Genomic DNA, 144,179 nt, shown 5'->3' on the forward strand with positions numbered 1-144,179 from the left:
ATTGGGATTTGCAGATATATAGGCCATGTTACAATGAGAGGATAGAGAAATCCAAGATCAAGACAAGGCTATTTAAACCATTTATTTAGAGGAAGGGCCCTTAGAACATTTACCGAGGCTCTAAATCAAGTGCATTTTACTATAAACCATTAACCTTTAAATCTTGAGGGCATTTCCAATAGCAAATCCAAGAAAAAAAAACCATTACATTAACTTTTCAAATAAATGCGTAATTAAACAAATAAAAAACTTTAAATGTATATACTAAAACTCAAACACTCAAATATTGTCAAAAAGACCATTACATTAGCTGCTCGGGACTTCATTACAATATAATAACATTACAAATGCTTGAAAGTACAAAACTGTACAAAACACTCAATACACTCAAAATTAGGAGTCATCGCCTTCTCTTGAACTGATACTACTTCTTTCAGGTATTATGCCTTCTAGGCTCCTCAATCGTAGGTTGTGTGGATGGAGCTAGGTCTTTTGCAGCACGACTACTTTCACCCACTACACCACTTTTGAACTCGTCATGTGCAGCTTTTTCATTTACTTGACGTTGTAAATGTTTCATCATGACTTCTATTTCATCCTCGTCCACAGGCATAACCTTAAATAGCATTTCAAACACAGCATTAACATCATTATAAACTTCAGGATACCACTTATGTCTAAGTGCAAGTGCCTCTATTAACATGACTGTACTTGTCTGAACTGCACTAACATGCAAAAGCAAGATAAGTAAATATAATATTAAAACAATTTCATGGAACTAATAGGTAAAGTATAAAATTAAAATAATTTTTAAGACAATATAAACATACCAGCTGGACCTCATAACCTCGATGTCTCATTATATATTGTGGTTCATGTGCAGGAGTCACATCTTCTTCTTCTTGATTAACAGGTTGCATTATGTCTTTTGGTGGGTTAGCAACATTATGGAAAATAAGATGGGATGGGTCATTGGGCTGCACTAGGCCTTGTACTCCTCTGAAGACAACACATTAACAGTATCCACATCAATGCCTGGCATCATGCGCTCATGTCGAGTCAACCAATGATGGATTTTGTCAAAATTTACATTTCTCCAATCTCGCTGCCCACCTTGTCTATTAGTCATCTTACCAACATATATAGGATTTCCCATTTAGCTCCACATTGTTGGCACACACGATCCGGCATATATGGCTCGACAATATCGTCCAATATCATGGCAGTTATGCACATTGTAGTGCAGTTATGCACATTGCAGTTTCGAATTCATGTCGCCTACCCTCTGAAATGGCATTATTAGGCTTAAAACAGGGATTTCATATTATGTATCATATGATATGAAATCACATACACGACAATTAGTCAACAAACAACTATAAATTCTTAAAAACAATTAATCCATAATAAATCTTGTCATATCAAAATACACACTAACCTCATTAGGTTGGAGGTTATCAAATTCTTGTCTAATGAGAGGCATCATATTATATGGATTGCCATAATAATTCTTTGGTGGCTCCCATCTTTTTGCCTAGGCATATTTGGAGATATACTATGTGGTATGGGCCTCATATGCATAATATGCTCATATGCATAATATGCTCAAAAGACCAGCAATGCATTATATCAAGATGTGATAAGCAATAATTATTTTTGGAAAGTAGCCTAAACTATTATGCTTTTGTCAGATACGAAAATATAATTTACCTGCATAAAAGTGGTTGAACCACTAAAATGTCTTCACTTGAAAGAACAAACATTTCCAAAGAAACGAAATAGATATGCGAAGGCTTTAGCACCCAAGCATATCTACCGGCTTCCTCAATATCCTCAAATAATTGTAAATACCTCGTTGGTACATTTGCTTGCAATGGATTTGAAAAATGGTAACGCTGATGAGGAAAAATATATAGGCTCGGGTATATCTAAGAACTTACACAAGGGTTGCATCAGGTGACAATGTGTGAAAATTGGCCTTCAACCATGAGTGCTTGATGACTGCCAAGTGGACTCCAGGGGAAACTATACCCAAATAGTTTTCCATAAACTCTTGAATGTCACTAATTGGGAGTGCTTGATGACTGCCAAGTTGCCTCCAAGGGGGACTATACCCAAATAGTTTTTTATAAACTCTCGAAAGCCACTAATTTGACAACATGTAACAGGGTCACCATCCACTGCTAGTCTCAATATCTCGTAAGCATCAAATAATGTAGGTGTCATCTCACCAATTTGAATATTATAATGAAAAGAATTGATCCCAGAACGTCACTTCTCTACATTGGTTATGACCAAGGGATGATCTATTCGACTTGGATGAATAATAGATAAAGCACCTAACCCATATGCGTTCACTAATTGAATTTGCTCATTGGTTAGATGCCAATCGTTTAATTGAAGTGTTTTTCATTGATTCTTATTTCTTATTTTTCCTGAAATACAACAAATAGACAACATATGGGTCACAATATATATATATATATATATGCACTTCCCATATAATGTTTAAACATACTACAATTTATTGAAAAATAACAAACTAATGGAAAGAGCATATGAATATATGTATATACTTGCCCTTCCCAAATGAAATAAGATAAATGTTCTGGATGCAATCATAACAAACTAGTGTCCTGAGGACCTCTTGGATATCCCCCAGTTGGATGGACACGATTCATATAGTCACCATGTTCATCATAAGGTCACATATGCAAAACTAAATTGAATAACCCATAAACAATAATAACATGCTATTATTAAACAGAAAATATGGTCAATTTTAGACCATAACCTAGTGCTATGGAGCTCTTCAACTCGACCTATAGGTTCTAATACAAGTCTCATACTTGGCTTATCATCATTTTCCTCTCTTTACCATTAATCATTACAATAACAAGCACTACTTTATAAAAAGAACATGATAATACAAAGGAATGAATATCGAAATACCAATAACTCATCACGCATTTGCATATAAAATCAATGAAACAATACTAAGTCACAGATGAAGCCTCCAAATAAGTGATCACAAATTTACATATCGAATGAGCTCTCAAATAAATCTAGTCACGAATTATTCTATCCAAAATATTAACGCATAAAGTTATTTATTTCCTATGTATACCTAAAACCAAGCCTTTCTTGAGATATCACTATGGGCCTGTTTGTAAACTGAAAGCAAGAATTATAAATTAGTAGTTCCTGAAGAAGTTCTTGGCTTCTGTGTTTGATAACATCCCTGAGAAATTAAGAAGTTCCCGGTTTCTATGTTTGATAACCTCCTGAGAAGTTAAGATATTCCTGGTTTATGTGTTTGATAACCTCCTGAGAAATTAAAGAACTGGGTTATCTACATTGGATTAGCTTAAGTAATAAGCAAGATGTATTTTTTATTAATTTGTAAAATATTATTTTTTGGAATACAATATCAGTTGAAAGTAAAGTACAATATTATTTTTTTGTAATAACTTGAGCACTACTTATATTCACCACTGATGCATCTATATCCCAACCTAAAAAATATACGTCATTCACAATTCAAAAATATACGTCATTCAACAATAACCTGTAATAGTTTAAACATACATAATTGAAAATACAAACAGTAAGAAATCAGCCCATTCAAACACATGTACAATGCAAGCAGTAATAAATCAGCCCATTCAAACACATATGTACAATGCAAGCAGTAAGAAATCAGCTCATTCAACAATCACCTGTAATAACTTGAACACTACTTACATTCACCACTGATGCATCTATATCCCAGCTTAAAAGATATACGTCATTCAACAATAAACCAACATTGTTGTTTGTCCCTTAAAACATTTGTGTTCTCTCTCTCTCTATCGAATATTATAATGGCACACAACATTTATATGTTATCTATTAAAGCATTTGTGATGCATGTCAAGAAACATTCACAATTCATGCATCCATAGTTAAACATGTACAAAACCAGCCCATTCAACAATAACCTGTAATAATTAAACATACATAATTGAAGTGCAAGCACTAAGAAATCAGCCTATTCAAACACACATGCACAATGCACGCAATAAGAAATCAGTCCATTCAACAATCACCTGTAATAACTTGAGCACTACTTACATTCACCACTGATGTTCAACAATAACCTTTAATAGTTTAAACATACATAATTGAAAATGCAATTGAATGAACACAACAGTTAAACAATAACTTGTAATAGTTTAAGCATATATAATTGAAAATCAATAAAAGACCAGTTTAATACAAATATACTTCGCAATAAAAAGATATATTGTGTTATTTCAACATAATAATTGGGCCAAATAACTTCCAACGACTTAGGTAAGACTCCCACAACTGCGTCGCCATTGCATCTCGCAGACTAACATGTGGATGTGAGAAGGACAATATGGGTAAAAACGTAGTGTATCACTAGCAATGTGGGCAGGTGTTTCATTGCTTGGTGGTTGCAGGAGCAAGGGTTCCGATTCTAAGATCGCTTTTAAAGTCTATTAGAGAAGTAACTTATGGTTTGCCCTGAATGTTGGAACCATTCCTTGACCACCCTATCTGCTGATCGTGTATGACAGTGCTTAAAAATATAGCTACTTGTTCATCAATTGCCAAATATCTTGTATCTGTAATGTTTGTCCTCTCCTTTAACAAATTACATAAACTGATAAAAGCACTTTTCTCCATGAGTAACTTGTCAAAGCACTTGACAGCAAGTATTGGACATAATTGGCCCCAGTAAAAATTGAAGTATGAACATGCCCACCCCTCATTTGGGTAGTAATATACCAATATGCAATGCAACACGCTGTATATGCAGCACATAATATTATCACCATCCGACGCCGTCGGTGATCCATAACTACAAATGAAAGAAGCCATCCACAACAATAAAGCAAACCATGAAGCAATATTTGACATTAAAATGAAAGAAGCCATCCACATACAAATGAAAGAAGCCATCTCTTTCATCATCCATAAAGCAAACCATCATACAAATGAAAGAAACCATCATCCATAAAGCAAGTCATGAAGCAATCTTTGACATTAAAATGAAAGAAGTCATTCACATACAAATGAAAGAAGCCATCTCTTTCATCATCCATAAAGCAAACCATCATACAAATGAAAGAAGTCATCATCTATAAAGCAAACCATGAAGCAATATTTGACATTAAAATGACATAAGCCATTCACATACAAATGAAAGAAGCAATCTTTGATGTTAAAATTAAACATAGTCAATCCGAACTCTATTGGAGGTGTTTCATCTCTTCATCTAAGAAAGCCTTTTGTATCCTTGGATCCTCCAAGTTTAATAACATCACCACCTTTGTAGAATCTTAGAAGATCCTCGCCGCCGTCAAAAGGACAGCATCACCATCGCCTGCTTTCCACATGCCTTCAACAATTTTACAGGCATCTCTACTAACCTTGAACAGACCATCCACCACAGGAGTATTGTTGTTACCTACGGTGTCACATGTCAGCATCTTAATGCTTTGGGCCATCTCTATCATGGCTAAAGACATGGACTCAATGGGGGTGGGTTGCTTTGATCGGCGATGTGCTCTTATCGGAGTATGGGACCGTCGTCTTTTTTATCCAGATGATACTAACTCATCAGATGAGGATGAGCTAGATTCATTCTGGACTTCTAATGGGGGGTCATCAGATAATGCAATATTGGGCCTTTCTGACTCAATTTTGATGCCACGCTCAATAGATTTGTACATCCCATATGCCGTTCCACCCTCGTACATTTTGCTTAGCAGCGAATGCTCGAGCAAAGTCTTGTTTTGGTATTTGCTTGCCCATTCATTCTCCTGCATATAGAAGACCATAAATTATTTTTAGTGATATTCATATTGAAACATAGGCAACATTTTAAAAGTCTATACAAATGAGTAATCACATACCGCTCGGAAGTCATTCCAAACAGCAACCTCGGCAGTTACTATCATCCCATCCGAAACCGGAAACATTTTTAAGTTTTGTGATATCATTGAACATATTCCTAAGGAACTTATGTTTGCTTTTCAGCTTAGTTTCGTTGTTTCTTGACCCATATTTAATTGTCATGGCGTCTACCATACGTTTCCAGGCACCTTTTCTAAACCCCCCCTGCCCAGTTGCCCTAGTCTCCTTCTCCATTAGTTCAATAAAGTAATCATCTTCGGACTGTGTCCATTGGAAGTTTCTCTTGCCTCCCATATTCTCATTCACTGCGCTTGATGATGTGTATGGGTCAATCCTATTGAACACCACACATCCATTGCAAAGCAATTTCAATAAATACTTGGAACAAATGAACCATTGAGTGAAGAAAATGAATAGGTTGGTAATTCATGCATTTCTTCTTTGCATAAAAAGATATAAACAAACCCACGTCATAACCCACGTCATAGCTATGTATCATAGAAAAAATATATCAGATTTCATGAAGCCACATCATAGCTGTATATCAAAGCAATTTCAAAAAAAAAATAACAAAGCACTTTCAGTAAATACTTGGAACAAATGAAACCATTGAGTGAAGAAAATGAAAATGTTGGTAATTCATGCATTTCTTCTTTACATGAGTCAACGCTTGGTATCAAGCTGAGTCGACTTGGTATATGATCCTACAAGGTTTTATAAGATTCCATGTGCCTAAAAAAATTAACATATAAGATCCATACTTGGCCATGACCACCCAAGCCAAATTGACTTCGTCAAGTAAATTTCTTAATTCCACTCTTAACACCTATTCTAGTGTATCATCCAATTGCTATGATCATTATCAATGAAATAACTCCATTAAAAAAAACTGAACAATACCCAAGAAGAAACTAGAAACTAAAAAGGCAAAAAAAAAAATCAAAATTTTGATCTCACTTTAAAACTAAAGAAACATACTTCAAAGAACCCAAAAGTGAACCCTAAAGGTCCATCATAAGATCCAAACCAGAGCATGATCCACTAAGAACAGTTACCATTAAGTGAAAATGCCCCACGAAACCCCAACAATCCCTGTGATAACTGCATTAAACAACCAAATAAGCCCTAATATCATTTAAATGGTCAAGATCTATGCACTAAAGTCGCCATAAACTCCGAATGTGATAAAACAACGGTCTGAAAATGGTAAAAGACCCAGCAAAAAAAGACGGAATTTAACCAAAACTTCAAAAAACACAAAAAAACCCACAAAATGTACTTTAGATACAAAACAAGGTAATATATACTCGTTACAATCACCATTAGCAGAGACTTCACTGAAAATGAGCATCATAAACCGAAGAAACAACAAGCACAACTCAACACTGAACCCTGGAGTAGATCAGAAATCTACCAGCTAAAAGGAGATCGATCGAAACCCTAATTCTATCATTAAACAGCCTGAACGCGAAGAATAAGAAACACAGAGAGAGTGACTCTCTCTGTGATCTATAGATACCCAAAAAAAACCCAGAAAATGAAAAAAAAAAATGAACAAACTAGGGGGAAAAAAAGGGTTTTTACAGGAGAGAACTGGGGTTCTTAGAGAGAGAATAAACACAGAGATCAATAGCAAGGACAATAACACAGAACTCAAAGCTCAAGAACAAACACAGAGATCAATAACAAACACAAAGATCAATAACACAGAGAGAATAAAGTCATTAGCATACCTCAAGATCAATAGCAAGGATCAGAGCTCAAGGACAGCTGAGTAAACCCTAGCGAGGGCTGCATGCGAAGAGAGGGTCTGGCTGAGATAGTGGCGTGCTGCGAACAGAGGGCTGCCTCAGCGGTTGAACTCGAAGAACAGAGGAGAGGGGTCGTGCTGCAAAGAGAGGGGTACTCAGCGGCGAAGATGGGAACGAAAAGGGCTAGGGTTATCGAGGGCTGAAGTTCTAAAATGAAGCAAGTTTTGAGGGGTGAAGTCCTAAACTAAGTTCCTATTTTAAGTTCCAACCTTTGGGTCGGAACTTTTTTTACACGCGAGATAGGAAGATGAACAGTCCTGTGAAGTTCCCACTTGAAGTTCCATTTTTTTATCAAACACGAAACTTGAACAGTAATAATAAGTTCTCACTTCCAGGAAGACACTTCCTGTTATCAAACAGGCCCTATATCTATCACAAATTTGTACTTAAAACTATCTACGACTATCAATGTTAACACACAATACACTATAATGAAAAAATTGCCCAGCATTCAAAACAAAGCAACACGTCAACAATATATGCAAATGTGTTACCTCTCAGACATGATCAATCACAATTCTGTAAATTTCCTCACATACACAAAATTTCCTCACAGACACTAAAAATAATAATTAACTCAATGCAACCTCGTGTATAAATTTTTAGTTCTAAAAAAACCCCCAAATTTCTAGTTCATAAAAACCCCTAATTTCTAAAATCTTATAAAAACAATATCGACCCACAAATTAACTGAAATTAACCCAAATTAATGAGAATGAACTAGTGTGCTTGAGTATAAACCCTAAATCAAAATCTTATGCAATCCAAATTTATAAAATCGACCCACAAATCATTGTATACATACATTCCTTTACTATATATCAGAAATCTGCAGCCTTCAAAATTTGAGAAATGTCGTCAAAGCCTTGTAATGATACCTAAGCTTCTAATCTAATACAAAGTTAGGGTTAGGTTTTTAGTGAGATACTGCTTTTTTGAGAGGCACAGAGGAGTAGCTTTGAGACTCACATACACAGGGCACAGAGCATGGGACGCAGTGAAGAGAACGTAAGTGTTTAAACTGTCGAGGCCATTTTTAGTTTTTGAATAACAGAAATGAGGCATATTTCAGTTTTTGAAAAACCGAAATTTCAGCCATTCCAGTTCTTCAAAAACCGAAAAAGGGTAAACCGTCTTTTGAAAAAAAAAATCGTTATGAAGTGGAAAAAAACAGCCATTCTAGTAATAACATAAAGTATTTGGTATTTTCATAATAATAGAAACTATAACGGATATTTACGTAATTTTCCCTAAATATCAATGCTACAAAGATAAAGATACCAAATGCAAAATAAAGAAAAATTGCGGGCAGAGATATAGATCGATGAAGAGATAGCCATAAATAATACCTGCTTTCATTGCTCAAATCGAGTTTGAAGGTAGAGAACGACTCCTTTTTTGGTTCACACACCCTCCTCATGTTTCTCTGAAACTCATCCCACGCACTCCTCTTTTCTCTCTCTCTCCCTCTCAACACATCTCTCTCTCTCACCTAGTTTTGGTGATCCAGAAAGTTGCCTTTGTCTTGTGTTTCCCTCCTTTGTGCCCCCTCTCTATTTTACTGTTAGCATTGGTCAACCGGCTGAGCCCCAACCACCTTTTTTGTGAGATTTTCTTTCAACTAATTGTAGCCGGCAATTTGAAATGGATGGGTAAAAAGGGGGGAGTATAATTTAACTATGTTGTAGGTGAAGTATAGTAAGTTTCCCCATAAGCATTTCCTTGCTTTTGTTTAAGAATTAGGCTTGGACTTGATTAGCTGATTGGCCTAGTTGAGATGGGAGAGACCAATTTGGCGACAGCTACAGCTAGAGTGGTTATGCAGTTGAATGTGCTCAACTCGCATTTTAGCTCGATTATCAAAACAACCAACATTCTAATTTCTTGTGCATTTGCTTACTTGCATTTTGGAATCACTTCTATATATTTTCACACACATGCATACACGAAAATTGGGCACAAACATGCAGTTATTTGAAAATTCTTCTAAAATGCTAAATTGTTGCAATGAATGTATCACATCAACATTTACAATAATGCATCTCCTCATAGACCGCTCTATTTCTCAGTTCTGCGCATAAACCTTTCTCGCTAGTTAAACATAAAGAAAAAATAAATAAATGGAAACATAAAATGCTACATAATCAATGAATAAAGAACCATAACCTAGTCATCAGAACAAATCTTAAAAAACATTTCACAAATTAGCATCCCAAAAGACAAGAGAAAAACATACCTAGTATATAACGGCATGAGTAGAACTTGAGATAAAATCAACTTAAGGACAAAGAGATGGAAAGTTCCCTTCCTTATAATTCATGTGGGTCTTCTTTTTTCTATTTTAGGAATAGGATTTTATATGCTGAAGACTATTTGATTCAAATTACGTGCTGTCATGCTAATAAGTTCAAGATAAAAAGAGGACATTTTCTTATCTGTTTTAAACATTAAAGGAATTAGTCTATGCCTAAGCATATATCATATTACAGACTAATTATGTATTACATTAGAAAACCCTAATGTCTATCCTTGGTATTTAAGAGTGCCTCCTAGTAAAACCAGTATAGTTCGTTTTATAGGAATAAAATTTTCTTTGAAATTTTATCTTATTTTATTTTTTTAAAATGAACAAAACTTTTAGTTTCCCTTCACACTGTAATTTCATATTTACTATTCGGATTATGTAAAGCTATCCATAAGTGACTCTCTCTTATATCTCTCCTTAATATGTCCATTCATGTTTTTCTATCCATATATTCCTTTGAATTTTGTTTAGAATTCCAAAATTTCTATTCCAATTATAATTTCTATATTACATATTTTTATATGATACTATCTCATGCTGACAAAATCTTGCAAAATATGCACTGATGGAGAGCATTTTATATGATTGATATCTTATCTAATGGATAGCATTTGAATGCAGGCATAGACCCTAAAACTTTGTTACACAGCCTTATTTTCTCTCGTAGTAGTTTTGTAAATATTTGTGAACATGTTTTTTATAGCAACAATCAAGTTAGCATTTCCAGTATAAAATGAAGCTCCACATTAGTAAAACAATTTTAAGTTGAATTGATACAACACTAGATTTTCAACATACCTATCAATTTGCAGCAATCAAGTTAGCAATACCAATATAACATGAAGCTCCACATTAGCAAAACTATTTTAAGTTGAATTGATACAACACTAGATTTTCAACGTACCGATAATTTTTTTTTCCCGATACCGCCGATGCCATTAAACCCTGCTAACACAAGTATATAATTATGCATTAGTCCTTCGTAAGAAGAAACATGAGGTAGAAACAAAGAATGAGAGGGCTTTTAGAAAGGGAGATTTCGAGAGAGAAAGTATGTCTGTCTATGATTATAGAAAGCCAATAGAATATACGACATATGAACTAATAGAGGTGAGAGAGGGTCGGTTTCTACATAGGGGAACCTATGAATGAGAAAAAATAGTTGATATATGTATTGTGTGCACTTTCTGCAAAGAAACTCACATCGATAAAGATAGAGAGAGAGAAAGGAGAACCTAATGATGTATCGTAAAGTATTTTATGAAAGTAGCATAAAGAGAACTTCAATCATTTGTTTGTTCATCGTGGATACACAAGATATATACGGGATCGAGTGAAAGTTAAGTTTGATATTGATGTGTGTATGGTAAATCATGCAAGTGAGATTTTTACTCAACAGGATCTACCAAATGTTAAAGATGGAAGGACAATTCTGTGAAAAGTTATAAAGGGTGTGGTGGTGTGGAAAGTTTGCAAAAAGAGAAACAGGTGGTGTTTTAAGGGGATGGGAATGGAAAGGGAAATTTTAGCGGTAAAAAGTAGAAGGATAATTGCCGAATGGTTCCCTATTAGGAAAGAATTTTGGGGGACAGCAAGAGTGGATCTCATGTATAAGGTGTGAGAGTTAGTCTTGAGAAGCTCCCATAAGGTTTGAAGATTTACAGTTTGGGAGGTATCGAAGGAAGGGTATGTTATGTTGAATTTTGATGTTAGCTCCTTTGGGGACCTGGGTAGAGGGGCCATTGGAGTACTACAGCATCAGAATGGGGTGATCCTAAAGAAGTACTGTGGATTAGCTGGTATGGAAACGGCCAATGAAGCTGAAATGAAATCATTGTTGCAAGGGATAATTGTTGTAGAAGAATTTGGTGCTCGATGGATTACAGAGGGTGATTTGATGAATGTTATTAAGTGGTGTAAGGACATGTAAGTTCCTTGGTTGCTAATGTAGTTATGGGAAGAAATTATGGATAGATGCATATTGAGAAAATAATGCTATTGCTGATAGCTGGTGCCGAGGCACAAGAACTGGTTTTGATTAATAGTGGTTAAGGAATAAAAGGTCATGGGGGTGGTTTTGGAAAGATGGGTAAAACATAAATAGGAGTGAGATGTTTATGTTGGGGTAGGGAATGAAAAGAGGCTTGGGGTGATTTAAGAAAGGGGTAAAATGCAAATGGTGTAAGATGCTTCTCTTTAAATAGCTTTGTATTTACATAACTTGATTGTTTTTTTAACGATCACCTTTTTGAATAAATAAATTAAAGTTAGCTTTGTCAAAAAAAAAGATATAGGAACATAACAATGGATGAGAGATAGAGAAAGCGGGGATGGATAACAATTCAATTGATTCTAACCCCACGGTGATTACCCTTCTCTTTCCCAACAAAGTTGCAAAGAGAGAGAGAGAGAGGACAGGGGCAAAGGAAAGTAAAGACGAACATAGAGAACAAACAATGAGAGAGGAGTAGAGAGAGGGAGCACGTAAACGTAGGAAGTGACCTAGAGATGATCGATAACTTTATGATCAGCTCTATATTTGCATTCCTAGCTGTTATCTCTCACAAAGTGACTCTGAGGGTAATTATTCTTTTCTACCAGCAAAGTTGCCGAGAGAGATGAGAGATTTTCCTTCCCCAAAGAAGGTAGAGAGAGAGAGAGAGACAAGAGATATTATTTCTAGGGTAATAGATGTTAAGGTTTTACAGTTTTCAGCGTCACCCTATTCCGGGAAATTCGACAGAACCTCCTCTTATTCGAGGTTAGTGTCAGAAGAAAAATACCAAAACACTCCTAGTACCAATCAAATTCCCGAAGGAATTAGAACAGGTTTCGGAGGTTATATATGGCAATTACAACGTTCCTAGTACCAATCGAATTCCCATAGAAATTGGATCTCAGAAGTTACACAGAGTGACACAGATGTCTGGGATCTTTTGATACACGAGAGGAGCTCGCTTTCTTCGAAGGGTTTATCACCCCCAGCCCGGTACAATTCCGAGATGCAATTGGGCCCTTGGTGAACACACCCCCACTATACAGCCAGTTCAAAATATTTTTGAGTTACTAAGTTGTATTCTTAGTGTACTCGCATAAAAACCACAATAAAATATCTTCCAATCGGTATGGTAAAAATTGAAAATTCGATTGTGAATAATGAATAAAGCACTATACTGAATATCTATCAATATTTTAAGAAAACACAGTAACACAAAATACTGGAAATCCTCTTCAATTAGAAAGGCGTACTTTTAATGTACCTGTAATGCTCAAATTACAATAGAAATAAGAATCAAGCCACTAATGAGTACATACTAGCTTCATAAATCAAAAGGTAACCCCCTCAGACAAAAAAAAAAGAGTATGATGATGAGTTTCTCTACTCCATCTTATCAGTTCATCTCTACTCTCTCTCTAACCGTGGTTCTATCAAGGCCTTGTGAACCCCTCTGTACCCCTCTCCCTCTTTCTGGTATCAGAACCCATAGGTTTTATCCTTTGGAACCCTATTTCTTTCTCTGCTATCTCACTGGAAAGCATGGTGGAAAAATAAAATATTTTTCTGATATTTTTGGGGAACCAAGGTTCACAAAGAATACGAGTTTGGCCATATCCTAATGGCCGTTTGCAAAAACAAAAAAATAAAAAATAAAAATAATAATTAATAATAATAATAATTAGCTGAGTTTTCTGATAATAATATTTCATTTTTCTCAAAATGGATGATTTTGAAAAAGGGGGTTACTATTTTGAAACATGTAATAAAAATTGATTTCAAGTAAGGATTATCCAATCCATTGCTCTCTCTCTCTTCTATGTCTTATTACCATTAGCACTTGGAAACTATGGTTCTAATTGTGGTTCTAAAGCCTATCAAGGCCTTTGAACCCCTCTTTGTGAACCTTTATGGTATAAGAGTACATAGATTCTATCCTTTGGCACCCTCTTTCGTTCTCTATTCTCTCTGGCATCAAATCGTGGTCGAACAAGAAAATACTTTTTCTTAAAATGGCACTATATATGTATGGCACTGAACTATTTATTCAAGAAGACTTATATGATGAAAGCAAGCCAAACAAATTCACTATTTTTGTAACTGCTAATAAAAGAGAAAATCACTATTCCTTTAAATATCTACAACTAGATAATTCTCTTAAGGAAGATGATTTTTAAGAAGCTATGCTAGGAAAAATCGAATGGGAAGGAGCTCTCTTTCCAATAGAGATGAAATTGTTCACCAGGGAAGAATACTTCTAAATTTCAATATATATCGAAGAAGAAAGGAACTTTGAACCTTGGTACTGACCAATGTTCAAAACCATTTGCAAAAAATTACCGGCTGAAAATATGAAGCTTGATGAAAAATCATCATTTTCTTCCTCTACCACTAGAAAGGTATCATGCTCTAATTCATATTCTAAGTACCCTCCAGGACTTGAGGAGTATGCAAAAATTATGGAAGAAAAACATAAGTTGGTTGATGAAGATTCTTATTCTAGTCAATATTTCAATTTCCCAAGAAATAGATGAAGAAACCTCAGTTTCACAATGGGTAAATGGCCTCCTAAAAGAAGAAGACTCTAGTCAATATCATCATCATCATGATAGCCTTTTTCCAATTAATTAGGGTCGACTACACGAATCTTGGTCCGCCATTCTGCTTTATTTAAGGCCATACCCTCAGTGAGGCCATAAGTTCTCATATCTTTTCGGACTACTTCCAACCACATCCTTTTGGGCCTACCCCTTGCCCTTTTCAGTCCTTCCACTTGAACTAACTCACACCTCCTAAAAGGTCTCATACTTGGTTGGCGCCACACATGGCCAATCTGCTTGAGTCTACTCTCTCTCATCTTATCTCCTATTGGTACCACAACTAAATTCCCCCAAATGGATACATTTCGAATTCTATCCCTTCTTGTCTTGCCACTCACCCATCTCAACATCCTCATCTCCACTATACTCATTTTATGGATATATTGTTTTTTGTCCGCCTAGCATTCCGCACCATAAAGCAAAGCTGGTCTCACAACTGTCCCATAGAATTTGCCCTTCAGCTTCATTAGTATGCGGCGATCACATAAAATTCCAGTTGAACATCTTCACTTCACCCACCTAGCTCTAATTCTGTGTGCGACATCTTCCTCAACTCAATCTTTCCATTTTCCTGAATTATATACCCACGGTATCGAAAGTGCGGTCTTTTTTGAACTTCCTGGCAATCAATGTTAACTACTTCCTCATCTCTACTCCTATTATTATTAAACTTGCATTTCATATACTTTGTCTTAGTCCAGCTAATTTTAAAATAAACTCTGGTCAATATGAGCCTCCCAAATTCTCAGATCATCCCATTTCTCAGATGAAGATGTTAAGAGCCAGACATTCTTCAGCCTCTTCATCAGATAGTCGGCCCATGAACCCGCAAAATCCTAAGTCCTTTACCAGGTCGGCTTCCTCAGTCTCATTACATTCTTTTGTTTTAAACAAGAAGGTGTCTTGAATAGTCTAGGCAATGTCAATTTTCCTGAAGTCAAGAAGCAAGATTTGTATAATCTTTCTTTGACCAAGTCTAGATTTTCTAGGTCAATTCGCCAGTAAGAAGTAAATCTCCATGTGAAAAGTAAATGAATATGTCTAGTATTTTTACCCTTTTTGAAAAGTCAAATATTGAAAGGTGGAAGCATAAGAAGTATCCATATGTCCATATTAAACAAACAAATATTCTTGTTCATCCTAATCTCAATTATGATTTAAGAGCAGAATATTTAGTTTCTCTTTTGGACATTAAACATTTCAAATGGGAAAAAGCCCTATCATGTCAGTTTAAAGGATGTCTAGACAAAGATAATATTTGCACAGTCTTTCCAAATTTTTCTTTGAATCTTAATGATGAGTTTATTATTGAAGCATTCATGGTGTGTACAAAAGTCAAAGGAATAGATTTACCACCAAGCAGTGTATATGCTATCATAGCATCTAAATGTATTTTCAATCTAACCAGCTCAGCAATTACTTGTTCAAAATTAGATTATGGCATCGAAGTTCCAAAAATTTCAAATTTTGTGTCTGAAGTTGGTCCCTGTATAGATTCTAAAAGTTTCTTAACTGGTTTCCCTGCAATTTCTAAATAACTGGAATCCCATAAGTTTCAAAAGAAAAGGCCAGATTTCAAACTATTTCCCAAAAGAAAAGCCTATATATACAGAACACCAATGAGATACTCCACCATTACCCTCAAACCTGTGAATAAATCTCTTCTTCAAACAAGCCAAAAAAATACTTTACCCCCTATTTTCCCAATAGTAAATATTGTTCCACCTATCAGAGATCTCAAATTCATCTAACAGGGAAGCTGCACAAATTGCTCAAAGTTATGTGGTGACTACCATAAAAAAGGAATCCAGCTAGCCATTAATCATTGGAGATTGGCCCCCTTAAATGGCCTATTCTACAGCTACTCCTGAGCAATTAAAAAATTCGGAAGGTCCTAAATCAAGGGTAGATGCTAGCTACCTCTTAGTACATACCATCAACTCTGAACAAGTTCATAAAGATGAGGTACACTAGTTGATCTATTTAATCCATTGGACCTCATATGCTGAAAAGCATATATAAGCCATAGAATTTCAGATTCAAGAAATAAAAAAGAATTTAGAAATATTGGTTGATAAAAGAGTAGAGGAAAAGAAAAAATTCTACAAATCCAAGAGAATAATCTGCAAATATTTGAAAATAAACAAAGCTACAAAAAGAAAAAGGCGGATGAAGTTGCAAAAGCTTTCAAATTCAAGCCTCCTAATATTTCCTTCATTGCTCCAAAACCCTGAAACCATGGAAGAATCTTCCTCTGTTTCTCAAATGAAAGTGATGCGAATAGCTAATGTTGAGCAATATGGTCCTAGAAACATATAAGAAGATATTTGATTATGCATATTGATATGATAACTCATTATTCTCTTTCAAAAACAAAGCAAGAGATCATTTCTTAGATACATAAAGGAATAAATGTAGCTAGCATAAGGAGATGGCCAAACTCAGATGACATAAAATATGCAATAGAATTTCTGCAGGGAAGAGCTTGCGGAATCATTTTCATGATGCTAGACAAAATGTCATTGTTGCAGCAGCATTTACTGAATTGGGATCCAAATTACTCTCTGAATATGTCTCTGAATCGCCAATACAGTATGCTACAAACAATTTTACTAGGGGAAAGAAAACTTCAAAATATTGATGATTTTCAAGAATATTCGAAAAGCTACAGCAATGAATCTTGCAGGTTGGGGCTACATAACATTGCAATATGCCATGCATATTATCTTGCATTCTTTCAAGGTAATATTCAAGAACTTGTTCTTGAAACACCTTCTATGAAAAATATAGCAGTACAAAACCCGGCAATGCCTAATGTTGTGGGATGTGCAAGAGGAGAAATCAAAAAGTCATGCTATAAGTATGACATCATCACATATATAAAAGACAGATCCAAGATATGTAATACCATAGAAGGAGCAAAGGAGTATAACATCCACAAATTCAGAAAATCCATAGAATTAGAAGTTTTAAGCCTCACAAATTTTACAAAAGAAACATGGGGATAAATCAAACTCCAGATGACCTTGTTTTGCATGCACACAAGAAGATCATCTTGCAGCACCATGCCCACCAAAAGCTCCGAGACAAATCAGAGCATTATTTGAAAAATCAGAAATCCAAGAAGAATGGTCTTTGATAGAGACAATCGAACAGCTCGAAGAAGCATTTTAGAATGCTTTTGTCATAGAAGAAATTGTGACATTATAGCAACAGCTCATGGTTTTCATTTAGTGGTTTAACTCATTGTAAGTTGTTTTACTTTTCCAAAATGGTTTTGCTTTCAGTGGATGTAATAATGAGTAGTGAGTGGATGTACTGGGTGGTGTTTGCTTTTTTAGAGTGGTATTACATTTCACCCATTGTTTTGTAAACAATGGTGTGATATTCTAGGCTGTTTTTTGCTTTTTTTTGCTATAAATATGTAACCCCTTGCAATGAATGAGATGGAAGTAAAGTTGTGTTTGCTTTGTGGAAAGAAAATTGGGTAACCAAGCCCAGTAGAGCCTTCGCGCTCTAATAGTTCTTCAGTGAACTCGACCAACCCTGTTCCCGGACGAAATTCAGGATATCAAAGTTCTCTCTTTACTGTGAACAAGATATCAGTTAGGGACACTGTCAAGTGTTGTTGACTTTTTCGATAGCTGATCTAACTGAGATGGCCAGTAAGTCACAGCCCTTAACAGGATATCTCGGGGAACTGTTGCCGGTTGAGCACAGTACTCACCCCCCTTCGTCTAAATTCCCATCTAGTTTCTTTCTACCTCCCTTGTTGTACACAAATCAACATGCAACCTCCTCAAATTAAAATATATATATATAAAATATGGTATCCAAAAGTCTGGAAACAAATCGAATATCCCAATTTAGTTACTCAAATTATCCAAAGTCTATACATAAGATGAGAGTTCGTTCCCCAGTGGACTTGGTATATAAGTCTAAATATACTTTATATGGTGGGATAGTTAATTAAATAGTCTATACAGACTATATATATCCCACCATTTATAGACTACTCTTATCTTATGTACTTGGTTATCAAAATTTTCTTTCCTTTTGAATATTTAGACTTTGTTTTATGCGAGTCTTTATATTTTTGTTTATGGGTAGGATTGGAAGTGGGCAAAGAATTATACCCGAATTGTTCGCAAAAATCTCCTAATTCCTTTTTCCCAATCATTCTTTGCTTTTCTAATTGTCTTCTCAGTTTTAGGTCAGTGCATAACGCAAGACCTTCAACACAGATTTCTGCTGAGAGTTCTCCAAGAGTATAAAGAGAGTAAGGAATCATTCCCCCATGTTTATTTTTTAGCCGTGTTTTTATCTTTTCGGTGAACAGATAGGGACGTCCAGCAATAAATTTTTTTTTCCAATGGTCAAACTTACTATCCTCCCTAGAAAGTAATCGGGAGTAAAACACATCTTTATACCATTTAAAATGTGAAAGAGTTGGACATCTTAAATTTGAAAGTAAATCCTTGGATCTAGTTGATAAGAGGGTTGTACTTCCCACAAAGTGAAGTGTGATCGTATTGATTAAAGTATTTACTGCATCTCCCTCAGTGACTAAATTTTCTAGGACTTGTCCAATTTAAGTTTTGACTTCCCATTGCTTGGTGGCATTTAAAATTTGATCTTTAGCTTCTTCTTCCATATGGAAATCCCACCAGCCTTTTAGCCATCCTGTGAAACCACATATAATGGCTTTGGCAATCTCATGATCTTTATTCCCACTTGCTTTACAAGCGGTGGTCATATGTTTCATGAGATCAAGGATTTGGTTTTCAGGCATGACATCTATATTCCAATGTACTATAGATCTTCCTGAATAGGATACCGAACTAGTAATCAGGTCTTCTTCAATCTGGAGATCTACAGACGTCGGTCTAGGATAATACATCCTGGTAGGGGCTATAAACCTAGTTTTTCTCCCGTAATCAATTCGATTAATATCTAAACTCTCTGGTTTAAGAGCTTCTTCTATTCCTGCTATTTCTTTATTGTAATATTTCGGTTTTCTTGAAGAACTTGTAAATTCCTATTTGTTTCTCCTTTAGCATCTATATTTAATTTTTCGAGCCTTTTTACCAAGTCATCCACCAATTCTTTGTTATCTTCTTTCTTCTTGATTCCTTGCAGGCTAAACTTTCCTGCCACTATACTTGGTGGTGGTTTAAATAAAGACTGTTTCTTTATCCTTTTCCTCCTTCTTCTCTTGTTGTTGAGGCTTTATTTTATTTAGAACATTTTCTATTCTATTAGTTTGCTTCCCTATAGTCTGTCGGAAGAGATTTGTATAATTATTATGTTCTATTATATGAGGTATTGCCTCTAGTTTGACCATATGATTATCAGATTCTTTAGGGCCAAGTTTATAAGCCGAAGCTTTCACTTCACGTTTTTCCCCTTTTAATTGTAAGCTTGATTCAGGAGGATGGATAGCTTCAATCGTTTCGCCCTTGACTGTATGATAAGTCTGAAAAGCGCTTTGAACTGTATGTATATCAACTTCTGGATATCAAAGTAGCGGAAGAGACTAATAATAAGAATTTATTACGATAGAAAGTACATAAGATAGAAAGGATAGAACGCACGTAAGATAAAAGCACAGAGAACTAAGATAGCAAGCACAGAGAACAATTACTTAATATTCAACAAGGTTAGGCACTTACATAGACTCGAAGAGACAGTATACTACTAGTGTGGTTCCTCTTCTTCAGAAGACTCGAAACAGAAGACAAGTAGCTCACACTTAGAACAAATCACTCAAAACCAAACACTCAGAATTAAACATCCAAAACTAAAGGCAGAAAACTAAGACAGAAAACTCCCAAGATTCATCTCCAAATGCCTTTCCCTTTGGGTCTCACCTCCTTATATAGAGGAGGGGAGATCGGACTTCAAAGGATAACAAAATCTGCACTGAAAGTAAGATGCCCTTTCAATAAAGCAAAAGTTAAAGTTCTGACAAAAACAAGATTCCTCTACAGTGATTGGTGGCGATAATGCTCCTTTTTACTGTAGATGATTGATTGCTTGGTGCCAATAGTGCTTCTTTTGTCGATGGTAGTTTGATTTTGGGACATGTGTCCTGAGTGGGTTTTTGGAGTCGTACCGTCCCTTGCTTTTACCCTCAATTAGTGGGGAGAAAGTAATCCATACACAGTCATCAACATTTAACAGACTATAGTCTTCTATTTCTTCGTCTTAATCTAGGGCCAACAGTAGCTACTTTCTGAGCTCAGCTTTTGATAGTGTACGGTTTTAATGTTGCATAATGTAATATATTCGGAAAACACCCATATCAGAAGTTGGTGACGAGGATGGTATTGTTTTCATGTAAATTTTGTCAGGGTCCAGAGAATCATTTTTGTAACTATCGCACCATTTAATTGATATCTTTCGACGTAACTCTAGGATATAATCCCATCGGTCCATACCATCCTCAGAGAGTTGGTATGTCCATATTAATATCCAAGGGACCTGATATAAAGCCATAAAATATAAATGATAGTCCCTTTTTAGACTACTTGCATTACAATCAGAGAATTTTCTCTGTGAAATTTGTAACTTTTGGAGAAGTATCTGGCTACATGATCCCCATAACAGGAACCAGCTTTTAAACCAGTTGGGAAACTCTATTGATTCAGTTCTTTTAAACTGTACATACCAACTATGTGTAGCCTTAGTATTTTGGTAGGCAAAAACCTCATCCCATGCCTTGATGTATTCAAAGTAATGGTCGGATTTATTTTTAAATATTTTAGTATTTATTATCCTTGGTTTTAAAGGATTCAAACCCCAATCTCTATAAGAGATGATTTTATGAATTTGGAACTTGGAATATGCTATTTCCAAGTCATTATTTCTATAATGGTGTACTATTGATACCGACCCAATTTCCATAAGTATGGTCTCATACCATTCTCTGCATTTATCCCCCATATTAGGACGCAGATGATTGCATAAATATATAGCTGCTATTTCAACAGGGTCTTTTTCCCTGTGATCATTTTCAATAATAATCAGCGTTATATAAGATGTCTCAAGAAAACGTAGTTCTATCTGTATTTTGACTTTTTGTGCTCAAAGGGGATTGTTGGGGAAATATATCAATCTCTTGAGCCTGCTTTCTTATTAAAGCTTTTGGAGTAGATGAAGATGCCGGGCTTTTTCCCGGGCTAGAACTATATGGGGCCAAGGTGGTTTTTCCCGGACTGTTATATTGGGCCAAAGCTTTGCCTTAGCTAAGAATTATATCCATTGGCTGATGTTGACTTCTCCTTCCCTCCCTGTGAAAATTCTCGAGTCAAAAAGTCAAGAAGATGGTTATGTTGGCCATTAATATGTTTAATATCAAAATCAAATGCGGAAAGAATGCCTTGCCAACGGGCAAATATTTATTTTGCAACAAGACTTTTTATATCTTTTTCAAGAATATCTTTGGCTGATTTACAATCAGTTCAAATAAGAAATTTTTGTTGAGTAAATCACTTTGAAAGTTTGTGACACAATGGATTATGGCTAAGATTTCTTTTTTAACAATAGAATATTTTTGTTGAGCAGGGTTCCAAGCTTTAGAAGTAAAACATACCAATTGCTCGTCTTTTGGGAATTTTGTTTAAGTATTCTTCATAACCCTAGCTCAGAGGCGTCAGTTTCAACAATATTAAAAGCTGTGGGGTCAGATAGTGCTAAACAAGGAAATTCTTTAGCCTTCAATTTTAATTTTTTAACAACGATTGTATGTTAATTACTCAAATTAGGAGGATTCTTTTTTAATCTTTGAAATAAAGGTTTTCCATCTAAAGCCAGATATTTATAGAAACTGGAAATATAATTTAGACAACCGAGAAACCTTTGTAGTTCAATTTTATCTTTGATGATATCAAACTGAATTGCCCTATCAATAGGGATAATTCTCCCTAGGAAAATATTATGTACTAGGAACCTTATTTTGGTTTTAAAAAGGTTTATCTTTTTAGTTGAAACAACTGATCTAGCAGTTTTTATAGCTTTAAAAAAAATATTTAAATGTTTCCAACGTTGGTCGATAGTTTCAGAATAAACAAGAAATTCATCAATGTACACAATGATAAATTTGGTGTAGGGATTCAAAATATCGCTCATGATGTTTTGAAATTCCAAAGGGACATTTTTTAAAGCAAAAGGCATAACATTCCATTCAAAATGCCCAAAAGGAACATTGAAAGCAGTTTTATACCAGTCTTTTTCTGTCATTTGAATTTGCCAATATCCTAATTTTAAATCAAATTTTGAGAATATAGAAGCATTAACCAAGCTATCTAGAAGATCCTTTTTGTTTGGGATAGGATATCGAATCCATCTCAGAGTTTTATTTCAAGGTTTGTAATTTATAACTAGCCAAGAGGCTCCTCTTTCAATCTCTAAAGCTTTTTCTACATAAAAGGTTGCACAACTCCAGGGTGAGAAACTTTTTCTAATAAGTTTTTTATCAAGCAATTCTTGTATCTCAATTTTGCAGATTTCTAGAAGTCTACTATTCATTTGTATTGGTCTTGCTTTTGTAGGAATTTTTTATCCATTGAATCCTAGTTCAAAAGGAAGTTCAACAATATGTTGCTTCCTACTCCAAAAAGCTTTAGGAATATCAAAACATATTTCTTTTTCAAGCATTATTTTAAAATTGCTGATTTTATTTTGTATTTGGGGTAATGTTAGCTTTTCATCAATGACCTTATGTCTGACTTCTTCTTTTAAATGAAAGAGAAATTTTTCTTTTGTAGATATGTATTAAGGCTTCCTCCTCTGGGTCACTTATCTTGTCAATTAATTCTATAATTAAATTTTCTTATTTTGTTAGAGTATTTAAGTTTAAAGCATTCAAATCCATAGTGGCCTTCAAGAAATTACAGTGGCAGTTGTCATCAGGCACATTATCAGAGTCTGAATCAGAGTCTGAACTTGTGAAAATTATTTCTTCATCACTTATTTCTCCAATGAGCATTTCACTATCGAAGTTAGTAGATTCTTTTGAGTCATCTCCTTTTATTAACAGAATTTTAAATAATTGTTTTTTAATTTCGAGGTCAACTTCAAGAGCATTAATTTTCTTTTTTATTCTGCATTTATTTTTATAATGACCTACCTTCCCACAGTTATAGCAAACTGGTATTTTTCTTTTTCACCTTTGTTTGAAAGAGTGATCTTGTAAAAACATTTTAGGAAAAGTATCTTTCTTTCCTTTGGAATATTTAGACTTTGTTTTACGTGGGTCTTTATATTGTTGTTTATGGGTAGGATTGGAAGTGGGCAAAGTATTATTCCCGAATTGTTCGCAAAAATCTCCTAATTCCTTTTTCCCAGTCATTCTTTGCTTTTCTAATTGTCTTCTCAGTTTTAGGTCTGTGCATAACGCAAGGCCTTCAGCAAAGATTTCTGCTGAGAATTCTCCAAGAGTATAAAGAGAGTAAGGAATCATTCCCCCATGTTTATTTTTTAGCCGTGTTTTTATCTTTTTGGAGAACAGATGGGAAAGTCCAGCAATAAATTTTCTTTCCAATAGGCAGACTTGCTATCCTCCCTAGAAAGTAATCTGGAGCAAAACACATCTTTATACCATTTAAAATGTGAAAGTGTTGGACATCTTAAATTTGAAAGTAAATCCTCAGATATAGCTGATAAGAGGGTTGAACTTCCCACAAAATGAAGTGTGATGGTATAGATTAAAGTATTTACTGCATCTCTCTCAGTAACTAAATTTTCTAGGACTTGTCCTGATCCAATTTCAGTTTTGACTTCTCATTGCTTGGTGGCACTTAAACTTTGATCTTTAGCTTCTTCTTCCATATGGAATCCCACCAGCCTCTGAGCCACCTTGTGAAACCACATATAATGGCTTTGGCAATCTCATGGTTTTTATTCCAACTTGCTTTACCAGCAGAGGCATACATAGTCATATGTTTCATGAGATCAAGGATTTGGTTTTCGGACATGCCATCTATATTCCAATTTACTATAAATCTTCTTGAATAGGATACCGAACTAATAATCAAGTCTTCTTCAATCTGGAGATCTACAGGAGTCTGTCTAGGATAATACATCCTGGTAAGGGCTACAGACCTAGTTTTTCTCCCGTAATCAATTCGATTAATATCTAAGCTCCATGGTTTAAAAGTTTCTTCTATTTCTGCTATTTCTTTATTTGTAATATTTTGTTTTTCTTGAAGAACTTGTACATTTCCACTTGTTTCTCCTTTAGCATCTATGTTTAATTTGTCGAGCCTTTTTACCAATTCTTTGTTATCTTCTTTCTTCTTGATTCTTTGCAGGCTAAACTTTCATGCCGCTATACTTGGTGGTGGTTTAAATAAGACTGCTTCTTTATCCTTTTCCTCCTTCTTCTCTTGTTGTTGAGGCTTTATTTTATTTAGAACATTTTCTATTCTATTAGTTTGCTTCCCTATGGTCTGTAAGAAAAGATTTGTATAATTATTCTGTTCTACTATACAAGGTATTGCCTCAAGTTTGGCCATATGATTATAAAATTCTTTAGGCCCAAGTTTATAAGGCGAAGCTTTCACTTCATGTCTTTCCCCTTTTAATTGTAAGCTTGATTCAAAAGGATGGATAGCTTCAATTGTTTCGCCCTTGACTGTATGATAAGTCTGAAAAGCGCTTCGAACTGTATTTATCAACTTCTGAATGTTTGATTCCTTCTTTCTTAAGAATATATTTAAGCCATTTAAAGAATTTTACATTTGTTCTATGTTGTATCATGAATTTATTACTCTTTATATGAAAAATATTTCTCAATTCTTCTTTGAATTCTTGAAAAAACCAATCTCTTACTTGTTTGTTCTCATCAGAGAGGAAGTCCTTTTTAATCCTTTCCTTATCAATAATAAACTCATCTGGTTTTTGAAGTGTAAGAATTTCGAAATCAAATTCAAAAAGGGTTGGTTCTTTGGTTTCAGTTTCTGAAGAACTAGGAGTATCAACTTTGTAGAATGGGTGTTGGCTTTGGTTTGGATTTCTTCTAAGTCCTTCAAGAACAATCTTGTCATTATGAGCTTTTTCATAATCAGTTTGAGTAATAAAAGAAGTTGAAGTTCTAGGCGGAATTCTAGAAACGATATTTGAAATGTTTAGCCTAGTTCTCCTAGAAGATGGAAACTGTATTTCTATTTCTCCATTGGGATATTTGATAATTTGTTCCGATTCCTTGTTTTCAGGAACTGTTATCTGGGTTTCAGACTGGAGAGACCATCTTTCAGCTAATTTTACCTGTTTCCAAGATACGGCCTTAGGTATAACAAGATTAGGTTTATCCATATTTGTTTGAAAGAAGATAGTTTGTCCTTTAGTATCTATTCCCTAGCATTTGGACACAGAGTGTTCAAGACTTTATAGAAGATTCTATAAATGAATGCTAGATTTTGAGATCCAGGATCCATATCAAAACCTTGGGTTTTAAGGTTTAGGGTTAGAACTTTTAACAAATTTGGATCTGATAATTCTACCGAAAAATTCGGAAAGCAATTAAAGTATATCGGTCCGTTGCAGAGAGTAGATTCAACAATCCCTAAAAGAGAGTCGTTAAACCTCCAGTGTCTGCTATCTCTTAGATAGAGTAAAACCGAACTATTTAACCCAGTTCTGGTTAAAGGTTTTACAGCTATCTGAAAAAGACCAATACGAAGATAGTTAAATTATTTCGTTTATGCTCTTTTATCATTCTGGATGAAAGAAGTTGGAAACTATCTTGGTTTTCCATTACATAAATAGTTTCTTCAATAGTTTTAATTGAAAAACTACTCTTAAATTCAAAAGTTCATGTTTTACAAACATCAATTGTAGGAACCTTTGAAATATTCAAGTTTTGGATTTGCTTTTCTATATTATCTATAATAACTTCTTCTTTATTATTAACATGTAGAGTATTATTAGAACTAGAAGCAGCTCTATTTGATAATGTTCTGAATAAGTTTGCCATTTTAATCTTGGTATTACACCTGAGCCAATTGGAAACAGTCCCTACACCTTACTGTCCTTCTGGCTTGGTGGACTTTGGGTCACAATGACTTTTGAACTTTTGACAAGATTTTAATGGACAAAATTGTTCAGTTCACCACTAAATACAACTGGCTCTGATACCAAAGTAGCGGAAGAGACTGGAGAGATTGGAAGTGGGCAAAGTATTATACCCGAATTGTTCGCAAAAATCTCCTAATTCCTTGTTCCCAGTCATTCTTTGCTTTTCTAATTGTCTTCTCAGCTTTAGATCTGTGCATAACACAAGACTTTCAGCAAGAATTTTTGCTGAGAGTTCTCCAAGAGTATAAAGAGAGTAAGGAATCATTCCCCCATGTTTATTTTTTAGCCGTGCTTTTACCTTTTCGACGAACAGATGGGGAAGTCTAGCAAGAAAGCAGCTTATGATGGCCCTAGAAGAAGATGAAGTAAAAATGCCTACTCCATCAAAAGACTAATAAATAGAATATTATAATCTGTTAAACGGCGATGACTGTGCAGGGATTACCTTCTCCCCACTAAATTGAGGGTAAAAGCAAAAGGACGGTACGACTCCAAAAACCACCCACTCAGGACACGTGTCCAAGAGTCAAACAGCTACCGACAAAAGAAGTATTATTGGCACCGATCAGTCAATTATCTACAGTAAAAAGGAGCATTATCGCCACCAATTACTGTAGAAGAATCTTACTTTTGTCAGAACTTTAACTTTTGCTTATTGAATGGTCATCTTACCTTCGGTGCGGATTTGTAATCTTTTGAAGTCCGACCTCCCCTCCTCTATAATTGGTAGGTTTTACTTCTAAAGCTTAGAACCCTGCTCAACAAAAATATTCTATTGTTAAAAAATAAATATTAGCCATAATCCATTGTGTCACAAAATTTCAATCTGATTTACTCAACAAAAAATTTCTTATTCGAACTGATTGAAAATCAGCCAAAGATATTCTCGAAAAAGATATAAAAAATCCCATTGCAAAACAAATATTTGCCCGTTGACAAGGCATTCTTTCCGCATTTGATTTTGATATTGAACATATTAATGGCAAACATAACCATCTTCCTGACTTTTTCACTTGAGAATTTTTATAAGGAGGGAAGGAGAGGTCAACATTAACCAATGGATATAGTTCTTAGCCAAGGTAAAGCCCAATATAACAGCCCTAGAAAAACCCTGGCCTCATATAATTCTAGCTCGAGAAAAAACCTAGCACTTCATCTACTCTGAAAGCTTTAAAAAGAAAGAAGGCTCAGGAGATTGATATATCTCCCCAACAATCCCCTTTGAGCACAAAAAATCAAAATACAAATAGAACTTCGTTTCTTGAGACAGCTTATATACCGTTGATTATTATTGAAAATGATCACGGGGAAAAAGACCCTATTGAAATAGAAGCCACATATTTAAGCAATCTTTCGCTACTTTGGTATTAGAGCCAATTGTATTCAGCGGTGAACTGAACAATTTTGTCCATTAAAATCTTGTCAAAATCTCTAAAGTCATTGTGACTCAAAGACCACCAAGCCAGATGGGCAGTAAGGTGTAGGGACTGTTTCCAATTGACTCGGGCGTAATACCAAGATTAAAATGGCAAACTTATATCATAACATTATCAAATAGAGCTGCCTCTAGTTCTAGTAATACCCTACGTATTAATAATACATAAGAAGTTATTATAGATAATATAGGAAGCAAATCCAAAACTGGAATATTCCAAAGGTTCCTACAACTAATGTTTATAAAAAAGGAACTTTCGAATTTAAGATTAGTTTTTCGATTAAAACTAGTTATCAGCAAAAAAGAACTTATAGTCAGCTAAAAAGAACCTATAGTCAGCTAAAAAGAACTTATAGCCAGTATAGAATATAAGTATATATATATATATTTTATATAGACAGTATAAATAATAAGTACATATATAACATGGTAACCAGACATTCTAAGTTCGTTCCCCAGTGGAGTCACCATACAACATAAAACAAATGTAAAATTCTTTAAATGGCTTAAATATATTCTTAAAAAGGAAGGAATCAAATATCCAAAAGTTAATATAAATACAGTTCAAAGCGCTTTAAAGATTTATCATACAGTCAAGGGCGAATCGATTGAAGCTATCCATCCTTTTGAATCAAGCTTACAATTAAAAGGGGAAAGACATGAAGTGAAAGCTTCGCCTTATAAACTTGGGCCTAAAGAATCCGATAATCATATGGCCAAACTTGAGGCAATACCTTATATAATAGAATAGAATAATTATAAAAATCTCTTCCTACATACCATAGGGAAGCAAACTAATAGAATAGAAAATGTTCTAAATAAAATAAAGCCTCAACAAGAGAAAGAGGAGGAACAGGATAAAGAAGCAGTCAAACTTAAACCACCACCAAGTACTATGGCAGGAAAGTTTAGCCTGCAAGGAATTAAGAAGAAAGAAGATAACAAAAAATTGGTGGACGAACTGGTAAAAAAGCTCGAATAATTAAACATAGATGCTAAAGGAGAAATAAGTGGAAATGTACAAGTTCTTCAAGAAAACAAAAATATTACAAATAAAGAAACAGCAAAAAATAGAATAAGCTTTTAAACCAAAGAGCTTAGATATTAATCGAATTGATTACGAGAGAAAAACTAAGCCTGTAGCCCCTACCAGGATGTATAGATCTCCAGATTGAAGAAGAACTGATTACTAGTTTGGTATCCTATTCAGGAAGATTTATAATAAATTGGAATATAGATGGCATTTCCGAAACCAAATCCTTGATCTCATGAAGCATATGACCATGTATGCCACCGCTTGTAAAGCAAGTGGGAGTAAAGACCATGAACTTGCCAAAGCCATTATATGTGGTTTCACAAGGTGGCTCAGAGGCTGGTGGCATTTCCATATGGAAGAAGAAGCTAAATATCAAATTTTAAATGCCACCAAACAATGGGAAGTCAAAACTGAAATTGGACAAGGACAAGTCCTGGAAAATTTAGTTACTGAGGGAGATGCAGTAAATACTTTAATCAATACCATCACACTTCACTTTATGGGAAGTACAGCCCTCTTACCAGTTAGATCTAAGGATTTACTTTTAAATTTAAGATGTCCAACTCTTTCACATTTTAAATGGTATAAAGATGTGTTTTACTCCAGATTACTTTCTCAGGAGGATAGTAAGTCTGACCATTTGAAAGAAAAATTTATAGTTGGACTTCTCCATCTGTTCCCCGAAGAGGTAAAAACACGGCTAAAAAATAAAAATGGGGGAATGATTCCTTACTCTCTTTATACCCTTGGAGAACTCTCAGCAGAAATTTGTGCTGAAGGTCTTGTGTTATGCACTGACCTAAAACTGAGAAGACAATTAGAAAAGCAAAGAATGACGGGGAAAAAGGAATTAGGAGATTTTTGCGAACAATTCGAGTATAATACTTTGCCCACTTCCAATCTTACCCATAAACAAAAATATAAAGACCCACATAAAACGAAGTCTAAATATTCAAAAAGCAAGAAAGATACTTTTCCTAAAAAAATTTTACAAAATCACTCTTTCAAACAAAGGGGAAAAAGAAAAATACCAATTTGCTATAACTGTGGGAAGGTAGGTCATTATAAAAATAAGTGCAGAATAAAAAAGAAAATTAATGCACTTAAACTTGACCTTGAAATTAAAAAACAATTATTTAATATTATGTTAATAAAAGGAGATGACTCAGAAGAATCTTCATCTCCGATAGTAAAATGCTCATTAGAGAAATAAATGAAGAAGAAATAATTGTCACAAGTTCAAACTCTGATTCAAACTCTGATAATGTACCTGATGACAACTACCACTGTAATTTCTTTAAGGCCACTATGGATAAGAATGGTTTAAACTTAAATACTCTAACAAAAGAAGAAAATTTAATTATAGAATTAATTGACAAGATAAGTGACCCAAAGGCCAAAAAGGAAGCCTTAATACAATACATTAATATGGCCAAAGAACCCTCTAGCTCTTCTACCCCTAAACCTTCCCTCATACCGACTAAGTAAGATTATAGTTTTACTGATATTTTGAAAAGAGTTCAAAATAAAACACATGTTCAAAGGGAACCTTCGATTCCTGAGTTAAACAATGAGATAAATGAAGTTCGCAATGAACTCGTAACTCTGAAAGCTAGAGTTTAAAATTTAGAAATGGCTAACCCAACTTTTAGAGAAAATGGGAATGAAAATATTGAAGAAGGATTTAATAATTTAATGCATGATTATAATCATAATCTACTACCACATGAGGTTGAAGATACTCTTCCAAAAATACTAAATGACCATGAAACTTCGACCAAATGTAACATGTTAGAAAAAATACTAGACTGTAAATATGTTAAACAAAGTAATAACTCAAAGATGGTTTACCATTGTTAAAAGAGTTGTCCAAAAAGAATACACCTTTCAAACTACTGCTCTTATAAATTCAGGAGCAGATTTAAATTGTATAAATGAAGGACTAGTCCAACAAAATATTTTAGCAAAACCACACGGGTTTTAAACACTGCTGACGGTAGCAAGACATTAATAAATTATAAACTGTCTGATGCAGCGGTCTGTGACAATGGTGCATGCTTTAAATTTCCCTTCACAATGGTTAAAGGATTAAGCCAACCTGTTATACTTGGAACTCCCTTCTTAAATATGCTTTATCCTATTAAGCTTGATAACACTGGAATAAAGGCAGACATTGAAGGCCATGAAGTAAAATTTGACTTTATTGATAAACCACAAGTCCATAAAATAAATAATATTAAAAATAAAATATCTACAAAAGAAAAAGTCCTCTTTCATTTAAAAGAAGAAGTCAGACATAAGTTCATTGCTGAAAAGCTTACATTACTCCAAATACAAAATAAAATCAGCAATTTTAACATAATGCTTGAAAAAGAAATATATTATGATATTCCAACGCTTTTTGGAGTAGGAAGCAACATATTGTTGAACTTCCTTATAAACCAGGATTCAATGAACAAAAAATTCCTACAAAAGCAAGACCAATACAAATGAATAGTAGACTTCTAGAAATCTGCAAAACTGAGATACATGAATTACTTGATAAAAAACTTATTAGAAAAAGTTTCTCACAATGGAATTGTTCAGCTTTTATACAGAAAAAGTTTCTCATAATGGAGTTGTGCAGCTTTTATATAGAAAAAGCTTCAGAGATTTGAAAGAGGAGCCCCTTGGCTGGTTATAAATTACAAACCTTTATATAAAACTTTGAGATAGATTCGATATACTATCCCAAACAAAAAGGATCTTCTAGATAGATTAGTTAATGCTTGTATATTCTCAAATTTTGATTTAAAATCAAGATATTGGCAAATTCAACTAACATAAAAAGACAGGTATAAAACTGCTTTCAATATTCCTTTCGGGCATTATGAATGGAATGTTATGCCTTTTGGTTTAAAAAATGCCCCTTCTGAATTTCAAAACATCATGAACGACATTTTCAATCCCTACACCAAATTTATCATTGTGTACATTGATGATGTTCTTGTTTATTCTAAAACTATCGACCAACATTGGAAACATTTAAATATTTTCTCTAGAGCTGTAAAAACTGCTGGATTAATTGTTTCAGCTAAAAAGAACTTATAATCAGTATAGACTATAAATATATATATACTTATGGGTATAGACTATAATTTTTTATATCAACTAGGAAATATATACCTTATGTAAATATATAAGTATTTATATACCATTTATAGTCTATACCGACTATTAAGTATATATATAGTGCTAAACAAGGTAATTCTTTAGCCTTCAATTTAAATTTTTCAACAATGATTGTATGTTCATTAGTCCAATTAGAAAGATTCCTTTTTAATCTCTGAAATAAAGGTTTTCCATCCAAAGCCAGATATTATAAAAATTGGAAATATAATTTAGACAACCGAGAAACCTTTGTAGTTCAATTTTCTCTTTGATGATATCTGGGAATTTTGATGCAAACTCAATTGCTCTATCAATAGGGATAATTCTTCCTTGGAAAATATTATGTCCTAGGAACTTTATTTCATAGGTCCGTTGCGGATAGTAGATTCACCGATCCCTAAAAGAGAGACGTTAAACCTCCGATGTCTGCTATCTCTTAGGCAAAGTAAAACCGAATTATTTAAACCAGTTCTGGTCAGAGGTTTTACAGCTATCTGAACAAGACCAATATGAAGATAGTTAAATTATTTCTTTTTATGCTCTTTTATCATTATGGATGAAAGAAGTTGGAAACTATCTTGGTTTTCCATTACATAAATAGTTTCTTCAATAGTTTTAATTGAAAAACTACTCTTAAATTTGAAAGTTCCTTTTTTATAAACATCAGTTATAGGAACCTTGGGAGTATTCCAGTTTTGGATTTGCTTTTCTATGTTATCTATAATAACTTCTCTATTATTAACACGTAGAGTATTACTAGAACTAGACGCAGCTCTATTTGATAATATTCTGAATAAGTTTGCCATTTGAATCTTGGTCTTACCCCTGAGTCAATTGGAAACAGTCCCTAAACCTTACTGCCCTTTTGCCTTGGTGGTCTTTAGATCACAATGACTTTAGAGATTTTAACAAGATTTGGATATATATATATATCCATATCTATATATATGGTCAGACTTTGGATACCAATTTTAATGTGTTGTATTAAGGCTTCCTTTTTGGCCTCTGGGCCACTTATCTTGTCAATTAATTCTATGATTAAATTTTCTTCTTTTGTTAAAGTATTTAAGTTTAAACCATTCATATCCATAGTGGCCTTTAAGAAATTACAGTGGCAGTTGTCATCAGGCACATTATCAGAGTCTGAACTTGTGAAAATTATTTCTTCATCATTTATTTCTCCAATGAGCATTTTACTATCGGAGTTAGAAGATTCTTCTGAGTCATCTCCTTTTATTAACAGAATTAATTGTTTTTTAATTTTGAAGTCAACTTCAAGAGCAATAATTTTCTTTTTTATTCTGCATTTATGTTTACAAAGACCTGCCTTCCCACAGTTATAGCAAATTGGTATTTTTCTTCTCCTTTGTTTGAAAGAGTGCTATTGTAAAAAAAAATTTAAGAAACGTCTTTTTCTTTCCTTTTGAATATTTTAACTTTGTTTTACGTGGGTCTTTATTTTTTTGTTTATGGGTAGGATTGGAAGTGGGCAAAGTATTATACCCGAATTGTTCGCAAAAATCTCCTAATTCCTTTTTCCCAGTCATTCTTTGCTTTTCTAATTGTCTTCTAGGTTTTAGGTCTGTGCATAATGCAAAACCTTCAGCACAGATTTCTGCTGAGAGTTCTCCAAGAGTATAAAGAGAGTAAGGAATCATTCCCCCATGTTTATTTTTAGCCGTATTTTTACCTTTTCAGCAAACAGATGGGGAAGTCCAACAATAAATTTTTCTTTCCAATGGTCAGACTTACTATCTTCCCTAGAAAGTAATATGGAGTAAAACACATCTTTATACCATATAAATGTAAAAGAGTTGGACATCTTAAATTTGCAAGTAAATCCTCAGATCTAGCCGATAAGAGGGCTGTACTTCCCACAAAGTGAAGTGTCATGGTATAGATTAAAGTATTTACTGCATCTCCCTCAGTAACTAAATTTAAAGCATATGTATAGCCATGCCTAAAGACCATGAAATTGGGATATAAGAATATCCCAATTTCTATATATATATATATATATATAAAAATCATGATGAGTTTCTCTTCCCCATCTTATTAGTTCATCTCTCTCACTCAATTAATTTGTCCGAGAAGCCACAAAACGGTTTTTACTTTCTTTCCCAAGTTCTTCAAATATTTTTGGATCCCAATTCAATAAATCATGCTACAACAATGACATTTTGTCGTCTTGCAGTACACATCCGATACTTTCAGTACACAAATGAGATAAAAATAAATAAATAAAAATAAAAAAACAACGGCATCTTGTGTAGCATCATCAAGATGATTCCCCCAGTGACTAGCTCTTCCCTGCAGGAATCATGTTTCATATTTTATGGCATCTGAGTTTAGCCATCTTCCTATGCTTGTTATATATATATTCGGTATATTATGGCTAAATTTTGTGAGCCATGGATCATGTTGAATCCATGTGTTTTTAGATTTATTGTTAAAATATCTAAAATATTTGGGTCAGTCAAAGAAACAGAAAAATTAGGAAAACAATTAAAATATATTGGACCACTACAAAGGCTGGATTCAACCATGCCAAGTAGAGAGTCTGTGAAAATATTGTGTCTTGTATCTCTTAGGCATACAAGCACAGAAGTGTTCAACCCTAAGCGGGTCAAAGGTTTTACGGCTATTTGAATAAGGCCAATGTGTAAATATTTGTAATTATTTTCTTTATGTTTTTCAATTACTTTCTTTGAGAGTAGGTAAAAGTCTTCTTGGTTTTGAGTTACTGATAGACTTTCTTCTACAGTCTTGATGGCATAACCCATCTTGAGTTTAAATGATCTTTTATTATAAACATCATGAATTGGTACCTTAGGAATATTCTAGTTTTGAATATTTTCCTCAATATCATTTATAATAATTTGTTCTTTATTTTTTACTCTAAGTTTTGAAGATGAAGCTACAGTTTTTCCTGTAAGATTCCTTATGAAATTAGCCTTCCGTAGGTTGCGGATAATGACAATCTGGACATTCAGTGGCCTTAGCTTTTTTCCCTAAGCGGCTCTTCCTGGCCTTGGCGGTACTTTTGCTATCGGCTTTCACTTGTCTCTTGCCTTAACTCTCGGACCAAATTTCTTGGTGGTCAATCTCACTTAGTATCTTATGGTAAAATGTAACTTTATCTTTTAACTTATTGCATTAAAAGAACAGTTTGTACAAATTCTCCAGTTGTAACTGTTTACACAATTCCACTGTTGAACAGTTCTACTGTTGTAATTTGTTGACAGTGTTTTACTGTTATGGCTCTGATACCAACTTTCGCCAGGATCTACAGTACTGTCACTTGTTGCTTATTTTTAGTGTTTATTTTAGTTTCAGAATATAATTATTTGTTTTATAACAGGTATGTGAACAACAAACCGTTGTAAGTGATTATTGCTTGTAAAATTCTATAATAGTTAAGGCAAAACAAGATTATTCCTAATAAAGGGATTAGTGATATATCAACTACTATCCACTGAGCATAATTATTTTTTTCGATCTTAATATTAAATAGAATCTTAAATTGCATGATTCAAATATATACTCAAACATATACTTATATTACAAACCTGTGCTTTGTACATGAACTTTATATTACAAAAAGAGAAAGAGATATATTACAGAGAAAAAGATAAAGAAGAGAAGAGAGAAAAGAGTATATTTCAGAGAGAGATCAAACTGAGAGAGGTCAGACTGAAGAGAAAGGGAGACTTACTGTGTACACAGACAGTAACTGGAAAATAACTTCCAGTGATGTGGGCAGTATGAGGGTAAATCGTTGATATTACAATCACACATAATTAACAAAGTAAGGTAAGAAAGAACCTGATTATGTCGAGCTATGAGGGCGAGGATAGCTCCAAATTCTTATTGCAAAAACTGAAAAGATTTGAAAGGTTGCAGAGGTAGGTTGCGGAGGTTACAGGTAAGGTACAGGTAGCAGGAGGTTGCAGGTTGCAAGTAGGTTGCAGGTTGCAGAAGGTTACAAGTTAAGTACGTAGGTAGGTTGCAGGTAGGTACAGGTTCCAGGTAGGTTTCAGGTTGCAGATAGGTACAGGTAGGTACAGGTTGCATGTAGGTTTCAGGTTGCAGGTAGGTACAGGTAGGTACAGGTTGCAGGTAGGTACAGGTAGGTTTCAGGTTGCAGGTAGGTACAGGTAGGTTTCAGGTTGCAAGGTTTAGGCAAGAGGAAGAGTCAGAAGGGAATGAGAGACCCTTGGGGTTTCTGAGCAAAGGAATAGAAGAGAGGAGGAGGAGAAGTGAGACCCTGCCGAATGAAGAGGGTCTGCTCCCTTTTTATAGAGAGGAATTCCTTCCTCATGAAGAAAGGAATAAAGGGGAGAGTAGAGACCGACAAACTGGGAAAGTTTTGTCGGTACAAGACGACAAGAGAGAGTGAGAGAGTGGAGGCATAAAGAGATTCGTCGGTATAAGACGACAAGAGAGAGTGAGAGAGTGGAGGCATAAAGAGATTCGCCTCAAATAGGACAAGAGAAAGTTGACGCAAGAAGAGAAAAATAAAAAGAAAGAAAAGAAAAGAAAAGCATCTTTGTACAGTGGCACTTTTGGCCATATTACATTATTACTTCAGTGGAGCACAGTATTCTTTGTCGGTGACATGATCACCATATTTGTCGTATATGTAGGTGATGGAATCTTGGATTAGTATTTCGTCGTTTATTGCTGATTGCTGTTTGTCTTTTTGTGCCGTCATGGATGTCGTCATGGTCTTTGGCTGAATTCTTCTGGATCGTCTTCTTCTGGATCTGTTTCTTCTGGATCTGTTTCTTCTGGATCATTTTAGCTTAATTGGAGATACTTATTGGCATGAAGTGGAGAGGACTATACGGTTTCTTCGGAAGATGTTGGCTTTCTTACGGCTTCAGATAAAATTTCTTTCATTTGTTTTTCCAGTTCCTCTTTGGATGCATGGGGATTGGTTTGTAACATATTTCGGAGATAAGTTGGAAAGTCAAAAGAGGTGTTTGCACTATTTGGGTTTTCCTGGTATTTAGGTGCTTTTGGAGGTATTCTCTTTGGAGTGGCTTTGGTGAGATCCATTTGGAAGATATCCCACCATTTAACAGATATGGTTTTTCCCAAACGAGGGATGTAGGTATAATCATTTGTGGTATTGGGTGATATAGTATAATCCCATTTCATAATCCAAGGGATTTGGTACAATGCTATAAAGTAGAGGTGAGTGTCAACTGAAGTATCCCTATTATTGTATTGTATAAATTGTTTCTGCAACTCCTTGGAAGGAGGAGGTAAAATCAAAGCAGTTGAACCCCACACAAAATACCAGTTTTGAAACCATGTGGGGAATCTTTCAAAAATAGGCAGCCGGAACTGTAAATACCAGCTGTATGTATTGTTGAGATTTTGGTAGTAAAGGAATTTGGTCAGGCTTCTATATACTCGGCATATTTAAAATATTTATAAGAAAACTCTGGGTTTTGTAATTTCTTTCCCTGTGCGGGATTGCAACCCCACTCATCATAGGAAAGAAGTTTCTTTATTTGAACTTTAGAATAAGCTATTATTCTAGTATTTTGTTGGAAGTAATGGACAACAGAGATGAACCCTGTTTCCATGAGTATGGCTTCATAGTATTCTCGAGTCTTAACCCCATTGATAGGATTAAGATGATTGAACAAGTATAAGGGTGCAAATTTACTTGGATCCATGTGAACCTGATGTTCATCAATGGTTATATCCATTAATATGGACAAACACTTCTGATTCTACCACTGATATAGAATCCTCTAATTCAACAGAAGACAATGATTGTAGTTGTCCTTTACCTCAACATAATGTTCATACACTCACTCAAGAAGATAATTTCATCTTAGATATTATTGATAAGATTAGTGATCCTAATGAAAAAAGAGCTGTTATTACTCAATTTATTAATATTACCAAAAATAAATCAAAACCACTACCTATCAATAAAAATCCAGATGAATATAATTTTTCTGCTATAATAAAAAGAGTAAGTGAGCAACATACTTCTCAACAAAAGGAACCTACAATCCCAGATCTCAAAAAAGCGATTAAAGAAATAAAGACAGAAATAATACAATTAAAAAATAGAATTCAATCACTAGAATTACAACAAATGTCTCAACAAGAGTCTGATACAGATGAAATAGAATTTAATGAATTAATAAATTCTGATTCAAATCAATTATTAGATACTCCTGAATCCTCAGAAGTACATACAGTACCAATTCCTTCTATCAATCTAATAAACAAAATAGTGGTACAAAAATGGTTTGTTCAAGTCAAAATTATAGTTGCAAAAAATTATAGTTTTGAAACTTCAGCTCTTATAAACTCAAGAGCTGACTTAAATTGTATAAACGAAGGACTTGTACCTTCCAAATATTTTGATAAAACCACTCAACTATTAAATACAGCAGATGGTAGTAGATTATTTATTAAACATAAATTATCTAATGCTTCTATATGTAACAATCACCAATGTATTGATATACCATTTATCATGGTTAAAGGATTAAGCCAATCAGTAATATTAGGAGTCCCATTTCTAACTTTGCTCTATCCTATAACCATAAATGAAACAGGAATCTCATCAACAATTCAAAATATTCCAATACAGTTTAATTTCATTCATAAACCAAAATTAAAAGAATTAAATAATGTCAAAAGCCAATTAAAGGATAAAGAAAAATTTCTTTGTACACTAAAACAAGAAATTAAATATAAAGTGATTGAAGAACAATTACAAACTTCTTCAATACAATAAACAATTCAAGCACTACAAAAACAAATAGAAACTTCAATATGCAGTGAACATCCTAATGCTTTTTGGGAAAGAAAAAAACATAATATAAGTTTACCATACGAACAAGGATTTGACGAAAGACAAATCCCTACTAAAGCTAGACCAATACAAATGGATACCAGTTTATTAGAAATGTGCCAAAACGAAATAACTGAACTCCAACAAAGAAAGCTCATAAGACCAAGTTCTTCACCTTGGAGTTGTGCAGCTTTTTATGTTAACAAAAATGCTTAAAAAGAAAGAGGAGTTCCTATACTTGTGATAAATTATAAACCATTAAATAAAGTTTTAGAATGGATAAGATACCCTATTCCCAATAAAAAAGACTTATTGGATAGAGTTGCTCAAGCATGTATATTTTCAAAATTTGATATAAAATCAGGATATTGGCAAATACAATCCAAGAACAGGATAAATATAAAACTGCATTTAATGTTCCATTTGGTCAATTCGAATGGAATGTGATGCCTTTTGGTTTGAAGAATGCTCCATCAGAATTTCAGAAAATAATGAATGAAGTATTCAATGCTTATTACCATTTCATGATAGTTTATATTGATGATGTATTAATCTTCTCAGAATCCATAGACCAACACATCAAACATATTCACACATTCATCCATGCAGTAAACCATGCTGGCTTAGTTGTTTCAGCCAAAAAGATTACACTTTTCAAAACCAATATCAGATTCTTAGGACATATGATACATCATGGCACTATTATTCCAATAGATAGATCCATTGCCTTTGCTGATAAATTCCCTGATAAGATTTTAGATAAAACTGAACTTCAGAGATTTTTAAGATGTTTGAACTATGTTAGTGATTTCTATCCTAACCTTGCATTAGACTCTAAACCTTTATATGATAGACTCAAAAAGAATCCTCCTCCTTGGACTGACATCCATACTCAAGCAATAAAGGTAATAAAGAGCAAGGTAAAAACCCTCGAATGCCTTTCTCTTCCACATCCTACTGCTTTCAAAATTATTGAATGTGACGCCTCTGATAAAGGTCTTGGTGGAATTTTAAAACAACAAATTGATTCTAAAGAACAATTATTACGCTATACATCCAAGGCATGGAATTCCACAGTTAAATTATTCCATGGTGAAAAAGGAATTATTAGCCATAGTCCACTGTGTCACCAAATTCCAAAGTGATGTTTTAAACCAACACTTTCTCATACGAACTGACTGCAAAGCAGCCAAAGATATACTGCAAAAAGATGTGCAAAATTTGTTTTCTAAACAAATATTTGCCCGCTGGCAGGCAATTTTATCTGCCTTTGATTTCTCAATCGAACATCTTCCCGGGTCTTTTAATTCTTTACCCGATTTTCTCACCCTTGAATTTTTGCCGGGGGGCAACACTAACGCCAACGACGAAGCTCCACTATCTCTGGCTCACCAATTATTCCAAGAGAATCAAACCAATACTGATATTCCATTTTTAAACATGGGATCCCGAGGCAATTCTCGCAGGGATAAACAACCCATGAAATCTCTAGTTCCTTATGAAAGAGAACCTTGACCTTTGAATATCCGTTCACCTTCTCAATCTCCAATCCATCAAATAACTTATCCAGAAGCACATGCTTCTACTCCCATATTCTCACCAGCACAGTCAAAACCTGTTCCTCCATCAAATACGCCACGATCTGTATACATTGAAAGAGCCTTTTTAATGGATATAACCATTGATGAACATCAGGTTCACATGGATCCAAGTAAACTTGCACCCTTATACTTGCTCAATCATCTTAATCCTATCAATGGGGTTAAGACACGAGAATACTATGAAGCCATACTCATGGAAAAAGGGTCCATCTCTGTTGTCCATTACTTCCAACAAAATACTAGAATAATAGCTTATTCTAAAGTTCAAATAAAGAAACTTCTTTCCTATGATGAGTGGGGTTGCAATCCCGCACAGGGAAAGAAATTACAAAACCCAGAGTTTTCTTATAAATATTTTAAATATGCCGAGTATATAGAAGCCTGGCACAAATTCTTTTACTACCAAAATCCCAACAATACACACAGCTGGTATTTACAGTTCCGGCTGCCTATTTTTGAAAGATTCCCCACATGGTTTCAAAACTGGTATTTTGTGTGGGGTTCAACTGCTTTGAGTTTACCTCCTCCTTTCAAGGAGTTGCAGGAACAATTTATACAATACAATAATAGTGATACTTCAGTTGACACTCACCTCTACTTTATGGCATTGTACCAAATCCCTTGGATTATGAAATGGGATTATACTATATCACCCAATACCACAAATGATTATTCCTACATCCCTTGTTTGGGAAAAACCATATCTGTTAAATGGTGGGATATCTTCCAAATGGATCTCACCAAAGCCACTCCAAAAAGAATACCTCCAAAAGCACCTAAATACTAGGAAAACCCAAATACTGCAAACACCTCTTTTGACTTTCCAACTTATCTCCGAAATATGTTACAAACAAATCGCCATGCATCTAAAGAGGAACTGGAAAAACAAATGAAAGAAATTTTTGCTGAAGCCGGAAGAAAGCCAACATCTTCCGAAGAAACCGTACAGTCCTCTCCACTTCATACCAATAGGTATCTCCAATTAAGCCAAAATGATCCAGAAGAGACAGATTCAGAAGAATTCAGCCAAAGACCATGACGACATCCATGACGGTACAAAAAGACAAACAGCAATCAACAATAAACGACGAAATACTATTCCAAGACTCCATCACCGACATACGACAAATATGGTGGTCATGTCACCGACAAAGAACACTGTGCTCCACTGAAGTAATAATGTAATATGGCCAAAAGTGCCACTGTACAAAGATGCTTTTCTTTTCTTTTCTTTCTTTTTATTTGTCTTCTTGCGTCAACTTTCTCTTGTCCTATTTGAGGCGAATCTCTTTATGCCTCCACTCTCTCACTCTCTCTTGTCGTCTTATACCGACGAATCTCTTTATGCCTCCACTCTCTCACTCTCTCTTGTCGTCTTGTACCGACAAAACTTTCCCAGTTTGTCGTTCTCTACTCTCTCCTTTATTCCTTTCTTCATGAGGAAGGAATTCCTCTCTATAAAAAGGGAGCAGACCCTCTTCATTCGGCAGAGTCTCACTGCTCCTCCTCTCTTCTATTCCTTTGCTCAGAAACCCCAAGGGTCTCTCATTCCCTTCTGACTCTTCCTCTTGCCTAAACCCTGCAACCTGAAACCTACCTGTACTTACCTGCAACCTGAAACCTACCTGTACCTACCTGCAACCTGTACCTACATGTACCTACCTGCAACCTGAAACCTACCTGTACCTACCTGCAACCTGTACCTACCTGTACCTACCTGCAACCAGAAACCTACCTATACCTACCTGCAACCTGTACCTACCTGCAACCTACCTACGTACTTAACTTGTAACCTTCTGCAACCTGCAACCTACCTGCAACCTGCAACCTCCTGCTACCGGTACCTTACCTGTAACCTCTGCAACCTACCTCTGCAACCTTTCAAATCTTTTCAGTTTTTGCAATAAGAATTTGGAGCTATCCTCGCCCTCATAGCTCGACATAATCAGGTTCTTTCTTACCTTACTTTGTTAATTATGTGTGATTGTAATATCAACGATTTACCCTCATACTGCCCACATCACTGGAAGTTATTTTCCAGTTACTGTCTGTGTACACAGTAAGTCTCCCTTTCTCTTCAGTCTAACCTCTCTCAGTTTGATCTCTCTCTGAAATATACTCTTTTCTCTCTTCTCTTCTTTATCTTTTTCTCTGTAATATATCTCTTTCTCTTTCTGTAATATAAAGTTCATGTACAAAGCACATGTTTGTAATATAAGTATACGTTTGAGTATATATTTGAATCATGCAATTTAAGATTCTATTTAATATTAAGATCGGAGAAAATAGTTATGCTCAGTGGATAGTAGTTGATATATCACTAATCCCTTTATTAGGAATAATCTTGTTTTGCCTTAACTATTATAGAATTTTACAAGCAATAATCACTTACAATGGTTTGTTGTTCACATACCTGTTATAAAACAAATAATTATATTCTGAAACTAAAATAAACAATAAAAATAAGCAACAAGTGACAGTACTGTAGATCTTGGCGAAAGTTGGTATCAGAGCCACAACTGTAAAACACTGTCAACAAATTACAACAGTAGAACTGTTCAACGGTGGAACTGTGTAAACAGTTACAACTGGAGAATTTGTACAAACTGTTCTTTTAATGCAATAAGTTAAAAGATAAAGTTACATTTTACAATAAGATACTAAGTGAGATTGACCACCAAGAAAGTTGGTCCGAGAGTTAAGGCAAGAGACAAGTGAAAGCCGACAGCAAAAGTACCGCCAAAGCCAGGAAGAGCCGCTTAGGGAAAAAAGCTAAGGCCACTGAATGTCCAAATTGTCATTATCCGCTAAAGTCATGAATACTTTAAGTCCGAATACTTTAAAACTTGATCAAAAAGATCAAACAATATTATTTCAAACAAACATAGAAAAAGCTAATATGATTGTCCCAAAAACTATAAAATGGTCAGATATAGTATTACCCCAATCATGGGCATTACAGAATGCCAACCAACCACAAGAAATTCCTAAACATCATATTCCTAATCAAATAATAGAACATACATATGGTAATATTGAAATTAAATTTCAACAACCACAAGTACAAGATGATATTAATATTAATAGGAGAAGAAATATTAAAAATAAAATACCAAGTAGAAACCTTATTCTCACAATCCAAATGTTATTATATTACCTCCTCCTACTCAACCCTCTTCATCCAACTCAGATATTCAATTTCAGGGAACACAAAGAACCACAGATAATGTTGTGATTCCTACATACACATTTAAATCTCATACCACACAAACTACTGAACCCAGTATTGAAGAATTACAAGATTTTCGAGTATGTACTCTACAAATAGAAGAAGATATTTATGATAATAATCAATATTCAGATGAGTACATAGCAGCCTATCTAGCAGCTAAGCTAGAAAGGAAAAAGAGAAAAATAAATAAAGATTTTATCAAAAAAGATTATTTATCCGAAGAAAATAAAAATATAAAAGAATGGTATTTGAAAAGATTTCAACCAAGATTACTAGAACTAATACATAAAAAATATAATAAATTTTTACACCAAGAAAGGTTAAATATAGGATTTTTTCAATGGTTAAAAGAAATGCGTATAGAAAAGAATATTACTATTCCCTCATTTTATAAAATTCAAACAATAGAAGAAAAAACATACATTAGTACTGATGGTACTACAACAGCTAGTATACATCCGCCTGAAAAGAGTATTATACTCAAGGCAGCTATTCCAAAAAAGAATGAGCCTACACAACCTCAATCACTATATGACATAGTAGCTACACCCTATAAAATTATACCTAAAGAGTTAAATAAAAAACAAGAGTACATTCCTCATATTGTGGAACAAAACAATTATACAAATTTATATTTACAATCTTTAGAAAAGCAAACAGAGAGAATAGAAAGAATTGTATCAAAAGAACATCCTTCTGTTACCTCTATTCCAAAATCAGTATTATTTAAACCTCCTCTAGAATTAAATAAAACTCAATTTCACATTGGAGACAATAATAAATCCCTTATGGATCAATTAATATCAAAACTACCCCAGTTAGCTATTAAAGGAGTACCATCATCTCAAATTAATATTCCTCCTCCAACCATTATTCCTCAACCACCCGAGTCTTCTGACAAAGGAAAAGCCATAGTAATACCTGAGCATGAAACAATGATGCTTGCAGAAGAAAAACCCATTATAGAAGATACTATCGAAAATCAAGAAAAAGCATTTATAGATACTACTCCTATAACTGACACCATCAATAAGATAGCCTATGGAAAATATTGGAAACCCATAACGGCCTTACCTTATCATAAGAGACCTACCCCTGTTGATATCCAAATGGAAGAAGATCCTATACAACAAGCAGTATCCTATTCAAGACAATCAATAGTTAATTAGCAAATTGATGGGTTATCTGAATTAAAAATATTAGATGTCATGAGACATATGACAATGTATGCCTCTGCAAATAAAATGGCAAGCAACCATGATCAAGAGGTTGCTAAAGCAATAGTTAATGGATTTACAGGATGGTTAAGAAGATGGTGGGACTTTTATGTGGATGATGATACAAAACAAAGGATTCTCAATAATACAAGACAATGGACGGGAAGAAATGAACAAAATCAAGAAGTAATATACACAGAAAGTGATGCTGTTAACACACTAATATATACCATTACTTTACACTTTGTAGGCAGTACATCAATGCTAGCACCAAGATCAGAAGATCTGCTCTCTAATTTACGCTGTCCTACCTTATCTCATTATAAATGGTATAAAGATGTATTTTTCTCAAGGTTATTAATAAGAGAAGATTGTCAGCTAGACCACTGGAATGAAAAACAAAGGCTGGATTCAACCATGCCAAGTAGAGAGTCTGTGAAAATATTGTCTTGTATCTCTTAGGCATACAAGCACAGAAGTGTTCAACCCTAAGCGGGTCAAAGGTTTTACGGCTATTTGAATAAGGCCAATGTGTAAATATTTGTAATTATTTTCTTTATGTTTTTCAATTACTTTCTTTGAGAGTAGGTGAAAGTCTTCTTGGTTTTGAGTTACTGATAGACTTTCTTCTACAGTCCTGATGGCATAACCCATCTTGAGTTTAAATGATCCTTTATTATAAACATCGTGAATTGGTACCTTAGGAATGTTCCAGTTTTGAATATTTTCCTCAATATCATTTATAATAATTTGTTCTTTATTTTCGTTGAAGATGAAGCTACAGTTTTTCCTGTAAGATTCCTTATGAGATTAGCCATCCGTAGGTTGCGGATAATGACAATCTGGACATTCAGTGGCCTTAGCTTTTTTCCCTAAGCGGCTCTTCCTGGCCTTGGCGGTACTTTTGCTATCGGCTTTCACTTGTCTCTTGCCTTAACTCTCGGACCAACTTTCTTGGTGGTCAATCTCACTTAGTATCTTATGGTAAAATGCAACTATATCTTCAAAACTTAGAGTAAAAAATAAAGAACAAATTATTATAAATGATATTGAGGAAAATATTCAAAACTGGAATATTCCTAAGGTACCAATTCATGATGTTTATAATAAAAGATCATTTAAACTCAAGATGGGTTATGCCATCAAGACTGTAGAAAAAAGTCTATCAGTAACTCAAAACCAAGAAGACTTTCACCTACTCTCAAAGAAAGTAATTGAAAAACATAAAGAAAATAATTACAAATATTTACACATTGGCCTTATTCAAATAGCCGTAAAACCTTTGACCCGCTGAGGGTTGAACACTTCTGTGCTTGTATGCCTAAGAGATACAAGACACAATATTTTCACAGACTCTCTACTTGGCATGGTTCAATCCAGCCTTTGTAGTGGTCCAATATATTTTAATTGTTTTCTTAATTTTTCTGTTTCTTTGACTGACCCAAATATTTTAGATATTTTAACAATAAATCTAAAAACACATGGATTCAACATGATCCATGGCTCAGAAAATTTAGCCATAATATACCCAATATATTATAAAGTCATGAATACTTTAAGTCCGAATACTTTAAAACTTGATCAAAAAGATCAAACAATATTGTTTCAAACAAACATAGAAAAATCTAATATGATTGTCCCAAAAACTATAAAATGGTCAGATATAGTATTACCCCAATCATGGGCATTACAGAATGCCAACCAACCACAAGAAACACTTGTTGCTTATTTTTATTGTTTATTTTAGTTTCAGAATATAATTATTTGTTTTATAACAGGTATGTGAACAACAAACCGTTGTAAGTGATTATTGCTTGTAAAATTCTATAATAGTTAAGGCAAAACAAGATTATTCCTAATAAAGGGATTAGTGATATATCAACTACTATCCACTGAGCATAACTATTTTCTCCGATCTTAATATTAAATAGAATCTTAAATTGCATGATTCAAATATATACTCAAATATATACTTATATTACAAACATGTGCTTTGTACATGAACTTTATATTACAGAAAGAGAAAGAGATATATTACAAGATAAAGAAGAGAAGAGAGAAAAGAGTATATTTCAGAGAGAGATCAAACTGAGAGAGGTCAGACTGAAGAGAAAGGGAGACTTACTGTGTACACAGACAGTAACTGGAAAATAACTTCCAGTGATGTGGGTAGTATGAAGGTAAATCGTTGATATTACAATCACACATAATTAACAAAGTAAGGTAAGAAAGAACCTGATTATGTCGAGCTATGAGGGCGAGGATAGCTCCAAATTCTTATTGCAAAAACTGAAAAGATTTGAAAGGTTGCAGAGGTAGGTTGCAGAGGTTACAGGTAAGGTACAGGTAGCAGGAGGTTGCAGGTTGCAAGTAGGTTGCAGGTTGCAGAAGATTACAAGTTAAGTACGTAGGTAGGTTGCAGGTAGGTACAGGTTCCAGGTAGGTACAGGTAGGTTTCAGGTTGCAGATAGGTACAGGTAGGTACAGATTGCAGGTAGGTACAGGTAGGTTTCAGGTTGCAGGTAAGTACAGGTAGGTACAGGTTGCAGGTAGGTACAGGTAGGTTTCAGGTTGCAGGTAGGTACAGGTAGGTTTCAGGTTGCAGGGTTTAGGCAAGAGGAAGAGTCAGAAGGGAATGAGAGACCCTTGGGGTTTCTGAGCAAAGGAATAGAAGAGAGGAGGAGGAGAAGTGAGACCCTGCCGAATGAAGAGGGTCTGCTCCCTTTTTATAGAGAGGAATTTCTTCCTCATGAAGAAAGGAATAAAGAGGAGAGTAGAGAACGACAAACTGGGAAAGTTTTGTCGGTACAAGACGACAAGAGAGAGTGAGAGAGTGGAGGCATAAAGAGATTCGTCGGTATAAGACGACAAGAGAGTGAGAGAGTGGAGGCATAAAGAGATTCGCCTCAAATAGGACAAGAGAAAGTTGACGCAAGAAGACAAAAATAAAAAGAAAGAAAAGAAAAGAAAAGCATCTTTGTATAGTGGCACTTTTGGCCATATTACATTATTACTTCAGTGGAGCACAGTGTTCTTTGTCGGTGACATGACCACCACATTTGTCGTATATGTAGGTGATGGAATCTTGGAATAGTATTTCGTCGTTTATTGTTGATTGCTGTTTGTCTTTTTGTGCCGTCATGGATGTCGTCATGGTCTTTGGCTGAATTCTTCTGGATCTGTTTCTTCTGGATCTGTTTCTTCTGGATCATTTTGGCTTAATTGGAGATACCTATTGGTATGAAGTGGAGAGGACTGTACGGTTTCTTCGGAAGAAGTTGGCTTTCTTACGACTTCAGCAAAAATTTCTTTCATTTGTTTTTCCAGTTCCTCTTTGGATGCATGGGGATTGGTTTGTAACATATTTCGGAGATAAGTTGGAAAGTCAAAAGAGGTGTTTGCACTATTTGGGTTTTCCTGGTATTTAGGTGCTTTTGGAGGTATTCTCTTTGGAGCGGCTTTGGTGAGATCCATTTGGAAGATATCCCACCATTTAACAGATATGGTTTTTCCCAAACGAGGGATGTAAGTATAATCATTTGTGGTATTGGGTGATATAGTATAATCCCATTTCATAATCCAAGGGATTTGGTACAATGCTTGTGATAAATTATAAACCATTAAATAAAGTTTTAAAATGGATAAGATACCCTATTCCCAATAAAAAAGACTTATTGGATAGAGTTGCTCAAGCATGTATATTTTCAAAATTTGATATGAAATCAGGATATTGGCAAATACAAATCCAAGAACAGGATAAATATAAAACTGCATTTAATGTTCCATTTGGTCAATTCGAATGGAATGTGATGCCTTTTGGTTTGAAGAATGCTCCATCAGAATTTCAGAAAATAATGAATGAAGTATTCAATGCTTATTACCATTTCATGATAGTTTATATTAATGATGTATTAATCTTCTCAGAATCCATAGACCAACACATCAAACATATTCACACATTCATCCATGCAGTAAACCATGCTGGCTTAGTTGTTTCAGCCAAAAAGATTACACTTTTCAAAACCAATATCAGATTCTTAAGACATATGATACATCATGGCACTATTATTCCAATAGATAGATCCATTGCCTTTGCTGATAAATTCCCTGATAAGATTTTAGATAAAACTGAACTTCAAAGATTTTTAGGATGTTTGAACTATGTTAGTGATTTCTATCCTAACCTTGCATTAGACTCTAAACCTTTATATGATAGACTCAAAAAGAATCCTCCTCCTTAGACTGACATCCATACTCAAGCAAGTATGGAACAAAACCAAGAAGACTTTCACCTACTCTCAAAGAAAGTAATTGAAAAACATAAGGAAAATAATTACAAATATTTACACATTGGCCTTATTCAAATAGCCGTAAAACCTTTGACCCGCTTAGGGATGAACACTTCTGTGCTTGTATGCCTAAGAGATACAAGACACAATATTTTCACAGACTCTCTACTTGGCATGGTTCAATCCAGCCTTTGTAGTGGTCCAATATATTTTAATTGTTTTCCTAATTTTTCTGTTTCTTTGACTGACCCAAATATTTTAGATATTTTAACAATAAATCTAAAAACACATGGATTCAACATGATCCATGGCTCACAAAATTTAGCCATAATATACCGAATATATTATAAAGTCATGAATACTTTAAGTCCGAATACTTTAAAACTTGATCAAAAAGATCAAACAATATTGTTTCAAACAAACATAGAAAAATCTAATATGATTGTCCCAAAAACTATAAAATGGTCAGATATAGTATTACCCCAATCATGGGCATTACAGAATGCCAACCAACCACAAGAAATTCCTCAACATCATATTCCTAATTAAATAATAGAACATACAGATGGTAATATTGAAATTAAATTTCAACAACCACAAGTACAGGATGATATTAATATTAATAGGAGAAGAAATATTAAAAATAAAATACCAAGTAGAAAATCTTACTCTCACAATCCAAATGTTATTATATTACCTCTTCATATTCAACCCTCTTCATCCAACTCAGATATTCAATTTCGGGGAACACAAAGAACCACAGATAATGTTGTGATTCCTACATACACATTTAAATCTCATACCACACAAACTACTGAACCCAGTATTGAAGAATTACAAGATTTTCAAGTATGTACTCTACAAATAGAAGAAGATATTTATGATAATAATCAATATTCAGATGAGTACATAGCAGCCTATCTAGCAGCTAAGCTAGAAAGGAAAAAGAGAAAAATAAATAAAGATTTTATCAAAAAAGATTATTTATCCGAAGAAAATAAAAATATAAAAGAATGGTATTTGAAAAGATTTCAACCAAGATTACTAGAACTAATACATAAAAAATATAATAAATTTTTACACCAAGAAAGGTTAAATATAGGAGTTTTTCAATGGTTAAAAGAAATGTGTATAGAAAAGAATATTACTATTCCCTCATTTGATAAAATTCAAACAATAGAAGAAAAAACATACATTAGTACTGATGGTACTACAACAGCTAGTATACATCCGCCTGAAAAGAGTATTATACTTAAGGCAGCTATTCCAAAAAAGAATGAGCCTACACAACCTCAATCACTATATGACATAGTAGCTACACCCTATAAAATTATACCTAAAGAGTTAAATAAAAAACAAGAGTACATTCCTCATATTGTGGAACAAAACAATTATACAAATTTATATTTACAATCTTTAGGAACGCAAACAGAGATAATAGAAAGAATTGTATCAAAAGAACATCCTTCTGTTACCTCTATTCCAAAATCAGTATTATTTAAACCTCCTCCAGAATTAAATAAAACTAAATTTCACATTGGAGACAATAATAAATCCCTTATGGATCAATTAATATCAAAACTATCCCTTATGGATCAATTAATATCAAAACTATCCCAGTTAGATATTAAAGGAGTACCATCATCTCAAATTAATATTCCTCCTCCAACCATTATTCCTCAATCACCCGAGTCTTCTGACAAAGGAAAAGCCATAGTAATACCTGAGCATGAAACAATGATGCTTGCAGAAGAAGAACCCATTATAGAAGATACTATCCAAAATCAAGAAAAAGCATTTATGGATACTACTCCTATAACTGACACTATCAATAAGATAGCCTATGAAAAATATTGGAAACCCATAACGACCTTACCTTATCATAAGAGACTTACCCCTGTTGATATTCAAATGGAAGAAGATCCTATACAACAGGCAGTATCCTATTCAGGACGATCAATAGTTAATTGGCAAATTGATGGGTTATCTGAATTAAAAATATTAGATGTCATGAGACATATGACAATGTATGCCTCTGCAAATAAAATGGCAGGCAACCATGATCAAGAGGTTGCTAAAGCAATAGTTAATGGATTTACAGGATGGTTAAGAGGATGGTGGGACTTTTATGTGGATGATGATATAAAACAAAGGATTCTCAATAATACAAGACAATGGACAGGAAGAAATGAACAAAATCAAGAAGTAATATACACAGAAAGTGATGCTGTTAACACACTAATATATACCATTACTTTACACTTTGTAGGCAGTACATCATTGCTAGCAGCAAGATCAGAGGATCTGCTCTCTAATTTACGCTGTCCTACCTTATCTCATTATAAATGGTATAAAGATGTATTTTTTTCAAGGTTATTAATAAGAGAAGATTGTCAGCTAGACCACTGGAAGGAAAAATTTATAGCTAGTCTTCCATATTTATTCGCAGAAAAGGTCAAAGAAAGACTGCGAAATAAACATAATGGAATAATTGTCTATTCATCATATACACTCGGAGAACTCTCTGCAGAAATATGTGCTGAAGGTTTAGCCTTATGCACTGATATGAAATTAAAAAGACAACTAGATAAACAAAAGATCACCAAGAGAAAGGAACTAGGTGATTTTTGTGAGCAATTTGGATATTATCTAGATAAGAAAAATATGCCTGACAATGTATACAAGAAAAAGAAAAAATACAAAAAAGAAAAATATAAATCCAAAAATAAGGAAAAAGATAGAAAGTATTATAAAAAATCTAAAAGAAAGCTAATCAATAAATTTTCCCCTAATACAAAGAAAAGGAAAAAATTACCAGTATGCTATAAGTGTGGCAAAATAGGACATTATAAACACCAATGTAAATTAAAAAAGAAAATAGAATCATTAAATCTAGATGATACAATAAAATCAAACTTGTACAATATAATTTCTTATGATTCTTCCTCCTCCACTTCTAGTGATTCTCATCTAGACCAAATAGATGATGATGATCTTATGTGGACAAACACTTTTGATTCTACCACTGATATAGAATCCTCTAATTCAACAGAAGACAATGATTGTAGTTGTCCTTTACCTCAACATAATGTTCATACACTCACTCAAGAAGATAATTTCATCTTAGATATTATTGATAAGATTAGTGATCCTAATGAAAAAAGAGCTGTTATTACTCAATTTATTAATATTACCAAAAATAAATCAAAACCACTACCTATCAATAAAAATCCAGATGAATATAATTTTTCTGCTATAATAAAAAGAGTAAGTGAGCAACATACTTCTCAACAAAAGGAACCTACAATCGCAGATCTCAAAAAAGAGATTAAAGAAATAAAGACAGAAATAGTACAGTTAAAAAATAGAATTCAATCACTAGAATTACAACAAATGTCTCAACAAGAGTCTGATACAGATGAAATAGAATTTAATGAATTAATAAATTCTGATTCAAATCAATTATTAGATACTCCTGAATCCTCAGAAGTACATACAGTACCAATTCCTTCTGTCAATCTAATAAACAAAATAGTGGTACAAAAATGGTTTGTTCAAGTCAAAATTATAGTTGCAAAAAATTATAGTTTTGAAACCTTAGCTCTTATAGACTCAGGAGCTGACTTAAATTGTATAAACGAAGGACTTGTACCTTCCAAATATTTTGATAAAACCAATCAAATATTAAATACAGCAGATGGCAGTAGATTATTTATTAAATATAAATTATCTAATGCTTCTGTATGTAACAATCACCAATGTATTGATACACCATTTATCATGGTTAAAGGATTAAGCCAATCAGTAATATTAGGAGTCCCATTCCTAACTTTGCTCTATCCTATAACCATAAATGAAACAGGAATCTCATCAACAATTCAAAATATTCCAATACAGTTTAATTTCATTCATAAACCAAAATTAAAAGAATTAAATAATGTCAAAAGCCAATTAAAGGATAAAGAAAAATTTCTTTGTACACTAAAACAAGAAATTAAATATAAAGTGATTGAAGAACAATTACAAACTTCTTCAATACAACAAACAATTCAAGCACTACAAAAACAAATAGAAACTTCAATAAAGAGCAAGGTAAAAACCCTCGAATGCCTTTCTCTTCCACATCCTACTGCTTTCAAAATTATTGAATGTGACGCCTCTGATAAAGGTCTTGGTGGAATTTTAAAACAACAAATTGATTCTAAAGAACAATTATTACGCTATACATCCTATATACATATATATATATATATATATATTCATTTAATGTATCCAAGAAATGATCACTTGCTTTGTTTTTAAAGGAGAATGAGTTAACTCATTGATATTCAAAATCGAAATATTTTCTCTTATGTTTGTGAGGAAAATTGCTCAAAGTTATATGGTGACTACAGTCAAAAAGGAATCCAACCAGTCATTAGTCATTGGCGGAGATTGGCCCCCTAAACTGGCCTATGCTACAACTACTACTGAGCAATTAGAAGATCATGAAAGTCCTAAATCAAGGTAGATGCTAGCTACCTTCGGGTACATAACATCAATTCTGAACGAGATCAGAATGATGAGGTACACCGGTTGAACTATTTAATCCATTGGAACTCATATGCTTAAAAGCATATATCAACCATTGACCATTGAATTCCATATTCAAGAAATAAAATAAAAATTAGAAATATTGGCTGATAAAAGTGTAAAGGAAAAGAAATTAAAGAAAAATTTATGCAAATCCATGAGAATCATCATCAAATATTTGAAAACAAATAAAGTTACAAAAAGAAAAAAGAAGATGAAGTTGTAAAAGCTTTCAAATTCAAGTCTCCTAGCTTTCCTTCATTTCTCTAAAACCCTGAAAACATGGAAGAATCATGCTTCGTTTCTCAAATGAAAATGATGAGAATTTCTATGGTTGAGCAATATGGTCTCAGAGACATAGGAGAAGATATTCTAATTTTGAATATTGATGAGTTGACTCATTCTCCTTCAAAAACAAAGCAAAAGATCATTTGTTAGATACATAAAGGATATCTCAAAAAGCTTAGGAATCAAATCTCAAACATAGTTGAGACAACCAACGATAAAAAACTGCCGTGGCTAAGAGATAGGAATCGAGCTTTCTTTTTTTTTTTGGTGGTTAAGGCGGTATGAATCAAACTCACAAAGTAGTCTTTCAATCATGAATAATTAAACACTCAAGCCCAAGCAAATTTATCTGCAGTTTCCCTTAAACAACCTAGCTGTTTGATTCATGGATGCAAGGAAGAAAGGGAAACTAGTAGCTTGAAAGTTGAGAACATGTTTGATGGTTAGTCTAGATTTCCTTGTGCTAGAAATATCTCTAGTAAAAGAATAGAAAAAGTAAGAAAGTACTTTCTTTGACCACCCAATATGTATATCATTGATAAAAGGTAGAGATTGAAATCCATATTTTGGATGAGATTTTTATCCAAGCAGTATGTATAAAATATACGATTCAGCTCCTAAACTATTGCTAATTCCATACAAGTTATAATGGAAGGGTACCCACTAAGGTATTCAAATGACTAACACCTCGGAAATATCATATAAAATAAGCATAGATATAAGATCTCTGTGATACTAAAGAAAGTTTCTGTCTATCTAGAGAAAAAGAGAGAGAGTCTCCCTCTTCCTCTTGCACGAATAGGACTAGCAATGAAAACGACAAATATTAAACACAGACTACCTCCCTCTCTGGGAAAAAGAAAACCAACATACAATAAATAAACAAATGTAAAAGCTTATCAAAAAGCAAATCACAAAAAGTGAAAAGTGAGTACCTGGTGATCCCACAAAATCTTTGAAAGGTGAGATCTGTAAGGATGTAGCCAAAAGTAACAACTGTAATAAAAAGATAGCATACAATAAATTCAACCAGTTGACTATTTTCTGGATAAGAAGCTTCCCCCTGCCAATCCCACTCTCTCTCTCTCTCTCAACAGATACATGAAGCACTCGTAATTATTTATGGAATTTTTTTTGGGAAAATTGTTGCATGCCGGCTGGACTGTTTCTACAATATGCGGTCCAGAGGTAGAAAGCATCCATCTTAAAGATGGATGCAAATAGGTGGTCCATCTAAAAACAATTGTAACTAACTGTCCAAATGTTTTCTTAATATAATTATTATTTCTAGTTTTCAATTTATTTTATTCTTTTCATACATGCGGGCTGGCCGCATAGAAACCAAGTCCTTTTTTTTGTGAGTGCTGACTTCTATCAATTATTTAGGGAAAATAAACATTTTCAGATGCTGGATTTCCTAGGACGGGGATAAAGATGAGGTTAAGAATCATAAAAAAAAAATACTTTCAAAACATGCAAATAGTTTTGTAAGGATAGAAAAATGGACTGCAATTTTTTTTTTACAATGCATATTTGATAAACCTGCAAGTTTACACTTACCCAACTGAGAGAAGCAACAGTCCATATAGCAAAAGGACTATTATCCAGTGCTGGCCCAAAAGGTGTTCAGGTTTCGCCATTTTGCCTTTGCTTGAAAGAAACTAACGTGTAAGTTTAGAATATTGCAGGGTTTCTTCAAAATATTGTCAAGGCTTTCTTCAAATCCCAACAAAGAATTGATTCAAGGCAAAACGACATGGAGATTTCATTTTCCAATAAAATGGACGAGAAGCTGGGGTTGGGATTTTTAGGGTTCGGGAAATCAATTTGAAAGGGAAGAGATTGGCAAAGTTGCAGATTATTGAAGCGAGAGAGAGATTTGGGTATCAGCAGGAGAGAAAATCTGGTCAGATTTTTTTTTTTGTTTTCCTTTTTTCTTCGGGGTAGGAGGGGAGCGGAAGATTGGGAGAGAATTGGGGAATTAGGTTTTAGTTTAGGGATATTTGAGGCTTGTCTTAGAGAGAGATTTGGATTTTGGTTGGGGCTGGTTTGAGAGAGAGATTCAGCAGGAAGAGGGGAAGAGCTGGGAAGCAGGGCATCAAGAGAGTTGCAGAAGTGGGGAGAGAGAGATTCAGTAGGGGTGACGGGGAGAGACGGTACCTCTTTGTTTGGGACAAATATCGCAGGGCCTATCGAATCCTGTCGATTATGGTTTGTAGACATTTATCTTCCCCGGACGATTTTTTAAAGGGTGTTGTTAGATCTAATTCTATGTAGCATATATATTTAAAGAAAAAGTTTATATAAAGCCTAGGCGGTAAACAATTAAATTAGAGCCCACTTCAAAAATTTCACCGGAAGAGGTTGTTTTGATATCCAAATATCCTCAAATTGGTCATCTCGACCTTAAGATGCATGAATACGAGAAAAAAATAGAATTCAAGTTATGAAAATAGTACATCTTGTAACGCATTTTTGGACCGTCAATTTTTCAAGTTTTCATAGATCTACTCTATCTACATGATTTTTGAAGCTATAAATTTTATAATTAAAGATGAAAATATATTTTAAGGCTATTACAAAGATTTCTACTATTGAAAGCATATTTATCGACACTACTTGAAGGTATACTTTACTTTGATTGTTTAGAGCCTCAGTGTTATACAAACCGTTCCTTCAAAAAATTATAAAAAAAAAACCCTCGTAGACTATACTTTTTATGTAAGTTAACCTAACATAACTTTCTCTCTCACTTTTTTTCCCACAATACACTTTCCGTGCAAATAACCTCCACCCAAATAAATGTGTAAAATGCGGTCCGGCAGTAGTGCTCCGGCATTATTTTTACCTTACCCACACCTCACTCTCCTCTATCGCACCAAAATAGACCTCTCTCTCCTTTATCCCACCAAAATAGGGGCGTCGGCATTACTTTTACCTTACCCACACCTCTCTCTCCTCTATCCCACCAAAATAGGGGCTCCGGCACTGTGTAAGTGCGGTCCGGCAGTAGCGGTCGGGCATTGTGTAAAGTGCGGTTCGGCACTGTGTAAAGTGTGGTTTGGTAGTAGGGCTCTGGCAATGTGTAAAGTGCGGTCCGGTTGTAGGGCTCCGGCACTGTCTAAAGTATGGTTCGGCAATTCAAAATGTGGTCTCGTAGTTGCAAAGGACAATCCGGCAATAGATGTTATTGGATTCCATGACTCTGACACTACAACAGTACTTACCTTCGGTCCGGTAGTTGTCTTAAGGCAGTCCAGCAGTACTCAGTTTTTGTCCAGTAGTTGTCTTAGGGCGGTCGGTCTGGTAGTTGTCTTAAGGCGGTCCAGCAATACTCAGTTTTTGTCCAGTAGTTGTCTTAGGGCAGTCGGATACTTGTGCTCTCCGGCAATGTTATGGTGAGCTCCTGGAATATACTACTAGGTCCAAAAGTCAACGTCAAATCTAGCCAAAATGATTTTTTTTATTGGAAGGACATTTCCATCTAAAAAAATTGAACTTTTTCCCTTGGGGGTATTTGCATTTCAAGTTTGACTTGGAGAAAAAAATGAGAAAAAAAGTTGGGTTCGGGTAAGTTGCATAGAAAGTGTGGTCTTGGGTTTTTTTTTTTGTAATTTTCCGTTTTTTATTTTCAACAACTTTTTAAAGGTTTTTGTTAGGCTACTCCTACGCATCACATGAGTATATATCATAGTTAGCAAGTCTATATTTAAAACATGATTTAAACTAATATATATATTGAAATTCATTAAGAACTCTGAGTTTTTTAAAAGATCTTCAAAAAATCACTTTTTTTTTAATGGAACCGATATAAATTTGTATTGCATCTTTTTTCAAAAAGACTTTTTAAATAAAATTCTTCCCAATAGTTTTATTTATTCATTAACTTAACATCATTGAATTTTGGTTTAAAGATAAGTATACTAACAATGGGAGTAAATTAAGAATCATGATTTAATAAAAAAATTCCATCAAATTTTTCACCAATAAGTTCCCTTATAAAAATTGCAAAAAAATACAAGCAATATATTATCGCATAAAAGTAATCAAAACAATTGTATATCTCAAAATACTAGGTAGAATTAGAAGCAGAGTAATAAAAAAAAAAATCTTTTTTTCTTTAAACCCACGGCGTCATTATAAAGAGCAAGAGAGATTTAGTGATACTAAAGATTTAGGTAGCCTGGAGTATAGTGTGATTCGAATTTATTTAAGCATTTGTTGTTGCGTTTATGTATAAAGAAGCTTGATTAATTTTGTGTTTTATTTTTTATTTTTATTTCATTGGTACATACAACATAGCATTTTGGATGGACCATTATTTTAAATCATTTATTTGTTTGCATTTCCTTTTAATTAACTGCAATCCTATATTGAGGGCATTTTTTGTTTTTTTCTTTGAAAAATAATCTTATAACTTGGTTCACAGTTCTTGTTATTTGCCAATTAGTTATTATGTTTAGTATTGTTGTTGCTTTATTTTATTCTCCCAATAAATCTACAATATGTTTTGTATTGTGAAAGCATAGTAAGCATTGTTGCTAGATTTGTTGAATGTTTCAACAAAAAATTATCAAGTATTTCTCTAATGACACTAATAAAGCTATAAAATTATTGTTTAATGGCTCTAATATATATATATATATATATATATATAAAATAGCTGCAAATCATAATATTATAAAGTGTCATCTTTACAAATCCAATTTTTTTACTACTTTTTTTTAACCAAATCCGAAATATTCACAATTCCATAGCTTACCTTATATTTAGGCGATCAATATTTTTTATTTGATTTTTTTCTCCAGCTTTTTGAAATAAACCGATTTATTACTAATGTTTCAGTCTGTTAATATTTTATTATTCTCCGATTTGTTTACTATGGTTTATACTTAATGTGCTTAGATAGTTATAATACAAAATATTTTAAGCAATGGTATTTTTGGTCATTAGGAGGAGTAGAATGGATATTTCTCTAAAAAACTAATGACAGTCAATTAGTGGTTAAAAAATAATTAATGCTTCATATGGGTGATGTTATACATCATGTCGGTGATGTCATTGTCTATTATATTTAATAAATGATTTTGTTTCTTTTAAGAATTTTTACTTTACCTTTTACTAAGCACCATAACCTGGTGCCGGTCTCGCCTACGCAAGGTTCCGGGAGGGGTAAGTGGGAAACGATCCTAACGTTTGCCTTGTTATGCACAAAGTAGTCGTTCTCAGGACTCGAACACGCGCTCTTGCACTGGACACCCGAGCTTTTTACCATCACACCAAGTGACGGCCCGTTATTTTACCCTTTACCAATTACTTAAATACACGAAGATAAAAAGTTACTATGTTATAGGATAAAGTAACCAAAATGTCCAAAAAATTTGAGTATATTAAATATATACTCCATGTGTAGGAGTAGTTTAACTAAACCCCTTTTTAGAATGCTAAAAAGATATTAGCTTAGTTTTTCTAGCACTTTTCCCCATTCAAAAAATGTTAAAAGATTTATGACTAAAATACCCCTATCTTCCCCCTCTCTTTCATTTTGTAGACACCCCAAACCCAATCGAGGATATGCCAAAATACCCTAGGCAAGCTACCCTCGGAACTTGAACCATTCACACACCTTCCTGACCTAACTTGACGAATGAGCAAGACATATAAGAACTCAGAATATCCAAGCTGGAAGCAGTCCAAAAGCAAAAAGTTATGAATCCACTGCCAATAGTGTCAGCACCACTCCCAGTAATGACACTAAAAAATGCCCCGACACTCTATACAGAAACGGTGACACAATAAAGGAGAAAAGGCCTGACACCATTGCAAGTGGCGCTAGTGCCACTAAGACCAGCATCACCTCTATGAGAATCAAAGGCGAATATATGGTGGATGTACAGACCAGTATCACGTGTCAGCAAGGACTAACATGTCAGATGTCAGCACAAAAGGGAGTGCCATTCTCTAATTCATTGAATGAAATGTCAAATTAGCCATCATTCATATGATGACATCCAAATGATCGACTGACACCAACAACACTGGGAATGGCGCCAAAGACAGTCAAAATAACGACAAATTTTGATTGGTCAGTTAGTTGTACGGAAGAATGCCTAGAAGATGACATAAGGTAACTTTTGTTAGAAAGACACTTTGAATGGCACCAACGACAATGTCAATGTCGTTGAACCTCCGACACCTTGCACACAAAGCTGTGCCCGGGCTAGAATCACATGATCTTGGAGCATTTAATGGCACGCACAGTAATTAATGCTAATGAATGTTGATTGGGAGACATTGTCAGTGATGCCAAAGGCATTGACATCAACGCCATAATTTGAAGGGCCTAGATTGAATAAAAAATGCCCAACAGCGAACTGTTTTATCTATAAATAGAAGGCTCCTCTTCGAGCCAAGGACCAAGAATTTTATAAAATGTGCGTAAGCCGTGCTAGACTAGAACCGAGCTCATCTAAACCCTAAAACCAAACTTGAATATTAGAAATCTCACCCAATTCAATCAAAATCGATGGTGGTTCGGATAATTCGACTTTTAGGGCCCTCTTCCACCCATTGCTTTGACTAGTAAAAACTCGAAGGACCGGGACTAGTCGTGCTATTATCAACTCTGAAGTCTGGACAGGCACCAAGCCTAGGGCCCCAACCTAAAAGATCATTTTCTTTCTTATTTTGATTTCATTAATGGCATTTATGAGCTTTATTTAATTTTATTTTGTGCATTTATTAGCTTTTTAAAGTTTTTCATTAAGCTGCCCCCTCTCTTTACTAAATACTTCAAGACCTCTCTTGAACTCCAAGGCTAAGGTGTACAGGAAGCCGGCTTTGTCGGCGGTCTAAGTGGGATAAAGTCTTGTGACCTGATTCTTGCCCGGAACGCAACTTGACGGGACCCCTTTCTCTATCAACTTCATTCGACGAGTTTACACTTGAAACCAAGACAGTGATTGAGTTCATTGCCCGCATTCTCAAGTATAAACACATTTATACCTATGTTTTTATAGTACTGGTCCAACACCAAAACTACAGGACTAACTTCAGAAGCCGGTCTGGCAGGTTCGATAGTGTTTTGTGCAAGACTAGCACTATAAAATCAATATCCTAGATTAGTTCGACACATTTTTTGTGCCAGACTAGACTCATTTTTTGATCCGGCACTGAAAAAAAAGAAAGAAAGAAGAAGCAAGTGACTGAACATGGGTTGAACGAGAGTATTTTGGTCTAAAAAAAACACTCTTTCAACTTGGGGGTAATAGCAAAAGAAAACATTATTGGGGTTTATAAGTGGTATCAAAAGTGTCAGGGAAGGATACTTAGAAAGTTGAAATTTGGGGTACTTTGGTAATTTTATTCATATGCATGGTTGGCAACATTGCTCAAACCATCGTGATCGCCCTTTTACTTAAAGGAAAATATCTATTGTGATTTTGCTTTTATTTGCTCCTCTCCCTATGCTCCTTTGCCCGAAAAAAAAAAGAAAAAAAAAGAAGAAAACAAAAAAGAAAAGAAAGAGTAATCACCATCGAAATGAGAATATTGTATTTATCCATCATCCATTTGTGCCTCTCTCGTCATGTCTATAAAATAGAAACTATTATCATTTTGACATGTTTTTCCAACTAGAAATTCACCCTTCCTCATCTCTTATTTGGGGAGTTTGTGTTTTTGAACTTGCTATTTGGAGAGTTTGTTTTAGTGAACCAGTTTTCTTGGATTACTATCTATTTAATTGAAATCAGAAGACAATAGGCTAGTTAGATTATCAAACACAGTACTTGTTCCAAAATTCACATGTTTAGTGAGGCAGATCTTCTACTTCACAGGAAGGTTCTAACTTCTAGATTCTTTACTGTCTTTTTCAAACTGAGATGATTGTAAAATCATCATTTCTTATGGTCTTTTATTTTTCATCGTATGGTTCTTCTTTTATTTTTCACCCTTGAGTTTTGGTACTTTATGGTTAACTGGTTTGGGTAAAGGGACTTGTCAAGCAAAAGGGCTTTGGCTAATGACCCATACGTAGTTCATTGTCTAGCTAACTAGGCATAGACTTCAAGGCTCGGTCTCAACATTTGGGCCAAGTTCCATCAGTGGCTTTACACATTGTTAGAAAAAAGGATGCGGTTAGCATGCGTCCAGCCCGCATATTATAGAAATACAGACTTGGCAATAAATATTTTTTACATGTAATTTGATCCAATTTTTTAGAAGGGGAAATGATCTTGTGAGACCCTCCCATACGCATGTATGTAGGACCCCAAAGGATCACCATTAAATTTGGCACAGATCTCTAGAAAAGTCAAGTTCCACACCCGTGTGATAACTTTTATAGAGATCTGTGCTAAATTTAATGGCGATCCTTTAGGGTCCTACACATGGATGGGTCTCATATGATCATTACTCTTTTAGAAAATATATAATTTTGAACATGGAGATCATGAATATGAAAAATAAATAAAATTTGAAAACTAGAAATAATAATTATATTAAGAAAACATTTGAACCGTTAGTTACAATTGTTTTTAGATGGACAACCTATTTGAATCCATCTTTAAGATGGATGATTTATACCGCCGGATGACATACTATAGAAATGCGGTCTAGTCCACATGAAACAATTATTCCAAAAAAAATGGGGACTATCATATAATTTAGTAACATGCTTTCGCTACACATGGAATCGAGCTTATTAATCATAATTTTCAATGTGATTATTTGGATCACATATTCATGTGTCCTGTGCTCCCATAGCACAAACTTTGTAAGCACGACTTCACGGTGCAAAAAGGAAGAGTAGGGCTGTAAATGGCAAGGGGTTGGGTTTGGGTCACCCCAACCTGGACCAAAAGAGACATGGTCCTAATTGAATCCAAACTTAGGTTAGATCCATTTTATTAGACCCATACCCAAGCAATTAAGTTGGGTTAGGTATATATGGGAAATGATCTCATGTCACCTTGTCATTGTGATATAATGAAATTACCACTCTAGAAAACCATGTTTGTAGCATTTGTATCAACTCAACTTTACACACACATTCGGAAGAACTTAAGAGTGGGTTCAAATGATGATAAGATAAGAAAAAGTATACATAGGTGGGTTGACCATGTGCAATATAGACCCAATACAATACCTATCTGGAGGTATGAGTTGGTTCAATAGAAGGCTAAAAAGGGTAAGGGGTAAGCCCAAAAGCACATAATTGGAAGTAGTGAATAAATATATAGAGACTTATGGCCTCACTGAGGGTATGACTCTTGATAAAGCAAAATGGCGGACCAAGATTCGGGTGCCCGACCCCAAATAGTTAGAAAAAAACTTGATGATAATGGCAATTATTTTCATTCAAATAATAAATTCCAAAAAAAAACAAAACTCAATTTTCACTTTAGATATGGTCAAAATGAGTATCATCCAACAATGAATTTTGACCATCAATTTGGTGAATTTCAAGATCTAGGCTTTTATAAATTCAAAATCAATTTATCTTTGTTTTTTAACATTGCTAGTTTAATGGTAATAAACGTATCTAAAAACTTTGAAAATGAAAAAGATTCTTATAAGGTCTAGATCTAAGCATCTCATTAAAATAGGCAGGTGGGTTTTCACAATTTACTTTTGTTGTGGTTGTTCATTAGAGTAAAAGTAATGCACATTTAAAATTTGAAATCAAACAAATGGCCTTAACATGATTTTTGAATATTATTTCATTATATATTATAGAATGGTTGCATGAAATCACTATATCTATCTTGACTTGGGTTTGGTTCGAGTCCGAGTCTATCTTAGACCAAATCGAGCCAAGTTAGGTCCATACTGGATATTCAGTATGGACCCAACCTGACTTGATTTGGTCTAAGATAGATCTAAACTCATGTTAAACTAGTCAAGATTAGCCATACGTTTAATGACGGGGTTCAAACCTAGACCATGGTTGTGTCAACTTGTATTTGACCCCGATTGCCATCCTTGGAACTTGTTTGAGAAATCGGCTGGTCTAACTCAGATCCTGTCGAGCAAACCAGAATTGGCCACTGGTCGAGCCAGGTTTGGCCAATTTAGGTCGTCAAGCCAGTTATTTTAATATATAATCCCAAAAAATAAAAAATTTATTTGTAATGTATTTTTGAATATTTTGTATCATTTTAGCAACTGATGGAATGTATTTTGGCAATGAATACCTAATTTTACATTTTTTCTTCTTCTTTTAATTATTTTTAAAATACCCTTGGGCACAATTGATTTTTTAAAATTTATTTATTTTTACTGCTTTTCAACTTCATTTGTTTAATTGTACTGTAAATATATGTTTTATACGTTATAGGATTTTTTTGATATTTTTTAAAATTGGGAGTCTTTTTATCCCGCCTTCGACATGCCCGATTAGGCCCGGTGAACCGGCCGGTTTCCGAGTTACTTCAGAGAAGCCAAATAAAAGGAGACCGAAAAGTTATCCAAATCAGCAGCAAGGAGCGCAGGAGGGTGTTCAAATTCCGCCATGGAATGCCTTCTCCCCAGGACGGTATGTCCTCTGTTTCTCTCTTCCGCCGCCCACCCCAAAAAAAACAAGTTCTGAAGAACTTGGTAGTCTTGACTCACCAAAAATAGTCCCAAATTTAGCAAAATCAGTCTTGTTTCAAAATGAATATGCAGCCTTTAAGTGACTAGGGTTTTGTTTAATTTTGGATTTGGAATAACAGAGTTACTGAAACTGTCCGAGCAGATTGCGACCATCCAGAACTTTGGAAGTGATTAAATGATCAGTTTTGCGAAATGATAACTTATTCGAATTGTGATGAACTTCTGTTTGATGAAATGCTCTTTAGTAGATGCTTATAGATGAAAGGCCAACAAATCGGGAGCCATATAAAAGAACTCCTATGTTTTTTTTTTCTGGGTAGATTAGTCTATGGTTTAAGACTTTAAGTTATATCAGCCTTTCTCATCTCATCTCTTAATCCTGAACAATATACAGGCGAGGAGAACTGAGTAGCTGCCCTGAGTTTTCATTTAGATATGCAATTTCATTCAGATTTACCATGAACCAATTTCATCAGATTTACCAAAAATCATCTCAGTGTATAGATTGATAGCATCATGTGTTAGCATTCAGCTATACAATTTCAATTCTTGACATTGGGAGTATGGCTAGTGTCGCATTAAAATATCTGACTGGATGTTTGGGCATTTCCTGCTTCACGCTAGTGTCCTCTGAAAATTGATCGTATGAATAATCACGAGTGTTATTTTTGGAGGTGAACACCGACTTTGAATACCTTAGCATGAAGTTCACACCATTTGGTTTGAAAAATGTTAAAGGTTAACATTTAGAAGTGTTAACTGGTCAAGATATTGATATGTAACACAACCCCTCTTGGTTTTTATGGTTGGTAATGAAATTGTCCCTTTGTGAGTCTTTTCCTATAGATGAACGTATGTTACTTTGAAGCTGTGTTTGTAATTGGAGGATGGAGGGAGCATCAGAGGTATTGAGGTTGCAAGTTTTGAAAAGGAATTGTTTGGGGTTGATCCCCCTTGAGAGAGTCTCACGTTGGGAGAGAATCTGGCTTGTGGAGTGCAATCAGGCATGGATAACTGTTTACTAGTTGCTTCATTGGAATTTATCTATTTGGTTATAAGTTGTATTTTCTGCAGCGTTGTACAACTTTTCTTCGGTGTTGTTATAATTATCTTTTCTGTGGTGTTTGTTGGACAATTTTTTAAACTAAACCTAACTAATAACATGCATCACCATGCTCTCAAATGTAAAAATCTTTTAACTAGGCTAATGCTTGTCAATTGTACTTAAAGTGTTTGCAAAACATGCATTGGACTGTTTCTTTTATATCTTGCAATTCATGTCTTCCAATGTTAGTCACAATCTGCAGTTTCATTTGATGGAAATTTTTATTTTCTCTCATGTTTTGTGTGATTATGTTTCTAATTAATAATATTTGTTTTCAGATCAAGACGCTACCCAAAAGAGACAGATTATCACAATTTAGAGAACGTGGCTTACATAAGTTCTGTACTGATGATCACTGGGGAGGAAATTTTGGTATCTCTTGTTCTAGTTCTGGGGGAAGACGTGGTTTTGGGCCTGAACCTTCCAAAAAAGAGAAGGTATTCAATATCATAATGCTCTTACCTCCTCTTAGAACTCCTTGAAAATATGCTTATTATATTTTTGCATTTCCAAATCATCATCTTCTTCAACATTTGTGACAATTCTGCATTCCTTGTGTCCCCCTTGATCCATTTTATTAAGCTGATTTGGAGTTCATTAATCCATGATTCTAAAATATATGCCAGGGACCTTCATTCAGAATGTGGAGTTTGTATTTTTAAGTGACAAAACCATGCCTAGAGGTAGAACTTCATTGAATTGAGTGAATGATTATTGTGTATGAGTTAGAAACATAATATGCTGAGTTGATATTTTCCCTTTTCTACATAAGATTCTTGAAAGCTCCCCTAGGAAAAAATAGAGAATCTAGTCATGGAGGTTGGTGAGGCTTGGGATGTTGGTTGGTGAGACTTGGGCTGTTGACAATTAGTCATTGAAGCCTTGAGCAAAGAATCTCATACAAGTTGCATCAAGTATTTCTGATTAGAGCTCCTTCTCTTTCTTGTGGGATGATGTTTTCAATTTTCCATTGTGTATGAACTTAATTTGGCATTTATTAGTCATTTCCAATATAGAAATAAACATCATTTATGATCCATAATGTGGCAAGTAAAAAGTATATTATTTTGCTTTAATTTTATCAAGGGTGTTTATAATGAATTGTAAGAATCGTTCTTTGTTTCCTTCTCTTACTATGTTAAAGATTGAAGGCTCTGTAATGTATTACATTATATTGTATCTGGGTTGTGTGTGTGTGTGTGTGTGTGTGTGTGCGTGCATACGTGCATGCGTGTTTGTTTGTTTGTTTATCGGTCAACTATATATTTGTGCTGACATGTTTGTGACAAATATGTATTCGAAGTGTTTGTTGCATTTAAATCTGTTTTGCTTCTTTCCATATCCACAGGCCAATCGCTATAATATCTCAGGAGAAGATAGTGGCCGTACACCACAACAAAGGTAGAGAAATATATCTGATTTCTATGACTCTATATTTCCTCGTGAATTAGCCACAAATGACATATTGTTTGACTATAAGAGGATGTATGGTGGTAATGTAGTTTGTCATATGAAATTTATACATACTACAAAGCCAATTATCTCTGAGTTAGAACCTCACAAATTACAGGTTATAATTTCTTTTAATCGTTCCTTTCCTATCCTTTGAGTTATGGTAGGTGGCAGATAACAATATAAATCTTGCTTGATTTCTAGGGGCATACATCAAGGATTATCTATGGGGAGGCTCTTAAGCTTGTCTCTAAGTTCAATATATGGATTTTGTTGGTACAGATTCGTTGTTGTTTCTGATGGAGATCATTCTAGTAGGATTTTTTTTTGAACTTGCCTCTGGCTAATCCAACTGACACATTCATGAATTGTTTACAAAATAAACTCTCAAACGGGCACAGAGAGCTCACTTTGACCATTGTATAGCTCTTGTGCCGCCATGGCGTTCTCTCAATGTGTTACAAACACCTCATTTTTTAATAGATTCTCGACTGTCATGCTTATGGTTATTTAGATGATATAGTGATTACTGATGATTAGACTCATTTATCCCTTCCCACACAGAAGTTACCTTGGTTGAAGTGCATGGATATCTTACTTTCTGGGTCTTGAAGCTGCACATTCTTCTTAAAATATCGCTGCCCCTCCAAATATGTGTTTTCAGTAGCGAATCACTTATAGACCATAAAATACCTTATGTACTACAGCAAATGTAGCATCCCTACCTCCTTACTCTTTGAAATCCTACCTCTAATACTTTCACCCATCACCTCATGTTTTTAGTACATGCCATGCCTGGCGGTGACTTGAACACCTTAACCCTCAAATTATTGTTTTATGATAAATAAACCCAGGGGCATCATGACAACTTGGTTGCTGTATCCCATATGATATAACCAAAATGTAAGATCCAGGATATTTGTGAAGTTCTTCCACTGTGATCATAAAAGAGTGTCTCGTGCATGCTACCACTTATCAGTTACAACAAATCCCACTTCATGGTATTTGCATTAATTCTTCTTGCCGTACATCAAATAGTCGAATATCTGGTTTAGTTCCTTGTTCTTGGATTGGGCCCTTCTTTATTAAGATTGTTGAATATCAGATTTCTAGAGCGCCATGAGATATTCACGAAGGGCACAGAGGAAGTACAGTGGTTGGCCTCTGGAGACTGAAGGAACTGGCAGACACATGATACCATGGAGCCAACCTTGAGAGTTGCTGGCTCCATTGCTATCATTGGACCACTTTCATATCTACATATCTAGGTGTATCACAATAGAAAATTCAGTCTTTTCCGACAACTTATCTACAAAAAAAAATCGATTGTCATTCCTGGTTCGACAATTTACAGATTCTTTGATGAAGTATTTCTCTGTTTCTATACTACTTGGCATGGTATCCATCACATTATTTTGGTGGTGTGCCGATTTGTTCAAGTACCGCAAGATGACTTGTCTCGCGGCAACGCATCATATTATTTGTTATGGAAAAAAAGAATTATGGACCCCTGCAATTGCACTGATACTCTAAACTCTAAACTCTAATGACTAATGATTACACTGAGCCCATATGGATTCTGAACTAATGCATTATGAAAAGGAAAAGTAAATGGTAAATTAAGGATTTTGTCATATTGTCAACATTAACCCAAGCACATCTTTTGCTGCCCTATTTGTTATTTAACTTGTTGTTTGGTTCGTTTATGTTATTTTGCATAGATTTCCATTTGCTGCATTTTTTGTACTTTGCTATGTTTATTGGTTGGTTATTATTGTATCTATATTGTTTCTTATCAACTCTTCCTTGCTTAATAATGGACTTCATCATTTGTTCCAGAAAGTCGTCATCAGTGCAGTCTGACATGTTTAGTCGTAAGTTCCCATTGTTGTTTGCTTCCCCTTGTTGAGACATTGTTACTTTATAGTGTCATGTTTTATGTTTTATCCTCAATTCAAATAACCCTGTACCATTAACTATGTAATTATTTTTTTCCCAATGATAAGAATGGATGATGCGAGCCTGATAGTTTTGCAGATCCCTTGTTTCTTTGCTTGTCTAGATTGATTGTTTTGTTATATTTTCAAGTTTAATTTAATCTAGATAACATTCAGTGACTGCATTAAAAGGCTTGTTGCATTAAAAGGCTTGTTGCATTAAAAGGCTTTTTGCAACTAAAAGCCTTGTTGCAACTAATGGTCAAGTTCCTCTTCTCATTATCATGATCATCACAATCATCAATGTTTTGTTGCTCTTTCTAATATGTCATGGTTTTGTTTATGTAAATATGCTTCAATTGAGTTCTTGTATGCATCCATATTTACTTGTCACAATACTTGTTTTGAGCCCCTCAACTTCGGGAATGTTATAATAGTTGATAGTTTTGAGATATAAGATGAATCATGGTAATGTTTTGCCATTTTCTTTTGTTTATTTGCTCTTTGACTGTTATTATGTTGATTCTAATCGATAGCTGATTCTATTCACCCTATTGTGGGTTATCTAATATTTACATTCTTCGTCCAAAGGTTGCATGGCTTTAGGGATGTTTTGTTTCCAATCTCATCAACTATAGTATTTTATGTGAACTAGAGTTTTCTTCGCAAAGTTTTACTGGGATTTAAGCAGTAACCCTCAAAACTTAGATGTATGGTTGTCTAGTCCATATGATTGAAGGTTTTCCTCTCTAATGCCATAGGTTCAGGTCTTTTAACCAAATGTTGTTTGAGTTGCAATTAACACCAAAATTGATTGCATAGGAAAGTAAGCTGAAAGCAAGACTTCAATTTTCATAGTAATGGGTCACATCTTCCAAATGCAGAATCTCATAGGAGCAAGTCACCCCCATGATTGTAGTGTACCCATCAGTTGTTGGCCATTAGACATTTGTGAAGAGAAGAAATGGTAAAATCGTCACTCTTATGGCCTTCAGTGCTGATGGATCTGTGATGCCCACATTGTTGCCCCTAAGGCAGTTAGGTCTCGTGTCCTATGGCCACAAGCCCCATGTGATTCGGGCCTTTGAACATGTTCAACATGATTCCGATATCGTCTAATCTCTATTTTCTAACATGGCCCTAACATAGACCCAATAATTTTCTTTCATTTCCTTCTTGTTCATGAACCACATTGTTTTGATGTTTCATATTTACATCCGTAAGATTTTGTGGCGAACCCACTCATAAACAAATGAAAAAACTAGAATATTGTATCTTGTGTCTTACTGCTTCTTCTCTGACTCGCATATGTAGTTGGTGAAGTAACTTGATTTTAATGCTCGACATCGATTCTTGACTTTAGAAATCTGTCTTCCTTACTCTCCCTCCAACGGCAAAATAAACAATTGTTCTCACCAGGATTTGAAGACCCAGCAAATCCAACTTGGACTCGACTGAGTTCCTTGGGCTTTGGCAGCCTGCTGTCCCTAGAAGCCCCTCTACTTGCTCAGGGGTTTACTATTAACATAACTGCTAGGGTTACCATAGTTACTGGGGTGATTGGTCAAAAACTAAGCAAGTTTCTAACAAGCTCCCAAGTTTGTCAAGACTCGCCGAGTCCTGCCATTTTCGGATGGGGGGGAATCAAACCTCCTTTTTCCCATTTTTATCTCAACCAACCAGATATTTGGTCTGAAATTTAGGTTCTAGGTTTAATTTTGCTTGTTCCATCTATTGAATTAGTTTAGATTTGAGCTAAAAAAACATCAAATTTCTCAGATTTGTAAGATTATGATTTTCAAACTAGGGTTTGGCTATGATTTCTTCGCAACCTTAGCTTGATCTTAATTGAAAAGTGTTACCTAAGCCTATGATTTTTCAGTTTTTTATCAAATCACAGGACTTATTTCCCATAAATAACCACTCAAAATCTCATAAACACGAGATTTTGAACATCAGAACACTATTTGGTCTATTATTTTAAGAGCTTGGATCAACTAGTTCTGAACTGGAATTTCTGAGATCTAGTTTAGGAGTTCCAATTTGGGGCATTTGAGGACCCCTTGGCAAAGACTGGAGGCATGCATTTGCACTGAGTGCAAAGATTGGAGGATCGACTTTGAAGTTTGAAATTTTGGGTAAGCGAAATTGGGTTTCATTTTGTCCATTTTAAATTCATATATCTTATTTTTTCATTAATATCTGTAGAGCTAATAATATTTTAATTAATGTAGTAGTTTTATTGTATTATCTCAAAAACAATAATTAAGATTTCAAATTTTCCTCATTTTTACTTTTTACATGAGTAATGACACTATGAGACCCTTCCACACCCATGTGAGTAGGACCCCAAAGGATCACCATTAAATTTTGGCACAGATCTTTAGAAAAGTTATGACATGGGTGTGGGACTTGGGTGAATGGGTTTTCTGGAGATTTGTGTCAAAATTTAATGGTGATGCTTTGGGGTCCTACTCTCATGGGTGTGGGAGGGTCTCATAGTATCATTACTCTTTACATATATATAGAGATGATTTTTATGTCTTTATATTGTTGGGTTTGTTTTCTTTTTCTTTTTTAAATTTTTAGTTTTATGTTTTTTATGCTTTTAGGTTGCTTGGAATGTTTGGAAAGTAGTTTTTCCTCCTAAAAAAAAATTTAGCAAATGATTCTTTGATGCATAAAATGATGTTGCTATAGACGTATTAACTTAATGTTGCTAATATTTTTTTTCAACTCAATTTGCTAACTAGATATTGTTTATTGGCTCTAATAGGCTTAGATCAGTGTTCAGAAAATCGACTTGGCCAAGGTACTCGGGCTTGGCCAAGGCGAGTTACTCAGGCATGTCCGAGGAACTCGCTCGAGGCCAACTCATTTGTTTTTTCTGTTTTTTAAAGAAAATGAAGAGAAAAAATAGTTATATATAATATGAGCGCCACTTTTATCAATGAAGTAGTAGACTGACGTGCTAGTTAGTCCCCCTTGTGTAAGCGTACCTCTTTACAAGTGGTCTTGAGTTCCATTCTTGCGGGGGCTATATTCTTTTTGGAACTCCAAAAAAATGACATCTTTAAAAGTGGTGTTCCTATCATATAAAAAAAGTCACAAACATTAAAAAAGTTGTGTACTTTAGTGGGATTTCGAATCCCGACTGCGTTCAAATTTATGTGTTAGGACTAGCCGGGAAGCCTTTTGAGCACATCTGACTTAAATTTGAGGTATTAATATAATGAAACTTTAAAGACATGTTATACAACCTACTCGCCCAAAACTTGCCTTGCCCATAGGCCGAGGCCGAGTTACTCGGCCAAGTCCGAGTGGCCTAGGCCAACTCTCAGAACATTGGCTTAGATTGTTTCCAAAGTACCATTTCCTCTTGAAAACCTTAGTAATTTAGTGTTTTATCATAATTTGATCTATATAAAAAATATTTTGGTTGGGTTTTATGCCTTTAGCATGCCTGGTTTTGTAGGCTTATGACATGTAATGCAGAGAGGGGTAGGGGTGGCAATCAGATCAGATCAACTCTTCTCCTGATTGGTCGACTAGACCCTTGCCTGGGTCATCCTGGAAGTCTTGTTCATATTTCTTCTTGCTAAGGGAGAATAATAAAATCTCATCAATGGAGTAGTGCTTCCTACTCTAGAATCATATGCAGTTTAAAGTGGGCTGTCTTGATTACTCTGTGTGATTTTATGCATGTGTTGCAATGGTTTCTGAGAGTCCCAATTAATCCTTCATTGTAAATTCCCAATTTCTCCGTCATTGTAAAAGGTGATATTAAAAATATTTTTGTTGCAGCTTCATGCAATTTTAGTACGTTTTGTGCTTAGTGTTTATGTCTGATCTATTTCATGTGATTCTTGATAAAGTTGATTTGTTAAATTTTAATTTTAATTTTCAATTGCTATCTGTAATTTGTCGTAAAATGATCTAGATTGACAACTACTGATCATTAGAATATGCAGAGGCACCTAAAATAGTTAGTGGCTTGGATGGAAATCCTAGCAAGGTTGTGGTAGGCCGCGATTTTGAAGAGAAGTTGGAAGCAGTTCGAAGGTACAGATGTTTTTGGTCATCTATATGCTTGCAATATTGGATACACACATCGCATAGATTTTTACTACGTACATATGGTTGAAAACTGAAGAAAGTGATATGATTTCTTAAATAAATTTACTTCTGTGTTAAACTTCTTTAGGTTTTGAGCTTTGTCATTTTCCATTTATTTCATTGTTGTTCACATTGCTCCTACAACTTGATGCTTCTATCATGATGGAAAAGTATACAATCATCATCATTATACCCTTTTCCCAATTAATTAGGTTAGGCTACACAAATCCTAGTTTGCCATTCTGCTCTATTAAAGGCCATACCCTCAGTGAGGCTAAGCCCTCATATCTTTTCATACTACTTCCAACCACATCCTTTTGGGCCCTCTCCTTGCCCTTTTCAGCCCTTCCACTTGACCTAACTCGTACCTCCTAACAGATGTTGTACTCGGTTGGCGCCACACATGGCCAACCCGCTTAAGTTTACTCTCTCTCATCTTATCTCCTATTAGTGCCATATCTAAATTCTCCCGAATGTATTCATTTTGAATTTTATCCCTTCTTGTTTTGTCACCAGTGATTTAAAAATTGGCGAGTTGCAATGGACTCGCCCGAGTCGGCATGGGAATCGGTTACCCCATGCCGATTCCAGTGTAAAACCGGGAACCGGCCGGTTCTAGAACGAACCAGCTAGTTCTGCACAGTGAACCGCTTGTATGACATCATACACGGGTGAAAGTCGCCTGTATGACATCACATAACGAGTCACAGTGAGTCAACACGTGGCAAAATACCGATATTCCTTAAGTTCACACATGGACGATTAACATCACCCACCGGCCGCGTGTGGATGGCAACCTCGGGCACAGCGCACAAACGTTTATGAACTTACAAAGCAATTTATAGAAGCGAAAGTAAAGCTTGCTGTTGGATGTGGTATAATTCCCACGGTGCGTTAAATTACGATGAATTTTGGATAAGTACTATTAATGTAGATAACAATTGCACTCGCGCTGATGTGGCGGAGTGGTTATCACTTTGTTGGTAGAGCCTTCACGTCTCAAGTTCGATTCCGCGTTGGACCCATTTTATTTTATTTTATTTTTGTTGACAATAAAAATAAGCAGAAAGTAATTTTTTTTTTTTTTAAAAAAAATTATTTTCTTTGAAATCTCTCTCTTTCTATTAACAATTTTTTTTACTAAATTTATTGTATAAATCTAAAACATTATTTTTTTTTAAAGAAATTTATTCCATTTGAAATCTCTATCTTTCTATTAAAAATCTCTTCTACTAAATTTATTCTAGAAATCTAAAAAATTTAAATTTTGAAAAATGCATTCTAATAATTTCTAACCAAATTTTTATTTTGTTTATTAATTTTTTCATTATAAATCATATATTTTATTATCTTTCTTACAGTTCTCAATAATACATTTTAAATTAGACCGTATTGCAAAATATTTTAGATTTGTTATTATTTGTATAATAAAATAATTATAAAACTTAAACAAACAATTTTAATTTCAGCATATAACATTATAGTTAGTTAGGTTGTAATAAATTTGGATTATAGTTAGTTAGTTTGTAATAATTTGGGTATTTTTAGGGGATTAGGGCTTTCCACCAATTTGAGATTTTGATGGTCATTTTTTGTCGATTAAATCTACTCTTTATAGTAGTCCATGTATGATTATATATTTTATCCCTGATAATTGTATGATTTTTCTTAGGTGTGATGTAAATTTAATGGTTAACATAAGTTTATACAGATAAAAAACATATCAATATTCACAAATTGATGAAAAAAGTGAAAGTTAACAATGGAGTACCCTCATTTTTTAGATTCCTAAAAGACAACATTTATAATTAATTTTAATAATTTTTTTTGATTTTTTTAGAGCTTAATCCGATAGTGTCGGCTGATTCCCGATCCGGATCGTCGATTCACAGATTCGGATGGTTTTGAAGTGCCCGATCCGGGGCACCGATCCGTTTTTTAAATCACTACTTGCCACTGATCCATCTCAAAATCCTCATCTCTGCTACACTCATTTTGTGGGTATATTGTTTTTTGCCTACCCAATATTCTACACCATAGAGCAAATCTGGTCTCATAGCTGTCCTATAAAACTTGCCCTTCAGATTCATTAGTATGCGGCGATCACATAAAATTTCAGTTGCACATTTCCACTTCGTCCACCCGGCTCTAATTCTGTGTGCGACATCTTCCTCAATCTCTCTATTTTCTTGGATTGTGAACTCAAGATATCGAAAGTGCAGTCTTTTTTTGTACTTCATGACTGTCAATCTTAGCTACTTCCTTGTCTCTACTTCTATTATTACTAAACTTGCATTGCATATACTTTGTCTTAGACTGGCTAATTTTAAAACTCTTGAATTCTAGAGCAGCCCGCAAAAGTTCTAACTTTGTGTTGATGCCGTTTTGGGTCTCATCGATCAAAACTATGTCATCTGCTAACAACATGTACCACAGTACCTCATCTTGTAGCTTTTGTAGTCTCTTTCTATTTCAAACCCTTAGGGAAATTTTCCACTTATAAAGCCATAGAGAAACTTGTCTCTAGGCAATGTGGGACCATAGTTGCGTGAACCTTGGGGTTAAGGCCACGGTTCCACCTTAGCAACTCGATCCCATGGTTCCTCTGAGGGATCTTAGAGGGAGTTGAGTTTAAAGAAATAGGGATCTCGCTCCTTATAAAATGGGATCTTGGTCTATGTATTTGCAGGATCCCTCCAAGGAGAATCTCCTTGGTATTATATATTTATTTCTTTAAAATATGTTAAACTATGATGCATATCACATGGTGATATACTAGAATTATGGTTTTTCTAACTATACATTAATATCATAGTAAGCCAATTTATGATATTATTAAACTGTGTTATTGTAGTAAATTGGAGTACTATAACTACGACATTGGTAATAAGCTAAGGGATATGATAAGGGATTGAGCAAGCATTAGCTCGGTCCTAATTTTATCATATACTACTAATTGAACTCATTTTATGTATAGTGGAGCATAGATCCCTCCAAGTCAAAACCTTGATCCCAGTGACATGGGATATCTTAGGATCTAGCTCCTTAACATGTTGAATGTATGGTCACCGATCCTAACCTTAGGGAGCATCCACCCTCTACGGGTTCGGCATTCCCCTCCAGAATCCCCTTTCGTCTCCAACAATTGTGTGTGGGACTAAAACTTTCATATGAGCTATACGTTTCCTTAATTTTGAAAATTGCCCCAACAAAATGAAAAATTTCAATGTTTGTTTGAAACATCCTTTACCAATACTAACAGGATTTCTATTTTCATTGATAATCTTCTGCTGCTCTTATTTTTCACTTACATGATTTTCTGAAGTATTATTCTATAGAATAGGTCCTCTGCTAAACCTACCTCTTACTTTGGGACTAATAGAACTTTGAATTGCAATTCCACCTGCCCTTGGCAACTTCCCCTTCATCCAATATAGACTGACTGACTGGTAGACCTATGAATTGTGATTCCACCTATCCTCGGCAGCTTCCCCCTCATCTTTCAACAATTATGGTTGGATGAAGTAGTTGTAGTTGGGACTAATACAGTAATGAGGTACGAATTTGCATTGAAAGCTTGTAGACTTCTATGTGCTAATGGTCGTCCCTTCTTGGTACAAGTTTTAAAATTTTCAAAGATCTTGGGCAGGGTCATGTGGTAGGGAATTCCTGCACATGTGATTCTTTGTTTTCTTCTAATAGGTGTTTATTTATCATTTTCCTTTTCTCACTCTTAGTAGTTGTCCATGACCACCAAATTGATGCATGATCCTTAAACCTAATAGCCAGAAAATTCACTTTTTTATCTTTACGAGGTCCATCAGAAAATGCTGTTTTACACTGCTCTTACAATTAAAAATAAAAAGTTTGATGTTTAAGGTATCTATGGAACTCTTCCCTTATCCCATGGTCTTGACCGCACTCTAGGACTCGAATCAGCCCAATCTTCGAGCCTTTCTACTCCCTAGGACTGAATCATATCCATCATTCGATCCTCATGATGATAATCTTTTTGGTGCATCCCATGTTTCTTCAAACAATTCTAACCTTCTCTTAAGCTTCTTAAGTCTTTTCTTTCATATGGGAGATTCCTTTACGAGCTCCTTGAGCATGGTATCTCCTTTCCACCGTGATTTCTACGCAATTGATGTCGGGTATAAATGCAACCAAGGTTGTGAGAACGAGAAATGCTAGAAATCCACAATAAAACACTAAGGGGCTGTTTGGGTACATGTATCTCTATTACGTGAAAATTTGCTATTTTTAGTGTTTGGGTACACATATAGATGGCAGGAAATGAAAACATAGTACTCAAGATTTCCCCCAAAATCGTGAAACCCATTTCGCGCTTGGAGGGCTGGGACATCTATTAACGGGCTTGACGGTAATTTAAGCCGTAGTCCTGCCATAAAATATTAAATCGACCTATTTGCTTTGACGTCCATTTAAAAATCCCTCTCTCTCTCTCTTGTATGCAGTTCCCTTCCCAACCGTTTCTCTCTCTTCCTTGGTAAGCCCTTCGCCTTCTCTCTCTCTTCAAGCCATCTCTCTTTGTAACTCACCTCCTCTCTCTCTCTCTCTCACCGTCGTTAAAAGTAGCGCTCTCTCTAGGTACAACAGTATCAAAAGTCCTTTCTCCTTGAGCCCCAAGTGTTAAGCCCTCCCCCCCTCTCTAAGCCCTCTTTCTCTCTCTCCCACAGGATTACGTTATTGTAGTTGCTTTCTCTTCTTCCTTATGTAGTTCCTCTCTTGCTTGCCTTAGCACAAGAGCTAGACGGAATGGGTATTACCTTTATCCTATAGGCTCTTAACATAGCCCAACTCCCCGTGGTGCCCTACTTCCCTAAAAAGTAGTAGGAGAGAGAGTCTACTCTAAGCCCTTGGCTTGTCGCATTGATCTCTCGAAGAATTGACTCATTCAACGACTATCCGTCTTTCCGTCCGTTCCTGTCCATTGCTCAAATCGGTCGTGAGAATCACGTAAAAGCAAAGCGTGCATCTGGGGGAGATGAAGGATTTGAAGGCTAGGGATCAGGTGGTGGCGGGAAGTTTAATAAGAGCAGGTCCATTAATGGCAATTAAAGTGAGGAAAAAGGCAACCGATGGTTTAATGAGAGCAGAGCCATTAGTGGCTATCAAAGTTAGGAGAAAGGCAAGAGATTCGATGGTTTGCGAAGGCATTGGCTCGTTATCAAAGAGAATTTACTAGGGGGAGTTTCTCATAGCTCCATCAATGGCGGGTTAATGCAAGAAACCGAAGCTCCATTGAATTGCAGAAGCCTAAACCAGAGAAAAAAATACCCAAACTTGGCTGTAACTTCTTATGGGTAATGACAAAAACCTGGAAATTGGACATTGCAGAAGCTCAGGCCATGGAAGTCCCACCATTTTCTCTGCATTTTTTGATCTATGGTGAGAACCAGAAGAATTGAGGTCTGACAAGATTAAACCCAGAGCAGATGATCTATTTTCTATGCAGTTTCCTTCATTAGTTAAAACCTATAAGATGTGAGAAGTTTCACAAGCAGCCATTAAAGACTTCTTTCTCCAAAGATTTTCAATTGAAGAGGTTACAGAGCTCAAAGCCATGAAAAACCCCTCTTTTCTCCTCAAAGTTTCTGAAGAGAGAAACACATTGCAAAGAGAGAGGGTATGAGAGATTTTTAAACAAAATACTTCTATCATGACATAGATTAAGATTTTTTAAGTAAAAATATTTATATCATGACGTAAGTATTTTACCTATAGTTTCAAATGACATTTTATCCTAAAAAAAAGTAAAATATTATGATCTGTACACAAAAACATCGCATTACTATAAGTAAAATTTATGCAATTTTTCCAAGCCAAAATGAGTATAATGCATTTCCAGATTTCTCCATGACATAGCCAAACAGTAGCAATATATTTCTCAGGTTGTATGCAGATGCTACCCAAACAGCAAAAACTCATTTTCAGATAATGTATTTCACCAATAATATGTCATGCCAGTAATGTACCTCACAAACACTATATTTTCAGGTACCCAAACGACTCTTAAAAACCTTAACTATGATTCGCAGGAGTTAATTCTGGCGATAAAGAAATTTCTTAGTGTGGAACTCCTAATTAATTCTTATTATAGGTTTACAGAAGTGTTTCGACAGAAATATCTGAACTCTTTTAAGCACAATCATTCATATTTTCTAATCCATCTTGTGCATGTAAACTACCCCATTTCACTTAGTAAATCAAGAATAATAGCAAACTACTTAAATGTTTAATTGATATTTTTGAGTACTTGGCTGGCAAAATCAGAATTCATTGATCTTTTGTTAATAAGAACACATTTTATTTGTACCTAGCTTGTACTCTGTGTGTTTGTGTGTGTGCATGTGTATGTGTGTGTGTCGATTGGAGATTGAAGCCTTACATCAAAAGTAGAGGTAAATACCAATAAACTACAAAAGCACAATTCCGATGGTAGAGAGCGAGAGAGGGAGGGGGTTCTATCATACAAGAAAGTAATATTCACTCATTCCAAGGGGCAACATAAACAAAGCTCAGTATGAAAGCAAAAGGCTATAAGCTAGAAACATAAAATGAGAATCGTCAAAGGCATAGGGCAAAAAGAACAAAAGGAGAAGCCAATCCATATTCACTGCTCAAAATAAGAAAACACAAAAGTCCAATAGAGGAGCATGTGTGTGTGCGCATGCATGCTTCTTTTCGTAAAAGAAAGCAAAAAGTCAATCACATTAATGGACAACAAGCAAAATCTACAAACAAAGCTCAGTACGAAAGTATAGAAGTTATAAGTTAAAATATTACTAAGTGATATGGATTCATATTTAACACAACATCCTCAAACATCCAACAATGTTTCTTCTTCTATTGCAATAATTGGCCCACACTAGTTGCAATTAAGCAACCCACATAATAGAGCCAATATTTCTTCAAGTAATGTTTAAAAACACGATCTTGGGCTGCTACCTGTTAAGGTCCAGAGCCTTGGTCCGACTTGTGGGAGTCCCCAGTTGAACAGGTGATTTAAATGAGGAATTTAGGGTTAGGAGGGAGACATGGGCTGAGTCTTGAGGTTTTGTTTCCAGACTTGCTTGGGCGCCTACCCAAGCTGACTTAGGCTAGCTCTGAGTTGAGTCGTCTACTCCTAGGATGTAAGCCCATTTATGAGTGTGGCCCTTCAAGAGGGTGGCCATTAAGCTTTCACAAAATCTTGGGAAATCTATTGAGGAGCCTCGCAGGAGACAAGCCGTCATAGTAGGATTAGATTTCACCACGAGCTGAACTTAATAACACCATAAATTGATCCACAGGAAAGTTGCTTTTGAGATTTTGCATGGACAACAGCCGAACAAGGTGCTGGATTTGGTACCTCTTCCTAGGAAAGAGATCTACCGATGACACAAAACATTATCTGAGTATGTTCATGAGGTTCATTGGCAGGTACGCGAAAAGCTCAACGAAAGTTGTATCTTAGGTGAGAGTGCTTTTGTGGTGGTGCTTTCATGTGCTCGAGTACAAAAAAATTGGCCCTTGCCATGTGCTTCAAAAGATTGGTTACAATTCATATAATACTGAGCTTCCAGAGGGGTGAGAGATTCTCTCCGAAGGTTCTTGGTATTCTGACCAATACTTGGCATTGAAGTTCGTATAGTCAGTACTTGGTTCAATGGAAAGGCGTGCTTGAGTCAGAAAATTCATGGATTATAGAGGCATTAAAGAAGTTTATGAACTCGATGGTGCGGGTTCTCTCTAACCAGGGGAGACTAATGTAGGCCAGCTACATGCAACAAATTTCAAGGACGAGGTTCCGGCCTTTAGAGACATTTTCAGCCATGTTTGTGGGGTGAAACCAGCAAAGCAGATTATAGTGTCACAAGGCTTACACTTTTGTTTCTGAAATGGGGTCATAATAATGATTTTGACATCGAAGCAAAAAGTTATGCCTATGCGAAGTCAGGGTATCTCTTTAGGGTTTTTTCTAAGATGATTTTTGTCTTTCCATATTTCAAAGCGCAAAAGTATCAAATTTTGCCTCAATTCTAATTGGGAGTTATAATTACATTAGAATTAGAATTAGGATTAGGGCGACTAAATAAAGTCTTTAAAAAAGGGTTGTATTAGAGGTTTTCCTTGGAGTTGTATATTATTTAAGAACATAGTTTTGATTGTTTGAGCGAATTCGAGCCAATGAAGCTAGGCTCATCAGATTCCCTTTTGATTTTTGAATTATGTATCTATTATTCTTCTTTGTATTCAATTTGAATCTCTCTCTCTCTCTCTCACTCTTCCTGTTCCCCAAAAAAAAAAAAAGATTTTCTAATTTTTTTTTTTGTCCTGTGTTGGTAATATGGATTCATGTCTCTTTTTGTTCTTTTGCCTTATACCTTTGACACTTCTCCTTTTGTTATTTTTGGCCTATAACCTTCATTCATATGAACTTTGTTTGTGGATTTTGTATGTTGCCCATGATTTCATTGAATATAGAATTTCGTCCATTTCATCCTCTCAACCATTGCACTTATGCCTTAGTAATTAATTGGGATTCAATGGTTCCAAACAGACACCACACACACATCGAGTGCAAGCTAGGTGCAAATCAAGTGTATCCCTACTAGGAAAGGTCAATGAAGTTTAATTTTATCAACTAAACATTAGAAAATATCAACTCTATAAAAATTTTGAAATTCAAGTAAACAATTGAACAAACACAAGAACACCTATTAGACTAATATGTAATTAAAAAATATGGATTGCCAGCAAGGCCTTTATATTGATTTGCAAATGTCTGATGATTCAAAATCTTGTTTTATTGCACTGGCCCTTTCTTTCCATTGCACAAAGGATAGAAGTTCCTTCTTTACATTGCAAGAAGCATGGAAGTAATTGAACTTCATCAATGATATAGTGTAACACCATGTACATATTGTTATTGCTATATTTGTTGGACAAACGTCTGTCAACCCTATTCCTCTACCTATTGGGCAACAATAAACTTTTGAGAGATTTTGAGTGATTAGATACTTTTTCTCCTTTTTTGCTACTATTGAGGACAGCTTCTATCTTTTCATGAATAGCTATTAATGCATGAAGATCACACTATATGGTCATGCATTGACAAATATTTACTGGTTATGTTTATCTTTGTCAATTTTTTCTTGTTGATGCTGTATTCGTTCAATTTCCAATTGCACTTGTCTTTACTGCAGCTTTTATCGGAAAGATCAATGCTTCTCATATGTCATTTATTCATTACTAGTCTATAGTGTGTCATCTCAAGATTGCATGACTACAAACTTTTCTAAGGTCTGCACTTGAGAAAGTGAAGGAGGAGGAAGAAAAACAGTATCGAGCAATAGACTATGATGGCCCAGTTGAGTCAGAGAAAACAACAATTGGGCTCGGTACGAAGGTATGATGCCAACCAACATGATGATCTACATATTTGTTTGTGTTGATATATTGATACTTGCATTCTTAAAAGGATAACACACTCACATGAATATTTGGAATTTGAAAAGGTGGGAGTTGGAGTTGCTGTTTTGGCTTTTGGGCTGGTTTTTGCGTTGGGCGACTTTTTTCCTTCTGTAAGGTAAGGGTACAGCCTATCTGTTCTTTATTTAGCATCTAATCAAGGAAATGTAGTTATTTTTGTGTTTATACCAACAGGTATGAGTATGATTATTTCAGAACTCCATAGCATATGGATGGACAAAGGCCATGCTATTATTGATCTTATGTTATGAAGATTCTCAAACTTTATGGAATGAGTCAAAATAAAATTTATTTGGGTTAAATGCCAACAATATTCTAAAATTGAGCATGTTTTGGAATTAAATCCTTCATTCTCAAAACTGAAGGATCTAATCCCAAAATTTTGTTTTGCAGCTACTATTTATAAACATTTGTGATATAGTAACAAAACATCCAATAATGTACTTGAAATTGCATGAACATGTTTCTTCAAATACTCAGTATTTGATGATTGGGATCTCTGGAAATTTTGGGTTACCCAAAATGATAGACTGCACAGCCTTTGAAAATGCTATTTATTTATAATCAACATTTGTTAATGAAAAGTGCGCTCAGAAACACTAAAAGAGCATATTTTTGATATCTTGGGTCAATAATCCAAGGAAATGGAGAGATTGAGGAAGATGTTGCACAAAATTAGAGCTGGGTGGGCAAAGTAAAGATGTGAAACCAGAGTTTTATGTGATCACTATATACCAATGAAGCAGAAGGGCAAGTTCTACAGGACAACTGTTAGACCATATTTGCTTTATGGGGTAGAATGTGTACCCATAGGATGGAGTTTATTTCAGATAAGGATGTTGAGATAGATAAGTGGCAAGACAAGAAGGGATAAAATTTGAAATGAATGCATTCGGGATAACTTAGGTGTGGCTCCATGAATGGTGTGGCTATGAGGAATTCAAGGTATCAAATTTTAAAAATTTCTTTTTACTTTTATTTCAAATACCTGAATTTCACTTACATGAGCCACAATATGTTGTTGTGAAGTTAAAATAATGCCCTAAATGCAACCTAGGATCTTTATTTTCACTGCCTAGAGAAATATAAATTATCTGAGAACTTTAAGCTAACTTCCACCATAATTTTTAGCACAAAATAAGTTCCTGAAAATTCACAGAAAATGAGAAATAATACTGAAAATTAATTAAAACTACTGGGATGACTTACTAGAAGATGTTGAAGTTATCCTACTAGGACTTAGTACACCTTACATCCGACTCCCTGACCAATGATGCACTTTTACTCCTAATGATGTTGCTGGAAATTATGAGATGGGGAAGCTTTATAAACAATACTCCTTTATCTAGGGTTTTAGAGATCTTAAAAATAAACTAGGGTTACAAACCCTATAAGAAAAAACTAGGGGAGAATTTGTGAGTTGATTTCTCTAGGCTGGGCTTCTCTTTTCTTTCTTCAAAATACAACAAAGCTTCTCTTCTAGGGTTTCATATTGTCCCACCCCCCTTTTCTTTTCTTTGGGTGGCATGCTACAAAATAAGAGGAGAGACAGAGAGTGGTGTGAAGGAAAGAGAAGAGAGAGAATGACATGAAAGAAAGAGAAGACTTGGGGTGTGTGTGAGAGAGAGAGAGAGGGGATTTAGTTGGGTGTTTGAAAGATGTTCAAACTAGATATTTAAATAGAAGAAAATCCATATCCTAATTGGAATAAAATCTCCTTAGCATGTCTAATCTAATTTCTAGCTAGACCTTTTAAAATGATTAGAAAATCTGTGAGGTACGAGAAATTTTATCAGTGCCACCCATCCCAAAAATCAATCATGATTTTGAGTGGAAAGATAGGAATCTTGGCCCCCTTCGACTTTGACCCAAGTCCAACTCCTAGTTAAAATTGAAATATAATCAATTTATATCATAGATATCCCATAAGGATAGGAAACCAAATCTAATTTGCACTAGATTTCCTATCTTAACTTTTTTTACAATTTGAACCATATCAAATATTTAATTGAAGTGGGGTGTGCCCCCCTTTTCCTATAACGGTGGCGTGCCCACTTTTTTCCATAAAAAGTGGCGTGCCCCCCTATTGCTTGAGAAGTGGCGTAAGGGCTATTTATACCTCAAAAAAGTGCGTGCCACCTTTAATGCTAAAAAGGTGGTGTGCCATTAAAATTTTTTTGAACAAATCGTTTTTTTAAAAAGTGGGGTGTGCCCCCTTTCTTCCTGAAAAAAGTGGCGTGCCCCCTTTATGCTTAGAAATTGGCGTGCCACCCTTGGAGCTCATGTGGGCCCCACATGGGTGGCACACACATGTGGGGGCTAGATCCTTGGTCCCTACATGTGCTATATAGCAAGTTCTGAAAACTATTTCATAAATACCCTTTTAATGAAAAATTACAGCAGAAATAATATTTTAAAATTTTGAAAAAATATTTAGAAATCATATAAACATTTCTAAATACCAAAATACAATATACTAGGAGTAGATTGGTTTCAATGGGTCAGAATTAGCAACAACAAGGGCACTCCACTCGCCTTAGAAACCATGATCCAGTGTTGTTTTCTTATCCAACCCAACAAAGACTTATGACCTACAGTTTTAAAGTAGGGGCTCATGATTGACTTGTTAAAGTTAGATAATAAACTGTGGGACCATGATCTTGGAATGGGGATTTTAGTTTCTCCCTTTAAGAGAAAGTCTAGTACTTGTCACCACAATGCAAAAGTGGTTCTCTCTATGCATATGTACACGTGTCCCTTTAAAGAGCTGCTTCCCAGTAATGCGGCTGTCATGTTCGAAAGTTTTTTGAAGCTTTGGTCCTTGCTCTCATTGGCCTACAACCACACACAAGAGACCATACAGTTATCTTGGTCTACAAACATCATCCATAGGCATCTCTCCAATCTCAACAAGGGATGACCCAATGCAAATCTTTTTCCGTAGGTCCAGGTGTAAGGGTTTTGGAAATGACCAGAGCCATAAACCGCCCAACCCGTGGTCAATCAATACACACTCTCAATAAAGTGCATATTCCACTATAAAATAGCACATTTACAAGCTCTTGAGGCTTGTAGACGCCACAAAACCCGGCATCTCCCACTTGGCCTTTGAACCAACCACTCCCTCTCAATTTCTCTCAGGCCCATCTTATGTGCATGTTTGGTAAAAACACTTGCCACCATTCTTTTTGTCAAAGGAACTGCTAACATAGCTTCTGTCGAGAGATGTGCAATTAGAATTTCTCCTGCTCGGATCTTGTTGCAAATGTTGTAGTAGCATGGCTTTATATGACTCTATTTCTTATGAAACCTTGACTCTTTTGATACACAAATAGCTGCCTGGTTGTCGCAGAAGATTCAGATGCAAGGGAACTTAACTGGATCAAATATGAATTGATTCAGGAACTCCTTCAACCTGGTTGCTTCTTTAGTCGTGAAACAACATGCCACATACTCTGACTCCATTGTCGAGAGTGTAATAATATCCTATTTCTTTGAGCATCAAGAAACAACTCCACCTACAAGCGTGAAAATATATTCGGATGTGGTTTTACTCTCATCTGGATCGCCTTGATAGTCTGCATCTAAATATCTGTATATCTATATATCCGAGCCTCCTCTATAAATGAGTGCGTAATTTATGATTCCCTTCAAATATCACAGTACTTTTTTGATGACCTTCCAATGCTTCATGCCTGGATTACTCTGGAATCTGCTAATCAAACTCATGGCAAAAGACAAATCCAAGTTTGTCCCTGAAGTAACATATATTAGTGACCCAATTGCACTTTTGAATGGAATTTTATGCATGGCTTCCTTTTCTTCTGGAGTAGTGAGACACATGACTAGGCTTGACTAGGCTAAGCTTGGTTTTCTTATCAATGGGGGCTAATATGGGCTGGCAATTTTCCATTTCAAATCTTTCAAGAATTATCTTACAATATGTATGTTGATATAATTGAATAGTTCTCTCTTTTATGTTTCGAGTAATTTTGATTTCCAAAACATATGATGCTTTACTAAGATCCTTCATATTAAAATGTTGTGATAAGAAAGCTTTTGTCTCCAATAAGAGACTCATCGAATTACTGGCAATTAACATGTCATCTGCATATAGAGAGATGAAAACCATGTCACTCCCATTGACCTTGGCATATATATAGTAGTCCTCCTGGTTTGGCACAAAAGCAGCAGATGATAGGGTCTCCTGAAACTTAATGTACCGTTGACTTGATGCTTGTTTAAGGCCATAAAGGGACTTATTGAGTTTACACACTAGGTGTTCCTTTCCCATTGCTATGAAGCCCTCTGGTTGTTTCATATAATTTTCTTCTTGTAACTCCCCATTCATAAATGCAGTCTTAACATCCATCTGTTGGAGTTTGAAGTCGAATGGGCTGCTATAGCTATTATTAGAATTTTAACAGAAGGGAATTTTGCTACAGGGGAGAAGGTGTCACACCCCGAATTCACTAACATTCCTGAGGTGTGATAGACTATTCTTATACTATATATGCATAGAACAAAAATTACAATGGTGCATTTGATCATAAGTTACAAGGGGAAGGTCAATCATGCCCACAAAGTCTTCAAAGATGATCTTGTTGCATTCGAACAATGAGATTGCAATTACCTTGAAAAAAATATTTACCATATTTTGATGAGTTTGGCTACTCAGTACGTGATCATCATGGCCTTAAAAAATAATCATGGTTGGAAGATATAAACAATTTCAAAAGGGAGGTCTATTAAAAACAATGCGAGCAAAAGCATTTATGGAGAACAATTTCACTTTCAGAAATGCACAATTAAACATTATCCAAATGATTGAACTGCATACAAACATTTTAACAGAAACACATAACTCAAACGATTTCACAAAATACCCTACTGGCGTCCCAAGTAGGTCACCTATATACCCCACCAGCGTCTTGGATGTGTCCAAACAATCCCTGCAGGTCCAAACATACCTCATCAACGTATCAGATGAGTCCAAATAGTCCCTACCGACGTAACCGAATAGGTCCTAACAATCCCTGCAGGTTCGATCATACCTCACCGGCGTCTCGAATGAGTCCAAATAGTCCCTACCGGCATAGCCAGATAGGTACTAACAATCCCTGCAGGTCCGATCATACTTCACCGACGTCCCGAATGAGTCCAAATTGTCCCTATCGGCATAACCGGATAGGTCCTAACAATTTCTGTAGGTCTGATTATACCTCATATGCGTCCCAGATGAATCCAAATAGTCCCTACTGGCATAACTGGATAGGTCCTAACAATCCCTGCAGGTCCGATTATACCTCACTGGTGTTCCGGATGAGTCCACTTATACACAAATTATCTCTAAAACTCTTTTAACATTAGAAAGCAGCAACATCATATATGCAAAGTATCATTGAAATCATTAACAGGAATTCACTTGAAGGAATTTAAACAATCACTTTCATTGAAATATCTGTAAGTAACCCGTCAAACATTTTGGCAATAATTTTTGAAAGGTAACAGTTCTGAAGGACATTCTTGAAATGTAACATGATAAACAGTCTAATATCAATAGAAGAACTCTTATGGAAATCCAAAATTAAATACGGAATTATTACAATTTATGGAATTGCCAATTTGCAAATAATCATTTCATAGGCAATACTACAATCAAATGCAGAAATATCAGTTTTTCAAGTAATCATGCTGTCAATTGCACATGAATTTTACAATGTCTAAATATTCAAAACAGTAGAAGGAAATATCACAATTTTACTAAAAGCGGAAATATCACCTTTATTTCTAATAATTTACAGTATCTAAAATTCTTAACAATAGACAGGAAAAATAAATTTATTTCAAATAATTTACAGCATTTAAAATTCCTAACAATAGATAAAATATCACAATTTTACTAAAAAGATTATTTTTCAAGACAATGAGGTCACTTACTTTCATGATGCCGATATGCCCATGGGATGATCATCCACCTATCGTGATGCATAAATACACGGTCAAAGCCTGAGAAAAGAGAGATCTAAGAGACTATGTTGCTTTTAGGCATTGTGTCGAACATTTTGCGCATAGTGCTTAAAAGGTCACATCGCGCATACAGATTGATGAGGTGATTGGAGACGATAAGGTCGTTTAGAGAGAGAAGTAGCCATCTTTTGTGGAGAGCGGTGCCGAAGAGTGGGAGCTTGAGATCGGTGCAGGCTTGGAAGAGAGTAGAGTAAGTCTAAACGTGGTGGATAGTTGGAGCATCTAAGATAGAGAAAGATTGAGCTCAACACACTACTAAGTGTGAATTCATTTGGTTGTCAGAAGAGAGAGAAATTGCAGAGAGTGGGTGGAGAGTACAAAGTGCATTTTGTGTCTGTGAACGTGCCTTGTATAAAATCATCAAGGACATTCTTAGAGAGAGAGTTTCGTTGGCTGTTAATGGTGTTAAAGAGCGTGGGGTTGCGAGTTCCTTCCTCATCTCTCCTGTGGTTCAGGCTTGCCTGCTCATGGATCTGTTTCTTCTTGATTCCTAGAGAGCGAAAGTGGCTGCCTTCAGATGAACTTTATCTTTATCTCTCACCTGCACACATTATGTCTGTGGCAAGGATGGATTCGTGAAGGTTGCAGTGAGGTGGCGATTTGTTTGTGAAATCTGCTGCCTCTTCCATAATGCATTGATGGGGGATTTGTTGATTCAAGGAGAAACCAGCAGCTGCTGTAGCCATTCCTCTTCTTGAGCTATGAATTTGTTACTTTAAGAGAGACGTGGAGAGGGTAATGGGAGGGCTGGACGGTAAGGCATGAGAGAGGGCTAATAAAATTATAACACCTAAAACTGTATGTGTCCATGACACATGAATTAAGATTGGCAAAACAAAACGCTTAGCGTACACATCATAGGGCAACGTCAAAAAGAGGAACGAGTGGTCCTCTTGGGCCACATTATAAAAGTGGTCTACTATTGAAATGGTTCTCAAGGCAACCAAAATGATATTACTGTCAGAAAAGCTAACACTGCTAACCTAAATGAAAGGATGCGTAAATTAATGGACCCATGGTCCATTTTGACACAATGAATTTTATTTTATTTTATTTATTTATTTTGTATTTATTTTTATCAACACTATTGATTATATTTTTCAGTTTCAAAAAATTTAGGGTCGTCACAGAAGGTCTCATCATAATCTATTCCTTCTTTCTTGGTAAAACCTTTAGCAACTAATTTGACTTTGTATTTCTCCAACTCCCCTTCTGAGTTTATTTCTTCTTATGAATCTAATTTGACTTTGTATTTCTCCAACTTCCCTTCTGAGTTTATTTCTTCTTATAAATTCACTTGTAGCCTATAGGTTTTCTATCAAGAGGTAGTTTCACTAGTTCTCAAACATTGTTTTGTTTGATCGAGTTAAGTTCATCATTCATTGCTTCTTCCCATTGTGCCTTTTCATGATAGGTTATGGCTTCTTGGTGGGAATAAGGTTCATGTAGGGATTCTTCTTCAATTCTCTCATAATATTCTCCTAGATTAGGTGAAGAATTCAGGTTTTCTCCTAATTTGGTTACTTATCCTAGGACGAGGTGGTTCAGGATCCATGGCCTGGCTTGTGTCATTTTCTATCTCATGAAACTTGGCTTGTTTCAGAGTGGCATGGCCCTCAAGAAACTCTTCCTCGAGGAAATGAGCATCCCAACTCTCAAGGACAACCCCTGTGTTAGAATTATAAAAACAGTATCCCTTACCATGTGATGGGTATCTTGTGAAGATGGACTTAACAGTTTTAGGATCTAATTTTGTCCTATTTTGATGGGGTATTAGGACAAGGCCAGAGCATCTCCATACTCTGAGGTGATCAAGGGACAACACGAGCAGTGAAAATCTCATGAGTTAGTGGGACAACTTTTGTGGGAGTTCGCTTAGGGATATAGTTTTCTGTCAAAATAGTTTCTCCCCAAAAATTTGGGAAGAGTTTAGCATGTCCCATCATACTCCTCACCATTTCCATCAGGGTCCTATTCCGTCTCTTAGCTACCTCATTTTGTTGAGGAGTGTACGACATAGTATATTGATGTGTAATACCATGCTCAATACATAATATTTTAAATAGTCGTGAGGAACATTCTCCACCCCTATCAGATCTAAGGACTTTAATTTTCTGGTTTGTTGGGGTTTCTACCTCGGTTTTATACTCATTGAACCGATCCGGGGCTTCAGACTTTTCACTTAACCGATAAACATAGCCAAAATGGGAGTGATCATCTATAAAGGTGATAAAGTACCTCTTGCGGCCCTTAGTGGCCACATTCACAGGTCCACAAATAGCACTATGGATAACCTCTAATATATCAGCAGCTTTCGGAGCTTTCGCAAATGATTTCTTAACCAGCTGTCCTTGAACACATGATTCATAAGACTCTGGTTAAGTCTCCATTTAGATTACTTAGTAATCCCTCTTTCTTTAATCTCTTCATCCTTTTAGGATTTATGTGCTCTAGTCTCATGTGCCATTTGTACGCATTATCATTGTTATCATTATGACATGAGACATAAGAAATGTAATTCTTTATTACAACTGAAAAGAAACCTTCTACAAGATGACCATTCATGACTAATTCATCTCCATATTTCAACTCCACCTTATTAACAGTGTAAATGGTGGAGTAGCCTACCTTAGCCAATATAGTGACCGAAACCAAACTCCTCATCTCGGGAGCATAAAGAGTTGCTTTAGGATCATGCTTTTGCCATTCTCAAGTTGAAGGACGAAGTCTCTAATACCCAGAATTCACATTCTTGGGTGCTTTTCAGTAGTGCCCCATGCTCAGGGTTTTGGACGTGACTAGGGCCATAAACCGCCCAACCCTTAGTCAGTCAACCCACACTCCCACTGTAATGCATATTCCATTATAAAATATCACATTTACAAGCTCTCTAGGCCTTTAAAGGCCGCAAAACCCAACACTCCAATTGGCGATAAGATGATAGAAAGTAGACTTATTAGGTGGGTTGGCCATGTGCAATGCAGACCCAATATAATATCTGTTAGGAGGTGTGAGTTAGTTGAAGTGAAAGGCTCAAAAAGGGCAAGTGGTAGGCCCAAAAGGACATGGTTGGAAGTAGTGAGAAAAAATATGGGGACCTATGGCCTCACTAAGGATATGACCCTTAATAGAGCAGAATGCCAGACCAAGATTCGTATAGCAAATCCCAAATAGTTGGGAAAAGGCTTGGATGATGATGATGTTTCTATTCTCATTGAGCTCAAAATGAGAACTACACACCATAATTAGGAATATGCTCAGGTCATTTTTAGATAGAAGATGGCAAATCCTTTACAATTAGGCCATGATTTTATAGAACATAAAAGGTTGTAACCTATCGTAATAAAAGAAATAATTTTATGTTTTGTGCTCTTGTTAATTCCAATAAAAGATATCGTTTGAGGATTGAGTGTACGGAAACTGTGGGATCCGATCATGCGATGAAAATGCTTCTTAAGGATTTAATAGCTGTGTACTCAGGCTATACCTTTCCATTTGATGGTTCTACTGTGCTTTCAGATACAGTAATCTCTTGGCTTTTTCTTGAGCTTTCACTTGGCATGGTCAAATTTTAGTTGCCGTCACATTTCACAATGCCATTGATTCTGGGTAGGCATCTATTTTTTGTTAAATGTATTATATTATGTTCAAGCATTTTCTTTTTGTGTTTCAGCACCAATAATGATACTGTAGTGGAGGAAAAGAACCTGTCAAAGGAAGAAAAGGACGCTCTTCAGGTAGACTTGTACATTATGTATAAGTTTTTCATTTACATATATATCATGTAATCTTAGGATATTTTATTCCCTTTAAGGATTTTCATTTGGCATATGTCTATAAGGGTCCTTTCATTTGAGCTGGAATGCTGCGGTCTGTATTGCTATATATCATTTTGCAATGGAATCCTGTTGCAATTTTACAAGTCCTCACTGATTTTTAGATATGACTATGTAGCATAGATACTTTATGTTTTACCCCTTTTTTCCCCTCTTCGTGTTACTTTTCTTGGGATCTATATCTAACAAAATCTATCTGTCATTTAATACAGGTATTATTAAAAATGTGTCTTTCTTCTTATTGGCACACGTTTTAAGTTTCATTTTACTTTTTGATTGCTTTCAGGCCAGACTTCAAAAATTTGAGGCTATGCTTGCTTCATTACCAAAAGATGCCGAGGCACTTGAAGTGAGTTATGATTATCTTGGATAACTGGATACTCAATCTACTTGAACTGTTATTTATTTGCCTACCTGTTCCACCATGTTCCAACTTCCAACATTGTCTTTAATGTTGTTTTTTTTTGTGTCCACTGTTTTCTACTTCTAGTGGCAATTTTCTGAGGGTCTATCTATCAAATAAATATATTGCTGAAATTCACGTACACAGCAATTTATCTTTGAAAACAATCAGAATTTTCCTGAGCCTATGAAAGCCTGACTAGTGCAATAGCTTAATTTGGATTAAGCATGTATGTCATTTTTTGCATTGATCGGAATTGGCAATTAATCTACTAGCCTAGAAATTTGGGATTAATCAAGATTAGGATGGGTAATACTTTCCTTTGGAAAGTTATATGGCTATCTACCTAACATCTGGATTTTAGTTGGCCTACTAGTTTCAAATGTTTCACGTTCAATAATTCTTTTATAGGAAAAAGTTTATAAGAGGTTGCAACATTATATTGTAGAAGTAAGGTAATCCAGTAGAAAGGAGTATTCTGAAGTGGGAAAGCCTTCCAATTGATCATTTCGACCTCAAGATGTATGAATATAAAGAAAAAAAAAATTCAAGTCCTAAAAATATTCCATCTTGTAACAAGTTATCGGAACTGTCTATTTTTCAAGATTTTCAAGTGTTTAGATATTTGCATGATCTGCACCATTTTTTAAATTATTCTAAATTTTATAATTAGGGCCATCGTAAGTTTTCTAAATCTGGAATTACATTTTTCAGAAAAATTTAGAAGTACGCCTTACTTGTATAATATAAGGTGAGCACCTTATACAAACCCCACCTTTCTTTAAAATTTTTGTTGTTGATACCCTCTTCTCCAGTATTGTGTTTGAGGAGCCATCTATAATTTCCTGTGTTTGTCGGCCTTCAAATTCTGGATGGAATCAAATGTGCAATTATTTCCCAAAGATTACAATATCAATATGTTAATGGATTCATTGGAAAACAGAAACAATTTTGCTTAATTTTCTATTCTTGAGAGATTGATAATTGTGCACATTTGTCCTTCTCATTAGTATTTCTGCAGGGAGCTGCCGTTACTCTTGCGGAGTTAGGGGAGTATGGGCGGGCTTCATCTTTACTAGAGAAGCTCATAAAGGTTGGCATGTCTACCTTTTCTGATATCTGGTGGGAGACTTTAGTTGTTGGCATTTTATATTTAGATTTTTGAAACTTTGTCATCTGTTGACATATCTAGGAAAGGCCAGCATATGTAGATGCCTATCGATTACTTGGAGAAGTCAAATTTGAATTGAAGGAATTTGAAGGGAGTGCCTCTGCATATCGGCTTGCTGCATCTGTAAGATTGTTTTGGGGACTTTATTATGAATGGCATGGATTATTTTGAATGAATTGAATAGTTAATGTATTTTGGTTTCTCAATTCTTAATAATGAATTGAATAGTGAAGAAACTTCTCTTGTATTGTCATCTCCTTTGTATAAGTGTATAGAAAGTCTATAGATGCAGGTTTATTCCACCGTTCTTACTGCAGGATGAGTCCTGAAATTGTATATTTGTAAGAATCACCATTGTAATGTTGTGCGTGTGCATGCGTGTGTGCAAGTGTGGGATGTGCTTTTGTGTGTGCTTATGCGTGTATATGTGAGGGAGGGTGGGTGCGAAATTGGAGGATGGGGAAGCTCTGGCAGAACTGGATCTTAACTTCTGCATTAGGAGAGGCCAATTTCTCAGTTATTCATGAATTATTGCACTATTTCCACATAACTCGAATTCCTAGTTGTCTTTGACGTGGCTTTACTTTTTCAAATGCAGATTACCGAGAAGACTGATCTTGAAATTTTACGTCGTTTGACAAATGCATTGCTTGCTGCTAAAAAACCAGATGAGGTTTGTGAGTTCATTTTATTGGGATCTTAAAGCATGTTTGTTCAACTGAGGTTCAGAATATTTGTTATATTCGTCTCTCATTCTTTTTGCTTTCCATCAATTTGATTCATTATCATGCCTCTGAAGTTCTATTCTTCTTTTTATTGTGAATATATTTTGGAGGATATGCATATTCTATATGTAAACCAAATAGATTATGCCCTCTGTATCCAATCCATTACGTTTACAGACAAGTGCCTTTTCTGCAGGCTGTTCAACTGCTTTTGGCTGCTCGTGATAGAATAAACATTGATACACTAATCCCAAATAAACGTGACATTCCAGCTGATGAACAGGACCTGCCCATTCAGGTGAATTATGAGATTATGCAAAGACAGTGCTTATTGAAACTGATTTTGACTCATGTGACCATTTAACTCTCTTTGTGAATGGAACTGAACTAGTGGAAATAGTACTTTGTTGGACTAATCTGATCTTTTGAAACAAATAACTGTGGCTATAATTTCTTCAGTCTTGCATCATAATGCACACATACTTGTTGTTGCTCACAACTCTCTATTAAGTTGTTAACCATGAATAGTAAATTATTTAGTCTACCCACCTAAAACAATGTTCCCATTATATGGGCACATATACAGGCATCCATGTTGGGCACATATACAGGCATCAAAAACCCTGACATTGTGACACCAGTACAAATTATCAAAATAAGATAAAAACATACAATTTAAATATTTTTCAAAGTTCCTATTTAATAGCAACTGACTGGGACAATCATATTTTTTTCTAAAGTTGGGATGAATCTGCCATCATTTTGTATTATTTATGTTATTCATTCCAAGGGATTCTTGCTTGTTGACCTGATCATTATAGAAATCCTGGACTCCATAGTTTAGGTACAATAGCCTGGACTCCACAGTTTAGGTACAATTTAGTTTGGTCTGAACCTTGTTGGAAAAATAATATAGGTTGAAATGATGGCCTCATTGATATGAATTTGCTATCACATTGTTCCTTGTAGGCATGTGATGTAAACTAGATTGAATGGAATGGTTGCTCAAGTCTCGTTGCTGTTTGATATAACACGATTAGAGATCGAATGTGCAGGTTGAGCTGCTTCTTGGAAAAGCATATTCTGATTGGGACCATATTAGCGATGCTGTTGCTGTTTATGACCGACTTATCTCGATATTTCCGGATGACTTCCGGGGATACTTAGCTAAGGTAATTTCTCCTCTATCATCCGTTATATTTGGACATGAATACTTCTAATTGGTTCTTATCAATGTTAAAAAAGAATGCCCATCCAGATCGAAATCTTTCAATCCATATTAGAATTGGCAAGGAACTGTCCCAATTCCTGGTTCCTTTAAATAACCAGGACTTGGTCCAATTTGGACAAACTCACTCTGTTCAATCTAAGAATCAGGCGATTCTATGACAAGAATCTGGTAATCGCTGATTCTATAATGTAACTGAAATGAAAAATATCTTATTCTCTCATTTTTTTTCACCAAATTTTGTCAAATTTGTCCCAAATTGTTCCTCTCTCATTGATCTACAATAGCCCAACAAAAAATTTTGAATAAAAAATGAAAATCTCTATTATCGAATTTGGGTTTTTTTCCTACATTTTCTTACACTTCCGCTATATTCTTTGAATCTCCTGAATTTTTTATCTATTTTTTTCAAGTGTTATTTGATCATTTTTAACACTTTAAAGGTCTCATCATCATCGTCAGAGTCTTTTCCCAACTATTTGGGGTCAGCTATACAATCCCGGTCCACCATTCTACTCTATCAAGGACATACTCTCAGTGAGGCCATAAGTCCTTATATTTTTTCTCACTACTGCCAACTTTGTCCATTTGAGGCTTTTCCGTGCCTTTTTTGAGCTTTCCATTTGAACCAACTCGTAGCTCCTAATAGGTGTTGTACTGGATCTACACTGCACATAGCTAGCCCATATAAGTCTACTTTCTGTCATCTTATCGCCTCTTGGAGCCACACCTAAGTTCTCCAATGTATTCATTTTGAATTTTATCCCTTTTTATCTTGCCACTCATCCATTCTAACATCCTCATCTCAATTGCACTCATCTTATAAGTATGTTGTTTCTTGACCACCCAACATTTTGCCTTATAAAGTAAAGTTGGTTTGGTATGCGGCGATCACATACAACTCTAGTTGTGTTAGTGTATAAAACGAAGTCCAAGTGACATAACATAAATTTTTTCTTTAATTCAATGCAACAATGCTTGAATTACATTAGTCTTACATCAACTTATTCAAATCCAGCCACCAAACTTGGCTTCAAATACACTTGAAAGGAACATTACAACTCTAATTGGTCCATTGTCTTAATACAAGACGCAATATACATCAAGGAGATTGATTAAACACATGAGGTTACACTTGATCTCAAAATACAACAATATACAGAAAATTGCCAAATAATTCAAATACAATCTCCCCCTCTACCAAATACAAATATTATATATGCATAATTAATTTGATCATAGGAAGCCTTACATGGTGCTCATTTTTCCTGGATTACAAGCTTAGGTCTTAGCTATGTATCATGGGATGACTTCCGATGGTATAAAACGTAGGCCAATAGGAACATCAAATTAGGAAGTATTCAAGCATCATATCATCTAAACTTTCATGGCTCATTCTAACATATGAGAGAGCTTAACAAATTGGATCCCAAATTGAGGAAAAACATAAGAGAAAAGTAGGCACAAATCACTCTCAATTTCGGTGAACAATAGAATAGCATGAGCATGGAGATTAGGGAATACTTTTCCTCTTAAAAGTTCACCAAAATATTTAATAAGAGAGTGAATTAATTGGCTGATTTGGATCCAAAATTTGCAGACATTCGGCCAATAAAATTTCAACAAAACACTATAAACAATCTTTCTAAACTTAGATCACTCAATTAATAATCAAATCATCAAACTCAAGGAACAATTTAAACTTGAAATCTCATGAATCAAGAGGAAATTAGATCATCATAAGTTGCTGTAAATGTGGATTTACAGCCATTAAAAGGCTTCACGAAAGGGTTTGATGATGGTCTCTTCAAATAATCTAGTATCCATGGGGCTAGGGTTTCATCTAAGCTTGAGATCAAGGTCGATCAAGGTCAACTGGAGCTTTAATGGAGGTTTCTCGCTAGATCCTCACATCTTTCTTTCTTTCTCTCACTAGGATGTTTCTCTCATGAAGAAGAAACAAAGGAAAAGTGTGCTTCTTTCTATGAGAGAGTTTTTTTCACTAAAACAAGGAGGTGGAGAGAGAATAAGTAAGATGAAGGGAGTACCCCATTGTATAAGAATTAAGAAGAGAGAGAGATCGGTGGAAGGATGAAAGGTGTACCTCACTTTTTAAGTATTTCTCTTACTAATAACTTTAGTAAGGAAGAGAGAGAAAGGGAGAACATTGGGCGTGGCTTTTTAGACAAGAAAGAATGAGTTAATTGAGAGATTGGGGGGTATTTATAGAGTTTGGTGTAGAGATACTTTAGATGTGTTTTAATCTTGACCATTGAAATACATCATCTATGGGTTCAAAGTGAGGCTTGATACTAGCCTACCATCCACCATCATGCCATCTTGATGTGTGGTATGGATTTAAGCACCCTTATCCTCCATTTATAATCCATAATTCACTCCAAATTCCCCTTGTATAAAAATGCCCATGCACTTTTCAAATAATTAAACTAGAAACCAAAGTGGAGGGTATACCCTTAAGGTAATCAGGCACATTTCCAGCAAAAAATCAAATTAAAAACTTTCATTCCATTTTGAAGGAGCATGTGTGGTCCAATCATATGGTGCCATATGTGTAAGTTAGTTAAGTACGCAATTACAACATATGCCCTTAGGGTTTCAATATAAATATCAAACCCTATGCCCCTTTTAGAATGACTCACATATATGCCCCTTGTAGAAGGGCTCACACATGTACGCACATAACACTTTCCGCACACATTTAACATGTGCGCAAAATGCATTCTTCCAATTTTCAAAAAATTCACAATCCCTTAATTTCAATGCCCTCTTTAAAACAAATCACATAATGACCAAAAGGCCTACCATGGGGGAATGACATCACCCCCACGTCACCTTCTTGTGAGGCTGACATTGAGGCCCCCCATGGCCCACGTGGATACCCATTAGCTATTTGGGTGTCCTGTGCACATCTCAAGGATGCTATCCTTAATCATCATTTTGAAAAACAATTATGGAAAACACATTTTTTTGTTAAAAAAAAATCCAAAAAAATATCCAAAAATTTCAAAAAATTCTTTTAATGATTTTCCATCATAATAAATCATTTTGGCACCATATAAAAATAATTTCAAGAGAAATTAGGATCATATGGAATTGAATTAGGCATCAGAGCACTCCACCCAGCTAGACCTAGAATCTAAAGCCACCTTCTCAATATGACCCAACAAACTCGTGATCCACGGTACAAATCAGGAGCTCATGATATAGTTTATTAAAGTTAAACCAATGAGTAACCCTGAATTCTAAAGTTTTAGTGGATTTCAGGTGCACCTCATAGAGGACATGCCATTGTTTTAAAAAGCGGGCCACCTAGCACCTAGGCGGTCAAAAAGGCTTGGGCGCATCGCCCAGGTCTAGGCGACCAAATTAGGCGGGTTGTCCCTGGGCACTCGCATAGGTGCCAAGTAACTTGCCTAGGGCTTACGCCCCAATGGAAGTGCCCCTCGTTCAGGGCATTTTTTGTTCCTTTCTTTTTTTAATATAATAGGGGCAAAATCAGGGGTTTTAGGTTCATTTGAAACCTAAACCCCATTAGGGCCTATTTAGAGAGAAAAACCCCCAAAAAACTAGTTTTTGGTGATTATCATAGGATCGAAGGGTTTGTCAAAGTTACGAGAAATTGATCTAAAGATCACCCATTGATTGAAGATTCTTTTGAGTCTTCAAGTAGCCAAGTGTATAATATATATATTATATTTCTTTTATTTCTGTTTTTCTCCTCTTGGTTGTGTATTGTGAATTTGTGGTTCACTGGTTTGGTAACTTTGGTTGGTAAATTAAGTTTTAACTATGTGTGGAGTGTGGACTATCAAACTATTGGATAATTGGATATGGACTTAGGATTATGGAGGAGTGTATGCTATGTGGACTTGTGTACTATACATTTGATGTGCCCTAAGTCTCTAACTCTTATGTATTATACAATTATATTTATATTGTTAGACAGCGAAGACATTTTTCTTTCTTTTGGGCAGCTCAGGTTCTTGGTGCCCACCTAGGCGCTGGGCGGCCTAGAACCCCTCGGCCGCCTAGGTGCCGCCTTGTGTTTTCTGAAACATTGGGACACACACATATAAGATGTGGGAGTTCCTCTCTTGGCACATGTGCATATCCCTTCACAGTGGATCCTTGGAAGGGTGGCTTCCCATGCTTTGTGATTGTTTACGTACATGTTATGAGAAGGTTATGTAAGGGATTTAGGTTAATGCCCTCTGTTAGCCTTAGCCTTCTCATACAAGGGACAACAATCGAGCTCCTCTCATCATCAATCACATAAAAGCACATAACCCTAACCCATCACAGAGTCATGAGGCCCAATAACAATAACCGAACCTGGCTACAGGTAACCCTCAACCCTCTCAGTGCCTCTCATATACATACACACTGTCCTCAGGACTCTCTCGGGGTTATGTGACTCTTGGTCTTTGTGTGCCAAGACCTTAAAGTCACATCACGTTTGTACGCTCCCTCTGTTATAAGAGCTATAACATGTCAGTGTTACAAGGCCTTGAAGGGCCATAACTCCAACAGGTTGCAGATCTCCACTTTGCCTACCTAGCTCTAATTCTATACGCCACATCTTCCTCAATCTCTCAATTTTCCTGGATTATTGCAAGTGCGCTCTTTTTGGTATTTCTTGACCGTCAATTTTAAGTACTTCCTCGTCTCCGCACCTATTATTACTAAACTTTCAATCCATATACTCGGTTTTAGCATGATTCTAGAGCATCTCTCCAAAATTCAAACTATGTTGACGCTACTTCGGGTCTCATTAATCAAAACTATGTCGTCCACGAACAATAAACACCACAATACCTCGTATTGTAGGTACTTAGTTAAGTTGTCCATAGCTAAGATAATGAGGTATGGCCTCAACGCTGACCCCTGATGTAGACCTATTGACACCGAAAACTCACTCGTCTCTCTACTAGTTGTCCGCACGCTAGTTATACTTTTTCGTGCAAATCTCTCACCAAATCGGTATAGTATTTGGAGACTCATTTCTTTTTCAATGCGTACCAAATTTAATCTCGAGTTACTCTATCATATGCTTTCTTTATATCAATAAAGATCATGTGGTGGTCTTTTCCTTTCGTCCTAAACTTCTCAATAACTTGTCTAAGTAGGAAAATAACCTCAATTGTTGACCTCCCTAGCATAAAATCAATGCTCATATTAGAGGAAATCAAAAAATGAAATTGTGCGGTTTTTATTATTTTGAGCTCAATTTTTATTCTGACTTAAATATGTTTTTGTTTGATTGAAAACAATATAAAACGATTAAAATCTATGCATGTTTGATGATTAAACTTTATCCATGCAACTGTTTTCCCCCTTTCATTTCCATCTTAATTCTCGTGAATCATCTGATCATGATCGGAACCACCAATCCAGATTGGTTTACGGGAGAGGGCTGATCAAAAACTCAATTCTGGTATTTGAAACAATGGTTATGATTATTTTTGTCTTTCTCTTCTTTTCCCACAATTAGTGTGGTGATCATAATTAATTATATGAAGGAAATCCTCTAAACGACATAGTGCACGCTCTACTTATGTGAAAGGCGTAAAGATGGCTAGCTTTTTATATTGTAGGATGAAGAATATATTAACTGGTGCTAATTCTTTGTAGTAGTTTTCTGTTCTTTGTTAGTAGTGGACCTTTAGATTTCAGACAATCCATTTGAAATGCAATTACAGCTTTGTGATCGGGGAGAGGTAAAACAGGACATGAATTAATGTTTACGGCTTTCAGGGAATTATACTGAAAGAGAATGGCAAAGTTGGAGATGCTGAAAGGATGTTTATTCAGGTAATATTGAGATGTCGGTCATGCATTGTCGTGTTTTCCTGATTCTCTTTGAATATTATTTAAAACAAATCTATTCTACACCCCCAGTGAAGTTCTATGAAACATCACCCCTGCTGATGTGGAGATGGCTGGGCTGTCATTTCTCCAATAATATATGTCAATTTTTTTGATGTATTTTGAGCGGAGGGACTACACACCCCAGCTGTCCGCTGTTGGCATCTGCTGGCTAATGTACAAAGTCTTTACAGAAACTTCGTTATCCTCATTGTTGACAAATTTTAAAGCACACTACTAATCTTAAGAATGGTCTTCAACTCAGTTTCCATGATTCCCAACTTCAATGATCCTTTTGAAGCATCATTACAAAATCTCAAATTGCACGTAGCATTGTGTAGTTCAGGCTTAGGCATTTATTTGTAATGGTGTTTATTTGTAACACCATTACATAGTACCAAAATACACTTTGCATTGGGTACTTTGAGCTCTGATGCCTGATTGTTTATAGCTTTTCATTCATGTATGAGGTTTATAGGGGAGAGATTCATGCCTTCACCATGAGTTCTTTAACCAATTAACAAACTTCATTTTGTCTGCATCTGTTGTTATGGAGGTTCCAGAGCAATTTTAGAGAGAGAGAGAGAGAGAGAGAGAGAGAGAGAGGTGTGATTAAGCAATTTTAACAAAACCAAAAAAAGAAATGAAAATTTTTTCACGAAGAGAAATCCATGTGCAGGCAAGGTTCCTTGCTCCTGAGAAAGCCAAAGCAGTGGTTGATCGTTATTCACGATGATAGTCGAATGGAAGCAACCCAAGCTCTTAAATTAATGAGAATCTTAAGGCATCCAGTTTTCAGTAGGGATACATCCAATGTATATATCTGCAATTATTCATCGCTGTTGTGCTGCAAATCAGGAACATTGTTGGTTTGTCTGAGATAACACAATGAGATTTACCGGCCACCCTTTAAAACAATCATCATATGGATGCGAGTGTTGGTTTGTTTCTAAAGCTAACCGTATGTTTGGTGGTTATGTTTCATGGGTCCTTGAAAGTAATCTATTCTCCCCTGTCTTTAATCTCTAGCCGGAAAATCTTCATTTTAGGAAGTTTTATGGGTATTTAGGTCATCATTAGCTAGAAAGTACAGGCGTTTCGTTTACGAAGAAGTATGCTCGGAGATGACAAATTAAGCTGTTTATTATATTGTATATTGCATGAATAAGCCAGACCATTGATTTAAAAAATATTGATCCAGATCTGTAATTGCCGATCCGGATAGAGAAATTGTGGGTACTGAGATGGTTTCTAGTTGGAACTAGGAATCGGTCTGATTTTAATTGACTCACCTAGTTCTATTAGAGAATGGGGCGAGCCTGTCAAGGAGCCGGTGATCTAGATCCATCGAGTCGAGTGGTTCTCACCCATTTTATTTTTGGTTTGTTCTCAATTTTTAAATTTGTTTTCAATTCCCCCAACCTATTGCTCCATTTGATCATTTCTTAACGCGAACATTCCTTGAAGAAGGGACCTTTGCAAGCCTGAAGGCTATGCGTATAAATATGTGCCCTTGAAACTACTATAGCACCTCCCTTTTTTCTTCTTCTTCTTCTTATTTTCCCCATGTCATTCACTATCTTTAGTTTGTTGTACGGGATTGCTAGGAGACATGGGAAACATGGGAGTTTCATTTAGTTTTTTTTCTTTATCTATTCGTTTTTCGATTTTCAATTTTTGGGCTTAATTCTCTATCATAAGAAAATATCAAGCATCAAATATTTCCTTCATGAAATCTGGTGATTGTCATTATCATCGTTTTAAAAAAGAGAAATTAACATAAGTATCCTTTATTTTCGCAACAATTTAAAATTCGCTTATTCTTTATATATTTTGCACTCTTGTCTTTATTTATTTATTTATTATTGTTTTTCATTTTCAAAAATATCCCAAGTTTGGAACTCCAAGTTCGGAACCAGGGTCTCTTTTTCTTTGTGGGAGATTGGTTAGAACTTTGATTTTAAAGTGAATTTTTGGCAAATTAACAGTCTAGGACTTGAAATTTTGACCCAGTTTTTTCTTCAAGAAATTAAGTATCCCCAGTTCATTACTTTTAAGTTCCAAACTGGTCTTCTACTCCAAAAAAGAGGAAGGTAAGCTAGTTTGAAACTTGGAGTTCCAAACCGGGGAGTTTCAAATTAACTTACTTGTCATCCTTGTTTTTCCGAACGAGTGCTTTAGAATTTGAACCTCCAAACCACTATTTTACCCTTAACAACAATTGAACCCTTCTTAATGGTTAAAGAGTTTTACAATAGAGATAAAGTTAATACAGCAATTAATGCACCATTTTTAACTCAAATCCCCAAGACGAGTGCAATTGAAGGCATAAATGATTTGAGACCCATAAGTTTGTTGACATTTTGGATAAAGTGTTTTTATTTATCTAATGCTCATTTCTCAATAATAATAATCGGAGTAATGGATTGGAAGAAAGCTCTGGATGGTAGAGACGCCGATGTGCAAGGCGGTAAGAATGTCGGGATGGTGGATTCATGCTCTCCAACGATTGTGGTGGATCGAGTGGCTTGGGAGCAGTTAGATATCAAATTAGAATTCTTCGTGTCAGGTTCTTTCTCGCCTCCTATTGCTGATTTCTTTGGCTCATCAGACTGGGCTCAAAGGGGTTGGAATTTATCTTACCGTCTTAACGTTAGGGCTATTCGCTCCAACAAAGTAGTTTTCAAACTACATTTGAAGGAGGAGGTATAAAATGCTCTATCTAATAGATTCCGTACAGTAAGAGGAAGCCTATTATCTTTACATCAGTGGAAGCCTTCAGATCATGGATCTTTTTACATAAGGAGTCGGTTTGGGTAAAGCTATGGGGTCTTCCTTTGTATGATTGGAATTTGTCCATTATTAAAAACGTAGTTAGTTATATTGAAGTCTAAAAGGATATGGATTGGGATTCCTTTTTGAGTCCTATCTGTAGATTTGTACGTGTTAAGATTTGGAGATGTTTTGGTATGTCAATTCCTGGGAAAATTCGCTTATGTATCGATGATGATTTGTTTGAGATCTTAGTTATAGATGATACAGAAACTGCATCTAGATTGGCACAAAAACCTGTTATGGATTATACACTGAAGATCAAAAAGTTTGGGAAGAATGAGAGGCCGGAGAAGATGAAGATGACTGTCGGAAGTATTTTTTCCAGGAAGTATATCCATAAGAATTCGAGGAGTAATTCTAGGAGAAACAATCGGAAATTCAAATGTCAAAATTTTGTAACTCCTAAGATCATTAAACGGTGGATTCCGGTTGGTAGGTTCTCGGAATCATTGGTTGGGTTCTCGGAATTTAGCAATAATAAGTTGGTTTATAAGGCGCATATCAACAACGGTGAGGAGATTAGTGAGGCGCCGATCTCGAGGACCACGTGTGCATTTCCGTTGAATGGCCCACATATTAGAAGTTCTTTGGAATCTGATGGTCTGTCGGGTTTACCTTCCTTTTTGTAGAGGATTGATTCAGTTTCTGATGGAATGGCAGCGCGTTTGAGTCCCAAGACATATTTTCATGATGCGATGATTTCTGACAGAGAATGCAATGCGTATGTGGCGTATGATTTCCCTGGGGTCAATCTACTTCAATTAAAAAATTCTTTTTCTCTCTCCCACCTTTTGAAAGAAGTGGAGTTGAAAAGGCAATTATTGGTTTTTCTTCTGTGTCTTCTTGCTCAAAAGAAGCTTTCAGTACATTGTTTCGAGTGGAGGTTATCGTGCCTGTTGCTGGCTGTTTTCTGGAAGTTGAAGATGTATCCCTTTCCTTTTTGTTTGGCAGCGGCCGAGGGTCAGGCAAAGAAAACTAGAACTCGGTTTGATCATTTGCTAATCGATCCTCTAGCTATTATGGTCATAGAACCAGAGGAAGTTCCTTTGAGTCCTGTGCTTTTAGCTGATGAGACCCATTTTAGGGCTCATATGGAGGAAGCCGTTTCTGAACCAACATTAGTTTTGATTGAGTCCTCTGTGGCACTGCCTCTGGATGGAGGTTCCTCCATTACTTATCTCAGGCCCCGTTATGAGGAGATGCCTGTGAATGAGTCTTCTTTGGTGGACAAGATGATGGATGATATGGGTATAGATGATGGTCCTTTAAGCGTGGTGATGTACGATATTAAGGAGTGTAAAAGAGTTAGGATTTTTGCTGATAAAGGGGAGGTGCCAACCCGAAAGACTGGTAAAAGCTAAGCTAAGCATATTGCCTCTGCCTCTAAGACCTCTGCCAAAGGTTACGCTCCTGTCAAGAAGAACAAGGTTGCTCTGCAGGGTGTTCGTTCGTCAAATAGACTTGAGGCCCGTGGCATCCCTAAAGGAGGTTCGATTGCTGCAGTTGTTTCTTTCTATGACTCGATAGTGGTTAATGTGGATTCTTCTTCGACATCTTCACCTAGAGATGACGAGCTGAATGAAGCTCTTATGTTGGAGGAGCTGTATTTTGGCCCAGTCCTGATGGACCATGTTTCTCGTCTAACTCTCCCCCATTTGGTTTTTAAATGAACTTTTTATCTTGGAATATTAGGGGTTTGGGTGACCCCAGTAGGAAAAGGAGCGTACCATTGCTGATCTCTAAGTATAAACCAGTGATTTTGGTTTTACAGGAAACCAAACTCCCTAGTCTCAATGTTTCTGGGGCTGGGGAGGTTTGGGGATCTGGTGCTGTTGGTTTCTGTGAGATTGATGCGAGTGGTGCATCTGGTGGGTTAGGAGTGTTATAGGATCCTTTAGTTCTTCAAAACTTTGAGATTATTATAAGGGATAAATTTTTGCTTTTGAGGTTTCATGGTCCGAAATTGGGTTTTTCTTGGGGATTTTTGAATGTTTATGGGTCTTCTATGCGTGCCCTTAAAGAAGCTTTTCTCAATGATTTGAACTCTATTATTCATTCATTTCCTTTTCTTGTGGTGGTCAGATGGGACTTTAACCTTATTCGGTGGCCGGACAAATGCTTAGCATGAACTCCTATTAATACATCAATGAGGATGTTTAATAGGTTTATTAAAAGCAACTCTTTTATGGACCTTGGTATTATTGGATCTAAGTTTATTTGATCTAATAATAGTATCACTAATCTACCTATGCTCAAGTTGGATAGGTTTTTTATTTCAATGGATTGGTTTGAAGAATTTCCCTTAGCCTCTGTCAAGTATTTGCCTAGACTTTCTTCTGATCATCTCCCTATCTTACTGAATATTGGTTTATTAAGACAAGCGCCGAAACCTCTCAAATTAGATGTGGGTTGGTTGGAAGAAAGAGATGTTATTAATTTGATTAGAGGGGCTTGGGAAAATACTGTAGTTGAGGGTACTCTAGATTTCCAATTGCATAACAAATTGTTGAAATATCAAACATAAATTGATTGCATGGAAGAAAGCTAACAATTTTGATATCTAGACCAAACTCGATAGTGTTTATTGAATTGTTAGATCATAATACCCAGTTGGCTGATGTTTTAGCTGAGCAAGCGGTATTGGATCGATGTTTGAAACTTAAAGAATTGGAGGATTTACGGAGATCAGAGGAAATTTATTGAAAGCAAAGGTCTAGATCTAACTGGCTGAAAGAAGGGGACCTTAATATCAAGTTCTTTCATGCAATTTTCAATGCGAGAAGAAGGCAAAATGATCTCTCTAGATTGACTATTCATGGGATTGATTCGAGGAATGATTCTGCAATGGAGTTTGACGTCATTAATCACTTCGAGAGGGCTTTTTCAAAAGAAGTCAATTTGACTCTTAAGTTAGACAGAGTACCATTCAAAGTGTTGCATGTGGAGATGAAGAGTCAGTTGGAGAGAGATGTCACTATTGAGGAGCTGCAAAAGGCTATATTTGCAACACCAAGTAATAAGGCGCTAGAACCTGATGGTTTCCCTTTAGCTTTCTTTCATAAATTTTGGAACTTGGTTAAAGCGAAATTGTTGGAGTTAGTCGGAAGTTTCATGATTGGAAGGCATATTTATAAGCGGGTGAATTCAACTTTTTTGGCTTTGATCCCCAAGAAATCGGTGATATCTGACCTCTCAGACATTAGACTAATTAGTTTACTCACAAGCCTTTATAAAATTATTGTAAAAGTGTTGGCAAAACATTTAAAAGTGGTCATTCCTCTCCTCATTTCTAGTACGCAGTTAGCTTTTATTCAAGATCACCAAATTACTGATAGTGTGCTTGTTGTGCAAGAATGTATTCATTCTACAGTATTGGGTAAAAAACATTGTATTTTTCTTAAGCTTGATATGGAAAAAAACAAATGATAGAGTGGAGTGGGGAATCCTGATAGAAATTTTAAAGGTTATGGGGTTTGGCGATAGATGGAGGAGCTGGATTTTTAGGAGTCTTTTCTGCATTCAATTTTCGGTGTTATTTAAAGGGAGTCCCATTGGCTTTTTCAATGCCTCTAGAGGACTTCAATAAGAGGGTCCTCTGTCTCCCTTCTTATTTACCATATATGCTGAATGCTTCAATTTGATGATGAGTAGGGTGGAGAGTTTAAGTCATTTTGCGGGTTTTAAAATCTCTGACTTAGGTATTAATATCTCTCATCTGCAATACGCATATGATATTTTAATTTTTGTGATGTTGAGTCTATTCAACTTAAGAACATTGCTAGATTCTTTGAAGTTTGTGAGGTTACCTTAGGCCTGAAAGTTAATTTTCACAAGTCTTCCATGATTGATATAAATTGCTCAGAGGAGATGATAGTGAACTTGGCAAGTGTGATGGGGTGTAAAGCTGGTTCATTCCCTGTCACCTATCTTGGTTTGACTATCTTAGATTCTAGTTTTATCATTGCATTCTGGGGTAAAGTGCTTCAAAGAGTCCGATTCAAACTAGATTTATGGAAACATAAGGACTTGTCGCTAGGTGGAAGGGTGACTTTGCTGAGATATTGTTTGGCTAATCTTCCGGTTTACCAGATGTCCTTAATAAATATGCCCGTTTCGATCACAAAAAAAATTGAAAAAATGATGCGGGACTTTTTTTGGGTTCCAGTGGTGAGACGTGAAAATTTCATTCGCTGAGATGGGATAGAGCATGCACTCCAAAGAGAGAAGGAGGTATGGGTATTCGAAATATTAGAATGGTTAACCAAGCTTTGATGTGTAAATGGTGATATCGTAGTCTCCACTTGAAGGACCAACTTTGGTACCAAGTTTTATTATCAAAGTATGGTGTGGATAGACATGAACTTTGGCTTGGGGGCGGAAGAGGTAAAGATACTTCTCATGTGTGGAGAGCTATCTTTAATTGCAGGCGTATGATTTCGGGTTCATTTAGATGGAATTTAGGTAATGGCAGTCAAATCTCCTTTTGACACCATAAGTGGATTGGAGATTACTCGTTAAAATCTATTTTCCCAGAGTTATTTGGGATTGTTACTACGCCTAACTTAAAGGTCAGTGAAGCTGTAGAAAGAAGGGGTTATCTTATTTCTTGAAATATTTTTTTGGCATATAGTTGGTTGAATAATGTGATATTATCCCAATGGTGTGCATTGATGGAGTTGTTGGATAAGGCTTATATTTCGCAGAATGCTGAGGACAAGATGATATGGGACATTGAAAGTGATGATATTTTCTCTGTTAAATCTTATTATAATCTTTTCTTTCATGACCGTTGGAGATGGTCTTTCCCTCAAATTGCTCAAATTGGGAAGTGGCTGATTCTCCACAAAGTGCAAGTTTTTATTTGGTTAGCTGCACATAATAAAGTCTTGGCATTTGATAATTTGACTGAGAGGGGAAATTTTTTGCCAAATGTTTATTTGTAGTGCAAATATGATGGTGAAACTGGTGTGCATCTATTTATCCATTGCCTTTTTACTGTGAGAATTTGGCAATGGTTGTTTGGTGTTTTTGGGATAAATTTGGTGCTGCCTCAATTTGTGGGGGGGATTGTTTCGCAATTTAGCTCTACCTCATCAACCTAAGATGGGTAGTTTAATTTAGAAGATAACAAAAGGTGTTTTCATTTGGGAGGTTTGGAAGGAGAGAAATATGACGACTTTTGATGGGACTTCTATTTCTTTTGATAGACTAATTCATATCATCAAACTTTCCATTTGGTCGTGACTATCAGTTACAAAGGAGGGATGGGGCATCTCTTAGGTAGATGTCATGCTTATTCTCAATAATCTTTTCTCTCTTGGTGTTGCTAGCAGTAGATCGAAATGAATCTGGAATGTGCATTGTCTTGGAACCTTAAAGCTAAACTTTGATGGAAGCTCTTTGGGTAACCTTGTCTTAGCTGGGATTGGTGGCGTGATGCGATATTGTTTTGGAAATATTTTATATACCTATACAGGTCCAATAGGTAATGCAATTGCTAATTTTTCCGAGCTTAGTGCTTTGCTTAGTGGGTAAAAGATTTTCATTGTTAGAAATCTTGATAATAGTTGCTTGATTGAAGGGGATTCCGTGAATGTGATTAGATGGTGTAATAACGAGCAGAGAGTTCCTTGGGATCTTCATTATTTATGGTTGTAGATTATAGATCTCCTACCTACTCTTTTAGTCTCCTTTTTTCATGTTTATTGTGAAGTGAATAATGTGGCTGATGTTTTAACTAATGGTGGAGTCTCTTGTTGTCTCTAATGATGTAATTTCTTTTTTGTAGTTATCAATAAAAGTAGAGACATTTGTCAAAAAAAAAAAACTAGAAAAGCAAAGGGCTTTTTTGAAGCTACAAGGGGAGTGAGGCGAGGGGAACCATTGTCCCCATTTTTGCTTACCATAATATGCGAAGCATTCAGTACCATGATGAAGTCAGTGGAAGAAACTGGATTAATATATAGGTTTAGGATTTGCAAACAATAGGGTAAGTGCATAAGAATATGTAGATGATACTTTTTTTTTTGTGATGATATGACAATTAAAAAATTCGAAAAGATTCTTAAAACATTTCAAAATAATTATTAGGCTACAACTTAATATGCAGAAAACTAAACTGGTGGGGGTGGGATGTAAGAAGAATGACATAGTAGGTTTTGCAGCTCTGATTGGTCATGTAGTAAATGGATTCCCTTTTAAGCAAAGGGGTTTGCGTACAGTAAGTTTAAGAAAGCCAAGGTTAATTTAAGACGTAACTTGGATCCCTGCTACACAAATGTTTCAACTTAAATTGGATATATGAAAGCCAATGTATAACAATCCTAAACTTTTTTTTTTTTTTTTAAAAAAAATATATATATATAATATTAATAGTATTAACAGAAATAAATACAAATAAATAAATAAATATATAAAATAATAAGTATATATTAGTAATGATAATAATCATAATAATATTAATATACTGTTAGGATATTGTTGCTTTTATATTAACAACAAATAAACGATATTATTGTTAATATACTTGAGGGTTCAATTTTATTTGGGTGGACCTTAGGTCCACCATCTCAAAGACTTTATGTTAAACTCCTTGCATTGAGGTGCCTTTTTTTGATTCAACGTTCTTTCTCTCTCTTAAAACTAAAACCCATCAATGGGTTTCTCTTTCTCTCTCTTAAAACTAAAACCCATCAACGGGTTTCTCTCTCTCTCTTAATGCTGAAACGCCATCATCAGGAGGCTTTTCTTTTTCCCTCTCAAACAAAAACCCCATCAACGGGTTTCTCTCTCTCTCTCTAACATGGTTAGGGTTTATGTTTAAGTAATGATACTTATGTACTTTCTTTCACTGGAAAAGATTCTTCATTCACATCGAGTCTCTGAAGAAAGTATCAATGTTTTTGTGTGGAATGGAACTGATGCTCCCCCAATTTCGGAGTTAATGTAAGTGACATCATCTTCCTGAAAATAGTCTGTTTTTAATAAATAGTGATATTTCCGTCCAATATCTTTATTTTATAAGCTTTGTGTGTAAGTGACCTCATGGTCTCGAAAAAGAATCCATTCTTTTTAAAAATAAAATGAAATAATTATTTCTACTTATTATCATGAATTTTAGGCGCGATAAATTTTATGCGCACACGACCTCATTATCTTGAAAAATAATCTTTTTAATAAAAATTGTGATATTTTATCTATGTTAGAAATTTTAAATGCTGTAAATTCTTAGAAAAATAAATTTATTTATTTATCTTGTCTATTGCTAGAAAATTTTAGATACTGTAAAATTATTAAAAATAAATGTGATATTTCTGCTGTTAGTAAAATTGTGAGAATTCTTTCTATTGTTTTTGAATATTTAGACATTGTAAATTTCATATGCAAATGACTGCCTTATTATTTGAAAACTAATATTTTTGCATTTGATTATAGCATTGTCTGTGAAATGTTCATTTGTCAATTGATATCCCATAAATTGTGATAATTCCGTATTCTTGAATTTCTATAAGAGTTTTTCTTTACATATTAAATTGACAATTATGCTAGAATGTCTTTACGAACTGCTACCTTTCTAAATTTGAGCCCAAAATATTTGATTGGTTATTTTTGAAATGTTATTGAAAGTGAATGTTATTAATGGTTTCAGTGAGATTCATATTAATGATTTCAGTGATACGTTGAGTACATGATATTGCTGCTTTCGAATGTTTAAAGAGATTTAGAAATACTTTAAGTATGCAAGTGGACTCATCCGGTTTGCCGGTGAGGTATAAGTGGAACAATTGGAAGAATTATTAGATAAAGGTTTTATCAGGCCCAGTGTGTCACCTTCGGGTGCTCCAGTACTGTTTGTAAAAAAGAAAGATGGGACTATGAGATTGTGTATTGATTATAGACAGTTGAACCAAGTGACAGTGAAAAATAAGTATCCATTACCTAGAATTGATGATTTATTTGATCAATTACAAGGATCACAAGTGTTTTAAAAAATTGATCTTAGATCTGGATACCATCAGCTTAAGATTAAAAGTGAAGATGTTCCCAAGACAGCTTTCAGAACAAGGTATGGCCATTATGAATTTTTAGTCATGTCTTTTGGATTAATCAATGCACCGGCTGCATTTATGGATTTGATGAATCGGATCTTTAGGCCCTTTTTGGATAAATTTATTGTGGTATTCATCAATGATATTTTAATTTATTCCAAGAATCAGAAGGAACATGAGCAGCATGTAAGAATGGTATTGTAAATATTAAGAGAAAAGAAATTGTATGCCAAACTTAGTAAATGTAAATTTTGGCTTGAACAAATGACATTTTTAGGACATGTTATATCAAAAAAAGGTCTATCAGTTGATCCTTCAAAGGTTGAAGCCGTTGTTAATTGGAAACAACAAAGTAAAGTGATTGAAGTTCGAAGTTTTTTGGGATTGGTAGGATATTACAGAAAATTTGTAGAAGGATTTTCTCGAATCGCAACCCCAATGACTCGATTGACACAGAAAAATGTCAAATTTGAGTGGACAAGTGAATGTGAGGAGAGTTTTCAAGAACTAAAAGTTCGATTAACTTCAGCACCTATTTTAACTATTCCTGAGGGGAGTGGGGATTTGTGATTTATAGTGATGCTTCACATAAAGGCTTGGGCTGTGTATTAATGCAATATGGGAAAGTAGTGGCATATGCATCCAGACAGTTGAAAGAATATGAGAAAAAATATCCAATTCATGATTTGGAGCTAGCTGCAATAGCATTCGCTTTGAAAGAATGGAGGCATTATCTATATGGTGAGCAATTCGTAATATACACGGATCATAAGAGTTTGAAATACCTTTTCTCTCAAAAGGATTTAAATATGCGGCAGATAAGATGGATGGATTTCTTAAAAGATTATGATTGAACAATCCATTATCATTCAGGAAAAGCGAACGTAGTGGCTGACGCTCTAAGTAGAAAATCTACAGGAGTCTTAGCTCATCTAATGATCCAAGAAATGCGATTGTTAGCGAAAAAAGTTAATTGGCATCCGACTTCGTCCATTAATGGTGTGGTAAGTATGATTGCCAACATTAAGGCAGAACCCCAATTAATCCAACAGATTCGGTCGGCACAAAAGAAAGACCGTCAGCTTATAACAATTGTAGAAGAGGTGAAGCAAGGAAAAAGAGATGAATTCTTTCGATGTGGTGAGGATTTGCTAAGATTCAAATGTCGGATTTGTGTCCCAAATGATGGGAGTGTGAAGAAAACTATCTTGGAAGAAGCACATCATTCTCGTTATACGATACATCGCGAAAGTATTAAAATGTATCAGGACCTGAAGAAAATCTTTTAGTGGAATAATAAGAAAAAAGAGGTAGCACTATTTATGTCTAAATGCCTAACATGCCAGCAAGTAAAAGCTGAATATCAAAGGCCCGCTGGGTTGTTGCAGCCTTTACCTATGCCAGAATGGAAGTGGGAGCACATCTCTATGGATTTTGTCTCTGGCTTGCCTAAAACAAATTCAGCACATGATAGCATTTGGGTCCTTGTGGACCGGTTGACCAAAGCTGCCCACTTTCTACCGATTGGCACGACGTACACTTTGGATCGACTGGCCCAGTTGTACATTAAGGAAATAGTGCAGTTGCATGGAGTTCCTGTCAGTATTGTATCGGACAGGGATACTTGGTTTACTTCTAAATTTTGGGCTAGACTACAGTCAGCCATGGGGACAAGACTCACCTTTAGTACTGCCTTTCACCCCCAAACTGATGGACAATCGGAGAGGACCATCCAAACCATGGAAGATATGTTGAGGGCCTGTGTTATTGACTTTACAGGAAGCTGGGATGACCATTTACCCCTGATTGAGTTTGCTTATAATAATAGCTTCCAAGCCAGTATTCAGATGGCACCATATGAAGCCCTGTATGGAAGGAAATGCAGGTCACCCATATGTTGGGACGAGGTTGGTGAATGAAAGCTTTTAGGGCCAGAAATTGTCCAGATAGCCACAGATAAAATAACATTAATTCGTGAAAGGCTCAAGACAGCTCAGTGTCGGCAAAAGAGTAATGCCGATAACCGAAGGAGAGATCTTGAATTTGAGGAAGGTGATTGAGTTTTCCTAAAAATCTCACCAATAAATGGCATTATGAGATTCGGCAAGAAAGGAAAGTTGAGCCCACGTTACATCGGACCATTTGAAATCCTAGAAAGAATCGGAGGTGTCGCTTATAGACTTGCCTTACCACCCGAATTGGCAACATCCATAATGTCTTTCATGTATCTTCACTACGAAAATATCAGCCCGACCCATCCCATATCTTGAAATATGAACCTTTACCGATCAGAAAGGACCTATCATTCATTGAGCATCCAATTTTGATACTGGATAGAAGGGTGCAAGTGTTGTTCAAGAAGGAGATTCCTTTAGCCCGTGTATTATGACAGTAACATTCAAGAGAAGAGTCGACTTCGGAACGAGAAGACGATATCAGAGAAAAATATCCCTATCTTTTTCAGTAATCAGGTACATAAATTTAAAGGACTAAATTTCTTTAAGGGGGGAAGAATGTAACAATCCTAAACTTTTATTTATTTTTTAAATATATATATATATATATATATATATATATATATATATATATATATATATATATATATATATATATATATATATATAATATTAATAGTATTAACAGAAATAAATACAAATAAATAAATAAATATATAAAATAATAAGTATATATTAGTAATGATAATAATCATAATAATATTAATATACTGGTAGGATATTGTTGCTTTTATATTAACAACAAATAAACGATATTATTGTTAATATACTTGAGGGTTCAATTTTATTTGGGTGGACCTTAGGTCCACCATCTCAAAGACTTTATATTAAACTCCTTGCATTGAGGTGCCTTTTTTTGATTCAACATTCTTTCTCTCTCTTAAAACTAAAACCCATCAATGGGTTTCTCTTTCTCTCTCTTAAAACTAAAACCCATCAACAGGTTTCTCTCTCTCTCTTAAAGCTAAAACACCATCATCAGCAGGCTTTTCTTTTTCCCTCTCAAACAAAAACCCCATCAACGGGTTTCTCTCTCTCTCTCTAATATGGTTAGGGTTTATGTTTAAGTAATGATACTTATGTGCATTCTTTCACTGGAAAAGATTCTTCATTCACATCGAGTCTCTGAAGAAAGTACCGATGTTTTTGTGTGGGATGGAACTGATGCTCCCCCAATTTCGGAGTTAATGTAAGTGACATCATCTTCCTGAAAAATAGTCTGTTTTTAATAAATAGTGATATTTCCGTCCAAGATCTTTATTTTATAAGCTTTGTCTGTAAGTGACCTCATTGTCTGGAAAAAGAATTCATTCTTTTTAAAAATAAAATGAAATAATTATTTCTACTTATTATCATGAATTTTAGGCGCGATAAATTTTATGCACACGCGACCTCATTACCTTGAAAAATAATATTTTTAATAAAAATTGTGATATTTTATCTATGTTAGAAATTTTAAATGCTGTAAATTCTTAGAAAAATAAATTTATTTATTTTTCTTGTCTATTGCTAGAAAATTTTAGATACTGTAAAATTATTAAAAATAAATGTGATATTTCTGCTGTTAGTAAAATTGTGAGAATTCTTTCTATTGTTTTTGAATATTTAAACATTGTAAATTTCATGTGCAAATGACTGCCTTATTATTTGAAAACTGATATTTTTGCATTTGATTATAGCAATGTCTGTGAAATGTTCATTTGTCAATTGATATCCCATAAATTGTGATAATTCCGTATTCTTGAATTTCTATAAGAGTTTTTCTATACATATTAAATTGACAATTATGCTAGAATGTCTTTACGAACTGCTACCTTTCTAAATTTGAGCCCAAAATATTTGATTGGTTATTTTTGAAATGTTATTGAAAGTGAATGTTATTAATGGTTTCAGTGAGATTCATATTAATGATTTCAGTGATACGTTGAGTACATGATAATGCTGCTTTCCAAAATTTAAAGAGATTTAAAAATACTTTAAGTATGCAAGTGGACTCATTCGGTTTGCCGGTGAGGTATAAGTGGACCTATTCGGGACGTCGGTAGGGATTAAGTGGACTAATCCGGTACGCGGGTGAGGTAAAAGTGGACTTGCAGGGATTAAGTGGACCTATCTGGGACGCCGATAGGGATTAAGTGGACCTATCAGGACGCTGATGGGGTACATAGGTGACCTACTTGGGAAGCCAGTAAGGTATTTTGTGAAATCTTTTTAATTATGCATTGACGCTAAAATGTGATATGTATTTCAATTATTCGGATTATACTTAATTATGCATTTTTTAAAGTGAAATTGTTAATGCATTCCTGTTAATAGATCTCCTTTTTAAAAATATTGATATCTTCCAATCATATTTATTTTTAAGATTATGATGATCACTTACTGAGTAGCCTAACTCATCAAATTATGGTAAACATTTTTTTCAGGATAAATGTGGATTCATTTTGAGTGCTAGTCGGGATCAACCTTGGAAGATATTGTTGTTGTGCTAACTTTCTTTATTTACTTTGTAAGACCTCGCCACTGTAAATTTGTCCTATCTAGAAATATATATATGTTTTGACTGTCACATCTCAGGAATATCAGTATTGTAAATTCTTGGGATGTGACATAATATTAACTGTGAGAGGAGGAATAACTCTTGATTAAGTCAATTCTATCTAAGTTGCTTATATATTATATGTCTGCATTTAAGATTTCTAATGATATTGCAAAAAAGTTTGGAATGTTTGATGATGAAGTTTTTATGAGAAGTGATGAGAGAATCAGTATTAGAAGATTAAGGACTATGAGGGTGCATTGTTAATTAAATCATGGTGAAGGAGCAGAAAAGAAAAGGCATTAATCATCATCATCTTCTTCATTTTAGCTTTTTCTCAATTAATTGGGGTCGGCTACATGAATCCTGGTTTTCCATTCTGTTATATTAAAGGCCATATCATCAGTGAGGCCATAATTCCCCTTATTTTTTCGGACTTCTTCTAACTACGTCCTTTTGGATATACCCCTTGCCCTTTTCAGTTCCTCCACTTGAACTAATTCGTACCTTTTAACAGGTCCTGTACTTGATCGGTACCATACATGGCCAGCCCACCTAAGTCTACTCTCTCTTTCTCTCATTTTATTTCCTATTGGTGTCATGCCTCAATTCTCTCAAATAGATTTATTTCGAATTCTATCCCTTCTTGTCTTGCCACTCATTCATCTCAACATCATCATCTCCGCCATACTCATTCTATGGGTATATTGTTTTTTATCCGCCTAACATTCCACCCCATAGAGCAAAGCCGGTCTCACTGCTGTCCTATAAAATTTTTCCTTTATCCTCATTGCCCTTCATCGTCATTGGTATGCGGCGATAATATAAAATTCCAGTTGCACATCTCCACTTCTTCCACCCAGCTTTAGTTATGTGTGCAATATCTTCTTCAATCACTCCATTTTTCTAGATTATCAACATTATGGAAAGGAAGAAGGGGAAGAAGAGTGCATCGGCATTATGGAAAGAAATTGTAGTATTTAAGGATGTGTTTCTAAGAAAATATTATATCAAATATTTTGGCATCATAGATGGATTGGTGATAGATCTTTGAAAATTCAATTCCCAAATTTGTTTTGAAAAGTAGAAAACAAGGACATTTTAAAATTGTTAATATGGTGAGAAGAACATGGTAGAATGCAAATTGGTTCATAAAGTGCAAGCACAATGGACAAACAAATATGGGTCATATAACAATATTTACAAATCCAAGAAGAGGTAAAGAAGAATTGTATACTTCATATGAGGAGGTAAAGGAGAATTGTAAAGAAGAGGTAAATAATATAGGTCAAATGAGGAGGTAAAGGAGAATTGTAAAGAAGAGGTAAATAATATAGGTCATATGAAAGCCATCAACAAAAGGAGAGTTCAGAGTGGGATCACTGTATACTTCATAATGATAGAGCCAGTTGGAAGAATAACAAAGTGGCTAAGGTATGGAGTTTTGCTATCCCTCATAGAATTCAGGCCTTTGTATGGATTTTATATCTTGAGCAGCTGCTAACAATTTGTTAGTTTGAGGAAACAAGTTATAATACAAACAAATATTTGCTTACATATAAAAAGAATGGAGAAAATGTGGACCATCTTTTCTTAAAATGTAAGTTTGAGTGGAGAATATGGAGATCAACTATGAAAGAACTAGGGGTGGAGTTGTCATTGCCTGGACGGGTGAATAAGATGATGGAGCAAACTGCTATTAGGCCATGCACTAAAGTTCGAAGATCGATGTGGAAGATAATTAGAAATACATCATTGTGGGAGGTATAGAAGGAGAGGAAAAGGAGGACTTTTAATGGCAGAGGTCTTGGACGTAGAAGATGTGATTGGAATAATAAAGAAAATTGTTGCTGATTGGGCTTCAATTAAACAAGAGTGTTGGAGGCTAAATAGAGATGATATAGAAGTTGAAAGGAGTATTAGGGGTGAGTGAGATAGAATAAGCATAATTCAGATGCTACTAACTAATGATCGTTCATTCGAAAGCTTCAATGAATCCTGAGAGTTATTCTAGTCGATCTCAAGCAGACGCTGCTAAGGGCGAGATTGTATTTGCATATCCATTTGGGGGTCTAGAGTCGATAGTACAGACTGTGTATCTAAATCCTTGCACTGATGGAGTTATTAATATTTTAAAAACAACAAAATCCTTCTTTCTCACTTGGGATTGTCTACAAAGAGATCATTAATCTCTTGTACATGGAGGTCACAATCATTATTGTCCCTTAAATTCAAAATGGGTGGCTGTAATCGTGTCATTAAATAGACACAAAATTCGAAAAAGAAAAATTGTCGGACTTCATGACTCACTTCAAGCCATCCAATTTGACATCTAATGAGTGGGAATGATTATGAACTCCATGTACAAAAGATAAATGGTATCTGTGTAGACAATCCCTTCTCACTTTCCTTTTTGACTTTATCTTATTTCTCCCTCTCTATATCTCGTTCTCTCTCGCAAACACAATTGCATGTACACAAATACACATACACACTTGCTCTCTATATCTCTCTCGCTCTTATCCCTCAATCATCTCTCACTTTATCGCTACCTCTCTCTCTCTTGAAAAACCCTCTATCATAATTCCACCATCTCTAACTTCTAAATCTAACCAGAACTACATTGGAACCTCAAGCTTTGGGGTATTCTCTCCCTAATTCAGCATGCTTCTCTTGAAAGTTGGACGAGGTGATCTAGCACAATGTATAAGTTTTTAATTTTTTTTTCTCACTGACTAGAACACTTAAATACAATAAAACTCTCTTGAAATAAATGAATAAATAGCCAAAAGTGGTTCTCACTTACTGCCCACGTATTACTTGACGTAAAACAGATAGTGGATTTGTTTTTGTCTTTTGTTCAATCGTTTTCAAGGCTCGATCCTGTATCCGCAGATGAAGATGAGGATTTAGCTTCTTCGGGCAAGTCTTGCCCTTGGAGTCAACGACAGCTCGGTTGATGATCGAGTCCATTTTATTCAATGAATAAAACCAATACAATGCTTATGAGAGTAAGAAAACGTAATAACTAAAATACTACAAATCATAAAGCATGTTGTTGGAAGATTACCTTAACTGGTCTTAATACACCCCATACTAGGTCTCTTCCTCCATGACGCACGTGATCAATGATCTATCTCAAATATTTGAAGCATAAGAAAGCCTTGATTACAACCCTTAATCAATATGAGAGCAACATGGAACATCATATAAACCACAAGGCCTGAATATCTTGTATGTGTGGGGTGTACCTCCTCTCTACTCCTAGCATGGGGCGTGTCCTTATTTCTAACTCAATAAATATTTTTCTAAGGGGAGAGAGATCCTAGAGAGAAAAGACAAAGATGAGAGGTATAAAGCTTTAGGGGAGAGAGGGTCCGTATTTATAGAGTTTCCAAGGGTTAGGGTTTTCTTATGGTTAACCATCTTTATGGATATTAGATCTAGATCATTGATCATAAGAGACCTGTGGGGTGAGAGATTTGAGTCATTCAATCTTTAGACCAGCCATCGTGATTCAAATGATGATGCAGAACCTTATCCTTCAGCTTCCTAAACCTTTATTCCATCAAATATAAAAATATAAAAAATATCATATAAGATCTATTGTTGTATAAATATATTAATTTATACATGTTCTTTTTAGATATCCAATCTTCTTATATATCTATAGATTTCATAATACATATCTTTTTTTTTTTTTTTTTTTTTAATTATCTTAATCAACAAGATATGATCACTACATAATATGTCCAATAGAGGTGGTGTGACATCTAGAGGCTCCAAATGGGCTCCACACGCACATTCCATAACGATCTATGATGGGCTCCCATATTAAATATGATTTTTAAAATTATAAAATTGATTTTTAGAATGTGGTAAATAAATTTTATTTTTCTTTGAATATTCAAATATTGAAAATTGAATATCTCTTAATTTATAAATTCTATTTGTAAAAATAAAATATCTAGTGTCGCATAAAAATTCAAACAATCAATCTAAAAATCATATAACATCAAAATAATTAAAAAATTAATTTTGGTGAGAACCACATCCGTCTAGGTTTAAGAATTTATAATATCGCTGAAACACTTCATCTTCTACTATGGTGAATAATCTACATTTCTTTTTTAAACTGACACAACATTTCCCATTACCCACAGACCACTACAGTAGTTCATGATTTGGCTACCAAAGCTAGCCAACTGGCAATGGGACACAATATCAGTCTATAGATTGCAGGTTTTCTCTTAGAGACGAACCTATGGTATCCTACACTGGATGCAATCATCCTCCATGGTGCATAGGGTAATCTCTCGCACATGTACATGCTTCACCCTCAGTGGCAATTTGTTTTTCCAATACGGCTATCATATATACATGTTATATGATGGTTCAATGATAAGACTTTGACCCTCATCTCTAGCGGCTAACCATCACCCACAAGGGTTACACAATTATTTGGCTCGCTCTTCTAGACAACTCTAACCTCATCAAGAGATAACTTATAAACCCTCATCAATTTTATTCCATACCCAAGTAATAAAGGTTTTTCAACTCGACTGGCTTAGCACGTCAAGTCAAGTCAAGTATCGGCAAAGATTTGTCTATTATGGTCCACAAAGGGTCACACTCCCATTGAGTTTATGTTCCACTATATCAAACATTGATTACATGCTCTCGTAAGACCTTTAATTGTCACAGAAACCAAGCATCTCTCTCTCTATCTCTCTTTCTCTCTCTCTCTCTCTCACTCTCTCTCTCGTTCAATAACTCTACTTTTATGTATATTCAAGCTTAAGGTAGACTTTTTCTTTATTTTTTTGGGTAATTAACTCCATCTTTATTGTTAAATGAATATTAAGCATTTCTATTCTAAATTAGACACTAACTGATGTTGCGATTTTTTATTGCTCTAAGATTATGGTTGTTTAATGTAATTGACTATAATAAATCATCCGTAAGGGGTAAAAAAAATTTAACATTAAGAGTAATTTATTATTTATGGGTTATGTTAGGTTATTCATACATATAATTATTTATTTAATATTTTTGGACACTCAATATCATTACTCCACCATGTAGTAACTTTTTTGCCTGATGGTACTTTTGATAATTAAACATGGGTAAAATAGCTCTCTCTCTCTCTCTCTCTCTCTCTCTCTCTCTCTCATTCAATAACTCTATTCTCATGTATCTTCAAGCTTTAAGTAGACTCTCTCTTTATTTTTTTGGGTAATTAACTCCATCTTTATTTTTAAATGAACATTAAGCATTTCTATTCTAAATTAGACACTAACTGATGTTGCGTTTTTTTATTGCCCTAAGATTATGATTGTTTAATGTAATTGAGTATAATAAATCATCCTTAAGGGGTAAAAAAAATTTAACATTAGGAGTAATCTATTATTTATGGGTTATGTTAGGTTACTCATACATATAATTATTTATTTAATATTTTCAGACACTCAATATTCTTACTCCACCATGTAGTAACCTGTTTGCTCGAGGGTATTTTTGGTAATTAAACATGGGTAAAATTGAAATTCTAGATAGAAAGAAAATCATATGTTACCTATAATGTAGGATGATATCATCGTGAGATCAACCACATGGTTGTTCCTTAAGCACTAATAAATACCACAACTTTCTTATATAAAAATCTATCCTACGTCTCTTAACAATGAAATGTGCCCTTATTAAAAATTTTGAATTAAAAAAAAAAGGGTATATGAGTATCCAAGAATGTTGAGTATACTAATGAAATACTTATATGTATGAGTACCCTAACATAATCCATTATTTATATGTAACAATGAGGTAATAATTTATCTGCAGTTTTACTAAGATAATGCATTTATTTGGGTTCTCCCTCTACAATTTCTTCTTAATAATTTATGTGCAATTTCTCAGTAATAATTTCTTTGCCTTTCCCTCTCACATATGTGTCTCATTTGTTTGCATTTATATGATTGGTCTCTCTTTTTTTGTATAATTTTTTTGGATTGGGGCTCTCATGGCTAGATTCCCTCTAACTTGTTCGGTTTCCTCCATTTTGGCCCCAAAATAGAGAAATTTTTTCTCCCCCAAAGCAAAAAAATAATTTCATGTCAAAAGTTTTCTCCACGAAGTTGAACTTCTAATTAAATCAAGTGTATGGTTCATTGAAGGCAAAACAAAAAAGCTTCATTCTCTCTCTCTCTTTCTCTTGCACCTCTTAAACATCTCTCTCTATATCCCCTAACACTTTCTCTCTCTCTCTCTCTCTCACTCTCTTTCTCTTGTACCTCTTAAACATCTCTCTCTCTATATCCCCTAACACTTTCGCTCTCTCTCTCTCTTCTGGTAGCGTACTCTCCCATTGAGAGAGAGAGCAAAGAAGAGCAGAGATAAACCAAGAGAGGAATCGAGGAAGAGAGAGACAGAGATAAACATAGAGCATAACATAGAGGGATCGCGAGAGGGTAGAAAGAGCCCAAGATAGAGAGAGATAAAGAGAGAGGGAGAGTAAAACCAAAGACGAGGGGAAGGGGGGTGTTTTTTTTACTTTTGTGGGGGGGGGGGGGTTGGTAGAAACTGAGAGAGGGGAAAAGAGAGTGAGAAGGGAGAGCAAAGCAGAGAGAAACAAGAGCATACATGATAGATCCACATCCATAAGAGCTTGCAACTTTAGAGAGAAGTTGTTTGGTAGGTCCATGGCGACGAGAGCTTAAAGCACGAAAGAGAAGTTGGGAGATGGAGCTCAAGGAGAGAGAAGGAAGTGAAGAGGAAAGAGCAAGGGAAAGGAAAAGCTTAACAAAGATTGGAAATGTGAGAAGAGAGATGGGAAATGGTGATGGAAAGTTTTGTTTCCCTCTCTAAGAAACAAAACCTTACGCCACCATCGCCTGTTGCCTACAATTCTACTAGGATGTACAATGGTGGAACAATGAGCATTAGAATTGATTTTAAACGTAAGAAGGGGCTGGGCTTATGGTGGTAGCACCCCCATAACCTAATCATATTGTGATTTTTATTCTTACTGATACCACCCGACTAATACCTTAAAAAAAAAATAATTTCTAAACAATTTTTAAAAATGGGTAGGGGCTTGTCTTCACCACTGAGTTACCCTAAAAAAGAATTGTTGTTGTATATCATTTGGTAGCTTATCAACTCTAAAAGTAGTAGATCTGGCCAATGTAGATCTAGGAACATTTGAAAATAGATAGTATGGATAATTCGTTATATGATACAATCATTTCTAGGGTTTAAAAATGATCAATTTGATTTACTCAAAGGAAAGAAGAGCATCAACTTGAGGGATTTTTGGCACTCGAACTGCACGTTTTTTTATAGGGCTTGAACATTGCAAAAAAAAAAAAAAAAGAAACAAGAAAAAAAAACGAAAACCTAGGCCTTATATGAACTTTTTCTTTTTAAAATACAAATTAGGCAAAACAAATTGTAGATATCATTAAGAGTTTATGCTTTATTGTAGCATTTGGGTTTAACACACTGGGTAGTTGTTCCTTATCTCTCAGACGATAGACTTATCAGTGGTACATCTCAATCATATGTTGTTAACATTGAATGACTCAAAAGATACTACCATTTTGTTTTAAGGGAAATGTTTCTATACTTCCCCTACCATCCAGCCATCCAATCTTAATCAAGAGAGTAACTCACCATTTGATCTTAGATCCGACGTCTCAAAGTATTTTATTTTTAATTTATTTTATACAAATTATATGAATATGCAATTTGGTACGTGCGATCATCTCATTGGGGAGCACCTATAAAAAAAAGTTAAAAATAATTTTTTGTTAAAATATAATGATCAAAATACCCCTTGAAAATTTTAGGGGTATTTTGGTCATTTTATTTTATTGAAAATATTTGCTTAATATTTTTCTCTAATGCGAGTTTAATAGAGGATTGGACATCAAAATTTTGGTATCAAAATAGTTTTTATAAAAAAAAATGAAAATAAAATAGTATAGAGATGTGACATTGTGATTGGGGCAATCTTAGCCTCCATTCAAAATAGACGGTTGGATAAGGGGAATTATATGAGTTTTATATTGTAGGGAAAGCATAGAAAGCTTGTCCTTGTTTTAAACTATAAGAGTACTAAAGCTAAGCGCAAGTATCATCGGAGGGCTCAAAAGATTTTACAAAAGCATTAGAAGGTTCAAATGATCTAAATTGCCACTACAAGGTTCACTAAGGTACCTCAAAACATTTGTTCCTAATTACTCCTATTCAGTGTTAGGAACTTTGAATGATCAAGAATATTTAGTAATTTGACCTACTTTACTGGTAACTAAAATGCTCTGGTGGTTAAGAGTTGGGAAATAAAACTACTAAATGCCTTAATTGCATGTTTCGTTCATGAGAAATTTTTATAAGAACTTTTGCACATGAAAAATTCTCTCATATAGTTAAGGGTGGGAATATTTTTACATTAATTAGTTGCCAATTGGTGTGAAAAGATGCGATAATGCCAATTGACATGAAAATATTCCCACATTTAACTACGAGGGAATTTTTTTATGTAAAAAAACATTTTCACCCGAACCAAACGTGCAGTAAATGTACCCTGTTGTTCATGGTTAACAATACAAAAATAGGGCTATGTAGTTCTTTGTAATTTAATGTTATTATAGGTGGGCCAAATTACCTTATGTTTAGATTTTTAAACATTGAATATTGGTGATTTATAATTTTAAACAAATATTTAATGAGGTATTTTTACAAAATAAAAATTAAATAGTGTTCCTTGCTGCAAAAAGTAAAGTTTGTTTTTAGCTCTTTAATTGATTATGTAGGATAATCGTGAACCATGTTGAAAAAAGGAAGATTTTTTTGAGCTCTTGAATGAGTTTGTAAGATAGGCAAGGGTTCCCGCGATATTATAGACAAGTGCATGTAAAGAAACTAGTGCAAGAGAGTACGATTCGTCTAGTCACATGGAATATATGAGCGCTCATAGGTAAGAGTATATAGTTAGTGGATATAATAAGATGGAGAGTAAACATAGCTTGTCTATAGGAAACTAAGTGGAAAAGAAAAAACGCTAAGGAAATAGATTGGTATAAACTTTGGTACATAAGAAAGGATAATAATAGAAATGACATAGGTATGATAAACAAAGATCTAAAAGATAAAATAGTCAGCATCAAGAGAGTAGGTGATAGGTTCTTATTAATTAAATTTGCTTTAAAGGAAGAGATAATTAACGTAATTAGTACTTATACACTACAAGTGGGACTGGGGGATAGAAATAAAAGACAATTTTTGGGAGGATATGGATGGACTAGTGCAAGACATACCAAACAAACCTTTTTAGGAAGGGACTAAAATAAAGATGCAGGGAATGATAATAAAGGATATGAAGGGGTACATGGGGATATGAGTTTGATGAAAGAAATGAGATGGATAAGTCTATTCCAGATTTTATTATCGCCAACGACCTATCAATAGCAAATACTTACTTCAAAAGCGAGATGAACATTTAATAACATATAAAGTGAATCACATAAAAGCCAAATAGACCTCTTACTAGTTAAGAAGATAAATCGATCATCATGTAAATATTATAAGATTATCCCAAGAGAGAGTTTAACTACCCAACATAGGCTCGTGGTTATAGACATTTGCATAAAGACATGGAAGATAAAGGTTGAAATTAATAGGTGTTTAAGAAATAAATGGTAGAATTTAAAAAAGAAGAAGAGAGAATAGACTTATATAGGGATAACTTAGTTAAAGAAGAAAAATTAAACTCAGAACATGATGTCAATGTTATGTGGAATAAGATGGCTTACTGTATTAAGAAAGTGGCAAAGAAATTTTAGCAGAATCTAGAGGAAAAAGAAATTTCGAGAAAAAACTTGATGGTAGAATGATGAGGTTCAGTAGGCTATAAGCAAAAAATGATCATGTTATAAAACTTGGCAATGATATAAATGATTAAAACTTAGAAGAATATAAAATACTAAAAAAAAAAGCTAAACAATAGTATGTAAGGATAAACTTAGGGTATATAATATATATAGTAAATTATGAATAAGAAAAGATGAAAAAGATGACCTCAACTTAAAAAAATGAGAAAGAAAGATTATAGAGAACTAAACCATATTAAATGCATTAAGAGTGAGGATCAAAGGGTCTTGATGAAAGATGCAGAGATCAACGAAAGGTAGAGAGTTTATTTTTAAAAATTATTGAATGACGAACATAATGAGAACATAGCGCTAGAAGGAACCGTCAGCATAAATGAGAGCGGAGGTCATAGATACATTCGAAGGATCATGATATTAGAAGTGAAGAAACTTTGAAGAGGATAAATATAGGAAAGGCTTTAAGATCAGATGGTATTTTAATAGAGGTCAGGAAGTATATGGGGGAGATTGACATTGACTGACTAACCAAACTGTTCAACAAGGTGTTGAAAACAAAGAAATATTAGACAAATTGAGGAAAACTATTGTGGTACTTATTTACAAGAACAAAATAGACATACAATATTGTGCAAACTTTCGAGGGATTAAATTTATGAACCATATTATGAAGTTGTAGAAGAGAGTACTTAGCAACGACTAAGGCATGAAACAAGTGTATCAAAAAAACAATTCGGTATACTAGGGAAGTCAACAGCTAAGGCTATTTCCCTACTTATGCAACTTATTGAGAAATTTAAGGCCAAGTAAAAAGACTTCCACATGGTATTTATTAATATAGAGTAAGCTTATGATAGAGTACCTCGAGATTTGATTTGGTGGGTGATAGAAAAAAATGAATCTCTAACATTGCATTGACTTGGTGAGAGAGATGCACGAATGAACCCTAATTAGTGTATGAACAACTAGTGGAGATTTCAATGACAATAGGTTTACATTAGATGTCAGCATTGAGCATAGATATCTTCGTCGTAATTATGGATGACCTAACTAGGCACTTAGAAGATGAGGTATCATGGTGAACATTGTTCGCATATGACATAATTTTGATAGATGACACCCGAAACAACATTAACACAAACTTTAGAACTTTGGAGGGATGCTCTAGAATCCAAAGGTTTGAAAATTAGTTGGACTAAGACAAAGTATATAGAATGCATTTAGAAATAATAGGAGTAGACGAGAAAATATTTAACATTGACGATCAAAAAATATAAAAAAATGCGTACTTTCAATACCTTGGGTCGATAATCCAAGAAAATGGAGAGATTGAGGAAAATGTCACACATAGAATTAGAGTTAGGTGGATGAAGTTGAAATATACAACAGTGAGTTTTATGTAATCGCTGCATATCAATGAAGCCGAATGACAAGTTCTACGATACAACTATGAGATCAGCTTTACTTTTATGGGGTGAAATGTTTAGCGGTTAGGAAATAATATAATCATAGAATGGGTATAGTTGTGATGATGATATTGAGATGGATAAATAGCAAGACAAGAAGGGATAAAATTCAAAATGAAGACATTCAAGAGAATTTAAGTATGACACTAAGAGGCCATCAGATGAGAGAAAGTAGACTTAGGTGGGTTAGAAATGTGGCACAGATTCAATACAACACCAGTTAAGAGGTGTGAGTTAGTTCAAGTGGAAGGTTAAAAATAGGTAATAGTAGGCCTAAAAGAATATAATTAGAAGTAGTGAGAAAACATATGGAGACTTATGACCTCGCTAAGGGTATGATCCTCAATAGCGTAGAATGACATAGCACAATTTGATGAGCCAACCCCAATTAGTTCAAAAAAGGCTAACACTATGATGATGAATGACTTTATAAGATAATCGAAGATAGTTAAAGATATTTTTATAAATGTTGCAGTTTCTACAAGGCCTAAGCATTATGAAAACAAAATAAAGCATCACTTAAGATCCTCTTTTGAAAAGCAAATTCGTCAACAAAAATCTCCATGAATCATCGACAATAAAATTTGAAACTAGAAAAATAATATAAACACTTAAGTTTAGGAAAAATTAACTATCTAGATAATTCATTACTATACACACTAGCTGTAGAACTTGAATTCCGAATTTTTTTCACAACCATAACGGTGAAGCCAACATGATCGATGTCTAGGTTTTCCAATACTTGAATCGCAAATTTCATGAGTGATGATGAGGTGAGGCTTTATTTAGTTTGACAGGGCTGCACCATTTTTCTTCTGTAAAACTGAAACATTGAAAGAAAAGTAGAAAACAATTCAATCAGAGGGTAGCACTGTCGCGTTGTTTAATTTCTCCAGAGTGAGGGTCCGGGGACGGGGTCTGTGTCTGGCGGGCGAGAGAGAGAGATTGATAGGGACAATGTTGGGGAGAAACAGAAGCCCTGCAGTGAAGATTCTCTGGTTATGGACCCTCGGAACAGCAGCAGGTTCCTCTTATCTCTCTATTTTATCTTTCTTATTTCCCTTTCTTCATTTTCATGATTATGTTGATAATCATGAATTAATGATTTTCTATTTTTCAAGCTTTGAATGGATGATTTATTTAATGTTGGAATTTGATGTTTATTTAGTTCTTGTTACCACTGTGGTTAAAACTCGTCTGAAGGACTTGGAAGCCCTGATGAAAGCAGAGCAATTAAAGGGTTTGAACGAAAATATCCCATCTGACAATAGTGCTCTTCTAATTGATGAAGTAATTGATGAAGGCCTGCAAAAGGTTTAGAGGTGAAATGGAGCACTGAATTTTCCTCTTTTTTTTCTCTTATTTTTCCTTCCATTTTCAGCTTTTCTTAGCTTCACTTTACGCTTTTGCTAGAACACTGGTTTCTTTGTTTAGAAGGACATCTTTACCTAGGGAGAAGCCCTCTTGGAGTTTCTAAGGTTTTATTTTATTTGACTGTTTTCTCATCGTTTTTATTAATTCTGGTTGATGGGTTGATTATCAAAAGGAATGAATTAAATTTTATGGTAAATACTGGACATTTTTATAAGGGAAAGATCAATGACTGAAAATAGAAAATAACAATAAAAGCTGGGGTGGGGTATCAATCCAGATGGTTAAAATCCTTATATTGACCAAGTTGTACCGGAACATCAATTATACCTTCCGTGAGGGTGAAAGATAATCCATGCTAAATTCCCCAACAATTTGGTGAAGTGGGCCTAATTTTAATTCATTTGAGAGATGCTTCTTTTATCAAAATCTCAAATAGGAAAGCTGAGTTTTCTTTTAGGGGCCGTTATTGAGGTTGCAAAGATGCTTTTCTTCCTGCTCCGGTAAGTATATGATGATTTTGAAGAATACTCACTCCAAAAGTCCCTGAGTGATACGTCCTTGTCATCACGGAAAGCCTCTTTTCACTAGAATTCATCTGGATTGTGCATTTTCTTCTCATTTCATATTAGAGTAGAAATCCGGTGTTGTCGTTGTTGGAGAGATTCATAAAACTATTTGCTGTATATACACCTGTAAGGACAGACATACATAAATACACACATTCGTAGTCTATCTGATTCTCTCATTTGTGCATATAACCTAGCTATGCATAATGGAGGCTTTCGAGTTAAGTTGATAAGGGAGGGATGTGTTGCAACTTGCAACCTTTAAACTTACAGGAGATTGGCTCAACCTTTGTTTGGTCAGAAATTTATATCCCTTCCTGTCCAAATGTAAACACTTCAAAGGAATTGATTGAATAAAACCTAACGTCAACAAAGTTATGGGGTGCTTGATCTACGATTTGTGCTTTTTTTCAATTTTGAATTGAAAGGAACTTTTAAATGGATGTTAGAAGGATATATGGAAAAGCACTAAAGTAAAAATTCACGCTTTTAGAAGGTATTATTCAGCAATAAACATTCTCAACTTTCTCATATTTGAGCTTCTGTAGTAAAACCTATAAACATTACAACTTTAATATCTTTTTTATTTTCTGGCATGTCTTTCCAGGACTATATTTTATGCGCATGCTATCAGAAGTAAACTTTATTGACAGTTGCATTAATCTTCCATCTAGCAAAGTAATGATTTGGTGACTAACTACATTACCAATTTTGGATATGAAAAAGTAATGATGACCAGGAGCTATGCACATTCAAAATGCCTTATACAGATCACTATTAACTAACAAAGATATAGTGGAATGATATTGATTCACCACAATCAATCAACCCGGAAAGGATGGTTTGATCCAAGAAACAGACAAGGCTTTGAAAATCTTAGATGGCAATTGGAGACATGAGACGAGGATAGGCTGAATAGGCTGCAAACAACATTTTTGGTGTCATTGTTGCTGACCTGGCATGTACAGTTAGCTGCTACAGAAGCATTTTGTCGTGCATTTTTGTCTTTGGCAGGAAAGAAGTTCTTGGAAAATTGTTCTTAGGTGGCCAATTCGCAATAGTTGCTGCGAGACATGGGCATATGGTATTTAATGAATAGAGGAGCTTATAGACAATAATAAAAAGAACATTGGCAGACGAAACCTAACTAGTTTTCATCGGGTTGCAAAGTCATGGGTGCATCCTTGTATCTTCGGTCTGTTGGACTTAAACGGGATGAAATGGGGCTACTAATAAAGAAGATATGGGCATATAGTGAGACTTAGCCAATCTGTTTCGTATGACAATTTAATGGCACAGCCGGAAGATAGTATTTGCTCCTTTTCCATTTAAAACTCAGTGTACAATAAGGATTCTGGGAAATCCACCTAAGGTATGCAACAAAATAGGGGAACAAAGGATTCTCGCGAATTTTGTGTATTAAAACAGTGAAAATATTGATAACACCTGAGCTGCCTCAATTTTAATTAAAGTGAAATTAAAAGAGTGAGAAAAGATAATTTTAGTGTCCTCAAAAGATGAGATTTTGTTGCCTTTATGTTGGGTTCTTAAGAACTCATTCAATTAAAGAAATATGATTGTTAGTCATAGGTTTTTAGAGAAAGTCATGTCTTCTCATTGTTTATAGTCGCAATGTCAATAGTCATGTTGTTTCACAAATTTTGAGGCTCCAAAACATCCAAAAGCACCAACATTCACTTGATTTCTCGCTTTTCTGTGTGATATTGCTTTTCTTGACTTTGCATTATTTGGTGTCATGTGGTCTAGCAAAGAAATGCAAACACATAATGAGTGTGCATTGGCTAGGAGTGACTTTGTATTGATGGAATTTTACAGAGTGCAAAGTTTGACTCAAGCATCATTGCGTGCTTGCAAGCATTCTTACGTGCTACTAGTGCATGGGAGCTTTTTCTCTCCTTTGTTCGATGATGACAAAGGTAGAAAGAGTTGGTTCATACATTCTTGTCACGTCCATTCTAAATGGCCAATGTGGTACTAAAAAACATGTCACGACTTCTCTTTTGACATTGAAAAGGACAAAAATGCAAAAACTAACTTTTGAAAGTACATAGTACCTAGTACTTTGTACGTGTATTTACAATATTTTGAAATAAATTTTTTTTATCCATACCAAAAAACCAGCATATATTTTTGTATGCTATTATATAATTTTTTGAAAACATGATTTTAACTAATCATTGTGAACCAGGAAATATGACCAACCTCCCTATTAAATGATGATGATGTTATTTATATGAGCCCATAATGAAAATGAATTGATTATAGAATCCGAAAGGATTAGACAGTAAGGAACTATCGATTATGTAATTTGGCCCTGACTTTTATATCCACCTAGAGGAAACAAGTCAAGATAGAATATTAGGAGTTATATCTGTGGTGCTTAATATAGAGGGTGACCCCATTGCATTAATTTGAAGCATTTGCATTACTTGCTGCTATATTTTGGATAGTGGTCATAAATAATACAACAGATTCAACTGTTGTTGATAAAACTTAGAAATTAGTTGACTTACCACCCTTGATTCTGATCCAATTGGATGTAAATGAATAATTAGGATAGACGCAAATGCTGATTGATGCATTAATATGAGACTCAAAAGAAAAGACCATGTTGATGCATATCCAATTTATATTTGTTTGCAACTACCTTAATTAATCATCTAGTTATTTACCAAATTGATGTAAAAACTACATTCCTCAAAAGTGAATTAGATAAAGAAATATATGTATGAACTACTTGAAGGGCTCATCATGCCTGGGCAATAAAATAAAAAGTAATTATAAAAAATATCCCTTTTTAAAAAAATATTTGAAACAGATTTCAATTCTTTGAAACCTATATCTCTACTCATTTATGAGATGATTTATAATTTTCCCTGAAAATGACCTTCATGGTTCTATTAGAACCGTGATGCTCCCCTGGATGCCCATGGAACCTCATGGAAGACATCACGGTACTATTAGTATCGTGATGCTTATTGTATTGTTGGTCCCGCGATACTAACTAATATCAAAAGTGAGTGTCATGAGGCTAATAGTGCCGTGATACTCGCTATTCAACATTTATTGAATAAGGACACTCACTACATATTAGTAAGTGTCACGGCACTATTACTTTTGTATTAGTGAATATTACGACCCTAACAATGTTGTGATTAGCATCATGGTACTTATGGTGCCGTGATGCCTTGTGGCCTTCAAGGAGGCCTTGGAACATCATAGTTCTAATAAAATTGTGAAGGGTATTTTTTGAGAAATATTAATTATCGCATAAGTGGGTATGGATATAGATTTCAAAATATTTGGGTATGTTTTACATTTTTTTAAGATAAAGGGATATTGTTGATAATTACCCTAAAATAAAATAAACTAGTCAAATCTCTTCATTGACTAGAAAAGGCACCTAGGCAATGAGATAACAAATTTGACTAAGAATTGTTGTCAAATGGTTTTAAATAGAATAACATAGAAAACGTGAGGGTAGTAATGTTGTTGACCTGTTATGGCCCATTATATGTCTCTATGAGATGATATTCTTATATTTTGGTTCTAACAAAGAAATAATGTAAGAAACTAAAACGTTCCTCTCATCTAGCTTTGATATGAAAGATTTAATTGTGGCTGATGTGATACTTGTTATTAAAATTATGAGAAAAGAAAATGTTTTATCGGTTAATACAATATCAATGTGTAAATATGGTACTTGTTAAATTTGAGAATGCTAATTGCCGTCTAGCCTCTACACAGATAGATCATCTAGCCTCTACACAGATAGATCTAACTATCAAGTAAAAGGAAAATATAGGGAGATTTATTTCTCAACTAGAGTATGCTAGTGTAGTTGGTAGTAATGTATTCGAGGAGTAGTAGACGACTTAATAGTGAATATGTGATTGAGAAATGTAGTAGCTATGCGAGTTAAGAGCATTGGGATGGAATATCTTGTGTTTTTAGGTATTTAAAATGGACTGCAAATTATAGCATGCACTGTGTTGGTTATTTTGATGTATTAGAAGGTTATAAATATCCTAGTTGAAATGTAGAACTGCAAGATTCACTATCAATATTCAGATTGGTATTTATATTGGCTGGAACTATAATTTTATGGTGGTCAAACAAACAAACATGTTTCTTCTGCTCGCTGACGGAGATATAATCATGGCCATAGATTTTGCCCATGAAGAAGCATGGTGGGTGAAGAACATGCTATATCTTCCAATTTGTAGTTTTGGACAAAGCCCACTCCAGCAATCACCATCTATTGTGATAGTCATTCTATATTTTCTAGAGCATGTAATGATATACATAATGAAAAATCTAGACAGAGCGTGTAGACATCTCTATTCATGTGGTGGTAGGATATGGAGATAGGAGTTTAGAAAGTGTTAAATCAAAGGAAAATATTGACAATCCTTTGACTAAGGCCTTGCAAGGGCATACATTTGAAAGATGTCAAGCGGAATGGGATTAATGTCCATTAGTTAATCACCAACACCAGGAACCCACCCAAATCTTTAAACCAGAATTCTAAGTTTAGTGGGGAGTAGTTTAGAGTGGTTGGTCAGTAGATGTACTTGTTTATATGAGCCTCATTCTAATGTTATCCAAAGAGTAGATATATATTGTGATCACCTGTATAGAAGGAGATTGAGTTCAGCTCTTTGTGAGTCTATAACTGTTTATCAATTGAGGTTTTTGAACAACATGGACACATTTGATAGACTCATCTATGTAAGTTTGTAAGTGTGGCTGCTTTTTATGAAATGGGACCTATCTATTGTGATGGTCAGTCTACATCGTCTAGAGCATGTAATGACATACATAATGAAAAGTCTAGACAAAGAGCATATAGACCGCTCTATTCATGTTGTGGTTGGGGATTGACATAGAATTTTGGACCTATGTTAAATCAAAGGAAAATATTGATAGTCCTTTGACTAAAGGCTTTGCAAGGACATACGTTTGAAAAATGTCAAGCAGAATGGGGCTAATATCCATTGATTAATCATCAACACCAGGAATCCATCCAAGCCTTTAAAGCACAGGTTAATGGGGACTGGCGAGTAGTTTATAGTGGTTAGTTGGTTGCTAGATATTCTTATTTATATGAGACCCACTCTAGTCTTATCCAAAGAGTAGCTAAATATTATGATCACTTGTATTAAAGGAGATTGAGTTAAGCTCCTAGTGAGTCTAACCATTAATCAATTGAGGTTTTCGAACCACAAGGACACATTTGATAGACTCGCTTATGCAGGTTTGTAAGTGTGGCTGCATTTATGAAATGGGACTTATCTCTATAGCATTTATTAAAGTAGGATAAAAGCACAAGTTCCAGAATGTAATGACAATTTATGACACCAAAGCAATGTATTTATGTATGTAAAATGTATATTAATTTATGTATTTATTACCGATTTGCTGTATAAGGTCCTCAGATCAAAACTGTCTGTTACTAAGGCCCTTGTTGGATCTTCTTGTATCTACACTAAGTGAATGTTCAAGAATAACAACACCTTTATTTATGCAAACAATATATGTGCCCAAGGTTTTCTCATATTATTTTGAACTAAGTGGATGATATTTGTATTTTTGTATAAGAAAAACACTGTTATTTCAACTTATATAAGCACAAAGTACTAGGTTCTATGTATTTCTAAAAATTAATTTTTGCATTTCGTCTTTTTCAAATTCAGAAAAGCGAAGTGGGGTGTCTTGTATTCCCACATTGGGCATTAGAATGAGAAAGACAAGAATATATGACTTTGTGTTCATGGAAGGGAGGAGAGAAAAAACTCCCTTTTGGAGCATGTGATAAGCACGAGCGAATGTGCGAGAGTGTGCAATGACCCTTGAGGTAGCGCTTTTAGTCTGTGCATGTGCAGTGCACGTTTGTGTTTCTTATGCGGACTGTATTGCAATTTTTGCCCATCAAAGGGTATTATCATCCAAATTGCATAAATTAAGTGCCTGTTGGTGTTTTTTAATGTTTTGGTGACTTGAACTTAAAAAATAACATGACTGTTAACAATGAATGTGACTGGTGACAGTGAGAAGACATGATTTTTCTCTTGAAAAGTCATGATTAACATATCTTTAATTGGATGCGCCCTTAGAAACTCTATATAGAGGCAAATGAGAAACTCATTTTGAAGACAACTGAATTCTCTCTTTTGAATATTTTTTTTTACCTTCAATAAAATTAAGGCTGCTCTTTGTTATTAGTACTCTTATTGTTCTTTTGGTACACAGAACTTGTAGGAAATGCTTTGTTCCTTGTTTTATTGTAGCACCGAAGTAGATTTGCTATAACTCTTATTATACAATGAGTTTTATCTCAGATACTAATGTAGGAAATTTGAAGGAAGCAGTAAAATCAGCAAGGAACAAGCCAAACATAAGCACAAGTCAAAGAAACCTATGGTTTCTTCTCCATACCCAATCTAGGGTTGCAAAAACCTAGGCTTTGCTTTTTTTTCTCAATTCTGAAAAAGCATGTAGCTGCCTTCTTCTAGTCCCTCACACACCTCTTTATAATATTATTTAATGTTCCAAGTACAAAAAGTGCCCAAACAAATAATACATTGACCCATATATCCTAACTTAAACTGAAAATTCGCGATAATAGTTTTACCCCTGTGAATGGTACCCATGAACAGTACTTGTGAATAGTATTCATGAAGCAAATAAAAAATATAAAAACCCTAGAATCCCTAAAAAACTAAAAAACCTATAAAATAAAAATATAATAATATACATCCTTTAAAATTGAATAAAAATTAAAAAATTATTCTAAAAATAAAAAAAAAATTTCTCTCCACCATTTTCCCCTTGTTGGAGAAAATTCGTCATCGAGTTTTGAAGTGTACTGAAGTGAATTCAGCATCAAAACCACCTTTTTGAATCATATTTTTCTTTATCGGCTCAAACGTTTTTTTGTGGTAAAAGAATTCCTCAAGAAACGGATCCTTATATGCATATTGAGGAGTCAATACAAATTTGTTAAATATAGCTATCCTTGAACTCTTATTGAAAATCGTGTAGGAAAATTCAAACCCAATTTTTTGGTCTTAGAGGTTTTCCCGACATCTATTTCATACTTTTTGAAATTGGGGCCATAATTTGTGATTTATGTGTCGACCACACTTCCACTGCGCTACTCTGATCCCAATTCCCTAAATCTCTTAAATGCTCTAGCTCTTCGATATTAATAAGATATTCAAAGGCCACGATTTGGATCAGTCCCCCTGTTGCCTTCTCTCCATATTCTTCACCCTCTTCTAAAATATCTTTATCATCATCTTGATCCTTATCCTAGATGGAATCCCCTAAATAGTCTTGTTGTTCATCGGAGTATGTATCGAATATTGGTGGTGAATCCCAATCTACAACTTGTTGATTTTTGATGCAATTTGTGTCAAAATAAAAAATCTCATCCTTCAAATAGAAAACCATAGAGTGATGTTCACCACATCTAAGTCTTTTGTCAATATCCTCATGACTCAACTCCCTACGCGCAGCGTGAAAGTGAAAACACTTGTACTCGAGATTCTCTTGGGATGAAAGATCACCATCTTGCCCATTGAGGCTTGTAAACTGCTCAGCTATTGAAATTGCCTTTCAAGTTTTTCAATTCTGTCATCTTTAGGGTCATGGAGCGTGTGTATGAAACCTCCTTTCCACAGTCCCTTTCCGTGTTCACAAAATCGAACCGGAATGGTTAACCGGACATGGGCTTGGAAGCGATTTATCGGGCCTAACCGGTAAACCGACTGATTCAACTGCTCTAACCGGGCAAGCCCCGCACGATAAAAAAAAGTGTTAAAAAAATGAAAAAGATACAAAAAAAATCTACTAAAATATGAAAAACATATAAAGAATGTGATTAAAACAAAACACACTCAAATGAAGTTGAAAATTAATGAAAAATGGATTTTAACGAGTCGATTTGTGTATTTTTAAAATTTTCTAGAAAAAGATAGGAAAATACAAAAGTGAGTATCAATAACCAATTTTTTTTTTAATCTTTACCATAATGTAAAAAATATTAAAATAGTGTTAGAAAATCGAAATGACCAACTCTTTTTTTTAAAGAAAATGATCTTCTTTTGTTAAAGAAAATGATCTTTTTTTAAAAAAATGAAGAAAAAATTATCTTATATATAATATAGGCCCTTATTTTTATCAACTAAGTAGTAAATGGCATATTGGTTAGTGGGTCTAGTAGTATAAAAAGAAAATGATATTTTTTTTTTTAAAGAAAATGATCTTTTTTTCAAAGAAAATGAAGAAAAAATGATGTTATATGTAATATAAGCCCTTATTTTTATCAACTAAGTAGTACATGGCATATTGGTTAGTGGGCAAAGGACTTCATTAAAAAAGAACGCTTGCGGTGGGATTCAAACCCTGATTCATGTAAAAACTAATCGTCAAAACTAACCAATACACCATTTTAATGTATTTGATATAAATTTGAAGTGCTATTTAAAGTTTAAAAAACTAGTTGACCACCAAAACCGGCCAAAACCGGAACCGGCCACTGGCCGGTTTCAATCTAATCGGCCGGTTAGTGGTTAGATCGGCCGGTTTTGCGAACACTGGTCCCTTCTCGTTGCTATAGGTTCGCCGAAATCATAAACCCTAGGCAGATGATCAATACAAACTTGTTGAATACAGCAAGATCTAGTCTGATTTTGCAAAATTTGGGCCAAAATCAACAAACTCTAGACCCGGTTAACTTCCCGGCTTCATTGTTGATCTAGGACACAAAAACTCTACGCTACAATACCATATGTACAGTGCTACAATACCGAAGGTACAATGCTACAGTGCCTTCTGCACACTGCTACAATACCATCTGTGCAGATTGTCGGGCTCTAATGCCAAATTGATGTAGGGAAATTTGAAGGAAACAATAAAATCGGCAAGGAACAAACCAAATATAAGCACGAGTCAAAGAAACCTATGGTCTCTTCTCTAGACCCAAGCTAGGGTTGCAAAAGCCTGAGCTTTTCTTTTTTCTCAATTCTGGAAAATCATGTGACTGCCTTCTCCTAGGCCCCCATGATCCTCTTTATAATATTATTTAGTGTTCCAAGTATAAAAAGTGTCCAAACAAATAATACATTGACCCATATATCCTAACTTAAACTTAAAATTTGTGGCAGTTTTACCTTGTGAATAGTACCCATGAGCAGTTCTCTTGAACAATACTTGTGAATAGCATTCATGAAGTAAATAAAAAATATAAAAACTCTAGAGTCTCTAAAAACAAAAAAACCCTAGAAATAAACCCTAAAACCAAAACTATAATATACATCCTTTGAAATTGAATAAAAATAAAAAAACATTAATTTTGTGTCCTCCATCAGATACAAGGTAAATACTTCTTGAGACAACACCATTACAACGCCTCGAAATAGAATAACAAAGTTTCACCGTCCCTTCTTAATCATACCTTGTTTCATCCCTTTTTTATCCAGCACATCCATGAACTTGGTAAGGTCATACTCACTTGACAAAATGGAATGTATGGTGGAGAGTTGCTTGGATGTACCCAAATTCTAATTCAAGGGCTCTAGGCATGGGCATCGATTTAGCCAGTTTAGAGTATGTGGTGACCATTTTTTGGAGCCTCTCTAGAATTTTTAGGGTCCCCGAATAAATTACTCTCAATTTATGTTCAACCTAATAAAGCTAGGTATTAGTAACTTGTTGATACATTTTCTTCAAATGATCTCAAGTGCACTTGCATAAAGATCTAAATCCAGGATAATGAAATCGTCAACATTGATTAATCATTCTTTATATATGGATTTGTGGTAAAAGATCTAAAGTGACAAAAGAAGTTTTAGGAAATTTAGAGGGAAAAGACTTTTAAATAAGGACACTTGGTGGTAAAATGATGAGGCTCAAAAAGCTATTAGCAAAAAATAATCATGTTACAAAGCTTGACAAGGGAATAGAAATTGTCAGAATTTAGAAGAATATAGAAATGCCAAGTGGAACACTAAGAAAATAGTAAACCTAAGCTTAATGCATATGATGAGAAGGTGAAAAAGGTGTCTTCAATCTAGCAAAAATGAGACAGAGAAAATATAGGGATGTTGAACATTTTAAATGCATTAAGAGTGAGGATCCAAGGGTGTTAGTGAAGGGTGAGTCAATGAAAGGGGAGGAATTTATTTTCAGAAATTTTGAAATGGCGACCACTCTAGGAGCTCAACATTAAGAGGGACCATTGACTATAAGGTCGGAGGTCATTGATACTTTCATAGGATTAGGATATTTGCAATAAAAGAAGCCTTGAGAAAGATGAAGATAGGAAAGGCTTTAGAACCGGATGGTATACTGGTAAACGTTTAAAAATGCATGGGAGAAAACGACATATCATTGTTGACAAGTCAAGATTTTGAGAACAAAGAAAATGCGAGATGAATGGAGGAAAAGCAATGTGATACCTATTTACAAGAATAAAGGAGACATACAAAGTTATATGAACCATTGAGGGATCAAACTTATGAGTCACACTATGAAACTATAGAAAAACGTGATTGAGCAATGACTAAGGCATGAAACAAGTTTATCAAAAAAATCAGTTTGGATTTGTGTCAGGGAGGTCAACCATTAAGGCTATTGTCCTACTTCGACAATTGATTGAGAAGTTTAGAGGGAAGAGATATGACCTCTTAATGGTCTTTATTGATTTAGAGAAAGCATACGATAGGGTACCTAGAGTAGAATTGGTGGGTCCTAGAAAAGAAAGGAGTCTCAAGAGTATATATTGGCATCGTTAGGGATACATACGAGGGGGCACTAACGAATGTGAGGACAATTATTGAAGAGGTAGTAAGTTTTAAGTGACAGTAGGACTACATCAAGGGTCAACGTTGAATCCATATCTCTTTGTGTTGGTTATGGATGAGGTAATTAGGCATCTACAGGATGCAGTTTCATGGATTATGTTGTTTATTGATGACATTGTGCTATTGATGAGACTAGAGATAGGTAAACGCGAAGTTAGAACTTTGGAGGGATGCTTTAGAATATAACGGTTTTAGAATTAGTTGGACTAATATAGGATATATGGAATGCTAGTTGGTTAGTAATAGGAGCAGAAACAAGGAATTTGTTATGTGGAATGGCCAAGAAGTACCTAAAGGGGATTGTTTTCAATATCTTAGTTCAATAATCCATGAGAAAGGAGAGATTGAGGAAGATGTTCCTAATTGCATTAGAGTTGGGTGGATGAAGTGGAGATGTGCTTCTGGAGTCCTATGAGATCATTACATACCATTGAAACCGAAGGGGAAGTTCTATAAGATAGTTGTAAGACCAGCCATGCTTTACGGGCAAAATGTTGTGCGGTCAAGAAACAACATTTCCATAGAATGAGTATAGTTGAGGTTGTTGAGATGGATAAGTGGCAAGACAATGAATGATAGAATTAAGAATGAATTCAGTTGAGGGAACCTAGGAGTAGCTCCAATAGGCGATAAAATAAAGAAAGGTAGATTTAGGGGTTTGGTCATGTGCACTAGTTAGGAGGGTGATTTGGTTCAAGTGGAAGGCCTGGAAAGGGCAAGGGAAAGGGCCCAAATGACATGGATGGAAGTTGTGAGAAAAGATATGGTGACTTTTGGTCTGGTTGAGGGTATGGCCCTTGATAGAGTGGAATGACTACACATGATTTGTGTAGCCGACCACATAGTTGGAATAAGGCTTGCATGATGATGATGAGGATGACGCTGATGATGAAGATGTATGGATATGTGGTAATTGGTTCTACATTGGTGTAAATATTGCTTAGATCTATGACAATTTGATAATTCCTCTTAGAATCATCGAGTGTTATAGGATTTCTTTAGCAAGTACGATTGATGTAACATGAATCCAATCAACCCATGACGACTTTTGCTCAAGCACACATCAAAACAAGAGAAGTAACATAGTAAACAAGATGTTATAGGGCAGTAATTTGCACTTCATTGAACAATTTGTTTACAGAGAATTGCAAGAACAATACAGATTACAAAAATTAGAGAAGTGTTAGATTTATATGGTCCAAACTGTAAAGGGTTTCAAACATGGGAAGAGGATAGCCCACCAGAGGATCATTCTGCTAGCACCCTCATACCACAGAATATACACTTGTCAGTATGACACAGTAACAGATACATCAGTGGGCAAGTCTCTTTATTGCAACTTACTATCATACCTGAAAAAAAACGCAAGAATTTGTCAAAATTCTGTGTTAGGTGTCCATGTTAGCCACATCTCATGGGAAAGGTTATTGTTGAGCCAGAAAATCCACATACAAAAACAAATGAGATTTGATGGTTCAATAATTCTTCATAAGTTTTTCTCTTCCCAATTGAGGTTCTAGAATAAAATTGGACATGGAAGGAAATTAAAACAGAAGGTTTGCTAAAAAGCTTGTGTAGATTCTCTTTCTCCTTTTTTAAGGGGGAAGAAAAGAAAGAAGAGAGAGAACAAAAAACAAAAAGGAAGGGGGGCGGGGGGGGGCGGGTGGGTTTGCTACCCAAGAAAACATTGGCTGTAAGAAGGTCTAAACAACAAAGGCATGGCACTGATACCATGTTTTGTTGTGCACACCATTCAAAGTAGAATGTGGTTTTCCAAAATAAGAGTAAGGAAAATGGTTTGGTAGGGCTGCAGCCCTATCAAAATAAGTAAATCCTCACCTCATAACTCATCGAAAATTACAGGTCAAGCATTGGAAAACCTTTACATTAATCATCTCGACTTTAACATTATGGTTGTGAAAAAAATTTAGAATTTCAAGATCTAAAAATAATGTATATTATAACAAATTATCTAGACCGTCCATTTTTCTTTAAAAATAAGTGTTCACAGATCCGCAAGATCTATACCATTTTTTGAGTTTCAAATTTTATTGTCATTGTTGGAAATTGATTTTAAAGCCATCATAGAGATTTTTGTTGCTGAAAGTACATTTTGGACGAGGATTTGAGGTGAGTCTTTATTTTGTTTTCATAAAGCCTAGGCCTTATAGAAGCCTCATCCTAAGAGCAATGACACAGCCCAAATTAGTATAGCA

At 35.0% G+C, this 144,179-nt stretch overlaps 2 protein-coding genes, 2 long non-coding RNA genes and 1 other non-coding gene across 62 annotated transcripts in view; 3 read left to right on the forward strand and 2 right to left on the reverse strand.

Moving 5' to 3' along the window:
* Window positions 1-238: 238 nt before the first annotated feature.
* Window positions 239-1,285, reverse strand: LOC148781746 (uncharacterized). Its single transcript, XR_016058439.1, has 2 exons — window positions 831-1,285; window positions 239-616 (listed from the first exon to the last, which is right to left on the reverse strand). It is a non-coding gene; the product is annotated as an uncharacterized LOC148781746 (long non-coding RNA).
* A 3,750-nt stretch (window positions 1,286-5,035) lies between these two features.
* Window positions 5,036-56,570, reverse strand: LOC18437191 (uncharacterized). 31 transcript variants are annotated; one of them, XR_016058420.1, is made up of 11 exons: window positions 55,925-56,570; window positions 55,300-55,360; window positions 45,073-45,139; window positions 27,388-27,469; window positions 27,161-27,249; window positions 27,014-27,065; window positions 26,826-26,904; window positions 10,946-10,986; window positions 7,659-7,813; window positions 5,925-6,259; window positions 5,036-5,831 (listed from the first exon to the last, which is right to left on the reverse strand). XR_016058420.1 is itself a non-coding variant. In XM_088870631.1 (6 exons), the coding sequence occupies exons 1-5, from the start codon at window positions 55,947-55,949 to the stop codon at window positions 44,838-44,840; spliced, it is 264 nt and encodes an 87-aa protein (XP_088726757.1). In that variant the 5' UTR covers window positions 55,950-56,570; the 3' UTR covers window positions 27,388-27,469; window positions 44,836-44,837. The 31 variants fall into 31 exon arrangements, 3 of the variants coding, with proteins under 3 accessions (XP_020524698.1, XP_088726756.1, XP_088726757.1); XR_016058421.1 differs by having other exon boundaries at window positions 27,161-27,292; XR_016058429.1 differs by lacking the exon at window positions 45,073-45,139.
* Window positions 56,571-64,840: 8,270 nt separating this feature from the next.
* LOC18437189 (Tetratricopeptide repeat (TPR)-like superfamily protein) lies at window positions 64,841-103,301 on the forward strand. Of its 22 annotated transcripts, none has more exons than XR_016058447.1 (16): window positions 64,841-65,964; window positions 66,344-66,502; window positions 67,414-67,466; window positions 69,357-69,391; window positions 73,417-73,516; window positions 82,880-82,985; window positions 83,095-83,165; window positions 92,772-92,835; window positions 93,221-93,283; window positions 94,348-94,430; window positions 94,530-94,631; window positions 95,107-95,181; window positions 95,430-95,531; window positions 96,289-96,405; window positions 102,182-102,293; window positions 103,027-103,301. XR_016058447.1 is itself a non-coding variant. In XM_088870634.1 (16 exons), the coding sequence occupies exons 1-16, from the start codon at window positions 65,848-65,850 to the stop codon at window positions 103,081-103,083; spliced, it is 1,350 nt and encodes a 449-aa protein (XP_088726760.1). In that variant the 5' UTR covers window positions 64,841-65,847; the 3' UTR covers window positions 103,084-103,301. The 22 variants fall into 22 exon arrangements, 11 of the variants coding, with proteins under 11 accessions (XP_088726760.1, XP_088726761.1, XP_088726766.1 ...); XR_016058446.1 differs by having other exon boundaries at window positions 102,237-102,293; XR_016058440.1 differs by having other exon boundaries at window positions 94,359-94,430.
* Window positions 103,302-117,320: 14,019 nt separating this feature from the next.
* Window positions 117,321-117,933, forward strand: LOC148781747 (uncharacterized). The gene is made up of 2 exons (XR_016058451.1): window positions 117,321-117,438; window positions 117,672-117,933. It is a non-coding gene; the product is annotated as an uncharacterized LOC148781747 (long non-coding RNA).
* An 11,854-nt stretch (window positions 117,934-129,787) lies between these two features.
* Window positions 129,788-144,179, forward strand: part of LOC18437188 (uncharacterized) — a 19,609-nt gene continuing 5,217 nt past the window's right edge. For 4 of the 7 annotated variants that reach the window (XR_016058455.1, XR_002281484.2, XR_016058454.1 and 1 more), the window contains exons 1-2: window positions 129,914-130,158; window positions 130,303-130,456. This is a non-coding gene — a transcript (uncharacterized LOC18437188). The other 3 variants (XR_016058453.1, XR_016058456.1, XR_016058452.1) reach the window with 3 other exon arrangements.

Source organism: Amborella trichopoda, chromosome 6 (genome assembly GCF_054954075.1).
Source record: "Amborella trichopoda isolate Santa Cruz 75 chromosome 6, AtrichopodaSantaCruz75HAP2 v2.0, whole genome shotgun sequence".
NCBI classification, from domain to species: domain Eukaryota; kingdom Viridiplantae; phylum Streptophyta; class Magnoliopsida; order Amborellales; family Amborellaceae; genus Amborella; species Amborella trichopoda.

Bases quoted from the DNA above. Each gene is read 5' to 3' on its own strand.
- LOC18437191 (XM_020669039.2), bottom strand. From the start codon at position 56,004: ATGGCGAAACCTGAACACCTTTTGGGCCAGCACTGGATAATAGTCCTT. The intron at 10,987-55,299 runs GTACTCACTTTT...TTGTGTTAGCAG, and splicing joins AGATTTTGTGGGATCACCAG to GGTTTAATGGCATCGGCGGT. The intron at 6,260-10,945 runs GTACGTTGAAAA...GGTGTTCAATAG, and splicing joins TCGGGAAAAAAAAATTATCG to GATTGACCCATACACATCAT.
- LOC18437189 (XM_088870634.1), top strand. From the start codon at position 65,848: ATGGAGGGAGCATCAGAGGTATTGAGGTTGCAAGTTTTGAAAAGGAAT. The intron at 95,182-95,429 runs GTTTGTGAGTTC...CCTTTTCTGCAG, and splicing joins CTGCTAAAAAACCAGATGAG to GCTGTTCAACTGCTTTTGGC. The intron at 96,406-102,236 runs GTAATTTCTCCT...TACGGCTTTCAG, and splicing joins TCCGGGGATACTTAGCTAAG to GGAATTATACTGAAAGAGAA.